The 126,910-nt window shown below is 52.3% G+C and overlaps 4 protein-coding genes across 6 annotated transcripts; 1 reads left to right on the forward strand and 3 right to left on the reverse strand.

The window, feature by feature from the left end:
* Window positions 1-8,755: 8,755 nt before the first annotated feature.
* On the reverse strand, window positions 8,756-16,692 carry LOC105943339 (phospholipase A and acyltransferase 2-like). The gene is made up of 5 exons (XM_012934946.2): window positions 16,429-16,692; window positions 13,117-13,230; window positions 11,552-11,817; window positions 9,298-9,409; window positions 8,756-8,893 (listed from the first exon to the last, which is right to left on the reverse strand). Exons 3-4 carry the CDS (start codon window positions 11,798-11,800, stop codon window positions 9,308-9,310), a joined length of 351 nt encoding a protein of 116 aa, XP_012790400.2. The 5' UTR covers window positions 11,801-11,817; window positions 13,117-13,230; window positions 16,429-16,692; the 3' UTR covers window positions 8,756-8,893; window positions 9,298-9,307.
* Window positions 16,693-30,211: 13,519 nt separating this feature from the next.
* Window positions 30,212-56,269, reverse strand: LOC105943340 (phospholipase A and acyltransferase 3). Of its 2 annotated transcripts, none has more exons than XM_055143211.1 (5): window positions 56,191-56,269; window positions 55,582-55,641; window positions 43,834-43,936; window positions 36,605-36,873; window positions 30,212-30,480 (listed from the first exon to the last, which is right to left on the reverse strand). In XM_055143211.1, exons 2-5 carry the CDS (start codon window positions 55,594-55,596, stop codon window positions 30,379-30,381), a joined length of 489 nt encoding a protein of 162 aa, XP_054999186.1. In that variant the 5' UTR covers window positions 55,597-55,641; window positions 56,191-56,269; the 3' UTR covers window positions 30,212-30,378. The 2 variants fall into 2 exon arrangements, with proteins under 2 accessions (XP_054999186.1, XP_054999185.1); XM_055143210.1 differs by lacking the exon at window positions 56,191-56,269 and adding an exon at window positions 55,910-56,070.
* On the forward strand, window positions 37,899-43,825 carry LOC129405785 (prohibitin-2-like). Its single transcript, XM_055143209.1, has one exon. It carries the CDS (start codon window positions 41,598-41,600, stop codon window positions 42,558-42,560), a length of 963 nt encoding a protein of 320 aa, XP_054999184.1. The 5' UTR covers window positions 37,899-41,597; the 3' UTR covers window positions 42,561-43,825.
* Window positions 56,270-61,728: 5,459 nt separating the features above from the next.
* Window positions 61,729-112,981, reverse strand: ATL3 (atlastin GTPase 3). Of its 2 annotated transcripts, none has more exons than XM_055142023.1 (13): window positions 112,895-112,981; window positions 92,933-93,147; window positions 91,910-92,053; window positions 89,926-90,030; window positions 88,783-88,833; window positions 83,339-83,395; window positions 81,957-82,049; window positions 80,573-80,711; window positions 73,177-73,304; window positions 72,105-72,161; window positions 70,282-70,353; window positions 68,740-69,171; window positions 61,729-67,033 (listed from the first exon to the last, which is right to left on the reverse strand). In XM_055142023.1, the coding sequence occupies exons 2-13, from the start codon at window positions 93,137-93,139 to the stop codon at window positions 66,947-66,949; spliced, it is 1,572 nt and encodes a 523-aa protein (XP_054997998.1). In that variant the 5' UTR covers window positions 93,140-93,147; window positions 112,895-112,981; the 3' UTR covers window positions 61,729-66,946. The 2 variants fall into 2 exon arrangements, with proteins under 2 accessions (XP_054997998.1, XP_054997997.1); XM_055142022.1 differs by lacking the exon at window positions 112,895-112,981 and adding an exon at window positions 112,539-112,840.
* Between the last annotated feature and the right edge of the window lie 13,929 nt (window positions 112,982-126,910).

The following is a 126,910-nucleotide window of genomic DNA, read 5'->3' on the forward strand; positions in this document are numbered from 1 at the left end:
AACATTCTACAACCACCACACCTGTAAGGAGCCCAGCCCAGCCACAGAAGCCCGATATTCCCCCGCAGGAAATGAAGAAGAGGGGGCTCCCTTCACCAAGAGAGTAGATCCCCTTTCCTGGCGTTGCTGGGCTAGGAATGAGTGTTTGGGAACAGAGGTGACAGGGTCCCCAGAGGAGCCATGAGAAGGGCTCACAGGGAGAAGTGCACAGTGCTCTCCCAAGCCATCGTCCCCCTATCTACTGGTCCTGGGGTGACCTCGTGTTCCGACCCCCAGGCCAGCCTGGGGACACTGAGCTCAGCCCTGCCCACGTGGGCCTCACTCCCGGGAGTCAGAGCTGCCCCCACAGAGGAGGGGACTCAGGGTCAGGAAGGGCAGGAGCCTGTCAGCCCCTTCCCCGGGAGAGACACTGAGACTGTATCTGAGTGTTTCCCCCGTGCAACCCGAGACCCCCACAGCCATAGGGGTCAGCCCGGGGCAGCTGCAATCTGGGTCCAGGCAAGAGGCCAATGGGGGATCCAGGGGGAGCTGGAGAGCTTGGGGGGCTGTGCCCCTGTGGAGTGGCATGAGCTGGAGACTGTGTCCTGGTCCCTGCAGAATGGGGGCCCTGCAGAATGGGGGCCCTTCACAGGAGTCTCTGGGGGTGCCCTGGGTCTGGCCACACCTGCTGCCGCTGCCTCAGCTGAGCGGGATGCACTGAGCAGGGGCTGCGCTGCCCACTGAGATCTTGGGGTGAAACAGTACGACAAGGCTTTGACCCGGGGTCAGAGTCACCAGGGGGGAGGCAGAATGACAGAGTGAGCACCCCGACCACTGAGCTAAGATTAGCCCCATTTGCTGATTTTAACACAAGGGTCTCTGGAGTCTTACCGAGGACGGACTCTCCGCCATGAGGCCCACTGCCTGCGGTTCAGCCTTCGTTGCACTGCAGAGTCTTATTCTCCCTCAGCCGTGCCCAGGTGCACCTGTGTCATAAATGATGGGCATCAAAGTTCACACCTAAACTGCCGTGTCCCCTGCAGGCCGGGTCGTGCCTGGTCGGTGCAGAGAGTCAGGGGTTAAGCAGAGGGGACGTCGGGGTTCAAGCTCAGAGTCTAAAGGGGCGGGGGGTGAGTCAGAGCCTGGGTAAAACCCCGAGAGGGAAAGAAGGGCTCAGGCAAGGCAGGTGCAAGAGGGGCACGGAGGGTGGCAGACGGGGAGGGAGCAGGAGGCCCAGACCCCGCAGAAACCTGCCCGGCCTGAGCAGAGACACAGAACTCACAGGGTCAGAGGGACAGAGCCCCACGCCCCACCCTCACAGACACGCGCCCCGGGACCCCCATCCCAGCCCCGTCACAGGCTTGAGCCCGGGCTCCGGAGCAGGGTTGCTGCAGAGAAACGCCTGATTCCAGAGCCCGTGATGGAGCAGAGATCCCAGACCTCCTCCCTCAGGCTGGGACTGGGGGTCCTCCGGGGCGGGGGAGGGAGGAAACAGAAGGAGAAGCTGGAGAGGGCGGGACAGGGTGCTGAGGGGAGAGGCTGGGACAGAGGGCTGAGGGGGGAGGGTGGGAAAGGTCCTGGAGGGGGCAGCAGTTGTACCCCGGGGGCTGCAGGTGACAAGGCGCTTTGATGAAGCCACTGGCCGTCCTGTCGCTATGATGAACAGCCGACCCCAGGTGACCCTTCACCATGAGATGAGGCCGCTGTCCTGCCTCTGAGTTATCGGTGACCCTGGGTCTAAACAGCGCACTCTGTGTTTCACTTTCACAAAAACTTCACTTCCTCTCTGACCCTTCCAGGCACATAAACATCATAAATTCCACATCAAGCGGTTCCTCTCAAAGCTGCCACTTCTTTGTCCAATAGGGGCAAGCCACACTCTACGGGCACCTGGACGCTGAAAGGAGCCAGAGAGAGGAGACATCGGACAGCGGGGCCTGAGTGGGAGATGTGGTGCTACTCGAGGTCAGGGCAGAGGCCAAAGTCACTCCGTCTGGGGGCTGGACTCAGTCCAGGGGGGACAGCACTTGACTCAGATGTGGCCGACCAGTTCCACCCGGGCACTGTCTAAGGTCCCCTGAGCACGCCCAGGAGGGACCCCTGAGTCCAGAGCAGGAGGGGCCCAACCTCCATCCCTCTACCAAATGTGCAGGGAGAGGGAGGGAGGGAGGGAAGGAGGGAGGGAGGGAGGGAGGGAGGGAGGGAGGGAGGGAGGGAGGGAGGGAGGGAGGGAGGGAGGGAGGGAGGGAGGGAGGGAGGGAGGGGAGAGTCTGGGCATGGGGTGAGGTGCTGCAAGGAAACCCACACTCAGCCCCCAAACTGCCCGCCCTGAGCAGGACAAACCTCCAAGGTCAGGACCGAAGTCTGGACGCGTCCCACAAACACTTTCCCCATCCCGCATCCATGGACGGTCCCAGCCACCGGCAGGCCTATACCCAGGGGCAGTTGCTGCCAGTTAAGAGGTTTATCCAGGTACCAATAGTGTGGAAAGACCCCCCCAAAGCATCTTGGTCTCAGGGGGACTTGTGGTTATCGGGTTGGGAAGACGAAGCGGCAAAGGCAGACATGGGAGGTGGGGGAGGGCGGGAGCCACGAACTCAGATTCAGGACGCAGGTCACGACGACGACAATGATGATGATGATGATGATGATGATGATGATGATGATGATGGCGGTTTGAGAAATCCCAGGCCCGGCCTGCCCTTATGAAGCACAGCTGACCTCAGTGCAGTGCTGCCCCTCAACCCAAGGCCATCGGGAGGGACACCTGTGCTTGGTTCTTTCCATCGGGAAAGGGCACCTGTTGCTCCTAAGCGCACAGGCCATGGGGACGTTTCTTAGCCCTGGGTTAGGGCTGAGCCGAGGGTGAAGGTATGAAAGGAGTGACAGCTCTGTGGGGATGGATGGGGTCTCTGGTGCCTGTGTACGGGCACCCCACACAGGAGGAGAGCCGCCTGCTGCCCCAGAAGTCAGGAGAGCCCAGGCCCCTCACCCCCTCTGGCCCAACCCCCAGAGACACACACCCGGCCCCAGTGGAAACCCAACTCAGTCCTGCCTGGTGTGGAGGGAGATGTAGGCCCAGCTGACTCGCCACCAGCCCCAAGTCTCTCTCCTCTGACACCCCCACCAGAGAGCCCCCCACAGCAGAGACCCCTTCACAGATGTCCCACCCTACAGCTGTTACAGCTGCCAGGGACCTGCCCCTGGTGATCAGGCTGAGGCAGGGTCTCCTGGAGGGTTAAGACAGTGAGATGGAAATAAGAGACAGAGCAGGGTGGGGGCGATGGCCTTGGACGGTTCCGACTGCCTCTCACTCTCCACATGCAGAGCTTCAAACAGTGCTTATTAGGGACAGGGCTGAGTCCTCCAGGGAATCGCTCGTCCCTCCTAGTCATATTCCAAGAGCAACTGCCCCGGTCTGCCTTTGCCCTCATCTAATCTCTCCTCAACCAGAAAAGGACCCGCCCTGCCACCGTGACAAGAGCGTCCTCCCCCCCACCCCCCCGGTGACAGGCATCTAAACTGGGGGAGACCCGGTAGGTCCCAGCATCAGGCCTTTGGTTGGAAATTATTCCAGACCAGGCAGTGTGGGGAAACAATAAGAAACACACAACGGGGAACAAGAAACACAAAGGACAGTGACAAGAACAGAAAACCCAAAGGGAAAACTCAGAACTGCTTAGAGATGAAATCCATCTGGGATATCGCAGTGAGCGGGTCCTAGAGCCCCCTGAAGTCCCTTCACCCCCTCCAGGGGACGCGGAAGTGCTGACCCCAAACAGCCCGGTTTAGAGCCTGTTCCTGAGCAGGAGCAGAGCAGCTGAGGGGGGACCCCAGGGTGTAGGAAGCAAGAAGGAGGCACAGTTTTGTGGGGGGGCCAGGGCCGCTCTCCTGACTGTACCCCTTGGATCATCTTTCTGGGACCCTCCCAGTGTGGAGGGGGGGGGTCCTCCCTGAGCCGCCATCCTGCTCCGCCCAGGCCAAGCAGCTCTGGCACCGTCACTCCTAGGAACATCCCCACAGTCCCCACTAGCTGAACTGCCAGATGGGGGCCGGGTGTCTGTGGGGTCTCAGGCAGTGCCCCTGGCCCAGGACGTGGTGCCGTGCAGACCCTGAGGTTGCAGGGACGATGGTGTCTGAGGCCCTAAGGCCACCCCAGAGCTGCTCTGATGCCTATGAGACACGGCTGGAGCCACGGCCAACCCACTGGTGACCCTGCACACAGCCGCGCCTCACCTGGACACTCTCTTCCGCCAGTCTAACGGCCCAGTTTCCTGGACACTTACCGAGGCCGCTGTCCTGCCTCCGAGTCACCTGCTGCTCCGGGTCCCGCGTCTAAGTGCAGCGCACTCTGTTTCACTTTCACAAAAGTTTCACTTTCTCTTGACCCTCCCAGGTATGTGAACATTTTAAATTCTGCATCAAGGGGTTCCTGTCAAAGCTGCCATTTCTTTGTCCAATAGAGGCAAGCCACACTCTACGGGCACCTGGACGCTGAAAGGAGCCAGAGAGAGGAGACATCGGACAGCGGGGCCTGAGTGGAAGATGTGGGGGTGGTCGAGGCTGGGGGCTGGACACAGTCCAGGGGGGACAGCACTTGACTCAGATGTGGCCGACCCAGTTCCACCCAGGCACTGTCTATGGTCCCCTGGGCACCACAAGGATGGACACCTGAGCCCAAAGCAGGAGAGCCCCAGCCCCGATCCCTCTACCCAATGTGCAGGGAGAGGAGGGGAGGGAGAGAAGGGGCAGGCAGGAGGGAGGGAGGGAAGGAGGGGAGAGTGTGGGCAGGGGGGAGGTGCTTCAAGGAGCCCCACACTCAGCCCCCAAATGAGCAGGACAAACCTCACAGGTCAGGGCCGATGTCTAGACAAGGCCTAGAGACACGTTCCCCATCCGACATCCCAGGACGGTCCCTGCCACCTCAGGCTTATACCCAGGGGCAGTTGCTGCCAGATAAGAGGTTTATCCTGGTGCCGGCAGCCTGCGAAGACCCCCCCGAAGCATCTTGGTCTTGGGATGGCTTGTGGTTATCGGGGTGGGGTGAAGAAGCAGCAAAGGCAGAATGGGGGGTGGGGGAGGGGTGGGAACTCAGCCGGGAACTCAGATGCAGGACGCAGGTCACGACGATGATGATGATGATAATGATGATGATGATGATGATGATGATGATGATGATGATGATGATGATGGCGGTTTGAGAAATCGCTGGTCCGGCCTGTCATATGTGAAGCTCAGCTGACCCCTGTGCAGTGCTTCCCCTCAGGCCATCAGGAGGGACACTCATACTTATTTCTTTCCATCAGGGACGGGCACCTGTTGCCCCTAAGCCCACAGGCCATGGGGACATTTCTTAGCCCTGGGGAAGGCTGAGCCGAGGGGGAAGGGGCGAAAGGAGAGACTGTCGGGAGTAGGAGGGCGTTCCTGGCCCCCGTGTACTTGCACCCACACTGGACCCAGAGTCACCTGCTACTTCGGAAGTCAGGCAGGAAGGCAGCACGTGTGAGAGGGGAGCATGTGGTGCGGGGGGCAGGAGAGGGAGGAGCTGAAGGTTCATGGGCTACGTGCAGTTACGGGGGAGCCATGGTACGAGGTGTCTAACTCTCTATGCAGACACAGAACCATCCGTTTCTCGACTGCACACAGTGACAGCATCCCACGTATCCAGTCCGGGCGCCAATCTATTCGGTTAGAAATGGTGACTCTGGTCAAGAACTGAGTGTTGAGAGTAGGTAAAGGGATACACATGATAACCTTTCAATGTCTGTATTGCAAACAGTAATGCTCTGAGGGAGAAGGGAGAGAAGGAGAGAAGGGGGAGGGAGGGAGGGAGGGAGGGAGGGAGGGAGGGAGGGAGGGAGGGAGGGAGGGAGGGAGGGAGGGAGGGAAAGAGTGAAGTGCCTACCACAGAGGCAGGCTGTGGAGTAGGGGGGTGGCGGGAGGGAAACTGAGGACATGTACACTGGTGAAGGGACGGGTGTTGGAACAATATGAGAGAGAAAGAGAGAAAGTAAAGAAAAAAGAAAGCAGGGCCTGGAGAGCTAAAAATAAAAAATAAAAATAAAATAATTCTACAGAGTCAAGAAACAAAACAAAAAAAAGAAAACAAGGAAGAAAGGAAGGACCATGATCAATCTTTAACTTTGTATCTCACAGTGATTGACTTAAAAATATTGTTTTAATCATCAATCCACACCAGTTTTCAGGGATCATCACCCCCTAACGTCAGTCTGTCGCCGTTATCGGGGTGGGCGTGCGTCACGGCTGGGCAGCGTTCTCACAGGCTGACCAGTCCAGCGGGCTCAGGGCTGTGTCAGCGGGAACTCCAGCAGCTCTGGGCCGAGGATTCAGCAGCTGGACCATCCAGGAGGCCAAAGACTATGGGCCCAGCAGCAATCCGGCAGGGCAGACCCCCTCACACCGCGCCTGCGGCCAGCTCGGACCCCAGACCCGGCCTGGCCCAGCAACATCAGGAGACACCTGCTCCGAGTCACCGTAGGCGGCCCCAGGGGGCTGAGGGGCTGAGCAGAGCCCGTCTCAGGGCAGAGAGAGCGTCACGTTCCCGCACTGCAGAGACAGGCAACACCCCGGCTGAGCACCATTCAGGCAAGTGAAGCGGGAAGGAGCAACACCGGCCCTGAGCACTCAGCCCAGGATGAAGGGAGCTGAATGGGGTGCGAATGATGACCTGCCTGGGGAGGTGGGGGACGGTCTCTGGGGGACACCGCCCTGACCTGCCTGGGTGGGGGCGGGGTGGGTCTCATCTCCAGGGGTCTGTGCTCCAGGGGTGAGTGTAAACAGTGCTTTGAGGTCTGGGGGCCCCTCTCAGCACCTGACGTGTCTTTCACCAACCTCCCTCCACACCCTCCTCCTCCTCCCCTGGTCCCTCCAGAATCGCCTCCTCTGGCCCTGAGGCCGCGCCTGGCCTCTAGTTCCCCAACCCAGAACATCTGTCTCTCCCTCATGGGACACCAGCTCCCGAGTCCCTCCTGCCGGTGACATCCTGATGAGGCTCTGTGAAGGTAGGGGCAGGACCCCCCACACCCTCTTTCTCCTCTGCTCCACCCCAAAGGGGCCAACAGGCCAGCACCCACCCGCACCTGAAACCACAGGGAACATTCTTCTCTGACACTGTGTCCCCAAGGCCATGAAGCCAGAGTGACAGAGGCTGGGGGCTGATGGGAGATGAACTTGGCCCCTGCCCGAATAACAGACTGGAGGAGACGGGCAGGTGGGCAGGAGGTGAGAGAGAGAACGGGGAAGACAGACACGTGCACGCAGGAGATCAAGGTCCCGGCTTGCCTCAGAGGTCACTCCGTGAGCCACCCCGAGGGGACCTGGCCCTTGTGAGCGAATCTCAGGACTGTCCCTGGCTCAGAGATGGAGACGGACACAGCCACCCACGGGTCCTCGAAGGGAAGGGCCCAGCTGGTGCGCCCTGGGTCCAGGCCTGAGCCCTGATGGCAGTGTCTGTGGAGGGTACGGCTGGGGGGGGGCGGGGGAGGGTCCCGCTCTCTGCAAACGTCATTAAGATCTGGACCGCCCCCACCCTGCACAGTGAGGCTGCACATCTCTGGGTGGGAGCAGGGAGAAGCCTGCACCTGCCCCAGGGCCCTTGTGGGCATCGTGCCTTCCAAAGGACAGCGGTCACCCTGACTCATGGACACGGCATCACTTCTCCAGACAGTCGAGATGCCCTGAGATGCAGACCCCCCAGGGGCTGGGCTGTTGTCACGCAAGGGGCCTGTGTATGGAGCCCTTGATTGATGTCAAGGTGCCCACAGGCTCTCTGAGCACCTTGGAATGGATGAGGGGAGCTTCAGGTGCTCAGAGAGTCTGTAGACGCAGATTGGGGTCAGGACATGGTGTAGACTGGGGCTGGGACACTGTGTAGACAGGTCAGGACACGGTGTACACTGAGGTCAAGAAATGGTGTAGTCTGTGGTCAGGACATGTTGTAGTCTGGGGCCAGAACACAGCATAGACTGGGGTCAGGACACAGTGTAGACTGGAGTCAGGACACAGTGTAGACTGGGGTCAGGACACAGTGTAGTCTGTGGTCGGAACACTGTGCAGACTGGGGTCAGGACATGATGTAGACTGGGGTCAGGACACAGTGTAGTCTGGGGTCAGGATAAGGTATAGACTGGGATCAGGACACAGTGTAGACTGGGGTCAGGACACAGTGTAGACTGGGGTCAGGACACAGTGTAGTCTGTGGTCAGGACACTGTGTAGACTGGGGTAAGGACACAGTATAGACTGGGGTCGGGATATGGTATAGACTGGGGTCAGGATATGGTATAGACTGGGGTCAGGACACAGTGTAGACTGGGGTCAGGACACAGTGTAGTCTGTGGTCAGGACACTGTGTAGACTGGGGTCAGGACACAGTGTAGACTGGGGTCAGGACACAGTGTAGTCTGTGGTCAGAACACTGTGCAGACTGGGGTCAGGACATGATGTAGACTGGGGTAAGGACACAGTGTAGACTGGGGTCGGAACACAGTGTAGACTAGGGTTGGGACACGGTATAGACTGGGTTCAGGACACAGTGTAGACTGGGGTCAGAACACAGTGTAGACTGGGGTCAGGACAGTGTAGACTGGGATCGGGATATGGTATAGACTGGGGTCAGGACACAGTGTAGACTGGGGTCGAGACACATGTAGCACGCATGCATCAGCGCCAGCAGGGGGCGCTGGCTCCTGTTCTTGTCCGTCGGGGGCGTCTCCCCGCCCCTGTGTGCGGGTAAGAAGAACCACATTGACCAGGACTAATCCCAAGGCCACTGTCAGGATCCTGGACGCGGCCGTTTATTGCTCCTGTCGGAAGCAGAAGGCGGGAGCCGGGAGCCGGCATCAGGGCCCTGGGGTCAGTCCTCCCTCACGGGCGTCCTGCCCACGCGTCCCCACCTGAGGAGAGAGCGCGAGTGGCCTTCTTACAAGGATTCGATGCCCATCCCGCGGCAGCCTCTACCCTCGCCCAGCCCTGGCCTCCCGGGGGCACCTGGTCCCTCTGCGCTTGGGCCCAGGACAGGCCCGGCGGTACCTAACACACTCCCCCTGGGCCGCAGTGCCCCAACACAGTCTTCTGAACAGGACCCCGAGCAGTATAACCCAGAAGCCAGATCACACACACACACACAAACACACACACACACACACACACACACACACACCACAGTCTTCACGAATAGGACCCCGAGCAGTATAACCCAGAAGTCAGATCACACACACACACACACACACACACACACACACACACACAACCCGTGGCTGAGTCAGACCGACTGGTGGTTGCGGAGCCCGGGACTCACCACTTGGCAGCTAGTTTCTGAACACAATGAACGCGAGTGGGATGATCACGGCCAGGGCCACGACTCCGAGTAAAGCTACGTTCTCGCTGATGACCTTTGCCTTTTTGTCCACCTGCAGCAGGAAGAAGAGGGTCACTAGCGTGGGGCCCCGGCGACCACGGACACACCCGCGGCCCGTGTCCTCTTCAGCGGACCCAGGGGGGGGCAGAGAGACCAGAAGGGGCTCCCGAGGGGGCAGGACCCTCGAGAAGGAGGAGTTGCCCAGCGGGGAGCAGCAGTGGGAGAGGAGCTGTGGGTGTCCGCTGTGGGCACTGGGAGGGACACGCGGGCCTGCGGCTGGTACAGGCGGAGGAAGCCGGTAGGGGGCGCTGTGGGCAGGGGGGGTGTCCGGAAGTCTCGGTCGGGGCTGGCAAATCAGGAGCCGGGGAGCAAGGGGGATGCTGAGGCACCGGAAACAATCCTATCCCGGTGCTCAGCCCCCTGCAGCCTCAGCGGGCGCGCAGGCTCATCTGCTGAACGAGGGTCGGGACTGTTTGTTCACCAGGGGCGAAGTTTTCACTGCAGTTATTCCCCGGGTGTCACCGGAAAGGGATTCTGGAGTAGGAATTGGATCCTGGCAGGGTGGGGACCCGTCGTGGTGCAGGAGAGACAGAGGATGTTCCCAAGGGTGGGGGCACTCAGCAGAGCAGGTGTCACTCCTAGGGTGCCCCCTGCCCTTCTCGGGAGAAGGGGGTCCTTGAAGACCCAGCGTCAGCAATGGGACCCGAACTCTACAGGTTTGTCTCAACTGTCCATCAACCCTCTTCATAAATCTCCTACGCTCCCATTTTATAGAGGGGAAGACCGTGTACAGGCCAACACAGGGAAAGAGGCCAACAGTGTAAACGACACTCCCAAAGCCACAAAGTGACAGCCCTGAGATGCCCGATCCTAAAGGGCACCCAGGGCATCAAGAACAAGGAAACAACACCCCAAACAGAGACGGAAGAGAACATTCCAAAGATGAACACAGAGTGGATCTTGCCACCTCGGGCATTTGAGCCCAGGGAGAGGAGAGAAGCCAACCAGCCTCGGGAGGGGTGTGGGAATGGTCCAGGGGCAAGGGCAGCTGCCTTGCACAGTGAGGCCAGATGTGCTCCAGCACCACAACTGAGGGGTGTGATCCTGAGTGCTCGTTGTGTGTGTGTGTGTGTGTGTGTGTGTGTGTGTGTGTGTGTGTGTGATCAAAAAACCCCTTCAGACAAGCTTAAAGAGAACATAGTTCATCAGAGTGGCCCGACACAGCACACGGGCTGGGGCAGCACGGCGCTGGCCTCTGGGCATCCGGGTGCCCAGAACAGTCTCAGTAACCGCCTGGGCTCCTTCTGGGCTCCTCAATCCCAAAGGTGTGGGTTCCCCTCGGTCACATCCCCTTTCTCCAGGGCCCTCCTCCTCCTCACAGGGGTCCCTGTGCCCATCTAGAGCGTCCCTAGTTGGAGATTCAGGGGTCAGCATCCTGGACACCAGCAGGAAGGACCCAGGGGAGCTGCCTTTGAGCAGACAGGACCCACCTCCAGGGGGCGCCCTCAGCCTCTCTACCCCTGGAGATGGCAACTGGGAGTCGGACCTTGTCAGTGACTGACAAGTTGGTTTAGGTCAGCACTGTCAGCTTTTCCCCAAGAGACGGGGAGGCTGATCTGACCCTGGGGGACAATAGTGCCCAGTGGACTGAGACACTGACCAGCAGACACTGAGCCTGAGTACAGGGCAACAGGATGCCCGAGCTGTGGGCAGTGCCTGTGGCCCAAACCGCCTCCTGTGCCGTGATCACGCTCCCCCCAACTCCTCTACTCCTGTTTCCTCTCCTGCCCACACCTAGTATTGCTCTGCCTGCCCCCGAGGTGCCTGGGGTGCAGCCCAGGGTCTCCCGCACGCCAGGCATGTGCTCTGCCTCTTCACCCAGAACCTGGCCCCTCCTCTGCCCAATCTCTCAGCCCCCATTCCCTGGGCTCAGAGCCCAGAGAGCAAAACACCAAGAGATAAGCTGCCTCCACTGCGGGGCTGCCTCTCCCTGACTCACCCGGGGACATCGGGGCCTGTGTGGCAGGTGCCCAGGGCTCCGGCCCCACTCACGGGGGCAGGCACTAGGCTGAGTGTGGACCGATCCCTGAGCACCGTGGGCCTCAGTTTCTCCATCTATAGAATGGGTGCTAGAACCTGCTGCCAGAGTTAGGGAGGACTATTACGGGGGGACCGGGACGCGGCTGAGACACACCTGCTCGCTGAGGGAAACTCCGTATCGCACCAGAGTGGCAAAGTTCTCGCAGTTCCTTTCAGGGAGGTTGTAGGATATCTCCCGGCCCACCAGCGCCTCTGCCCGTTCAACGATGCGAGGCAGCGGCGGGTGCGTCTGGTCGTATTTGCTGTTGACCCGGTACTTCTTCCCCGCGGCCGCCTTGGACAGCAGCTCCTTCCTCACCACAGCTCCGGTGCTCAGGCCCAACACAGAGGCGATCAAATTCATTCCCGAAGGCCCCTTCTCTGTGGGGTCACAAGAGAGGCCTCAGTGGTCAACCCTGGGCCACACCAGCAACGCCAACCAGCTCCAAGTAAGCCCCCCCCCATTGCCCCCAGGAACGGGTGAGTCGAGAAGGGCTGACACCCGCCGGCTCCGACCCACTGGGGCCCACTGGGGCCTCTGGAGAAGGTTCCCGAGTCTCCGGATCTGTTTATTTGGGGTTTTTTTCTTTATTTTCCTGGCGAGGCAGAGGAGGAGCTGGGTGGACCCCAGGGGCATCCTAGCTCAGTGAGGGGGAAGGACAGTGAGAGCTCAGGGACGGGGAGAGACCCTCCCTCTTAGCTAGGTTGGGGCGCAACTCGGCGTGCACTGACCCGGGTTCCATCCGGGCACCACCAGGTCCCAGAGTCATGCGGGTGTGGCCCGGGCACCCCCAGCACCACAGCCTCGGGCAGAGGGGCCTGGAGACCTGGGCCGGGCACTCAGGCCTCCTGAGCACGATCCAGAAGCCCCCCTAACATTTATACCAAGGATTCCTTCTCTTGCGTGGAAACACAGTCCGCTCCCCGCCTCAGCCGGCCTTCAGGGTCTCTGACCCCAATCTCTCCTTCAGGTTCTCCCTCCTCTGACCCTTAGTCTTCCGGCGCTTTCTGTAACGCCCCCATCTTCTCCCTCCCCCATCCAGGCTCCCAACATCTCTCCCTTCTCTCCCTGCCCCTGCCTCCCCACTACAGTGTGCTTCTTTCCTCTGTCCTGTAGGAGGCGCCCTCTCCTACTTCTAGAAACACAGAGAAAGAGAGAGAGAGAGAGAGAGAGAGAGAGAGAGAGAGAGAGAGAGAGAGCGCCTTGGACCATAGGGGAGGGGCACACACCCACAGTCCCTCTCTACCCCACCCCCAGTAACCACTGTAGCACTGTCATCTGTTGTTCATCGATTTGCGGGGACCAGGGTCCACCGTGCAGCTCCCTGGGGCAGGGGTCATGCTCCTTCCGTGACCCTTGGCAGTGCTGAGTGTTGGGGAGCCCCTGCTTCCTGTCCCCCTGTCCCTGCAGATCAGCAGCTACAGAGGAGACTGGGTATGAGAATCCTGTGTCCCCGGGACAGGGGCTGAGTGACCCCCACTCTCTAACTGGATATGTCCACAGCCTGTCCAGGAACTTCCGGCTACAGGAGATCAGCAGCTGACGGGCCTACAGGGGACAGCCCTGGTCATGCGGCCTCAGTGACTGTGCCCACGACCAGGCCAGCAGGGGAGACCAGCACAGTGTGAACCTATCCCACAGTCACCTCAGCCCGTCCTCTACAGAGACCCCGTCCTCACCGACGTCAGTCACATGGACCACGTAACCATCTCCCACATACACGCCCAGTGCTCGTAACTATCGCGGAAAATCTCAATCAGTTCTCCGGGTTTGGGCTCAGGACCTTCTCTGTTCTGCAAAAGAAAAATAGAGACAGAAAAAAGGTGAGTCCTTGATAGGGAAGGTTCTAGAACATTCTACAACCATACCTGCAAGGATCCCAGTCCAGCCACAGATACCCAATATTCCCCCTGCAAGAAATGAAGAGGTGGGGCTGGAGTGATAGCACAGTGGGTAGGGCGTTTTCCTTGCACGCGGCCAACCCTGGTTCGATTCCCAGCATCCCATATGGTCCCCTGAGCACCACCAGGGGTGATTTCTGAGTGCAGAGCCAGGAGTAACCCCTGAGCATCGCCAGGTGTGACCCAAAAAGCAAAAAAAAAAAAAAAAGAAATGAAGAGGAGAAGCTCCCTTCACCAATATAGTAGCCTCCCATTTCCTGGGGTTGCTGGACTGAGAATGAGCCTTCGGGGCAGAGTGACAGGGTCCCCAGAGGAGTCTTGAGAGGGGCTCACAGGGAGGGGTGCACAGTGGGCGGGAGCCCCTCCCTGCACGGAGCAGGTCTGTGTCAGCGAGGGAGGCCTGTCACCAGGAGGTCTAGATGCTCCCCCAGGCCTTCGTCCTCCCATCTGCTGGTCTTGGGGTGACCTCGTGTTCCGACCCCCGGGTCAGCCTGTGGAAACTGAGCTCAGCCCCTGCCCACGTGGGCCTCACTCCCGGGAGTCAGAGCTGCCCCCACAGAGGAGGGGACTCAGGGTCAGGAAGGGCAGGAGCCTGTCAGTCCCTCCCCAGGGAGAGACCCCGAGACTGTATCTGAGTGTTCCCATGCTACACCCTTAACAACCTGGAATAACCCAGTCCAGCCTGGGTCAGTGAAATCTGGGCTCCAGGGGACAGTGTAGACTGGGGAGCTCAGGGGTAGCTGGAGGGCGGGTCCCTCAGTTGTGCAGGAACAGGAAGAAAGTGCCCTGGTTCCACGTAGAATGGGGGACCCCAGTCACAGGAGCCTCTCAGGGTGGCCTGGGGCTGGTCCCACCTGCAGCTGCCTCAGCTGAGCCGGGTCCTGGCCCAGGGGCTGAGCTGTGGGGGGTGGGGAGGGCGCAGCCTCTGGGAGCAGAGCAAAGCCTTGAGCACAGGAGTCAGAGTCAAAGTGTGGGGTGTCAGGAAGAATAACAGGGCCCAGGGCTGTGACTGGGGCAAGACCTTCGCATGGGTGAGGTCCTGGGTCCAGTCCGGAACCACAAAGTAAAAGAAATTAAAAAATAAAACATCAGGGGGCTGGAGAGATAGCACAGCGGGTAGGGCGTTTGCCTTGCACGCAGCCGACCTGGGTTCTAATCCCAGCATCCCATATGGTCCCCTGAGCACCGCCAGGGGTAATTCCTGAGTGTAGAGCCCGGAGTAGCCCCTGTGCACAGCCAGGTGTGACCCAAAAAGCAAATAAATAAATAAATAAATAAAACAGCGGGGCCGGAGCAATAGGGCAGTGGGTAGGGTGTTTGCCTTGCATGCGACCGACCTGGGTTCGATCCTCGGCATCGCATATGGTCCCCCGAGCACCGCTAGGAGTAATTCCTGAGTGCAGAGCCAGGAGTAACCCCTGAGTACTTGCCAGGTGTGACCCAAAAAGCAAAATAATATGATAATAATAATAATAATAATAAATTAAATTAAAAATAGATAAATAAAATAAAACAACAGCACAAAGATAAAATCTACCGACTGACAAAATGTGTGTGTTCATAATGCTGTTTGACATTCATCAGCCACTTTGGGAATTTTTTCAAAAATTTGTTTGCAAGGCCAGGCCAGTGAGAAAGCAATGATCTGTGTTTGGAAAATTGAAAAGTTCCCCCCGGCTCAGGGAGAGGGCTCCGAGGCCTGGCCTGGGGACACTGCATGCAGGGGCCCGAGTTCGGTCCGCATGGACCCCTGAGCACCGTCATGGTCAGCCCCAAGCACTGAGCCCAGAGCAGCCCCCAGCACGGCCTGGTGAAGCCCAAATCCAACAGGAAAAGAACCCCGCGCACAGGCCTGGGGCACAGCTCAGGTGGCCAGGCCCTGCGGGGGTGGACAGGCCCCGAGTCCAGTCCCGGGCCCTGCAGGGCCCCTGAGCACTGCTGGGAGCACCCACACAGCTGTAATGGAATACAGTAACAAATCAAAGCTCCGCACCCCCACATCTCAAAGCACCCCCGATGAGGTGCCACGTGATGTGTGTGAACAGGCAGAGACACGTGTGGGCTGTCACACAGCAGCTGCCGAGCCCTGAGGGCCAGCCGCACCCCACACCTGCCTCTGTTCCTTCAGCCAGGACATTGTAACACCCATTTCTTACGGGATTCAAGAAATCCCCTTACAAATCACACACTGACAAATCCCCTCTGCCCTGGGCTCCGGCACCTCCCAGAGACCCGGCTCCCGCCTTTGCAGAGTTGGGGTCACTCACTCTCCCTACTGCCCAGCAAGCTGCAAAGATTCAGTCAGAGGGGCTGAAGCGATAGCATAGCAGGTAGGGCGTTTGCCTTGCACACGGCCAACCCAGGTTCGATTCCCAGCATCCCATATGGTCCCCTGAGCACCGCCAGGCCAGGAGTAATTCCTGAGTGCAGAGCCAGGAGTAACCCCTGTGCATCGCTGGGTGTGACCCAAAAAGAAAAAAAAAAAAGATTCAGTCGGAGCCTTTCCGGGGTGCTGGGTGGGGCAGCATCAAGGGGTGCCTGTTGCTGAGCCAGGAGCAGAGCAGTTGTGGGAGGGACCCCAGGGTGCAGGAAGCAGCAAAGGAGGCATTGTTTGGAGACGGGGGGGGGGGGGGGGGGGGGTGGGGACTGGGACACTTTCCCGACAGCCCCCTTGCCCATTTTCCTACCCGCCAGCTTGTCCCACTGACCCAGAGCAGTGACTGAGGTCAGGCATGTCCCCACAGTGACCATAACTGAACTGCCATTCTCATTTCTTTTTCCTTTTATTTGGTGGGGGCCAAGGGGTCCCCCAGGAGTGCCTGGTAGGCTCAGGGCCCTCACGGACGTGCTGCAGCTGGACCCTGGGGTTCCGGGGGCATGATGGTGGTCTGAGGGGGTCCAGGACCTCACCCACACCCTCACCTCAAGCAGGCTCCGAGGGCTCCAAGACTGGATGAACCAGCAATGCTCAGGGCCCCCGGGGAGCCGGGTCCGTCGTGGTCAGGTCCACACAAGGCATCGCCTGAGTCCGGGCCTCGCTCTCCCGCCCCTGGACTGTCCTCTGAGCAGAGAAGCGTCCCGGAGACTTACCGACGCCATTGTGCCTCCAGGAGTTGAAATTCGTGTCCGTCGGGGCCAAGAGCTTCAGAGTTTTGCTTCCCCCCTGAAAAAGCAGTTTTGTTCCACTTTCCCTGCTGACTCCTCCCCGGATAGCTGAGATCATGAATGAAGCAATGAGTCAGTTCCTGGAAACCGCTGGGCAGGGGGGCGCCCCTGGCCCCCGCAGGCTGGCAGAGCAGGACATCAAGCCGAGAGAGGAGAGAGGGAACTTCAGTTCAAGGGAGAGATGCAAATGCGGGGGGGGCAGGGGGGGTCTGGGCGCCACCCCCAAGTTTCAGGGTTGAGAGGGAAGGGGAGGAGGGGAGGGGAACAGCCAATCAGGTGGGTTCAAACAAGGCCCCAAGGGAGGGAGGGAGGGAAGGAGGGAGGGAGGGAGGGAGGGAGGAAGGGGAGGTTCCTGGCATGTCTAGAGTCCCGCACTCAGCCCCCAAACGGCCAAGCCCTCAGCAGGACAAACCTCAGACACAGGCCCGAATCCACGCCACTGGCCACTGGAAGGCCAGTGAACACCCCATGGACAGCTACTGCCAGGAACAGGTTTATTCCGGTGCCAGCGGTCTGAGATCCCCCAAAGCATCTTACTCTGGGGGGGGGGGGGGGGTTGTGGTGATCAGGTCTTGGGGGGGGAGGAGGAAGCAGCAAAAGCAGACACGGGTGGGGGTCAGTCAGCCAGGAACTCAGATGCAGTTTGAGGAAACGGGTTTGATGACATCACTGGGCCTGCCTGCTGTGTGTGAGGGCAGCCGACCCCCGTCCAGCGCTGCCCTTGGTGCCCAGCCCCCCCACCCCCTGATGCCATCGGGAGGGTCACTGCGCTTGGTTGCCTGATTTAATGCTAAATCTGCATTCAGGGGGACGTTTCCGAGAGCCTTATCACTGAGGCAAGGAGGGAAGCAGCGGTATGAAAATTCTGCAGAGGGGCCAGAGCGAGAGTACAGCGGGGAGGGCGTTTGCCTGGCACGCGGCTGAGCCGGGTTCAATTCCCAGCATCCCATATGGTCCACCAAGCACCACCCGGAGTAATTCCTGAGTGCAGAGCCAGGAGTAACCTCTGAGCGTCGCCAGGTGTGACCTCCCCTCCCCCCACAAAAAAAAGCAAAATAAAAATTCTGTGGAGGCCTGAGAGAGTAGACAGGGTTAAGGCGCTAGCTTTGCAGGTGGCACCCCAGGTTAGAGCTGCACCCCACGCACCAATCCTGAAAGGGCACTGGAGCACTGTCGGGTACAGTCAGAAAAATAAATAAAATTCTGGGGCCAGACAGATAGTCCAGCGGGTAAGGTACTTGCCTTGTACACGGCCAACCTAGTTTGATCTTTGGTTTCTATAGACTCCCCCAAGTGCCACCAGAAGTGATTCCTGAGTGCAGAGTCAGGAGTAACCCCTGAGTATCACCAGTGTGACCCAAATACACACACACACACACACACACACACACACACACACACACACAAAAGAAGAAAAATGAAATAAGATTCTGAGACTGGAGAGAAAGCACAGCGGGTAGGGCACTTACCTTGCACGCAGCCAAATTCCATCCCAGGCAGCCCAGAGGGTCCTCTGAGCACTGCCAGGAGTGATCTCTGAGCACCGAACCAAGAGTAAGGCTTGAGTACAGGGCAGGGGGCCAAGAATAAATGAAACTTCTTTGTAGAACAAGATGGGGAGAACTGGAGAGATAGCACGGCAGTTGGGCATTTGCCTTTCATGTGGCTGACACTGGTTCGATTTCCAGCATTTCATATGGTCCCTCGAGCACCGCCAGGAGTAATTCCTGAGTGCAGAGCCAGGAGTAACCCCTGAGCATCACCGGGTGTGAAAAAGAAAAAAAAGAACAAGATGGGGTTTCTGGCCCCTGCTTACGTGCACCCCCACAATGGGAACAGAGTCAGGCAGAGGGCAGGACCCTCAATCCCCCTGGCCTACATTCTAGACCCAGTAGAAACCCAAACCCACTCCCACCTGGTGTGGGGGAGGGTCAGAGGCACCCACTGACACACCCACCAGCCCCCTCTCTCCTCTCACACCCACCCCTCGGCCGTGCCCCGCTGGAGTCAGAAGGGGAGGAGGCCCACTTACACGTCCTCCCTGGGGGACCCTGGGGGTCCTGGGGTGGAGGCACGAACTTACCTTCATCAACTCTTCGCCGAAGAGCTTCTTTGCAGGCCAAGGCCAACATTCCCCACCCACAGTCTCCGCCATGTCTCAGCTGGAGACGTCCCATCCTTTCTCTCCCTTTCTAGTACCTCTCTCTCGACTTGCTCCCCTCTGGAGAAGCCCGTGTTCTCTCCTTATTTTAATTTTATTTTCATAAAGTTGTTCACAATAATGAATTACATTCAATATTTCCACACCAATCCCACCACCATGACACCTTCCCACTACCAATATCTTGAATTTTCCCACCACCGCTCAAGCCTGACCAATAGGCAGGTGCTAGATAATTTATTTGGGTTTTTCTTTTTTTGTAGAGAACAATAATTTATGGTACTTACAATTTACATACACATGCATACATATACAAACATATCTATTTTTATAATAGAATGAGGTTTTATTGTTTGTTTGCTTGTTTTACTTTTTTTTAATTTTTTACTTTAATGAATCAGCATGGGATACATTTACAGTCTTACAGACTTTCATGACTGTGTTTCAGTCAAACAATGTTGATAATTTATTTTGTATTGCTTGTTCGAATGGCATGAGATATCCTGGAATTCTAAAATTTTAAGTAATTAGGGTCTGGGGAAATCTCTGCAGTGAGCTGCTTGGTTCCTAGATTCTTTTGTGAGTCTCTGGATCATGGCTGTTAATGTGCTTAAATGGCACCCCGGAGGCAGTTTGTGAACATGATCTCTGGGGTCCCATAGGGGCGGGGAGATGGGAAGGACCAACCCATCCCCTATCCCTTGAGGCCTGGGGTTTGCAAACACTGGTCCTGTATAACTGGGCTTCTCACTGGGTTCTGGCCAAGTTCACAGCATGGCCACCTGGATTCCTAGGGATAGGTGGAGGGACAAAGCCTGCCCCTGTCTGAGGCATCCCGGGAAACTGGCCTGGCACAAGGTCCAGAGGCATCTCTGCAGCGAGAAGGAAGGAAGGAAGGAAGGAAGGAAGGAAGGAAGGAAGGAAGGAAGGAAGGAAGGAAGGAAGGAAGGAAGGAAGGAAGGAAGGAAGGAAGGAAGGAAGGAAGGAAGGAAGGGAGAGAGGGAGGGAGGGAGGGAGGGAGGGAGGGAGGGAGGGAGGGAGGGAGGGAGGAGGGAGGGAAGGAGGGAGGAAGGAAGGAAGGAAGGAGGGAGGGAGGGAGGGAGGGAGGGAAGGAGGAGGAGGGAGGATAGAATTGCATGACTTTATCTTTTCTTATGGCTAAATAGTATTCCACAACGTAGATGTACCATAGCTTCATTACCCAGTCATCTATTCTGGACACTTGGGTTGAGAAATCTCCTAATTTGGATCCCCAGAACTGTATATGTGAACCAGAGTCAGGAGTGAACCCTAAGTACTTCTGGGTATGGCCTCTGAAAATCATGCTATTTTTTGTTGACAATTTCATTGAATTTATAGACATGTTTGACAAATATACATAATTGTATATATTGGTATTTTTACTCTTATTTCTTCAGTCCATTAGCACAGCGATTTTCCTAGTCCAGTTTTCCAATTTTAAAAAAGTATCTCAGAGAGACCAGATAAATAGTACAGGGGGTAGGCTCATGTGCTTGCCTTGCATGAGGCTGACCCGGATTCCATTCCCTGCATCCCCTATGGTCCCCAAACACTGCCAGGAGTGATTCCTGAGCACAGAACAAGGAGCAACCCCTGAGCATCACCAGGTGTGGCCAAAACAACTTTTTTTTAAAAAGTAGTTCAGGGGCTGGAGTGATAGCATAGCGGGTAGGGCGTTTGCCTTGCACTCGGCCGACCCGGGTTCAAATCCCAGCATCCCATATGGTCCTCTGAGCATCGCCAGGGGTGATTCCTGAGTGCAGAGCCAGGAGGAACCCCTGTGCATCGTCAGGTGTGACCCAAAAACCAAAAATAAAAATAAATAAATAAATAAATAAAAAGTAGTTCAGAAGGATCAGTTCTATTCTTCTTTGGAAGTTGAATTCACTCGTGAAAACATCTGGTTCTGATTTTGTTTTGTTTTCTTTTGCTTTTTAACCACATCTGTTGATGCTCAGGGCTTCCTCCTGGCTCTGCACTCAGGGATCATTCCCAGCAGTGCTCTGGGGACCGTATGGGGTATCAAGGATCAAAGCTGGGTTGACTGTGCAGGGAAAGCACCTTATCTGCCGTACTGTCTCTCCAGTCCCTGTAAGAGGCTTTTTATAACTTTTTATTTCCTTACCTATGATGAGTCTGTTCATATTTTCTACTTCTTTCTGATTTAATCATCAAACACTCTGTTTTTCTAAAAACTTGTCCATCTCTCTGCTGTCCTACACTGTGATATTTGTGTGCATTATCCTCTCATATTCTACTTTTGTGGTATCTGCTGTAAAGGCTCTTAAGTTTCTGATTTTAATTATTTGAATTTTCTCTCTCTTCTTTGTGAGTCTGTATATTTCATTTATCTTTTCAAAAACCCAATTCTGGGACCAGAGAGATGGTACAGTATGTTAGGCATTTGCCTTGCATGTGGCTGACCTGGGTTCAATCTCCAGCATCCCATATGGTCCCCATCAGGAATGATCCCTGAGCACAGAGCCAGGAGTAAGCCCTGAGTGCTGCTGGGCATGGCTCAAAAACAAACAAACCAAAAAAAAAAATGGTGTCATTGATTTTGGTTTCATCTTATTACCACTCTAATTTTCTATTTTTTTTTTTTTTTTGCTTTTTGTGTCACACCTGGCAATGCACAGGGGTTACTCCTGGCTCTGTACTCAGGAATTACCCCTGGTGGTCCTCAGGGGACCATATGGGATGCTGGCAATCAAACCCAGGTTGGCTGCGTGCAAGGCAAATGCCCTACCCGCTGTGCAATTGCTCCAGCCCCTGCCACTCTAATTTTTATTATTTTCTTCCTTCTGAAGATTTTTCACTTCATTTCTTTCTCTCCCCTCTCTCTCTCTCTCCTTATCTCTCTCACTTCCTCACTCACTCACTCTCTTAGTTTTGCGGCCACACTCAGAGATGCTCAGGGGTTGCCCCTAGATCTGCATTCAGGAATCACTCCTGGTGGTGCTCAAGGGACCATATGGGATACTGGGGGTTGAACCCAGGTCAGCCGCATGCAAGACCAGAAGGACAGAGCCTTACCTGCTGTACTATCTCTCTGGCCCCCTTTTCCTTTAAGCAACGGTTAAATTTTTGTATCGGTGATCTTTTTTTCTTGCTTCCTGAAATAGAGCTATATTCTTCTATATTCTTCTATATTCTTCTCTCTCTGTAGCTTTGGCTATACCCCATACACTCTGATCATTTATCTTTATTTTCATTTGTCCCTACGAGTGTGAGTTTTCACAACAACACAAGAAAGAAGATAAAGGGCTGAAGGGAAGGTTTCGGTGGTGGGCCCACGCGTGCATAGGACGTGGCAGTGGCGTTAGGTGTCAAGAGCTTCCTCCCCAAGCTCTCCGGAGGATGGGGGTGAAGGACTGGCAACGGGCGGACTCCATGGTGGCGGCGTCCGATCTCTCCCTTTACAGGGCAGTCGTAGTCCTAGTTGGCATTTTGGCCATAGTCCGGGTCGTAAGAGTTCCAGCATCCAAGTCTCGCTGAGTCTCCAAAGTCTCAGTTCTCCTTGCCCCCAACACTTCGTTGTTGACCTTCTGTCCTCAGCATTTAGTCTTCGGTGTCTATTCTTCGCTTCCTTCCCAGAGTCTAGTTCCAGAGTTTCATCCTCAGCATCTCCAACAATTCTCTCTTCAGCAACTCTCTTACACGTCTTAAACCACTCCAGTCTGACTCAGTCGTTTCTCTTCTTCCAGCCTCTCTCTGTCCTCCCTGGTCTCTCTCTGGTCTTCTCGTGTCTCTGGTCCCTCCCACAAGTCTTACTCCACCATCTCCAGTCTTCAGTCTCCCTAAGTCTTCTGCCGTTGTCCTCTGCCCCCACCCCCTTTCAGAATAGTTATATAGAAATCATGTAAGGGGGGATACAAAGGTGGGGTTGAACGTTAACAAATCAACAAAGAGAGGTAAAGGCCACTCCTTCTTCTTTTTTTTTTTCTTTTTTTGGTTTTTGGGTCACACCTGGCAATGCTCAGGGGTTACTCCTGGCTCTGCATTCAGGAATTACTCCTGGAAGTGCTCAGGGGACCATATGGAATGCTGGGAATCGAACCCAGGTTGGCCACGTGCAAGGCAAACGCCCTACCCACTGTGCTATCACTCCAGCCCCAAGGCCACTCCTTCTTAAGGACAAAATCTCATCTAAGGGGATTACTCAAGATTACTAGGAGATCAGCCCGCGGACGGGAGTCTATCCAGGGTATATTGCTTTCTCCTCAGCTAGTAATCCACTTAAACAGTCATAGTAAACTTACTTCTTATGATATTTCCAGCGATGTCATTTTGTATGAGCACAGTAAGAGATATATTCAGCTTAAAGTTTGATTCTTCTTGGGGACATCTCACTATATCTTCCAAACCACAGCCCTCAGGCCAGGTTAGTCTCTCCTAACCCCAGCAGGGTCCTTATTCAGTTACCTCTTTTTTGGGTCATAACGAAGTTTGTCCATGACTGTGCTCTTAACTTAGAGTTAAGTGTTATGGCACTTGGTCTGGCCCATTTCGATGCCAGGGTAGCTCACAGCTTGCCCTGGGTCCATCTAGTCCCTCATCAGACCTGTTCTTGGAGTGCTATGAACACTAAGGGCAACTGAAGCTTAAGTCAAGTAAATATGGATGCCCAGGAGTAAATATTATTTTGGAGTCAATTAACTCCCATGTTACATAGCATATCATCAATTGTTTCCTGTGTCTATACAAAAAAGACATTGCTAAATAAACTATACAGGGGCTGGAGCAATAGCACAGCGGGTAGGGCGTTTGACTTGCACACGGCCAATTGAGTTCGATTCCCAGCATCCCATATGCTCCCCTGAGCACCATGAGGAATAATTCCTGAGTGAAAAGCCAGGAGTAACCCCTGAGCATTAACGGGTCTGACCCAAAAATAAATTTTAAAAAATAAAAATAGGGGCTGGAGTGATAGCACAGCGGGTAGGGCGTTTGCCTTGCACGCAGCCGACCTGGGTTCTAATCCCAGCATCCCATATGGTCCCCTGAGCACCGCCAGGGGTAATTCCTGAGTGTAGAACCAGGAGTAACCCCTGTGTATCGCCGGGTGTGACCCAAAAAGCAAAATAAAATAAAATAATAAATCAATAAATAAACTATACAAATGATATAAAGGAAAGAGACAAGCAATGTAGGATTATTAGTGCCTGATGGAATTGGGTGTGCTAAGTTGCACTGTTGTGGGAGTGGCTCAGTAAACTTTAAGCTCCCTGCGGGGGCATCAAGGATAACCCAGTGTCATCCAACATGCGGGACTGTGCCCAGGTCCGCCCCTGTGCCTTAACCCCTAGAATGTATCTCCAGTATTTCTTACTGCTATTTCCCCTTTTAGATCTCTATCTCTATTCTTCCACCTGAATTATTATATATTAATAGTTTGGAATTATTTCGAGGTTGCCATCTTTCAGCTTGCTAATTCATTCTTTAATTTCTGTCGAACTCTTGATCTCATTTATTGAGTTCTTCACATCCCAAGACCCTTTTAGATTATCATTTACAGCTTCAATATCATTGGAAAAATTCTCCTTCTGCTCATTAATTTAATTTATGGGCTTGATATATATGTTTTCTGAGGATTTTATGTATCTCTTTAACTTTCCTTCTGAGAGCTGTTTAAATTCTCTGTTAGGTCATGATCTCGGTCACTCTCTCACTGTGATACTACACTGACTTAATATCTTGAGTTACTTGTTGTTATATTCTTCTGTTTGTGTGTTTGTGTGTCCTATCAACATCTTAATTTGGGGCCTCTTTGAGTTTGTTTCTAGATAAGGGTCAGGGAGATGACTCAAATCTGTCTGAATCACATGTTTTGTATGTGGGAGACCCAGGTCTGATCCCCAAAATTTCATACCCGAAGTTTTTGATCCCCGAAGTATTGCAGGAAAAGGCCCTCAAGTATGCTAAGAGTGACCCAAATAAATAAATCATCCTTTTAAATAAATAAAATCTAGGAAAGCTGCTTTGGGCTTTCTTTCCAGGAGGGGGCGCTGTGGATTCATTTTTGGCTGCAAGCTCTCCAAAGTGACTCCCAGGATGCTCATCAAATTGTAGTTTCCTCTGAGGGGAGAGGAGTGCAGAGGGCTTGGACCTGTGTCCTGGACGTGCTGGGGGCGGCCTGGTTCATCTGGGCTGTCCCACTGTTATTCCTCCTCTTTGGGGTCCCAAGTCTCGGACTCAGCTGTCGGCAATCAATATGCTTCAATTTCCCTGAAGGGGAGTTTGGGGAGTTTTTCTCTGGGAAGAAGTGAGGAGGGTATTTGCCTTGCCCGTGGCCAACCCTGGTTTGATCCCCGGCACCCCATGTGATGCCTGAGCACAGAGCCAGAAATACTCCCTGAGCACAGCCAGGTGTGACCCCAAAATGAACAAATAAGCCAAAAGAGTGTTTGCTCTTCAGCTAGAGTGATAGCACAGTGAGTAGGGCGTTTGCCTTGCATGTGGTCGACCTGGGTTCGATTCCCAGCATCCCATATAGACACCCCCCCCCCCCCCAAGCAGCGCCAGGAGTAATTCCTGAGTGCAGAGCCAGGAGTAATCCCTGTGCATCGCCGGCTGTGACCCTCCCCCCAAAAAAAAAAAAGTGTTTGCTCTGTGGCCTTCCCCTCCGGTGTGTGAGTGGCTCGGCTCTGCCACTCTGGGTCAAGGGTTGGTTTTCTGTCTTGTCTCTATTTTCCCTCCCCAGGGCCTCTGGTTGGCTGTCAGCCCTGCCACCTCCGTCACCGCCCCCTGCTATCTGCCACCTCCTGTACACCTTCCTCAGGTGATGTGCGATCTCTGGCCACATCCTGGGGCACTGAGCCTTCCTTATTGCTGATCACTGCTTGTGGATTTAGGGGGGAAAACGGGGGACTCATGCCCCGCCATGATTCTGTCATTCCTCCTTTGCTTCCTGATGTGGGGATTGATCGGCAAGTTTTCTAAGTGCTTTTACCAACATGGCTCCAGTCTTGAAAGCTAATGTTTTTGTTATAATTTTATGCCCCATATTATCTAATTTTCATTATGTTAAGCTTGGGTTCCTAATTTATCTAAGAATGTGTTCTGAATGTTCTTAAAAGGAAATGATTTTTCCAGCTATCTCTTTGTTATAAAATTCTCATCAAGTTAGTTGGTTTGTGGGGGCTTCCACGGCTACATCTGGTGGTGTTTCAGGGGGTACATTCTGTGTGGGGGATGAAAGCCAGGACTTCATATTTGCGAAACCTGAGTTCTACCACTTGAACTATACTCCAAGACTGTTTTGAGACTTTTCTTAGAAGTAAATATAGGCTATATTAGAATACTATTTTCCTGGAGCTGGAGCAATAGCACAGCGGGTACGGTGTTTGCCTTGCACACGGCCGACCCGGGTTCGATTCCCAGCATCCCATATGGTCTCCTGAGCCAGGAGTAACCCCTGAACATTGCCAGGTGTGTCCCAAAAAACAAAAATTTAAAAAGAAAGAGGTCACACAGCTGAGAAAACTAATTTTTTTAAAGAAAACTATTTTCCTATTGAGTTTATTTTTTAAATTATTTTATTTTATTTTTTAAGTAGTTCGCAATATTTTATTACATTTAATATTCGAACACCAATCTAACCACCATTACACCTTCCCACCACCATATTTTGAATGTTTCCATCCCAAACCCCAACCCCTGCCCCAAAGCAGAACCAAAATAATTTATTTTGTGTTGTTTGTTATGAATAAACCATGCTCCAAAAAAGTTTCCTTAGAGGAAAGTGTGTGAAGATTGTTGTATTTCACCCACTGAGCCCTTTAAGATCACTAACATGTTGTTAAAGAGTGAGCCTTGTGGGCTGGAGCGATAGCACGGCGGGGAGGGTGTTTGCCTTGCACGCAGCTGACCCAGATTCAGTTCCCAGCATCCCATATGGTCCCCTGAGCACCACCAGGGGTAATTCCTGAGTGCAGAGCCAGGATTAACCCCTGTGCATCGCCAGGTGTGACCCAAAAACAAAACAAACAAACAAAAAAAAGAGTGAGCCTTGAGTGCATACACACACACATACACATATGTATATTGCTTATAAAAATATATTTCCCGGGGCTGGAGCAATAGCACAGTGGGTAGGGCGTTTGCCTTGCACGCGGCCGACCCAGATTCAGTTCCCAGCACCCCATATGGTCCCCTGAACACCACCAAGGGTAATTCCTGAGTGCAGAGCCAGGAGTAACCCCTGTGCATCACTGGGTATGACCTAAAAAAGAAAGCAAATACATATATACATATATATATGTATATATATATTTCCCTCTAAGATTGGTTGCCTTCTACTTTCAACCCCATCAAATGTGGTGCACTACTCTTGGAATATGAGTGGTGTGGGGTATGAGATGTCCAGGAACAGGTTCATTCTTGAGTGAGGCTCCGCCCGGCATGTGGAGAGCAGCTGTGAGCATGGTGGTGGTTGAGTTCTGGAGGTTTTTTGGCTGCTGACACTGATCCCTTGGGGTGGGGAGGGGCCTCACCCGCCCCGCTCTGGGGCGCCTAGAATGAAACAGCCTGGCGCGGGGTCCCACAGCATGGTTATGGCGTGTCTTGGGTTTATTTTTACCAGAAACATTGTGGAGTGTTTCCCATCCCCAACCGCCAATCTCTGACTCTGACCCTGAGCACTCGGCAATTCCCCTCTGACCCCGACTGCCCAGAGTGGGGCTGAGCCCGCAGGGAGGGGCCTGCTCTCATGAACCGCCCCTTCCCATGTCAGACGCCCACAGGGCTGACACCAGAAGTCCCCGCACCCCTCTAAGCATCGGCCAGCACAGCCCGCACAGCTCAGAGGCCTTTAACCTCAGGGACAGTTTCCAGCCTGGGCACAGCTCAGGGCAGCAGCTGCGCAGGGCAGGGGGTGGGAGGGTCCCCGGCCTCTCAGGGTCAGCCACACTCAGCACCCCCACATGCCCCCAGCCCAGCCGCTCATCAGATCTCCTCGGTCAGACTCTCATAGAGCAGATGGTGGCCCCTCACGTGCACTCCCAGGCCGTGGGGCTGAACACTTCTGGTGACCAGGGCCATCAAAAGGTTATCTAGGGTCCCCACGCAAAGTTGCCCACCAGCACGTTCTCCAGTGCAATCAAAGGGCCTCATTGTGGATCATAAAACTCTTATCATCCAGGACATTTTTAGGGGGTCAGTAGCTCTGAGCCAGGGACTAAGACTAAATATATTTACCATTATGCCACATTTCCATCCTCTGTCTAGGGTAATCTTTGCCGAGTATTTTCGAATGTAAATGTAGTTACACCCGCATTTGTTAATATAGCTCCTATCGGGGGCATCACCCAGTTATTCTCAGGGCTCACTCCAGCAGTACTCAAACATCAAAGTTTGAGTCAAACATCAAAGCTGGGTCTCTCACATGCAAAGCCTGTGCTTTCGCCCTTTGAGCTCTCTCTCTCTCTCTCTCTCTCTCTCTCTCTCTCTCTCTCTCTCTCTCTCTCTCTCTCTCTCTCTCTCTCTCTCTCTCTAGCTCCAAGCATAGTTTTAGAAATTTTTAGTTCCTCCTGGCCTGATGTGTATTTTTGCCCTATTTTTATAAATCATTATATAATCTACTGCAGTAACGAATGTAACATTTTTATTGCAGAAAAAAGGTTTACTAATGTAAAATTTTCCACCTCCAGAACATACTAGAAAGGTTAGTGCAACAGCCACTCACATACTCTAGTTTAAACTCTCTAGTTTAAAGAATTACTGTAGGGTCCTCTTTATCTGCACTTTCTTAAAATTAGGATCAGCATTTACATAAGCCTAATTCTTAATATTCAGTCCATATTCAAATTCCCCCAATTATCTCAATTGCTCTTATAACTGTTTTTCAAATGTAGCTGTTTTATCTGACATATTTTTCAAACTCAAAGCAGTTTTCACACAGCCATGGTTTTTCTCCTTGACAGCAATATTTTTAAAGACCATTAGACTCGTTGTGATTAAAAAAAAAAAAAGTTCTTTTCTTTTTAACCTTTTTGTTGGCAGTCCTTTTTTTAATTTATTTTTATTTTTGGGCTACATGGGTCTGTGCTCAGGACTTACTCCTGGCTTTGCATTCAAGGCTCCCTCCTGGGCAGCTTGGGGAAGCATATGGGATGCCCAGGATCGAACCCAGGCCAGCCGCAGTGGTAGGCAGGTGCCCACCGGCTGTGCTATCGCTTCAGTTCCTTATTTTTGATCCTTTTATTTGGCACACTTCATGCAATTCTATTTGTGGTGATTTGGAACTCATTCTTCCGTCTTACAGGTTATTTCTACAATCCCCTCGCCCCCCCCCCCCCGCCCTTGTGCTCAGGGAGGAGTGGATTGTAGAAGATTGTCCCACGATTACGACGGGGCAAACGTCTTAACTCATTCCCTTTCGGCCAGCATTAGCTAGAGGCTTGCACTCCATGCCTTCTCTCACTTTAGGCCACGTGAGAGTTGAGACACCCGCCTCTTGGCGTCAGGGCAGCTGGGACCTGGCCCGGGATGTCATATCAATAGACCGAAGTCAAAAACCAACGGGCAGTGTCCAGGGAGGAAACTAATCTTAGAGGCACCGGAGTGTGGGTGGTGCCACGTTTCTCCTGGAGCCAAGCAGGAGGGAGCTGGCACGGAGTCATTTGATCCGTGGCACCCAGGATTCCAACAGACAGATGGATGGTCCCCAGACGACGGGGGCCGAGGGAGATAAACGTTCACACGCAGATGGAGGAGAAGCTTTGCCCTGGGGAGGGAAGGGCATTTGGCTCCAGGAGAGGATTTCTGGGCAGCCCTTCCCAGAAACGGTCCTTTGGAAAGTCTGCCAAGCCCAACGGCAGCTGCAGCGACAGATCGCAAGAGACCTGCCAGGAAACCTCCCAGTTGGCTCCCCGGCCCGCCCAAGAAAGTTGGCAGCAGAGACATCGTCAGCGAGAGGACCAGCCACAGGACCACCCAAGACGGTCAGCGGAAGCCTGGTAGCACGTGACGCCCGGCTCCGGCGCACAGAGCTGATTGGCTCTGTCGAGTCACCTGACCCAACGACAGCCATTCCATAGGCGGAGCGCCTGTGATGACTGAGCCAATCAGATTCCGCCTTGGAGGGAGCGCTGTGAAGGGGACGAATGAATGGAGACTTTGGAGGTGGGGGGCGGGCCCTGTGGCAAGTTTGGGTGGTTAAGCTGCGGGAGAGCTGGAGGGGAAGGGGGGAGCTTCGAGGCAAAGGGAAAGTGTGGAGAGGCGAGGGAGGTTTCTCCAGATCGGCAAGAGTAGGTTCTGTGACCGTAGGGAGTTGGTTTTGTTGGCTTTGACTGACAGGCCAGGCCGTCGGGGGCTAGTTCTCCAGCACGGGTCCTGGCTGGCCACTGTCGTGTGTCAATCACATCTGCCTCCCTGGCATCCCAGGGGTCACCCGCACAGCCAGAAATTCGCATACTTGAGATACCGGGAGCTGGACCCGGCTTGCTACCATGTCCGGCGTGCAGACTCTCAGGGACAGATGCAGGGCCCTGCTGTGACCTCCACAAACTTCACACCAGGCAGGTCTTGCTGCTACACCCCAGTCAAGCCCCCACTCGTGGGCTTTATTTTTATTCTGTGAAAATAAGGCTTATAATAAAATAGAATGTCACCCACCAAGCAAACAAACCCTTTTAGCCAATCAAGTTCCCCTTCATAGATAAAGTCGTGGCTGATGGGCCAGTCTCTTCCACTTATTGCTTTTGCCGCTTGTTTCTCGAGAACATGACTCCGATGAGGCCCACGGCTGCCAAGCCCACCCCTGCGATGCCAGCAACCATGAGGGCGTCTCTGACCTGGGAAAGGGAGAGAGAGAGAGAGAGAGAGAGAGAGAGAGAGAGAGAGAGAACGCATCAGACTCCGAGTGTGGAATTCCAGAACTGGCTGTGCCTTCCACAGGATCATTGAGCTCAAGAAGATTCACGTGCCCCTTGGCCTGGAAAAGCTCAAGAAGTCAACAAATACTGGCTGGGAAATGCGCAGGGAGAGGAGTGGATGGAGAAAGCAGAGACAGAGCCAGCTGGCCAGAAATACACACGGGATTGAAAAGGAGGAAGCTCAGTTGGCCGGGTGGCTATTTAAAGCATTTAAATCCCCACCATGGGGCTCTGGGAAAGACAGAGGGAGGAAGTCAGCCTAGTTGGGAGGCTACAGGTCATTGGGGGAGGAGCCCTTGAATCAAGCCTGAAGTCCAGAGGAGTTGCTGTTGAATAATAAATACGCAATGCACGATGGGTCCCAGGAGCACCCAGACCATACCCATCCTCCATCACCCTGAGCCCAGTGCCCCGTCCTGCCAGGTGCTGTGTACGTGTTCTCAAATGACTCAACTATGAATAGTCATGATGCATTTTAATTATTAAGGACAACTGGCTGGTATTGTTCATACTAGGGGAGGAAAGGTATTGCAAAAGCGAGAGTAAGGGACGGCATACTGCTTATTCTGCCATGAAAAAAAGGTGAAATGGGACAAAACGGGTGAACTCCGGTAATTATGGTTGGGGAAAGAGGTCAGGAAGGAAAAGACCATGACGATTCTACTCATGTGGAATGTGAAAGCTAACACAAACCAAACTGACAAAGGACAGCAAAACAAATGCCTAAGCAGGTGGAAACTCGAGGGGCTCCCAGAGAGAAAGAGGACTGAGTGGCTGGAATGGGCAGAGGGCTGTTTCCAGTGGAAGCCTGGAACTCTAAGTAGGAAACTTGGACCAGTGAAGTGGAAACAAGAAATAAGAAAGAGGGCTGAAGCAATAGCAGAGTGGGTAGGGCATTTGCCTTGCACGTGCGGCCAACCCGGGTTCGATTCCCAGCATATGGTCCCCCAAGCACTGCCAGGAGTAATTCCTGAGTGCAGAGCCAGGAGTCACCCCTGTGCATTGCTGGGTGTGACCCAAATAGCAACTGTCACTGTCATCCCGCTGTTCATCAGCTTGCTTGAGTGGGCACCAGTAACGTCTCCATTGTGAGGCTTATATTTTTGGCATATCGAATACACCACAGGTAGCTTTCCAGGCTCTGCCGTGTGGGCGGGATATTTTTGGTAGCTTGCCGGGGTCTCCAAGAGGGAGAGAGGAATCAAACCTGGGTCTGCCGTGTGCAAGGCAAACACCCTACCTTCTGTGCTATCGCTCCAGCCCCCAAAAAGGGAAAAAAAAAAAGACTGATCTGCGTTCAATCCCCAGCATCCCATATGGTCCCACGAGCACCACCAGGAGTAATTCCTGAATGCAGAGCCAGGAATAACCGCTGAGCATCATCGCTGGGTGTGACCCAAAAACAAAACAAAAGAAAAGAATTGGAAATAAGTGAATGCCAAAGTAAATTACTCCAACTGGAAAAATGGTTCCCCCTCGAGATGGGGACAGGAATGACAAGGGGAGGAGAGGCAGCAGCCAGGGCGAATTCTCTGAGGGCTACTTGGATTTTGCCATTGTACATGTGTTACTTTGAAAAATGAAAGTTTCAAAGTGCTGCAGAAAGAAGCAAAGGCAAAGAAAGACGTATAGAAATCCCCAGGAGCCAAAACTTTTTTTTTCTTTTTGGGTCACACCCGGTGATGCACAGGGGTTACTCCTGGCTCTGCACTCAGGAATCATCCCTGGCGGTGCTCAGAGGACCATATGGGATGCTGGGAATCAAACCCAGGTCAGCCGAGTCCAAGGCAAATGCCCTACTCACTATGCTCCAGCCCCAAAAACTTTTTTTGCTTTGGTTTTGCTTTGGGGACCACATGCGGTGGTGCTCAGAGCTTATACCTGACTCTGTGCTCAAGGATCACTCCTAGCGGGGCTCAGGGGACCCTCTGGGGTACTAAGGATCATACCCAGACTGGCTGTGTGCAAAGCAAACTCTTCCCTGCTGTCCTATCTATTGCTCCAGCCCTGTAAATTCAAACTTGATAGCATCCACTAACTTCAAATATCAACCCTATGTCTATAAGACATGGTTTCTGCAAGAAAATGATGAGTCTATCTACTAGTTGTTTAAGACCATAAGGCATTGCTCAGACTCAATGCATAATTAAACAAAGCATCTAAGTAAACAACCAGAAGAAAATGTTGTGACTATTATTACTCAGGCAGCCATGCCTAGTATTACCCAGACAGACACACAGATATCACAGAGCAATTGATGGCCACCCTGATATCGGGGCTTTCTCCAAAAATGGGTCTTGGGTCTGAGAGGACACAGACAGGTACATGCATGTGACAGTTAATATTTTTTCCAGCTGTGGCCCCCTTTCTGTCTAATTATCTTCCTGGGACTCTGCTGTCTTCCTGGCTGCCCCCCCCAGTCTTATGCCATGACCCCCGTGCCAAGTAACACACTGATGCCAACAATGCGACCCATGCTTCTCACCATCTGGCAGCTTCATTAATAATGTCAGATGGCACAGTAACGTGTGGGATGTGAACATGTTAAGCTTCCATGTTAGCATATTAAATGTTCGCTCTCCTAAGGGCAAAGCAGAGCTCTTGCTGTTGCCTTGACAGTGCCCTTAAGGAAGAACATGTGAGCACCTGGGGCCGGAGTGATAGCACAGCGGGTAGGGCATTTGCCTTGCACGTGACCGACCCGGGTTCGATCCCCAGCATCCCATATGGTCCCCTGAGCACTGCCAGGAGTAACTCCTGAGTGCAAAGCCAGGAGTAACCCCTGTGCATCACCAGGTGAGACCCAAAAAGCAAAAACAAACAAAAAAAGAACATATGGGCACCTTCTGGTCTGCCAAGCCAGCACCTTCAGTGAGCTGAGACACGTGTGGAAATTCCAATTTCATTTGACCATGCCAGGTTTTACGCTTGTTGTGCCCCCTTGACTAGTTGTTCTCACCTGGGAAGAGTTTGGCTTCGGGGAAATTTGCCCGTCTCTACACCTGGGATTGGGTACGTGCTACTGACATTGAGTGGGCAGAGGCCACAGGTACTGCCAAATAACCTGCAAAGCACAGGGTGACTCAAGAATGCAGGAATCGGAGCCATAATACAGCAGGTTGGGCATTTGCCCTGCATGAAACTGGCCCAGATTCGATCCCCACCATCCTATATGGTCCCCTGAGCACTGCCAGAAGGGATTCCTGAGTCAGAAGTAAGCCCTGAGCATCTTCGGGTGTGGCTCAAAAACAAAACACACAGAAAGGAATGTAGGCTTGTCACCCTGTTATCAAGGGGTGATATTGATAAAACTCAAATAAAATAATAGCTGGAGATCTCAGATTTGCAAATGAGGAAGTACAAACCCAAGTCTTATCCCAAATGGGTTTCCCTGGGACCTTTGTTGAGCGTGTTGACTCTGGCACTGTAATTTGTGTTAAATAAACCACATTCCAGTGTGAGCCGTTGGTGGGATGTGCTGGCACCAACTTTAAAGTAGACATGGGGGGAAAGATGAGAGGACAGAACTGTAGAAGTTGTGGGGACCAGAGTGATAGTACAGTGGTTAAGGTATTTGCCCTGCAAACACAGTTCATCCGGGTTCAATTCCCAGCATCCCTTATGGTCTCCTGAGCACTGCCAGGAGTAATTCCTGAGTGCATAGCCGGGAGAAACCCCTGAGCATCGCCCAAAAATAAAAAACAAAACTCAAAACAAAGAACTGCAAAAACTAGTACTGGTTATAAATTACATTTGTTCCTTTTGTTCACCACACCCAGTGCTGCTCAAGACTTACCCCTGGCTCTGCTCTCAGAGATCTCCTGGTGGGCTGAGGGGACCATATGGGTGCTTGGGAGCAAACCCAGGTTAGCCATGTGCAAGGCCAAGTGCCTTGCCTGCCGTACTATGGCACCAGCCGCATATAAATTACATTTCTTACAGCGCATTAGATTTTAATTTAAATTGCTACTAGTGGAAAAAAGAAAGGGAAGCATTATTACAGTCCAGCTCTCAGAAGAAGCACCGTCTAACTGGAGACTGAGTTTGCTGATCAGGAGATTTTCCTGAAAGTTAAACGCTCAGTAAGGCATGGTGGGCACAATTAGGAATCTCTTCCGTCAGCCTGATCACCCTCTTTTACACTGTCAATGACCCCAAACCTCACTGTGCCTGGGGCTGAGAAACCCTGATCCTAAACCAAGAGATGAAAGAGGGCTCCTTGGGAACCGTGTCAATGGCACCTCTCTTTGTCTTCTCTTTGTCCTCTGGAATATTCTGGTTTCATTTGCAGTGAGTGGGGGTCCGTGGGATTGTTTGTGCTCTTCTGTCACCACGTTACCCCAGTTTTTCTGTTCAGATGGTTGGGGTAGGAGGGATGGTAGGTAGGAAGCTTCAGGGCAGGGGAGGAAGGGTCCAATTATCCAATTTGCATGATTTAATTTAGTGAGAAGATCTGAGTTATTGTTTATAAAAAGAGTGAATGGGATGCAAGCTCATATACTGGCCTAGTTCCAGAGACTTGTAAAGAGATAAACTAGCCACAAAAATTTCTCAGCTGAGACCTCCAGGGCGATCTTGGGAGGGGGGGGGATGGGCCAGGTCCCACCCTACCAAGCCCTGACAGCTGCTCCCATACCCCAAAGTCACTGCCATCCCTCTGGCTGGACTGCCTGGTTAAATATTCAGGATTTTCCAGAGTACATAGCTGCATTTGCAGCTGTGCAACACTTCTAAATTCTACAGCACTGACATCCCAGTTGTAGCACCCCAGATTGGATGGGGTGTAACACAGAACCAATCTTGACTAACAAAAACAACACAGAAGGCTTACCTTGCAATAACAGCCCAGTAAACCCTCAGACAATGACTTAATTTCCCCATGGTGAGACACAACAATTTCCACAAATTTCTATTAGTCACCTTTTTAAGGGGGAGCCCTTCCACCTGGGGCCCATGGGACTCTGGGGACACTCCAGGTGATTCTTGGCCAACCAGGCTGGTAGTTCAATGCAAGGCCCAAGGATCTAGTGCTACTTGGGCAGGCCCCAAGGTGTCAGGGATTACCTGGGCCACACCTGGTTTGGGGGACTGCAGAGCTGGACATAGCAATGCTCGGGGGACCATGCAATACTGGGGATCAAACCAGATGAGTGACATTAAAACATGTGCCTTGGGCTGGAGCAATAGCACAGCGGGGAGGGCGTTTGCCTGGGTTCTATTCCCAGCATCCCATATGGTCCCCCAGCACTGCCAGGAGTAATTCCTGAGTGCAGATCCAGGAGTAACCCCTGTGCATCACTGGGTGTGACCCGAAAAGCAAAAAAATACATGTGCCTAAACTTTCACATTATTTGTCTGGTCCCATATTAATCAGCTTTAATATGGATGGAAGGAAGAAAGGGGTGAGGGAGGGAAGAAGGAAGGGAGGGAGGGAGGGAGGGAGGGAGGGAGGGAGGGAGGGAGGGAGGAAGGAAGGAAGGAAGGAAGGAAGGAAGGAAGGAAGGAAGGAAGGAAGGAAGGAAGGAAGGAAGGAAGGAAGGAAGGAAGGAAGGAGGGAGGAGGGGCTGGAGCGATAGCGCAGCAGCTAGGGTGTTTGCCTTGCACATGGCCGACCCGAGTTTGATTCCCAGCATCATATATGGTCCCCCAAGCACTGCCAGGAGTAATTCCCGAGTGCATGAGCCAGGAGTAACCCCTGTGTATCACTGGGTGTGACCCAAAAAAAGAAAACAAAAGAAAAGAAAAAAGCTTGCCTCTTGGGCTACTGCATGGGTGCGTCTCAGAGCCCAGAGGCCAGGCAGAGATCAGGCACGGGGATGACGTCCCAGGTCACGGGCAGTGACTCCCTCTCAACCTACACTGCGGTGTAGAGTCGCTGGTCTCCCCTGCACCTCGCACCCCGGTCCCCACCCGACTGTGACATCCTGGAGGGGGGGATCGTTGGCTCTCTGTTTGTCCATATCTCCCAGCCCTGCCCACTCTGACCCCCCCATACAGTCACCAAGGCCACTGCTGGGGACAGGGACACGGGCTAGGGACGCACCTGGTCGCTGCGGGCCACCCCGTAGCGCAGCTCATTCACGAAGTGCTCGCAGTTCTCGCTGGTCAGCTTGTAGAGCACCTCCTGGCCCACCAGCTCCTCCGCGCGCTGGACGATCTTCCTGGGAGGCAGCGGCGTGTACTTGTGGTCATGCTTGTTATTGACCCGGTACACGTCTCGGCCGGCCACGTCGTACAGCAGCTCCTTCTTCACCACGGCCTTGTCCGCCAGGGCAGACATGATGCTGGCGGCGCCCGCCCCGGCAATTTCACCTGTGGGTCACCAAGAGGCAGGAGACAGATCGGTCCTGGGCGCCACGCGCGGGCGGGCAGGTAAGAAGGGCCTGGAGCTCTCGGGGCCCTGGTTTTGTTCTCTGAAATGGGGAGGGAGGAAATCCCACGACTCCCTGACCCTCTACACCCTGCGACATCTCTGGTAGTTCTCTGGCCACGCAAACCGGAGTCCCTCAGAAATAACTTTTGCTCGAGGAAATAGTGTGTGGACCCTTTTATGTTTCCTCTTGTGGTGCTGGGGACGGAACCCAGGGCAACACACACACACACACACACACACACACATGCACACACACGCATATGCACATGCACACATACATACACATGCACACACACATATATGCACACACACACACACACACACACACACGTATGCACCATTGAGCCAAACCTCCAGCCACAACTTTTTATGATTCTGTCAAGGCTTTCTTTGGTTGGTTGGTTGGTTGGCTGGTTGGTTTGAGCACACACCTGGCTGTGCTCAAGGCTTACTCCTGGCTTAGAGATCATTCCTTGCAGGGTTCAGGGATGACTCCCGGCTTTGTGCTCAGGGATCACTCCTGGCAGTGCCCGGGACACCCTGTGTGGTGCTGGGGATGGAACTGGGTCTGCACAGTGCAAGTGCTTTAGCCCCTGTCCCCTCTCTGCCGGAGTCCTTGGAGGCCCTACTGTGGGCCGGACACTGTCCACGGTGCTGAAAACAGCCCCGTGGACTGGACACAAGGCACCCTCAAGTACCTCATTCTAGGGCTGGAGGGACAGCACCAGAGTAAGGCACTTGTCTTGCACATGTAGTACTGCCATTGCTATAATTTGAATCCCTGGCACTACATACAGTCCCTTGAGTACTGTTAAGGGCCACTCCCAAGCACAGAGCCAGGAACAGCCCCTGAGCACCACTGGGTATGACCCAACCCTCCCCACCGCTACCACCACCACCAAAGTAGGTCCCCTTCTATCAGAAGGACCTGGACGATGGACACCTCCACAAAATAAGATGATTTTCAGGGAGAAGATTAAGGGAAGCCACACTGGTAGCACTGCGGGGGCAGGATGGTAGCTGATGCCCTCCCACCTGGGGGCGACAATGCAGGTAGGAAGAAGTGAAGAAGTGGGGCTGGAGCGATAGCACAGTGGGTAGAGCATTTGCCTTGCACGTGGCCGACCCGGGTTCGATTCCCAGTATCCCATATAATCCCCTGAGCACTGCCAGGAGCAATTTCTAGATGCAAAGCCAGGAGTAACCCCTGCACATTGCCAGGTGTGACCCAAAAAGAAAAAAAAAAAGAAGTGAAGAAGTGATCAGATGTGGGGTCTGTTGGAAGACAAAGCCAGTGAGGGGTCAGGGAGATAGGACAGTGGGTAGGGTGTTTGCTTTGCATGAGGCAGACCTGAGTTTGATCTCCGGCATTCCGTATGGTCCCCCAAGCACTACCAGGAGTAATTACTGAGTGCAGAGTTAGGAGCAATCCCTGAGCATCTCTGGGTGTGCCCCCCAAAAAAGATAGTGGCTTTCTATATGGGCTAATTATGGGGTGGAAAGGACAGGATTAGGGTCCTGGATTAGGGCCTGAGCAGCTCATGCAAGAGTTGTCTATTCATTGCAGGTCAAGTTCATTGTGCTAATCAGACCTAAAGTAGAGATGTCAAGTAGTCAGGAGGTGAGCAGGGCCAGGGAGAGCTCAAAGGACTGGTGCCGGGTACGATCTGGCATCACAGTGTCCCTGAGCATGGCTGGGAACAAGCCCTGAGCAGTGAGCCAGGAGTAACCCCCAAGCACCATCAGGTATAGCAACACCCCAAAATCAATTATGCAGCCATGCATCACTTAATGACAGTCTGGTCAATGACAGATCACACAGATGATGGTGGTCTGGGCAGGTGACAGCCTGACAGCACCTCTCAGCCCAGATGTATAGCAGGCTAGACCATCTCTCAGCCCAGATGTATAGCAGGCTAGATCATCTCTCAGCCCAGATGTATAGCAGGCTAGACCATCTCTGAGCCCAGATGTATAGCAGGCTAGACCATCTCTCAGCCCAGATGTGTAGCAGGTTAGACCATCTCTCAGCCCAGATGTGTAGTAGGCTAGACCATCTCTCAGCCCAGATGTGTAGTAGGCTAGACCATCTCTCAGCCCAGATGTGTAGTAGGCTAGACCATCTCTCAGCCCAGATGTGTAGTAGGCTAGACCATCTCTCAGCCCAGATGTGTAGTAGGCTAGACCATCTCTCAGCTCAGATGTGTAGCAGGCTAGACCATCTCTCAGCCCAGATGTGTAGCAGACTAGACCATCTCTAAGCCCAGATGTGTAGAAGGCTAAATTATCTCTGCAGCTAAGATTTGTGGCAGGCTAGATCATCTCTACAGTTCAAATGTGTAACAGTCTAGACTACCTCCACAGTCCAGATGTGTTGGTACACATGTGTGGTAGCTAGACCATCTCTACAGTTCAAATGTGTAACGAGCTAGACCATCTCTCAGCCCAAGTGTGTAGCAGGCTAGACCATCTCTCAGCCCAAGTGTGTAGCAGGCTAGACCATCTCTCAATTCAGGTGTGTAGCAGGTTAGACCATCTTTCAGCCCCAGTGTATAGCAGGCTAGGTCATCAGTGTTGCTGTGGTAGACACTAGGATGCCTCCACATAGTGGACTCACCAGCTGATGCCCTTCTCCCCTTCTCAAAAGAGTCCCCCCAGGGGCTGAAGCGATAGCACAGTGGGTAGGGCATTTGCCTTGCACGCGGCCGACCCAGGTTCGATTCCCAGCATCCCATATGGTCCCCTGAGCACCGCCAGGAGATATTCCTGAGTGCCTGAGCCAGGAGTAACCCCTGTGCATCAGCAGGTGTGACCCAAAAAGCACACACAAAAAAAAGAATCCCCCCACCCACACCTGCCTGTTAAGGCCCTCGGGGCTGCACAGATCTGAAGCGTAGCGGACACTGACAAATGAACTGGAAGCTGGGCGTGTGCGGAGGTCACTGGCAGAGCAAGGATTAGGGACGTGGGGGAGGAGGAGGAGGAACCCAGTGGGAGAGGAAGAAAACAGATGCCAGGGGGAGAGCGGACAGAGGTCACTCCCGTCAGCCTGCCGTGAGCGGGACGTTGACGTCAGCTCTGTGGAGCCAGGGAGGGCTTCCGGTCACCTTGGAACAAGCTGCTCTGGGAGGGCCAGAGAGGAGCCTGGCCCAGGCAGCGGAAAGGGAGGGGCCAGCCGGGGAGACCAGGGCTGCCGAGCCGGGGAGCGCGGATGCGAGAGGACAAGCACTGCCAGGCCAAGAGGGACCAGTAGAGAGGAGGGCAGTACGGGTAGGATTGTAGACACAACGTGTTTACCAAGGAGCAGGGTCCAAGGCCCACTTGTAGGGGCTGGATTTTAAAATAAAAGTAAGGCTACTGGCTACATTTTAGCAGAAAATTTTAAAGAAAAGGCTAAATGTGTACATACAGCTACTGGGGGTTCTGATCCTTGGGGGTGGAGAATACAACATATGAACTACCCCGGCTTCTGATTTCTGAGTGAACCCAAAGCAAGACCGCTCATCAAAAAGCTTGTTCCTTGGGGCTGGAGCGATAGCACAGCGAGTAGGGCGTTTGCTATGCACACGGCCAACCCGGGTTCGATTCTCAGCATCCCATATGGCTCCCCGAGCACCACCAGGAGTAATTCCTGAGTGCAGAGCCAGGAGTAAACCCTGTGTATCGCTGGATGTGACCCGAAAAGCAAAAAAAATTTTTAAAGTTTTAGGCAAAACTCAAGTGCCAGTAGGGCTGGAGCAATAGCATAGTAGATAGAGCGTTTGCCTTGCACGTGGCCGACCCAGGTTCAATTCCCAGCATCCCATATGGTCCCCTGAGCACCGCCAGGAGTAATTCCTGAATGCAGAGCCAGGAGGAACCCCTGAGCATCGCCGGGTGTGACCCAAAAAGCAAATAAATAAATAAATAAATAAATAAACCTCAAGTGTCAGAATACCCATAGCAGTTTACATTCACTGCAGCCCCAGGAGAACCAACCCGCCATGGATCCGTGGGATAGGATGGATGGTGTCAACTAGAAACACATTTTCCTGAAGGAAAACGGAGCTGTGAGAAGCTCAGTGCTTCAAACTCACTGGCGGGGCCAGCAGCAGCCCGGGGCTAGACGCCGGGCGCGGAGGCCACAGACGGGCCCCTTCTCACACGCAGTTCTAGAACAGAGCAGACAATCGTCGGCCAGCGACATGGGAGCTGCGATTGGATCTGGCGGGGGCGGGAAACGGGGTGTTAAAGAGGCTTGAGGAAGGCTGGGGGGGTGGGGGCACAGAACATTCTACATTCTAGATTTGGTCATTGTCCCGTAGTTGGATTCATGTCTCACACCCCCTGATGTGACACGCGTGCCTCTGTGTCTGCCTTCCTCGGCTCGCATTAAGAAGGGCCGGGGGATGCTCACAACTGCCCGAGCCAAGTCCCCCTCGCTCCTTCGCCAGGTAAAGGACCCCAGGGCTGGACAGTAGAACTGGACACCCAGCCGAATGGGCGACTCAGAAACACCCGTGCCCTTCCCGGGATCCTGAACTGGAGGGGGATGAGGACCCGGCTCTGAACTAGCCCAAGGGCTCTAAAACACTTTGGAGAACCAGAACCGCACCCCGGACGTGCGGGGGTGGGGGGGGAGGCTTTGGCAGCAGCCCCCACTGACGGCTGGTGCGGGATCGCCATGGCCCAGAACATAAAGGACTTGGTGGGGCGGCTGCCCTCCGGGCCCCGGGGCACAGGCACGGCGCTGAAGCTTCTGCTGGGTGCAGGCGCCGTGGCCTACGGCATCCACGAGTCCACGTTCACCGTGGAAGGCGGCCACCGGGCCATTTTCTTTAACCGCCTCGGCGGGGTGCAGCAGGACCCCATCCTGGCCGAGGGCCTCCACTTCCGGATCCCCTGGCTGCAGTACCCCATCATCTACGACATCCGGGCGCGGCCCCGGAAGCTCTCCTCCCCGACGGGCTCCAAGGACCTGCAGATGGTGAACATCTCCCTGCGGGTGCTGTCGCGCCCTGACGCCCTGGAGCTGCCCAGCCTGTACCAGCGCCTGGGGCTGGACTACGAGGAGCGGGTGCTGCCGTCCATCGTCAACGAGGTGCTCAAGAGCGTGGTGGCCAAGTTCAACGCCTCGCAGCTCATCACCCAGCGCGCCCAGGTGTCCCTGCTGGTCCGGCAGCAGCTGACGGACAGGGCCAAGGACTTCGGCCTCGTCCTGGACGACGTGGCCATCACCGAGCTGAGCTTCGGCCGCGAGTACATGGCCGCCGTGGAGGCCAAGCAGGTGGCGCAGCAGGAGGCGCAGCGGGCCCAGTTCCTGGTGGAGAAAGCCAAGCAGGACCAGCGGCAGAAGATCATCCAGGCCGAGGGCGAGGCGGAGGCGGCCCAGATGCTGGGGGCGGCACTGAGCAGGCACCCGGGCTACCTGCAGCTGCGCAGGATCCGGGCCGCCCGGAGCATCGCCAAGACCATGGCCGACTCCCGGAACCGGGTCTATCTCGCCGCCAACAACCTGCTGCTGAACCTCCAGGATGAAAACTTCACCCAGGAAATCGACAAACTCCTCAAAGGTAAGGAACTGCGGTGGGGGACCCGGAACTTCACCCCGCCGGGCACGTGGTCCGCTTCCCTCCCCGGATTCTGAGGATCCGGGCCCACCCCAGTATCTTTTTTTTGGGGGGGTCACACCCAGCGATGCTCAGGGGTTACTCCTGGCTTTGCACTCAGGAATTACTCCTGGCGGTGCTTGGGGGACCATATGGGATGCCGGGGATCGAACCCGGGTTGGCCGCATGCAAGGCAAACGCCCTACCTGCTGTGCTATCGCTCCGGCCCCCTGCCCCAGTATCCTGTGATGACCAGTGTCCATCCCCCTGTGTGGGCGAGGCAGGGCTCGGTGACCCCTGGATGCTGGCGCCTCCCTCAAGTCGGGCAGCCTGAACCCATTCCCGGGAATTCTTCATTTTTATTGCTTAAACTGGAAAAGCTATAACAATATGGACCAGAGAGATAGTACAGTGGGTAGGGTGCTTGCTTTGTAGGCAGCTGAACCCGGGTTCAATCCCTGGGTATAAGGTCCCCTGAGCACCGCCAGGAGTGGTCCCTGAGCACAGAGCCAGCTGTAAGCTCTGAGCATCACCTGGTGTGGCCCCCAAACCAGGAGAGAATAAAAATCAAAACCTGGGGCTGGAGCGATAGCACAGTGGGTATAGGGCATTTGCCTTGCACGTGGCCGACCTGGGTTCGATTCCCAGCATCCCATATGGTTCCCCGAGCACTGCCAGGAGTAATTCCTGAGTGCAGAGCCAGGAGTAACAGCATTGCTGTTGGGTGTGACCCAAAAAGAAAAAAAAACCCTGCATAATAAAAAAAGAACATTTGGAGAGGTTCGAGAGATAGTACAGTGAGGAGGGTGTTTGTCTTGCATGTCACCAACCCAGGTTCCACCCCCAGCATCCCATATGGTCCCCTGAACACTGCCAAGAGTAACTTCTGGAGGCTGGAGCAATAACACAGTGGGTAGGGCATTTGCCTTGCACGCACCAACCCGGGTTTGATTCCCAGCATCCCATATGGTCCCCTGAGCACTGCCAGGGGTGATTCCTGAGTACAGAGCCAGGAGTAACCCCTGTGCATCACCAGGTGTGACCCAAAAAGAAAAAAAAAAGTAACTTCTGAGTGCAGAGCCAGAGTAGCCCCTGAGCATTGCCGGTGGGACCCAAAAGACAAACAAAAACCAGCTTGGAACCCCAGCTGAACCCCTCCCTAGACACCTCTGGGGTTCCCAGGAGCAAAGTCTGAAAGCCAACAACCCCCAACAAATTGCCTTTTCGTGGCACCTAGGCACTCACTGCCAGTAGGGGAGCAAAGAGATTGCGGGGGTCCCTCTAACCCCCGCCCCCACTGGGAGCCCTTACTTGGGGGGGCCAGATGGATCACATAGCCGTCGCCCACGTAGATGGCCCAGTGTCTGTAGAAAGGGCGGAAGATCTCAATCAGGTCTCCGGGATTGGGCTCCGGCTGCAAAAGCAATAACAGACCGTTAGGGGCAGGGGCGGGCACATCCGGAAGCATGCATAGGACTCAGCGAGCATGGAACAATCACCCCGTCACCAGTTCAAGGTCCCTGTCCCTGCCCTGCCGCCCAGGGCCAGTCCAACCTCATAAGCCTGTGGGGCTGGAGCAACAGTCCAGCCGAGAGGACACTTGCCCTGCACCCAGCCAACCCAGGCTCAATTTCTGCCATCCCATAGGGTCCCCCCAGCACCGCTGAGCACAAGGCCAGGAGTAAGCCCTGAGCATCGCTGGGTGTTACCCCAAAATAAAACCCTCATAAGCCTGTGTTCCAGACCTGCAGGGAAAGTGGGGGGTGGGACCCCCCAGGCACATGTTTGGGGGCCGCTGCCAGTGACACTCGACCACCATGCCAATGGCTCAGCCTCAGAGTCTAGGGGTACTGGGGACCACGAGGGCCACCCCAGCAGTGCCCGGGCCTGACCTCAGAGGCTCACACAGGCACCGCCTGTGCCCCTGACCCCTAAGCTATCTTCTTCCCAGTCACCCCCAGAAGTAGCATTTTTAAGACGCATGAAGAGAATCCTGGGGCCGTACCGCTCGCACAGCAGTAGGGTGTTTGCCTTTCACACGGCCGACACAGGCTCAATCCCCGGCACCCCATAGGGTCCCCCAAGCACCACCAGGAGCAATTCCTGAGCAGCGCAGAGCCAGGAGGAACCCCTGAGCATTGCTGGGTGTGACCCAAAATGAAAAAAAATAAAGAAGAGAGTCCTGCAAACTTCAAGAGCCCGTATGAAATACAGCGAGACGAGCCCAGGAGCGAGCAGTGGTTAGGGCCCATCCATGCACTCTACCCGGCTTCACTTCCCCACACCACGTGGTCCTAGCACACCCCCGGGGTGGCCGGGGTACCCTGGCACTGCAAGGCCGAGCAGCCTTGGGTCCTCGCGTTGAACTGCCAGTTGAGGCAGCCAAGAATGGCAGAGGGTGAAGGGGCCCCCATCTGAGCCCTGTTGGGTTGATGATGATTAAAGAGAAGCCAAGCATACACAATACACAAAACACTTAGACACACACTCACATACACACTCGCAGGGGAGCGTTGTGAATAATATCATAAGCTATACCACCTCAATAATATTAAAGCTTTAAAATAAATATATTGGGAGAGCTGGAGCGATAGCACAGCAGGTAGTGCGTTTGCTTTGCACGCGGCCGACCCGGGTTCGATTCCCAGCATCCCATATGGTCCCCTGAGCACCACCAGAGGTAATTCCTGAGTGCAGAGTCAGGAGTGACCCCTGTGCATTGCCGGGTGTGACCCAAAAAGAAAAAAAATAAAATAAAATAAATATATTGGGCCTGGAGCAATAGCACAGCAGGTAGAGCATTTGCCTTACATGCAGCCAACTGGGGTTCAAATCCCAGCATCCCATATGGTCCCCCAAGCACTGCCAGGAGTAATTCCTAAATGCAGAGCCAGGAGTAACCCCTGTGCATTGCCGGGTGTGACCCAAAAAGAAAAAATTTAAAAAATTAAAAAATAAATAAAATAAATATGTTAAATTTTTTTAAATTTCTTGGGCTACACCTGGCAGTGCTCAGGGCTGACTCGTTGCTTTGTGCTCAGGAATAGATCACAGTTTGAATGTGGGTATTGGGCCAAAGAATATAGGGGATAAGGTAAGAATACAGGGGGTATGAGCCGACCCTGGTTTGCTTCCTGGCACTGCCTCTGGTCCCCTGAACGCCACCAGGAGGGGTCCCTGAGTCCTGCCAGCTGTGGCCCAAGCCTCCCCACAACAGATAAACCAACGCTAAGAGAAACACACTCCATGTCCACCCTGAGGGCTTGTTTCTGTGTCCTGCAGACTAAGATTGCACTGGACGTGTCCTAAGGGTGAAGGGCAGTGTCTGAAGGGCGCGTCCCAGGACAGGGAATGACAGGAGTAGGCCTCAGCGTTTCCTGGCTGCTTCCTTGCCACAAGAGCTAAGCCGAGGGCTGGAGCGATAGCACAGCAGGGAGGGCGTTTGCGTTTTGCCTTGCACTCGGCCAAGCTGGGTTCAATCCCCAGCATCCCACATGGTCCCCCAGCATCACCAGGAGTGATCCCTGAGTGCAGAGCCAGGAGTAACCCCGAGCATCACTGGGTGTGGCCCAAAAAGCAAAAAAAAAAAAAAAAAGCTAAATCGAGTCACTGCAGCAACCACCACATAGTGACCCAGTGACCCTCCTGCCACAGGAAATCACAGGGGCAGCAGGACCCTGGCCTGGCTCTGTCCCAGAGGTCCCGCTGGGTCCCGCAGCCCCGAGGCTGGGCCCCGGGTGGGCCAGCAGGAGAGGTGTGGCAGACGGAACTGTCACTCCGGGGGAGGCCTGGGGGGGGTCTCTCCAGCTGGCACAGTGACCTGGGCACTCCCCCACGACACCCCACGTGATAACAAGGGCCAAACTGAGTCTGCACCCACGGGCTTTTCAGAACAAAACATCTTTATCTCCTCACAAAGGCGAGTTTCAAAGGGCCAGTAACAGCCACGCTCCTGAGCAAGCGAACTGAGCAGAATTTCTGCCTACGAAAGTCACATCGGAAAATAACACCAACACCCACTGGTCAGGTGCCGGGCAAGTGAGCCCATGTCCACTTCGGCACAGACGTCCAGGTGGGCCCCCGTGAGCAGACATGGGGATTATCGAGAAAGTAAGTTGGAAAATGGTAGTATTTATCCCATTTGGCGCCTAAACAATAAATAAGCAAATGAAACTCAACTAAAAATTTAAATAGACGATCACTGTCACTGTCACCCCGTGACAAATCGTTCATCGGTTTGCTCTAGCGCGCACCAGTAACGTCTCCATTGTGAGACTCATTGTTACTGTTTTTGGCATATCAAATACACCACAAGTAGCTTGCCAGGCTCTGCCGTGTGGGCGGGCTACTCTCGGTAGCTTGCCGGGCTCTCCAAGAGGGGCAGAGGAATCAAACCCGGGTTGACAGTGTGCAAGGCAAATGCCCTACCCGCTGTGCTATTGCTCCAGCCCATATATTTTAATATATTTAACATTTTAGCTAATATTAAATTTGTTAAATTATTTGTTCAATTTGTTAATAATTGCTACTACTTATTTAGTGTTTGTATAGTAGTTCAGTAAATTATTTTAGTATATTTAATATATTAGTGAACTACTAACATTTAGTACTTTAGTATATTAGTATATAAATTAGGAAAGGTGGAGAGAGGCCGCAGACGGTAACCTGAGCACTGCCAGGAGAAGCCCCTGAGCACTGCTGGGTGTGGCCCCAAAACACATATATAGATATACACAGACGTGTGTGTGTGTGCGTGTGTGTGTGTGTTTTCTATATGTACATCCCCTGGGCCCTGTGGCTGGCAGTACAGCATTGGCCATGTGTGTATGAGGCCCTGGGTTCTGTCCCCCGCACCACACTACACACACACACACAACTCGCATCTTGGACTCCATCCCTGCTCGTAGATCAGCCCTCAAGGCCTTAACTGGAACGCCACGAGGGATGGAGGTCCCCAGGCTCCCGCTAACGCAGCACAGCGGCTCTCAGTAGCGCCCTCCAGAGGCCGTAGAGCATCACACAGGCCCATCCTGGTTCCGTTTTGGGATAAATGGGATAAAAACCCTGTAGGCTGCTCTGCTGGTTCCGTTTGAGGCCTGGGCTGTGCTCAGGTGGCAGAGACCTCGGGTGTGTGAGGCCAGAGTTCCACCCAGGCACCCCAGTCCCCCAACCCAGGGCAGCTGCACGTGGCCCCTATTAAAAATAAGCGATCCGGGGGCGGAGAGGTAACACCGTGGGGAGGGCGCTGGCCTTGCAGGCAGTGAGCCACATTCAACTCCCAACTGTAGGATGACATTACTTTGTCCTCTCCCCCCTTACCACGAGGAGCTTGTCCCGGTTTTTCCGGGAGTTTAGGCTTACCCCAGTCTCACCCATCAAGGTGTTCCCGAATCTCTCCCATCCCTTTGTTTAGCTGTAATCACTTCTCCATGCTCTCTTCCCCAAAAACAGTTAATCAGCTTCTCCCCCTAATCTGACCCTGCTAATTTGTAAGGTCAGACCTTCCTAGGATACTGAACTTATAAGTTAATATTGCCTTTCTCCTCTCCTTATGCCTTTTGAATAATTTACTTTAAAGCAATGTCCTTTTTGTATAGACACAAGAAGACAATATTATGCTTTTGTAACTTGGGACTTAATTAGCTTCGAATATTATTCATTCCCGGGTATCTGCTTTCTCCACTTAAATCTCAGTTGCCCTCAGTTCCTAACACCTCAAAAGCAGGGTCCTGACAAGGGATGGGACGGATCCAGGGCAAGCGGTGTGTAATGTGCTACCCTGGCATTGAGATGGGCCTGGCCAAAGTGCCTAATTCTTAACTATAAATTAAGAGCTTAATCATAGACAAATGCTGTCATGATCCAAAAGTAATGATGAGACTAGGACCCTGCTAGGATAGGAAAGACTGATCTGGCCTGAGCACTGTAGTCTGAGATCGAGATGGCCCTAGGAGAGCAATCCTATAAGCTTTAATGCATTTCTTATTGTGTCCATAAAAAATTATTAATATTATGAATGCTTATACGTTTACTGGATAAGGAGAGGAGAAACACACTCATGGGACTCCACCCTTGGGTGGATCCTCCTGCTGAAAGAGAATCAGTCCTAGGAGAAGCATCCCCTGAGGGAAAGGAACCTTACCCCTTTGATTGTGACCACACCTATGTGTATGCCCCAACCCCCTCATGGTGAGGGGATTTAACTAGGCTGTAAGAGTGGGTTGGGAGGCCAGATCCACAGATCCAGAGCCGTTTTCATACCCAACAGCCCATGGGGTCCCCCAAGCACCGCCAGGAGAGATCCCTGAGTGCAGAGCCCAGAGTAACCCTGAGCATTGCTGGGTGTGGCCCCAAAACAAACAGACTAAAAAGGCACTCCTTGGGATTAGAGAAATATCACAGCACATCGGGTATCCGCCTTGCACACAGCTGACCTGGGTTCAGTCCCCAGCACCCCATATGGTCTCCTAAGCACCACCAGGAGTGATCTCTGAGCCCAGCCCACAGCCCAGCCCTGAGCATTGCAGGATGTGGTCCAAAACCCCTCAAAAAAAGTGAAATGAAATAATAGTAAGGATAAGAAATGATTTATAACAGATGGTTATAGAAATGCTTTACATGAATAGCATGTTTTTAAAACTATAAGAATTAAAACACAGAAAATAAAAACTGGGGAAGCACCCCAAGACATAGACAGTCTTTACTTTCTTTTTAATTCTTTTCTAGGTCTCCAAAATGCTTAAATGAGCATATATTCATTTGGGGGCCAGAGAGAAAGTACAGTAGCAACGGTGCTTGCCTTGCACACAGAGACCCAGGTTCAATCCCAAGCATCCCGTATGGTCCCCTGAGCCCCGCCAGGAGTGACCCCTGAGCAGAGAGCCAGGAACAAGTCCTGAGCACTGCCAGGAATGAACCAAACACCAAAACCAAAGAAAAGCTTCCAGATGATTCCACCATGCAGCATGAAGCAAGAGCTGCACGGGACAGGGTGTGTGAAGGGGGGTGAGGGGACGGCTGAAAGGTTGGGCTGAGGGGCTGGAGCGATAGCACAGCGGGTAGGGCGTTTGCCTTGCACATGGCCGACCCGGGTTCGATTCCCAGCATCCCATAGGGTTCCCCGAGCACCGCCAGGAGTAATTCCTGAATATATGAGCCAGGAGTAACCCCTGTGCACCGCTGGGTGTGACCCAAAAAGAAAAAAAAAGAAGGTTGGGCTGAGATGACCAAGCACACCCATTTTGCAGGTGGGAAAACGGAGGCTGCGTCTGAAGCACCAGAACCTGGGGACGACTGCCCCAGATCAGCCTGAAAGTGGCATTGCGGGAACTTGGAGCCCAGCCTCTCCCCTTGTGCCCAGGAGGAAGGAGGCAGCCCAGCCCGCCACACATTACCTGGTTCCAACAATGACGGAGTCTCTGCATGATGACCCACACTCAGCCCACGACTCCGCCATGCCAGCCCTCAGCCGCAGGCACCACACAGGACCAGAGGCAAGGACGCACTGGCAAGGGCGTTTCCAACGGCCGGTCTGAGACCAAGCCAAGTGCTTCCCTTTAACTCCCGGCCGCCAGCAAAGGCGCCAACCCTCAGTCAAGGGGGTGGGTGGGGCTGCTGCTTTTCCAGGTGGAAGGAGGGTACGGAAAATAGAGTTGCTTTGGGTTTCAATTCCGAGAGACTTTTTGCTTTGTTTCGTTTTGTTTTGTTAGCAGGGAGGCACACCCGTCAGTGCTCAGGGCTCACTCCTGGCTCTGTGCTCAGGGCTCACTCCTGGAGGGACTTGGAGCACCCTAGGGGGTGCTGGGGACCAGCCTGGTGGCCTGCACGGAGCCTTGCCGTGTGCGATCCCTCCGGTCCCTGAATCCAGAGGGGTTTCACTGGCTGAAGCCGCACAGCATCCATCACAGCCCAAGGGGGACTCCTCCCCTAGCCAGACAGCCTGATTTCAAGTCAGGGGTCTCCCCTTGTGTAGCTTTACACAGAGGACCCCACTTCACAGCCTGTTTCCTGAGCTGTGAAAACGCATCATTCTAGCTCCGGATTCAGGGTTCCCCTGTGGACGCCCCCCACCCCCACACACGCTCAGAGTCCAGCTGCGCCAGGAACCTGCTGGCTGCCACGTTTTGGGGAACTGCTGCTGTTGGAGTTTGGGAAGCCGGTGGGGACCAGAGCTGAGTCACTGAGGTGGACGAACTCCAGCCCCTCCATGCCAGGCGTGCCCAGGGGGTGGGGGGGCGCGTCTAAAAGCTGGGCATGAGAACCCCGAGGGCAGGGCAGGCCCCAGAAGGTGCCTGGCGGCAGGAAGTGGGCACCACTGCCAAGGGGGCAGGAGGTGTGGGGACGCCGTCCTGGTCAGCCCTGCCCTACTGCTGGGGACCTGCGGAATCCCTAAACCTCTCTGAGTTGCTCGGGTCCGAGAGGGTTGCTCGGGGGAAGCAGGCGATGCCTGTGCTATCACCCCGGTCACTGCAGAAGCAGTGACACCCCGTGACAGGACAGCGCGCCAGGCCGCCAGGCGCCGGGCAGGGGTTCCGGGAGGGTGGAGCTGGCACGTCACCCGCCCTTGCCAGCCGGGCCAGGGAACGCCCTGTGGCTCTGGCGGGTGCCAGGCCCGGCTCAGCTGCACAAAGGTCTCCGGTAACAGACAGCAGGAACAGCAGCCCAGCTCTGGGGCTGCCCCCGCGTCACTCCCTGACGCCCAAGCCACACTCATCCCTCCACGCCAGGGCACCCTGAGTTTTCCCGCATATCCCACACGCAGAGATAGGCCCACATACATGCATACACAACACACGTACTCACATATAGGCCCACACACATACATACACTCACACACATGCACACAGATATGCCCACACACATACATGCACTCACACATAGGCCCATACGTTTATATACTCATACAGACACACACCTATGCACACAGACATGCACACATTCACACACTCACACACAGATGCCCACACATACCCACACACAGAGACACACAACATACCCCACACAGAGACATACCCACACACATCTCTAGACTCACAGAGATACACACCCCACTCACTTACATACACTCACACAGACACATACAATGACACACAGATACAGACACTCCCCCATAGGCTCATCCTCACACACAGACACATACACACAAACACACAGAGAGATAGACACATAGACACCCCCACAGACCCATCCTCACGCACATACCCACATAATCACACAAACTGACACAGAGACAGACACACACATAGACACCCAGACACCCCCCACATACTTACACACACACACACACACACACACACACACACACACATGCACGCACACACACCAAGCAAGCTTTGCCTCCATGTCACTGAGAGGCCTGACTTGCCCTTGGTGTTTATCTTAAACCCCAAATGTCCCCCAAGAGGGGGTCCACCTCCTGCCGTGTCCCCCAACACCCCAACTGAGCTTGGTGTCTCCCACCTGGCACAGCCGCTGGCAGAGACTGGGGGCACCCTGCTTCCTGCTCAGCCCCCCAGAGCCCCGCCCCGCTGCAGCCCACCGACAGAAACAAGTTCAAAATCTCCCTCAGGGCCCAGGCAGACCCCGGGGTCTCTCGTCCACTTGGCTGAGGGTGTGGGAGCCAGGGCAGAGGGGCTCCTGCCTTAGAAACAGAAGCGGCAGATCTGGCCCCAGGAATCCTGGGGTGCACTGAGGGTGCAGGGTCATGTGAGCCTCAGAACCCTCAGAACCCTGGCCAGATAGTGGGGGAGGGGGCAGGGGTCGTCCTGCAAGTGGTTGGAAACCCCAGCACCACATGTGGTTCCCCCAAGCACCACCAGGGGTCAGTCCTGAGCACAGAGAAAGGAATAGCTCCTGAGCACTGCGGAGCGGGGCCCAATATTCACCCCAAACCTCCCCAAAAGAGCCCTAAGAACCAGGCGGCTGCACATTCTGGAGAATGGAGGGGTTGGAGCTGTGTTCCCAAATAGAAGTGAGTTGTCCACAGAATTTCAAGCCATTAGACTCACCACAAGTCTACCTTACTGACCCCCCCACCCACGTGTCAGTAATATGCGTGATTTAACAGTGCTCTGCCGGAATCACAGCACAGCAGGGAGGGCGTATGCCTGGCTCAATCCCCGGCACCCCAGAGTCCCAGCAGGAGTGATCCCTGAGCACAGAGTCAGGAGTCAGGCCTGAGCACCACAGGGCATGACCCCAAAACAACAAGCAGGTGTGACCCCAAAATAACCACATACTGCTCTTCCCACAAAGCTACTCTAATTGGCCCAAGTGCTCCGGCACTAGTTAACATGGGAGGTTTCATCATGTCAAGGTGAACCTCAAAGCAAGCCTTTCTAAAGCTTTACCAGGCTGATCTGCACTGAAGTTTAATCAGAGAACAGGCTAGCCCAGGCCGTCAGGCCGGCCCGGACACACACACACACACACACACACACACACACACACACACTCACTCACACACACACACACTCAGCTACTCGTGTCCATTCAAACTGGCAGTTCTGACTGCATCAAGCAGCCTAGGGCCACACGCTGCATGGCTTGTGTGGCCAGCCCTCAGGGCCTCTGTTTTCCTGTGTTTAAAAAGAAGAGACCAGGGCAAAAGAAACCAACGTTTTCCAGTGGGGAGGGAGCCTGCCCCGCACTCGATGGACCCGTGTTCAATCCTCGCATCTCTATGGTTCCCTGAGCCCCACCAAGAGTGCTCCCTGAGCACAGAGCCAGGAAGAAGTCCTGAACACCACCGGGTGTTACCCCAAAACTAAACAAGCTGCATGGGGCTGGAGCAATAGCACAGCAGGTAGGGCGTTTGCTTTGCACACGACCAATCTGGGTTCGATTCCCAGCATCCCATATGGTCCCCTGAGCACCGCTAGGAGTGATTCCTGAGTGCATCGCCAGGTGTGACCCAAAAAGCAAAAAAAAAAACAAAAACCAGAAATGATCCCTGAGCACAGAGCCAGGAGTAACTCTGAGCACTTCAGGGTGTGGCCCCAATCCCATCCCCACAAAGAAAACATTGCTCGGATTTTATTTGATCTTATCTATCATGATGCCAGAGATGAACCCGAGCGTTTCACATGTGTAAGGTATGTGACTTCCCATTGAACTGCATTCCTGGCCTGGATTTTATTTTTAAGATCTAAGGGCTGTAGCTCCACGAGTGAGCAGGATACTCCGCATGTATATGAGATCCTGGGTTTAATTGCCAGCACCAAAAATTAATTTTTGAATGACATAAACAGCAATGCAACGTCTAGAACTTACTATGAATTTTTTTACTTGACTATAAAAGATTTTTCAAAATCTTTGACAAATCATCTTCATATTTAAAGATCTTTGTATCTGTGTATCTGTTTCCATGTGAATGAAGCTTTTGCAATTCAAATAAAGTGTTCTCCACTGAACTGTGGGCTAAGGGGTTGCTAAATAGAGCTTGATGAAATACAATTACGCAAAGGGCCATCTTGACAAAGCCCTGTCAGGTGGTTAGAAGTTGGCAGAAAGTGAAGTATTATTATTATTATGATTCAATACTGCAACCGGCCTATGCATAAGAATGTTTTACCCCCTGTATTTGGAGGTTTTGGGGTGCATTGGGCCACACTCCATGGAGCTCAGGGCTTCCTCCTGGCTCTGTGCTCAGGGATCACTCCTGGCGGTGCCTTGAGGACCCAAATGCAGTGCCAGGGATGGAACCAGAGTTGGTAGTGTGCGAGGCAAGCACCCTAACCCCTACACTAACTCTCAGCCCCTTGCTTCCCCTTTTCTTCCAAAAATACAATAATACTATTAAAAGTGATTAATCCGCTGCTGTTCTGCTTTTACTCTATTACATTGATTGTTTTCACTGCACGTGTTTCACATACAATAGTCAATAAAAAAAATTGCATTGTTTCTGTTCTCGACATTATTACTGTCATTTCAGGATTATTACTAAAAACAAGGACGCAGACAGAGGAAAGGGATATTTTATTTTATTATTATTATTATTATTGGGGGGAGGAGGGTTAGGTCATACCCAGTGATGCTCAGAGCTTACTCCTGGCTCTGCACCCGGGGATCACTCCCGATGGGCGTGGGGGACTAGATGGGGTGCTGGGGATGGAATCTGGGTGGGGTGCAGGTAAGGCACACGCCCTACATGCTGTACTATCGCTCCGGCCCCCAGAGGAGACGGGTATATATATATTTTTAATTTTTTTATTATAACACTGATTTTCCATGGGGAGAGGAATATCTTAGATCCCAAGAACTTGTGATGTGGGACAAATAACAATAATAGCGAGTTACCTGCCCACGGGACAGAGCCAAGAAGGCCCGTTCCAGGCACTGCATCAGTGTCTGCTCTCCGGGTAGGTAGCAAATCGGATTGGAAACGGGGGAGCTACCGGGCGGAGTGATAGTACAGCGGGCAGGGTGTTTGCCCTACACCCAGCCTACCCGGGTTCGATCCCCAGCATCCCATATAGTACCCTGAGCACCGCCAGGAGTAATTCCTGAGCGCAGAGCCAGGAGTAACAACCCCTGAGCATCGCCAGGTGTGACCCCAAAAGAAAAAGACAAAACACAAAACAAAAACAGCCCTGTTCTCAGGGCGGAAGGTTAAGCACTTGCTAAGCCCCTTTATGTTTTTTGTTTTTTTTTTTATTTGCTGGGGAGCCACACCCTGGGTAACTCAGGGCTGACTCCTGGCTCTGTGCTCGGGGGTCACTCCCGGCAGTGGACTGTCTCTCCGCCCCCACCTGGACCCCATCACGCTAGCCAAAAGAACTTCCTGGCAGGGGACCAGCCGAGTGTGCTGCGGGACAGGATGGCAGATCCAGCCTGGGACAGCCCCAGGCGTGGCCCGGGGCTCCTGGGGAGACGGACGCGGGGGTGGCCGGGTGACCGCCACCTTCCCGCGGGGCAGCGTCCAGCCCGGGACCTCCAGCGCGCCGGCGCAAGCCCCGAGCCGCTGCAACAAGTGGCCGCTGGCTGACCCCGCTGGACACCTGCTGCCCGGCCAGGGCCCCCCTCCCCACGTCCTCCGGGAGGGCCCCGCGCCCCACTTACAATGAGCGCGCGCATCTTCTCTCCTCCGGGACCCTCAGTGTCAGCGGCGGCGGGAGGTGCCTGCGGCAGGGCGGGGGGAGCCGGGGTGCGTGTCACTCACGGAGCGCGGGACCCCGAGACCCCCAGCCCCCGGCGGCGGCGGGGTAGGCGCGGGGCGCGGCGCCCAGCGAGCCCCGGACGGTCAGCGCCGGGCGGCCCGCACCCCGGGAGGCCGCGCCCCGACTTGTTTACCCCGCTCACCCGGCTTCCCCACCCCCGCAGCGCCCTCGGGGGCCCGCAGGGGCGCCCCAAACCTCCACCCTCCCCCGGGAGGGACCGCTCCACCCACCTGGCGCACGGCGGGAGCAGCACGGCCGGCCGGCCCGGGAACTGGCCAGTTTAATGGCCGCAGAGTCCGGCGGGTGAGGTCACCGGCCCCTCCCCGGCCGCCTGGCTAATGACCGGCCTCGCAGGGCACGGCCAGGGCCCCAGGGACAGCCCGCGCGGGCCTCGGCGTCACCCCACCCCCACCCCCATGCCTCCCGCTCACCCCCCCTCCGCCCCCCCACACTCCCGCCCGGGGACGCGCTGGACCCGGCTGCTGCCCCTCTTCCGAGTCGAGCTACTGACCAACAGAGTCTGGAAAGTTGGGGTGTGCTGACCTCCCTGTATGTCCACTTGGCTGCTGGAACCAAGGGCCTGTTGACACTTGGAGGTTTAAAACCATCCGAGAGCTATTCAGAGGCAAAGGGCTTGCAATAAGAAAGTACTTCGCCCAGGGATAGGGCAGCGGGAGGGCGTTTGCCTTGCACCTGGCCAAGATCCTCCGCATCCCATATGGTTCCCTGTGCACTGCCAGAAATAATTCTTGAGTGCAGAGCCAGGAGTGAGCCCTGAGCGTGGAAAGAAAGAGAGAAAGGAGAGAGAGAGAAAGAGAAAAAGAAAGAAAGAAAGAAAGAAAGAAAGAAAGAAAGAAAGAAAGAAAGAAAGAAAGAAAGAAAGAAAGAAAGAAAGAAAGAAAGAAAGAAAGAAAGAAAGAAAGAGAAAGAGAGAAGGAAGAAAGAAAAGAAGGAAAGAAAGAAAGAAAGAAAGAAAGAAAGAAAGAAAGAAAGAAAGAAAGAAAGAAAGAAAGAAAGAGAAAGAGAGAAGAAAGAAAGAAAGAAAGAAAGAAAGAAAGAAGGAAAGAAAGAAAGAAAGAAAGAACGAAAGAAAGAAAGAAAGAAAGAAAGAAAGAAAGGAAGGAAGGAAGGAAGGAAGGAAGAAAGAAAGAAAGAAAGAAAGAAAGAAAGAAAGAAAGAAAGAAAGAAAGAAAGAAAGAAAGAAAGAAAGAAAGAGAGAAAGAGAGAAAGAAAGAGGGAGGCCGGAGCGATAGCACAGCGGGTAGGGCGTTTGCCTTGCACGTGGCTGACCCGGGTTCGATCCCCGGCATCCCATATGGTCCCCCAAGCACCGCCAGGAATAATTCCTGAGTGCAAAGCCAGGAGTAACCCCTGAGCATCGCTGGATGTGACCCAAAAAGCAAAAAAAAAAAAAAAAAGAAAAAAAGAAAGAAAGTAAGAAAGAGAGAGAGGCTGGAGTGATAGCACAGGCGGGTAGGGCGTTTGCCTTGCACGCGGCCGATCCGGGTTCGATTCCCAGCATCCCATATGGTCCCCTGAGCACTGCCAGGAGTAATTCCTGAGTGCAGAGCCAGGAGTAACCCCTGTGCATTGCCAGGTGTGACCCAAAAAGCAAAAAAAAAAAAAAAGAGAGAGAGAGAAGGAAGAATGGAAGAAAGGACGGAAGAAAGAGAACGAAAGAAAGAAGGAAAGAAAGAAAGAAGGAAAGAAAGAAAGAAAGAAAGAAAGAAAGAAAGAAAGAAAGAAAGAAAGAAAGAAAGAAAGAAAGAAAGAAAGAAAGAAAGAAAGAGAGAAAGAAAGAGAGAGAGAAAGAACTGTAGCAACGGGGATGGAGAGAGTACAGTGGATGGGGCATGCATACGGATTCCCTGAGCCCAACCAGGAGTGATCCCTGAGAACAGAGCCAGGAGCAAGCCCTGAGTAGCTAACACAACTAGAAGGACTTAAGGCATCAGCTACTGCTCAAATCTGGCACAAGTAGGCATCCCATGAATGAATGAATGAATGAATGAATGAGTGAGCGAGTGAGTTCACAGGAGTAGGACCAGCTCCTGGTTCTTTACATCCCTGCCAACTGCAGGCAGGACTGAGCTTTGGGAACAGAATGCGTGGACCAAATCCTGGCCTTCCCACTGGCTAACTGGATGACGCAGGACAAGGTTCTCTTCCCCAGCCTCAGTCTGCTGGTCTGTGAAGTGGAGCAATGACATTGCAGATGCATCAGATATAAAAGCGCCTTCCCCAAAGGGAGAGCAGGTAATAAAATGAGGCTTACTAGCCGCTGAGTCCCGTCTCCGGCACGTGAGAGCGCCCGCTCAGGTCTGCTGGCTGTTATTAACACCGTGTTGTGCTGTATCACCCGGTTACTCACCGGCTTCCCCGCTGGGGAGTCATGGCAAATATCTATCACAAAGACAAGGTGCACTATTACTCACCCAGCCAGGGTCCAGCCGAGGGAGCGCCCATCGGTCTGTCGGGCCGTCCAAAGGTTTGGTTCTGAAGAAACCAGCCTGACGCCTGCTTTTCTGGAATCACCCTAACGGCGCTTCTTCCATCTTCACATCTTCCTTTCTCCTGCTGCTGTGCCAGGAAAGACGAAACACGGAGCTCTCGGGGGACGGGGGTGTGACGTTACTGTCACCTGCGCACAGGTCTCCGGAGGCGCTCTGCGCAGGCGCCCCGGGGGCCGAGGAGTCAGCGGGCAGGGCAGGGGCACCAGCATGCCCCCACACAGGGGCACTCACAGGATCCACCGCACACCTGGCTTCGAAGCCTCAGCTCTCCTGCACCCCCAGTTGCAGCCCCCGCTTCCTCTGATGCTGGAGTCCAGGCGGGGGGAGGGGCGGGTCAGGTGGGGTGTCTTTCCTTTTAATCTGATTTCTGCCCTCGAGGGAGACCGGCTTCTCCAGACCCTGCTTCTCTGGGAGTCTGAGAAACTGAGAGACCGCGGTGGCAGCAGGCGTTGGGGGTTCTGAGAAACAGGGCTGGGACGAGAGAAGGAAAGGGGGGGGCAGGGGGGCGGGCAGAGCGTGGAAAGGGAGGCTGCTTCGAGGTTCACAGTGCAGTGGCGCCTCCAGCCCATTGGACTGGCTTGTTAATCAAGGCTGCTCTCGCAAACATCATTTTATTCCTCTGTGTGTGTGTGTGTGTGTGTGTGTGGTGGTGGTGGTGGTGGTGGTTGGGGGGCTCCCAAACAGTGCTCAGGGCGCTCAAGTGCCACGCTCCCAGCTACATTTGGCCATCTGGGCCAGGGGGTTCAATGTGGAGCTCTGTGGACCCTGCACTGATAAGGCCCACTGGGGTCACCCTATTCGCAGTTGGGGGCCACCAAGACCGGGCCCAGAGGAGCTCAGAGGCTGCCAGGGCTACCCTGGCAGTGATCAGGCAATGAACCTGGGTTCCACAGATGCCGAGCAGAGGCTCTGCCCGCGAGACCTCCACAGCTCCTGAAGACACATTTCGGAGTCTGCTCTGACCAGAAAAACACTTTGGAAAGGGAAGGCAGGTCTAACTTCACCTGAACCCCCGTTCCCGAAACCCCTCCAAAGCCTACTGAAAAGGAAGGAGGGAATCCCTAGGGAAAGGCCCTGAAGAACTGGCCACCTCCTTCAAAGAACATTCCCAGGGCTGGAGCGATAGCACAGCGGGGAGGGCATTTGCCTTGCACGCGGCTGACCCGGGTCCGATTCCCAGCATCCCATAGGGTCCCCCGAGCACTACCGGGAGTAATTCCTGAGTGCATGAGCCAGAAGTAACCTCTGTGCATCGCCGGGTGTGACCCAAAAAGCAATAAACAAATAAATAAAAAGAACATTCCAGAACATGCCTCCAGTGATTCAGGCTCTCGCTCCACCATGTTCAAAGGCCAACCCAGAGAGAAGCGGCCAGGCATTCTGGTAAGCAACGCGGCCCGGAAAATGCTCCAGACCTGAATTGGGGCCAACAACACCGGGGAGCCGGACGGAGGAGGTGCAGCCTGCACACCTTCTCCAGATGGAGCCCTGGGGACACTGAGCAGCAACTAACACAGCTCCGGGACTCGGGACTGGGACACATCCAAGTTAGCGTTAGCGGCCACGCGACCTTTTCTAAAACCTGAAAACATACAATCTTTTAATGGAAAACTAATTATCAAATGCTTCTTTAGTAGGGCTATCTTGTTTGGGGGTACAACTCCCACAACAATAGTGAGTTTTGTGTTGAAATATGGAACGTAATCAAGGTGAAGAGAAAATGAAGTGAAATTCATCAGTTATACAGTTGGGGTGGGGGGCGGGGGTATACCGGGGTTTTTGGTGGTGGAATATGGGCACTGGTGAAGGGATGGTGTTTGAATACGGTATAACTGAGACATAAACCTGAGAACTCTGTAACTTTCCACATGGTGATAAAATTTTTAAAAAATTAAAAAATTTTTTAAAAAAGGCCAACCCAGACTCCTAACTGGGGTGGGCATTAGTTTCTGTCCGTCCAGCGGTCGTTCATTTCACTCGAGGACTGCGCTTCTCTTACAGTTGCCAGAGCACCGCCCCAGCCTCCCGTCTCCATGTCCAGCCGGTCACAGCGCCTTGGCTGGGCCAAGAGGAAGGGCCGTTCCTTCCTGCCAGCGTTCTTGTCCACTGAGCACTGCCAGGAGTGATCCCTGGGCACAGAGCCAGGACCCTTGAGCGTCACTGGTGTGGCCCCCAGACAAAAACAAGGCAGTGTTTTATAAAAGCTTCTCTGCACCGAGGCCGTTGTAAGTGGGCTGCGGTGGGCAGCACCTGTGTTTGCAGCTCCAGCAGCCACCCTGAGCCCACAGCCCAGGCCGAAGTCAGTGTGACGAGACAAGCACTGCAGCACTGTCGTCCTGTCGTTCATCAATTTGCTCGAGCGGGCACCAGTAACGTCTCCATTGTGAGACTTGTTAACTGGTTTTGGCATATTGAATACACCGCGGGGAGCTTGCCAGGCTCTGCCGTGCGGGCGGGATACTCTCAGCAGCTTGCCGGGCACTCCGAGAGGGGCGGAGGAACCAACCGAACCCGGGTCAGCCGCGTTGCAAGGCAAACAACGCCCTACCCGCTGTGCTATCGCTCCAGCCCGTTATGAGACTAATTCTAATTAATTCTGATTCCTTTTTCGGCCTCAAGCTCACAGAAGTTAGGCTACCCTTCTGCCGAGGGATGCGTGGGTAGATATACCCAGAGGCAGTTTGCTTGTTCCCCGCCTCCGCGGGCCCACGCTACGCTCCCTGGCCTCAGTCAGCTTCTGCCCAGCCGCCCGGTGCCCGCCTGCTTCCACCGCCCTCCTCTGACGCGAGGCCCACTCTTGCTTCTGCGGGGGGATCCCCGCCACGGGACCTGACAGTCACCCTCGCCGGATGGGCGCGGGCAGCTCTGCATCTTAACTGCTGGCCTGCTTGGCCACGTACTGCTGAGTACCCCCAACCCCTCACCAACCCCCAGCGCTACTTCTGAAGATCCCCCTGGCCCCCCAAAAGCGAGACAGGTGGAGGCTGACCCTACTGTTTCACACCAGGGGAGGAATGTGCTTTAGCTCAGTGCCAGCTCGCACTGCGCGGTGTGGGTGGGCGTCAGGGGGCTGAAGCAGCCTCGCCCCAGAGGAAGCATTCAAGGGCAGGCCCCAGAAGGCGACCCTCTGGGTCCATGGGACTATAAAGGTGATTTGTGAGGGGCTGGAGTGATAGCACAGTGGGGAGGGCGTTTGCCTTGCATGCAGCCAACCCGGGTTCGATTCCCAACATCCCATATGGTACCCCGAGCACCGGCAGGGGTAATCCCAGAGTGCAGAGTTGGGAGTAACCCTGTGCATCGCTAGATATGACCCGGAAAGCAGAAAAAAAGAAAAAGGTGATTTGTCATTTGGGGGCCACCTCCTGTGTAGGACGAAGCCGCAAAGGTCTGGATTCAAGATCGTGCTGGAGGGTAGGGGACGACAGGCTCGCACCCATTCTCCAGCCCCTCAGGGAGCCCACTCATTGGGTCACACCCCAATCCATCCCACACTGTCCCGCAGTCAAGGGGGGGGGAAAAAACCAAACAGATAATCAGGCTGTAAGGACCTTTATTCTTGCAAATAAGAAACAAGCATGCTTTTATTATAGCGATGGCATACATTGATCTCAATGCACTTTTAAAAAAGCAGACTGCGTTCCGAAGTCAAAGGCAAGAATCAGAGAAAGTGCCCTAAGCAAATCAGCTTTTAAAGAGAAAGAAAATCGTGAAGAACAATCTGTTAAACTCAAGATTAATATTAACTCCTTTAAGGCTTAAGTCAATGATGGCATCGGAATGGGAAAACTTTGGGAAGCAGACGAAACCCTTCTGAGGTCTTCAGCATACTACATTTAAACTTTAGATGAACACATGAAATTCTTTCCCAAAGAAGAAAAATTTCCTTAAAAACCTGCCTGCCCTAATTTTTTTTTTTTTGGGAGGGGGATATTTTTCAAAGTTCCGTGTATGGAAAACTGTTGATGCTTTTCAAAATTATGATCCTTCCCTCTGTATTTGTTATTTTTATTTGTGGCTTCAGTTTTTTTATGTATGAAAGATTTAGGGGTTTAAAGTCACAATTCTAAACTTTCCTTCTTATAAGAAAAATTTTCCAAAGTTTTGACTCCAATTCCGTTTGGAGGGAGAGTGGGCGTTGACTTCTCAGGAAGGCACGGTGACATCCCAACTTAGAAGGTTAAAAGAAAACTAACTCGCCTACCAACAGAGAGGGATCCTTTCTGCTCTGAACCCCGAGTCTGTGCTTGTGCCCCCTGCCCTGAAGCTCCATCCAGACCACCCACTCGCCCCCAGTCAACCCTGAATTGCATCTTCCTACCCCCCCAGAGAAGTTTTTCTCATTATGGTTCCTGAACCTGTGAAATTGCTTATGAAAGTGTGAACTCTCTGGGGCTGGAGTGATGTGATGGTACAACAGGAAGGGCGATGACCTTGCACACAGCCAACCCAGGTTCAATCCCCGGCACCCTATGTGATCCCCTGAGCACCATCGAGTACAGAGCCTGGAACAAACCCTGAGCATTGCGGGTGTGACCTGAAAACAAACAAACAAACAAAAAAAAAGAGGGGAGGAACTCTCAGGCTAATCCCCAGACCCTATAAGGCAGTCCCTGAATATATAAAGTTACAAACCTGAATGTGTATATGTGTGTGTGTGTGTGTGTGTGTGTGTGCGCACACATGAATTGAACCTCTGGCCCCACAATGCATGTTCTATAACTGATTCAAGTTCTGCATCACATGTGCATTTTTTACATTTTTAAAAGAAAGCCTCCACATTGGTCTTATGCACTCCAAGGAGAGAATGCGTAAGAACTACAGCCCCAAATCTAACTGTAACATCGTTTACAAAGAACATTATTCCACTGCAAATGGTCTTCACAATGAGCTGCTTGCCGGAATAAAACCAATCACACACCGTCCTTAACTGCCCTTGTTTCATTCTGGCCTCTGCATCTTACTGTAAGCTGGAATGATGTAGCCAATCTTGGCCCCCCTAGATGACAGCCACCCTACATCACCCTAAATTACATTTCATAATGACTTCTGCATATCACATTATTAAAGGGCCAGGCAGGCTGCACAGTGCTCGCCGTGCGTGAGGCAGATCCCAGCTCGGTCCCCAGCACGTGGTCCCGCAAGTGACCACACGGGGTCACTCCTGAAGAGGGGCAGGAACAGCCCCCGGCCCCCCTCAACCAAGCACAGGCTATAGCATTATAAAGTACCCATAGGAAAAAATGAAATGATTTGCATTCTTTTTGCCCGGACTTAAATCAACCTATTGTAATTTCTCTGTAACTCACATGGACAGATACTCATTCAAACGCACGTTTTCACAAGGCGGGCGGGACGCTGGGTGTGCTGGGCGCGCTGAGCGCATGGGGGGCGGGAGGCAGGCTCTGCCCCATCGCTTCACTCCATAGAAAAGAGAACATGCGGAAAGCAACATCCAGAGGCGACTTTAGGAAGTATAAAACCGTCGGCATGGGGTCGATTCCCGGGTTTACTGTACAGATAAGGCAGAAATCTCAAGATGTTTGTCACTATACGTGACAGCTCACCTTCACTTTGTCTACATAAAGCAATCTAGAAATATTTCTCAGTGAAAGAAAACTTTGATTCTATTTGGTGTGCGTGGGCGGGGGGGGAGGTGTTTGGGTCACACTCTGCACTCAGGCATCACTTGGTGGGAGTTGGGGGGCCCTATGGGATGCCGGGGACCCAACCCGGGTCTGCTGCATGCAAGGCCACTGCCTTACCTGCTGCTATCCAGCCCCTGATCCTGAATTTTCTGTCTGTCTTGCTCAGAGGTTACACCAGGCTCTGCACTCGGGAACTGCTACTTCTGGTGAGGCTGGGGGACAGGAAGACTCTGGCACTCTTCACTGGAAGTTAGCTGGGGGTTAAGGTGCTTGCCTCGTATCCTGCCAAGCCAGGGCTCAAGTCTTTGAGCACTGAGCCAGGAATAGCCGAGTTGCAGGATGTAGGTGAACGCTGCAAACCCCTTGCCCCCGCCAAAAAAAAAAAAAAAAAAAGCTGGGGAGGGGGGAGTTGGGCAGATCACGGGGCAGGGCATCTGGCTTGTGCTCGGCCCGGGTTCGACCCCCAGCACACTTCTCTCCAAGCACTGCCAAGTGGGAACCTCTCAGCAACAAAAATAAAAGCTAACCAGGTATTAAACAAACACAGCACTACTGAAATACTGAGTTGTTTTAATAAAAAAAATGCTGAGAGCCTCTTGCACAGTGACAGGAATGTGCCCCATACACTGTCAGAAACATCCGAAGTAACAAGTAAGAATGCTGACAGGGGCCGGGGAGCAGCTCGGCGCGTATTTGGAATGTGTGAAGCCCTGGGTGAGTCCGTGGCACCAAGTCAGAGAGGCTGGCTGGCGGGGGGGGGGGGGGAGCAAGAGACGCCAACTAAGACGGTCTCGAGTCCTAAGCAATGTCCCAGACCCACAAAGGAGGCGAAGGGAAGCTTACAGGTAAAGACATTCTTTTCCGCTTGGTTATAAACCTCCCCGGGACTAGGTATAGCCAGAAATCAGGATGCATCTTTTAAAATTAGTTAAGGGGAAGAGTGCCCAAAAAATTCATCAGAATTCTCATTTTCCAGAGCCATAAGTTAATAAAAAACAAACAAACAAACAAACAAACAAACAAAAAACGCTTTCCCGGCATAATTAAGCCATTTCTTTATAAGACCCAACAGAAATGATGAGAAACAAACTATATCCTAAGATTTCATTAAACCTTTCATGGTCATATTTTTGGTTAAAAACTATTACTAGTGCAAAGAGGTTTTTAAACATATCATCCTTTCCTCACCATTCAAGGAGCAGAACTCTACACCCTAAACAATCATTCTGAAATCTGCGCGTGTGCTTATGAAATAGACATTAAAAGCTAGGTATCTCAACATCTGCGAAGGCTTTACCAAGGAAGTATGAAACCAAGGGGGAGAAAGGTTATCTGAAAACGTATCAAAATTTCAGAAGCAAGCTCTTAATAATCTTGACAGTCAAAGATAAACATCACTCACGTGCAAGTTGTTTTTACAACAAGCTGGAATTTTTCTGAAACTCAGTGGTGAAAGAATAAAACAAGTGGTGAGAGAGGCAAAAACTTCGGTCAAGAATATATGAAAATATGAAAGATTTTTTAAAAGCTCGGCATTATTTTAGTACTTATAAAAATACATGAGTGGTAAAGTGTTAAAGCAGCGAAGTCTTTGAGTACATGCTTTTAGAAAAGACTCATGTTTTCCTCTTCCATTCATACTTCACGTACATAGAATTTACACTCACTTTACCTTCTTCATTAGTTTAATAACTAAGGCTCACATACCTGAATATTTATATAAATACCTGTAGGCAAGTTTCAGGAAGTCTTAAAATTCATAGTAATTCACCACTACAAATCAAAGGAGAAAAGCAACCAGCAGATTAAAAAAAAGTTTTTATCTCGGGTCTAAGAGATAGCACAATGGGTAGGGCACTTGCCGTGAATGTACTACCCAGCATCTATCCCCAGCACTGCGTAGGTTCACCCGAGCCCTGCCAGGAGTAATCGCTGAGAACAGAGCCAGGAGTAAGACCTGAGCAGTGCTGAATGTGGACCCAAAAGAAAACAAACGAACAAACAAAAATCATATAATCAAGGGTATATTAAAAAAGGACTCTAGCTATTTTCCCTATCTGAATGGAATTTTGGTCCTTAGGATTTTAAAGCTACCAGATTAGTCAAGTGAACTTAAGTAACGGGAGACTCACTAAAGTAATGGACAGTTTTAGCTTCATTAATAAAAAACATTAGCACAAAGGAGAGTAGGAATGAAAACATTTCAGATAGAGACTGCAAATCAACATGAAACAGGACCTCAGTAATATTTGGTAATGTCTTTCTCCATATTCCCTAATAAATTTCTGTTCGTATCAAAAGGCTCAAAAACAAAAACCTCTCAAGTGACAACTGTGTGAGTGGAATATAATACATGCATGTAAACTGACGGAGCGTGAATCTGATCAAGGCACGAGTTCCAGTGGCTTATCAGAGGTCACTTAAACTCTTTTTTTTTCTTAGTGTCTCCAGCCCAACCCTTTCATTCTCAGCCACTCTGGCTTTTCAAGGCATGTCAGCCTCTTTCTTAGGAAGAAGCTGTAGGAACAAAGGCAGGAGGGAAAAAAATAAAAAAAAAATCAACAAAAGTGTGTCAAAGACCTTGAATTTCAAGGTAAGAGAACAGAGTTCAGTAAGACACGATTTTTTCCACATCGCGTGGCAAGCGTGGGTAAGACTTTTAAAGTGTCATGGTGTCATTTCTCGGTCTTTAGTTCTAGGTGTTTAGAAGGTGTGTTCAAAGAAAAAGACTTTCTTCTCCAAAGAGAAAGGTGTAAGAGAACGAAGCAATTTCACCCCAACACAGAATCATTCTCGAGAGTCTCAAACCCCCCCACCGGGTGTGCGAAAGCCCGAATCCCATCTGAAAGGCACTCGGAGGCGCGTGAGGACCGGGCCGCCCCCACACCCCGCGGGCTTCCCCCCTAAAGTGCACGCAGCAGAGCAGTAAGGACAAGGACGCGAGCTGGGTCTCCGGCCAAGGATCAGGCGAGAGTCTGTTCCTTTCACGGTGTGTGTTTCAGCTCTTCCGGGGGACCTAGATCTGCTCCCCTGGGGGCTGGCCTGTGGCCGCGGCAGAGACCCAGAAATCAGGAGGGGCTGGTCGGGCTCCAGAGGGATCCTCTTGTTACTGAGCTTTTTTGTCCATCGGTGGTTTCCCGACGACCGTCTCCCTCACGGCAGCCTGAGTGGAGTTGCTCATGTGAGAAGTGGCCTGTGAAAGTCCATGGGGTTGACACATCAGTTAACAAAATACAACACTGGAGGGAGGGGAGGAGGGAGTGGAACAACAGCACCACCGTGGGGAGGGCATTTGCCTTGCAGGAGGCTGACCCCGGTTTGATACCTAGCACTCCACAGGATCCCCTGAGTAATTCCTGAGTGCAGAACTAGAAGTAACCCCTGAGCATCGCTGGGTGTGACCCAAAAAGACCAGATTTAAAAAAAAAAAAAATCCACAGCACAAGAGCAAGACAGAGTCCTCGGCGTGGTCCAGAGAAGAATGAAAACGCGGTGGCTGGGGGAGGGGGCAGGGAGTCTGTGGAAGCAACTGGAGGGAATGGGGGGGGATCGGGTGGGGGGGAGACAGGTCACTCCCCCGAGCCTGACTGATCCATTCACGCCTCTCAGCATTGAATGATCTGGACATAGGGCGCGTATCAATGCCATTGGTTTTGGGGAGATTTTTTTTTTTTTGGAGGGAAGAGGGGGTAGGAGATTTGGGCCACACCTGGTATAGCTCAGGACTTACTCCTGGCTCTGCACTCAGGAATCACTCCTGGTGGTGCTCCGGGGACCATACGGGATGCCAGAGCTTGAACACTGGCCGGCCGCGTGCAAGGCTAGTGCCCCACCCACCACCCAATGTGCTATCACTCAGGCCCCTGGGAGATTTTATTTATTTATTTATTTATTTATTTGCTTTTTGGGTCATACCCTGTGATGCACAGGGGTTACTCCTGGCTCTGCACTCAGGAATTACTCCTGGCGGTGCTCGGGGGATCATATGGGATGCTGGGAATCAAACCCGGATCGGCCGCATGCAAGACAAACGCCCTCCCCGCTGTGCTATCGCTCTAGCCCCCAATCCTGGGAGATTTTAAATGAAGGGGCTGCCACCATTAAAAGGATCAAGGGTGGAAATTTTTAAGTTCTTAGTTCTCAAGGATCTTGATTTACAGGGGGGGGGGCAAATTAATCGTGGAAGGGGGAACAGACTCAATATAATTAAATTTCCTGTGAGGAAACATGGTCTGAGCTGGAACACTTATTTGCGTTCAGGGCAACTTTTAGGCAGAGCAACCACGTATCAGGGATATCAGCCTTCAAGGAGCATACTAATGGGCATTAATTTTAAGGCAGCTTTTCCTTACACTGAAGATAACTCTTTCACTTATTTTTGGCTGTTGGCCACGCCTGGTGGTGCTCAGGGATCACTCCTGGTGGGGCTCGGGGGACCCACAGGGGCTGCCAGAGATCAAAGCCAGGCCAGCCAAGAGCAACGCAAGCACCCCACCCCTGGGCTATCACCCCAAGATGACTCTTTTTTTTTTTTGCTTTTTGGGTCACACCCGGCGACGCACAGGGGTTACTCCTGGCTCTGCACTCAGGAATTACCCTTGGCAGTGCTCATGAGGACCATATGGGATGCTGGGAATCGAACCCGGGTTGGCCAAGTGCAAGGCAAACGCCCTCCCCGCTGTGCTATCACTCCAGCCCCAAGATGACTCTTTATAAACGGCCTAGAGGGTGGAGTGCTCAGTGGGTCCCCTTGTAAAGGGGACAAGTAAAAAGGGTGCATTGCTCCATGACTGACATGTGGGAAAAGGGAGGAGGGTACTAAGATGGAGCGACTGTCCCTGTGAAACTCTCCCCCCAACCCCCAGCATTTCATAACGGGCGCTCTGAGGAGGCACTCACCTGCTCCAACACGTAGGCGGCCCCGGAGTCGATGGCGCCGCCCAGCTCGCGGTAGTGGCCCGAGTACCTGATGTAGCCCCAGGTGAGCAGCGCGATGAGCAGCAGGCCCACCAGGCAGTTGAACAGCTGCGCCAGCACCTCCAGGCCCAGGAAGCCGGTGACGCCCGAGCCGATGTACAGGGCCATGATGCCCGAGAAGAGCACGGCGGGGGTCCGGAAGGTGCTGAAGACGTTCTTGCTGCTGTTGTGCTTGCAGAAGTTCTGGTAGAACTCCAGGATGTCCTGCTCCAGCTCCTCCTGGTAGCGGAGGCTGAAGTCCTTCCCGCCCATCTTCTTGGTCTTCTTGAAGTGGTCCAGGGCGAGCTGGCGGAACTCGTTGTGCTTCGCCTCCAGGATGTCTGGGGACAAGTACGGCTTCTCGCCTCCACAAACCTGGAAACACACACGCATGAGGCGCCGTTCTCTCCCAGAGCCCCTGACACACACGCGGGCCGGAGGAAGCGAGCGTGTCTGCAAATATCTGAGCTAAATAGGAGGACCACGGACGACCATGACGGACAGGCTGGGCACGCATCCTCTGAAAAGCAGCTGGGACAGCCAGGGGCCAGTGGCACACGGGACAGGGACAGCCAGTGTGCAGTGGCCCAGTACTGGGAGTCTGAAAGCTTTGCTGCTCCATCACTTTCACATATGTATGTACGTATGTACACTTTCATGTACGTTAGATGGGGACCAGACCAGGGAGACAATTAAAGGGCCAGAGCCAAGCCCGGGTTCGCTCAAGGCTCCAAGTTCAATCTCAGCCCCACAGGCTCCCTCAAGCACTGCAGGTGTGGCCCTGGTGGCCCCGGCACCCCTGGCCTAAGCAGCCTCACAGCCCTGACCCACAGGCTAGGCGGGCACTGTCCAGCGTACCCCGGGCCCCAGCGTCCTGCCGACATGATCAAGTCCAAACTTTTTTTTTGTTGTTTTTTGCTTTTCGGATCACACCTAGCGATGCACAGGAGTTACTCCTGGCTCTGCACTCACAGTGATGCACAGGAATTACTCCTGGCAGTGCTCGGGGGACCCTATGGGATGCTGGGAATTGAACCCGGGTCGGCCGCGTGCAAGGCAAATGCCCTACCCACTGTGCTATCGCTCCAGCCCCAAATCCGAACTTTTGAACTCAGCTACAACACAAATTTGAATGCACCCCCAGTACCACTAGGCGTGGCCCCCAAGCCCCAAAACTGGGGCTCGTGAGGGCACCGTTTAAGGTTCTTGCCTCGCATGCAGCTGCAGGAGCGACCTGGGTTCAAATCCTGACACTCATATGATTCCCCTGAGCACTGCCCAGCGCAGCCCCAGAGCATGTGCTCAGGCTAGAGGGACGATGACCTGCACGAGGTCCAGCGGGTTCAACCCCCGGCCCCCCCTATGAGTCCCTGAGTCCCACCAGGGGTGACCCCTGGGCGCAGGGCCAGGAGGAAGCCTGAGCGTTGCTGGGTGTGTTTCCACCCCCCACCCTCCCCCAAGAAGAAAAGAAAGTGCCCTGCGTACCTCCTCCATGCTCTTATGGTAGACGTCCTTGGCAGAGGCGGCGGCCGCCAAGTTGTTGGCTTCTGCAGTGGCCTTGGAGGGAAGGAGAAGCACAAGCCATGAATCCCGCGGCACCCGGCCTGCTCCGCAAACACACAAAGGAGCCCTTTCCCCGGAACTGTCTTCCTGGACCTCCCGCTATTCCTCAGCTTTCTACATGTTCCCCTGTACAAAGGAATGAACTTTCCTGCCAAATTTGTGCCAGTAGTGTTTCATTTTCTGGTTCTGGGGTCACACCCGGCTGTGTTCAGGGGTGAATCCTGGCTCTGCACTCAGGAATCACTCCTGGCGGTGCATGTTGGGTACCTGGGATCAGATCCGGGCCAGCTGCGTACTAAAGCACACGTCCTCCCGCCGTCTATCTCTCCAGCCAACAGTGTTCTTATGTGCAAGGTTATCATAAATTAACCCTTCAACAACATGCTCCTTTGCCTTTGACTTTAAATGCAATGGCTGGAGGCCTCCCGCCGAACAAAAAGAAAAACTATGTACCTTTAGAACATCAATCCCGGGTTCTAGCTTTCTCCATGAAAATGTTTTATTACTCAATTGACATCTGGTACTAAATGGACTATGTCCAGCAATTAAGGAATCACACCTTAACGAAATGACATGTTGAAAATATCAAACCACCGTCACACTAACCAATTTCAGAACCCAGCAGCTTCTTACAGAAATGCCTCTAGACTGTGAACAAGCTACGGCCTCATGCCACCCCGGGAGGGGAAAGATTTTTGTCCCTCTGCCTTTCCTTTGGCGGAGGCGTGGCAATCGCCATCTTTTGGAGCCCAGTAGACAGAGGTATGAGCTTGCAGTGACGCAGCCTCTGTCAGAAATTTCTCTGGACTTAATTACTAAAATACCAGAAATCCACAACTGCGCAACCGCGACTTCATATGCTGTTCATTCTCAACAATGGAAAACAAATTATCAAATGATGCCTTTTCGGCAGGTCTTATTGTTGGGGGAAAAACTCAAATAATAATAGTGAGTTTTCTGTCAAAATACTGAATGTAATCAAAGTAAAGAGAAAGTGAAAATCATCAGCCACACGGGGGGGATGGGAGGTATCCTGGGGTTCTTGGTGGTGGAACATGTTCCCTGGTGAAGGGATGGGTGTTTGATCATTGTATGACGAAGACTTAAACCTGAAAGCTTTGTAACTTTTCTCATGGTGATTCAATTAAAAAATATATATATATCAAACCACCATGTTGATAGTATAACTGCAGGGTGGGCACTCGCCTGGCACACAGCTGACTCAGGTTGGATCCCTGGGACCCTATATGGTCCCCCTGAGCCCCGTGAGGAGTGATCCCTGAATGCAGAGCCAGGAGTAAGTCCAGAGCAGCACCAAGTGTGGGCCAAAACAGGAAGGAGGGAAGGAGGGAAGGAGGGAAGGAAGGAAGGAGGGAAGGAGGGAGGGAACATCAAAACCTTCCAAATCAGACAAGTGGGAAGTAACAGGAGGTTCACTGGGAATCAGCAAACGCGTGCCAAGACTATGATCCACTAAAGCAAACAACGAACAACCATAAAACGCCAACCACAACTGGGGAAGACTCACCTGCGCCCGATGAGACCCGCATCTCACCAGGCCCAGAGGGCGATGGACACGTGGCTCTCACGGCAACCCCCGGGCAAGGACAAGAGGGGGAGGCAGCGGCAAGGGGGATGCGCTGCACCGAGCAGGTCTCGGCACCCGGCAGAGGAGGGCCGAGCCTGCACTGCCCGCGGTCAGCTCAGGGGACAAGGCCACCGCTGAGGCGGCCAAGGACGCTTACCTGCAGCATGGACTTGGGGTGAGGAAGGTCTTCTCCTTGGTAAATCTTAATATACGCCTGAGAACATCAACAGAGAAACGGCGTCCTCTTACTTTCAGTCATACTCTCAGTGTAGAAACAGTGACCGGACAACCTCGATTTCCCCAAGACCTAGATCAGGGCTTCCCAGTGTGGGGGAACCCGCCTCAGACGTCACCGGCACCGTCCGGGGGCCCTGAGTAGCCTTGTAACTGGAATCTTGGCGGCGGAGGTGGGAAGCCGGGCCGTTCGGCCTCACCTGAGGTGCGCAGGGGTTACACCTGGCAGGGCGGAGACCCACATGGGGTGCCGAGGCTCAAACCAAGCCAGCTGCATGCAAGGCAGGTGCCCCCCGGGATTCTTTAAAAAGCTTAACCTGGTCTAGCTGTCAAACATGAATCTTTTTTCCCCCCTAAAGCAGGGGTGCTGTTTGTTGAAGTAAAGAAGGTAGAATTTCAGGGGGGGCACTGGGTGATTATTTTTCTGAAAAACTGGTATTAGGCCGAGGAAGTTCGGGAACTTCTGATCTAGGTCAAATTAGCAAACCCACGACACACCTTTGGTGCATAGTTAGTGCTGTTAACGAACAATCCGCCGACCCCCATGCACACTGGCCTCACCATGCCCTCGGGCAGACTGCCCATCAGCCCTGGTCCTGCCACGGCTAGGCGCTGGCTCCTTCTACTCACGGCATTTCCTAACCACTTCCTGTCTGTCCACACCACCTTCCTAGAGGAACACTGCAAAAACAGCCACTGGGTTCTTAGCCAACACTGCCGCCCAGTGGCCCCCTGAGGAAGAGCACCGAGGTCCTGAAATGCCTCCCCCATAAAACTTGGCTTCTAAGCTTTTTCAGGGGGGGCCCTTTTGTAAGCCACTTTTGTGCTCCGCCAAGCTTGATGCTCTAAGCAATCGGCAGGGTCCCGCAGTGGGACCACCACTCGCTCCACGAGGCCTTACAATACTCAGGCTGGCTTCTGAAGTGCAAGTCAGCGCCCAACATGGACCAGTTTTACTGAAAGTCAAAGGTTTTCAAAAAAAAAAGAATATTTACCTTGAAATACTCTAACAGCCCCCGGCAGGTGACTTTGGAGCCATTGATCTCCTTTTCCATTAGGTTAGCAGGGTTTAACAGGAACGGCACCAGCACTTGTAACTGCTCCTTGAAATCGTTGGAGACATCTGTTCACAGGACCATGAAGACGGAAACCATGAGTCCAACAGGGCCCTCCGGCCACGGGGAGCAGGAGAGGCGATCTTCACGGTCTGTGTCCCCGTGAGAGTGAGGGCCCCTGTCTGACCCACCCTGGCCCCAAGCCCAGGGATCGAGCTTTGTCCTTTTTTTTTTTTGGTTTTTGGGTCACACCCGGCGATGCACAGGGGTTACTCCTGGCTCTTCACTCAGGAATTACCCCTGGCGGTGCTCAGGGGACCATATGGGATGCTGGGATTAGAACCCGGGTCGGCCGTGTGCAAGGCAAACGCCCTACCCGCTGTGCTATCGCTCCAGCCCTCGAGCTTTGTCCTTAATGGAGCTTCTCTCTCTTCTTTCCTCCTGATCTGAGTCCATGCCCGTCCAGAACTCAAACACGCAGAATACCTCTGGCCTGCCTTTCCTCCTAGGCCAGTCACGACACTCATACATGTCACTCTCTTTTTTGGAGGGGTGGAGGTAGGCCATGCTCAGTGGTGCTCGGGGCGCCCCGCTGGCCCTGCGTTCTGGGATCCCTCCTGGCACTGCTCTGAGGCCCTGAGGCAGTTCTGGGGATCAAGCCCGTGTCAGCATGCAAATTAACTCCTCAACCATTGTTGGTATACAACATCCCATAATCTCAGGCCTAGCTAGGCCCGGATGTAAATGGTTTATGTTTTGGCTACTGTAACTTTAAATGGTTGGTTGATTTGCTTATTTGCCTATGTGGCTGAATATGATTGGTTTGTATGTTAATTTAATAAATAAAAGGAGGTTGAACAGGCTGCTCTCCGGCAGGCCATAACACAAAACCTCCGGAGGCAGTCCTGTGATCCTCCCCAAAAAATATATCTTTATTCTCTCCGATCTCCGTAAAATTGCAACATTGTTGCAACACCATAAATGAGATCCTGGAAGGAGGTGAGACCAGTCCAGGCTCAGGAAGGCTCTCAGTGCTCAAAGGAGTAAACACGGGCCTTACTCAGGAAAGAGGGACGTAAACGCTGCAAGCGGAGAGCAGAACACAGAGACCTGACGGCAGGAAATGGGGACGAAAAATGAGGAGCTGGAGTGATCGCACGGTGGCTAGAGTGCACACGTGCACACCCCAGCCCAGGTTCGATCCCTGGCATCCCACGTGTTCCCAAGCCCGCCGAGAGTGATCCCTGAGCAGAGAGCTAGGAGTCAGCCCTGAGCACCGCTGGGTGTGGCCCCAAAGCAAAAATAAAAAGGCGCAACAAGCTATGGAAAGTAAAACAAGAGGAAATATGTCTAACTGGAAGTCCAAGGACACGAAGGGAATGAATCTGAGGTAGTCAGAGGGATATGGCCGAGAATTACTTAGAACAGGTGAAACAGATGAATTCACAGCTCCGGAAGCCACAGCAAGTAACAAAGAGAAAAATAAATGCACACGAAGGGGAGATAGTTAGAATGGGGAGGCCGTTTGCCTTGCATGCAGTCTACCAGGTTCAATCCCTGGCACCACAGACGGTTCCCTGAGCCCACCGCGAGCAATCCCTGAGCACAGAGCCAGGAGCAAGGCCTAAGCACTGCTGAGTGTGGCCCCAAAACACACACATACCAAAAAGGTGAGGGATTTGCCTTGCATGCGCCTGGCCTGGGTTTGATCCCCGCACCCTGGATGGCTCCCCTACGTCCACCAGCAGTGATGCCTGAGTGCAAAGCCACGTGTAAACCCTGAGCACTGCCGGATGTGACGCAAAAACAAAAGCGAAGATGGCAAAAGGAAACGTGCACATAACAGTACAAATGCAGTCGCAGAGACCTTTCGGGAAAGGTTTCCAGAAGGAAGGTCTGCAATACAGTAAGGAAAGGCAGCAAAGAAACCGAAACACACACCAAAAAAGTTTTTTTAGTTTTTTTGTTTGGGGGCCACACCAGGCGATGCTCAGGGGTTACTCCTGGCTCTGCACTCAGGAATCACTGCTGGTGGTGCTCAGGGGACCATATGGGATGCTGGGGATCGAATTTGGGTCAGCTGCTTGCAAGGCAAGTACTCTGCCCGATGTACTATCTCTCCAGCCCCTAAATGCTAAACAAATTTTACCTTATAATAATATGACAGACATAGGTCTGGAGCAATCACTGAATCCCCAGCACCTGACATAGTCCTCTGAACCCACCAGGAGTGATCCCTGAGTTCAGAGCCAAGAGTAAGATCTGGGCACCACCAGGTGTGCCCAAAATAAAGGCATAAAGATGACCAACAGGCACATGAATAAATAAGTCTCCATCACAGACTATCAGGAAAACGGCAAACCAAGACAGCAAGGAGATATCACCTTACGCTAGCGAGAATGATCTATGTGAAAAAGAACAGACTCAGTGATGAGGTGAAAAAGGAAATCTCAGCCGAAGAGAGAGTCAGGAGTGGTTCCCGAGCACAGAGCCAGGAATAACCCCAGGCATCGCCGGGTGTGGCCCAGAAACCAAGAAAAGAAACCCAAAAGGAACCTCATTCACTGCTGGAGGGACTGTTGGCTCGGAGACTTCTCAAGACACTTCTGTGTGACCCCAAACTCCACTCCTGAGAGTCTATCCCAAGGAACACAAAAAGGCATCAACCCAGAGGACAAATGGCAGCGTGTGTTCCCGGCAGACCACCGACCATAAGCCACGTCTGCAAAGGGTCCACACGCCCAGCCACAGAGCACACGCACAGAAGCTGGGGTGGATAAACACGACGCTACTCTCCGGCCGAGAGGAAAGATGAAAGCTCGCACTTCCCTGCAACCCGGGCGCACTGGAGGGGCCAGTGAGTCAGAAAGTAAAAGATACGTATCAGGTGATCTTGCCTGAATGCGGAACAGAGAGAAACAAAACAGGGGGGGATTAGACAATCCCCAACGCAAACAAGCCCTGAGAGGTGACAACTGAACTCGAGCCCCAGAGGAAAAGAGCTGAGCACAGAGCCAGGAGGAACCCCGGGACCGAGGGCCTGCCACCCCTCCCCCCAAAATATCGACACGAGAGAGGAAGAATCTGACGGGCCACACAGTGGAGCAGACGCGGGGCTCTCCCCCTTCCCTGCTTTTCTTTAGAGACCGTGATGTATGACACTGCTCCAGGCACACAGTGTCCCGACACCACCCCCACACACCGGAGCATCGGGGTCCCTCCGCCAGTGTCCCCGGGCCCCTCCCCTCCCCTCCACCCCAGTTCTGCGGGCCCACTCTCGGGCTGCGGCACGGGCTGTTTCAATCCCCTTCCTATGTTTATGTTCCCGCGCCGGGAAGGGTGGGGAGGTTCTGCAGCCGTCCTCCTTCTCTGACTGAGTCCCGGGACCTCTACAGTGCGGCTGAAGACAAGCAGCTCACGGCCTCACATGCTGGGGGAAAAGGCAGCTGGGATAGAGAAGGGACCACCAAGTAAATGATGTTCGGAGGGCTCGCTCGGGATGGGAGATGTGTGCTGAACTATCTCCCATCCGAGCATGATGAGCACTCAGTACCTGTACTGCAAACCGTAACACCCAAAAGGAGAGAGAGAGTAAAAGGGAATGTGCCTGCCACAGAGGTGAGGGGGATGGAGGGGGGCGGGCGAGAGGGATACTGGGAACATTGACGGTGGAAAGTATGGGATGGAAGCTCGATCACTGTATGAAAGTTAATCGTGAAAGTCTGTAACTGTATCTCACGGTGATTCGTTTAAAAAGAAAAAAAGAAAGACAAGCAGCTCAGCAGAACTCGGGATGAAAGAAAGAAACAGGAACTTCAGAGGAAAGTGAATAAAAGCAAAGACAAGAAAACACGCTGGTGACATTACTCGGGAGAATCAGCAGTCAGGGAAACGCCATTGAAAACTGCAATGATAGAACTTTGATTTTTTTGTTGTTGTTGTTTGGGGGTGTCCCACCTGCCGAGCTCAGGGCTAACTCCTGGTCTGCCACACGAGGCTCACTCCTGGTGGGGCTCAAGGAGCCGTACGAGGGGCCACAAGGAAAGGGGAGGGACACGCATCCCGTGTCGCTGAGGTGCATACCCTTGGGAAACTCCGAGCTCAGCATCAAAGAAATGAAACAAGGGGTTGTGAAGTGAGTCAGACACAAAATGCCTGGACGGATGATGCACAGATTAGAAGTGTGATTATACCTGTGCCCAGGCAGGGAAAAAGATAGGAAAGAACAGAAAATATCACGGGTAATGTTCGCAGGAAGAGACTGGCAAACTCACAGTCCGCTAACTGGCTTTGTCAATACGAAGTTCTGGGAACCGTCACTGCCACTCACTCATACGTTGTCTGTGTCTCTTTCTTGTTACAAGTACACAGCAGAGGGGCCTCACAGGCCAGCAAGCCTACAGTGTGGACTGTCCGGCTCGACACAGGCAGAAGTCTGCCAATCTCAGGTCTACTTACTAAGGGGCAGAGATAGTTCATCAGACGGTTTCAAACTTCAAACCTTCTTCTGGTGGCAAGGTGGTGCCAGGTGGGCCCCACCTGGCAGTGCTCAGGGCTCACTCCTGGCTCTGCACTCGGGAATCACTCCCGGCGGGGCTCAGGGGACCACATCAGGTGCCAGGGATTGGACCCAGGTCAACTGCGTGCAAGGCTAATTCCCTCCCATCTGTACTATCCCACCGATTCCTATTATCACTTTTTTTTTTTTTGGCTTTTTGGGTCACACCCGGCAATGCTCAGGGCTGACTCCTGGCTCTGCGCTCAGGAATCACTCCTGGCAGTGCTCAGGGACCATATGGGATGCTGGGAATCGAACCCAGGTCGGCCGCGTGCAAGGCAAACACCCTACCTCCTGTGCTATCGCTCCAGCCCCTATTATCATTATTTTTAGGCGTAAGGCCTGGACGCTGTTTTTGGTCCCTAGCAGAACATTTGGTTTATGTGTTTTTTTTTTTTTTACTTTTTGGGTCACACCCAGCAATGCACAGGGGTCACTCCTGGCTCATGCACTCAGGAATTACCCCTGGCGGTGCTCAGGGGATCATATGGGATGCTGGGATTCGAACCTGGGTCGGCCGCGTGCAAGGCAAACGCCCTACCCGCTGTGCTATCACTCCAGCCCCAGAACATTTGATTTAAATGGCTGCTTCCTAGCTGCGTGCACCCAGTGAGGACACACCGGGACACCAAGGGCACCGAGGCCTTGCCCATCCACCGGAGCACCGTGCAACCCCCAGCCTCTCGAACCGAGAAATGAGCCGACATTATTTCTAAGCTCCCTGGCTGTGAAATGTCAAAACAGCAGCCCGAACCTACTCAGACAGGGGCACGCGCTGCTGGGCTCTAAAAATGGCATTAATTATTTTTTTACGATTCTTTGTACTTACCGGGAAGCTAAGAAGCTGCCGCCAGTTCGTAAATCAACGTGCTTAGGGTATGCATGGGCAAGCGGAGGGCGATTAAGTGACTCCAGGCCTCAGTAAACAAGGAACCAAGAGAAGATAATGGAACCCAAGAGCCTCCACTCGGATTTCTCCAAGCTGCCTCGAGCCACCACTTCCCGGTGCTGGACCCTGACCGATGTTTGTTTGCTCTAGTGACAATCGAGACGGAAAACAACAGCCCTGCCATGCCGTGATCCTGCTCCCTGCGGGAAGGCCGTCCTGCTGGGTAACAGCTGGCCTGTGCTGCGTCTGCCTTTCGGCTGAAGCTCGCCAGAGGTGCGAGGGGTCACCGGGCACTGTGGGCTGCGGCTGCCCCGTGCAGGGACCCGGCCCGGACCCTGCAGGTATCAGGCACGCCAGCTCCCGCCACTCAGCGCTTTCCGCCCTTGTCAGCCAATCATCTATCTCCTCTCTGAGATGCCTGGGGATACGCCCCATCTCCAACGCAGAAACAATTCTGAGGTCACAGTGAACTCTTCTAAGTAAACACAGTCTCTTGGAGCTGGAGTGACGGTACAGCGGGGAGCTCTTGGGCCCCAGGTTCGGTCCCTGGCACAACAAAGGTCCCCCCAAGCCCCATCCACTCCCTGAATGTAAGAGTCGAGTAAGCCCTGAGCACCGCCAGGTGTGTCCCACCCCCACCCCTAAAAAAAAAGAGAAGTACATTTTTTTTTTCTTTTTGGGCCACACCCGGCGATGCTCAGGGGTTACACCTGGCTCTGCACTCAGGAATTACCCTTGGTGGTGGTCGGGGGACTGTATGGGATCCCGGGAATCGAACCCGGGTCAGCCATGTGCAAGGCAAACGCCCTACACACTGTACTATTGCCTCCCCCCCCAAGAAATACTTTGTCTCTCTCTGATTTTGGGGGGGTTGAGGTGGATTTGAGCCACACCCGGCTGTGCTCGGGGACCACATGCAGTGCCAGGGTCAAACTGGGTTCAGCCATACGCAAAACCAGCACCTTAAGCCCTGTACCACCTTCCTGGGCCAAGCACTATTTTTCTTAAGCGTGCATTAGATTCGGGAACTAAGAGATAGTACAGGGGTTAAGGCACTTGCCTTGCCCATAGCCAAGCCCGGTTCAATCCCTGGCACCACGTATGGCCCCTCTGAGCACTTCCAGGAGTGATCCCAGAGCAGAACCAGGAGCAAGCCCTGAGCATTGCGGATGTGGCCAAAAAAAAAGGGGGGGGGAGGGGCTGGAGCAATGGTAACAGCGGGGAGGGTGTTTGCCTTGCACGCTGCCGACCCGGATTCGATTCCCAGCATCCCATGTTGTCCCCTGAGCACCGCCAGGAGTAATTCCTGAGTGCATGAGCCAGGAGTAACCCCTGTGTGTCGCCGGGTGTGACCCAAAAAGCAAAAAAAAAAAAAAAAAAAAAGGGGGGGGGAAGAGGAAAAAAAAAATCACTAGATTCCTAATCGACATTTTCTGGTCACTATTTAATTGCAAAGGTCAAAGCACATGTTACTAACATCCCCTGGGTGGGATGCAGTAGAGCAACAAGGGTGCACACCCGTAAGCAGCCACACCAGGTTCAAGTCCCAGCACCAGAGGGTGCCCCGTGACTAGGTGCTCCCAAGCACCGCCAGATATGACCCGAAAGCTCTCAGCTCCCAGGTCTCCTGAGCACTGTGGGGCCTGAGCAGCACATCCTCAGACCCTTGCACTGGGCCTCTGAGCACTGCGTGGGGAGACCAAAAAGACATAAAATAACATCATGTGGGGCTGGAGAGATCCTACGGGCCTTACACGCAGCCAACCCCGCTGTGACCCCCGCACCAGAAGCAGAAACAGACCTTGAGCACTGCTGGGTATGGCCCCAAACTCCTCAATAATAGCAACAAAATAATAATAATAATAACAACAACATCCTCCATCACACACCTCTCAACTTCCCATCGAATTCGGGGCTGGTGGCCACCTGCAGCCCTGGATGTGGCAGCAGGAAGCAGGTGACGCTGGAGAAACACGAGTGAATGTGGTTCCGGACGCTCTGGATTTCTTGGTGCTGATGTTCTTTTACCTGCCGAAGGAGACCAACCATTTGCAAAATACCCACTAGCCCAGGACAAAAGGGAAGAAGACTTCCCAACACTAAGGGGACAGTGGCTTCAGTCTGGCTCAGTGAGGAAACTGATGGGCCTTACCGGCAACTAAGGCACCAAAGTGTTTAACCCTGACTTGCCCCTACAGCTACCCACAAACATGCACTGGACGGTTTCGTGGGTTGCACAATATTTGGGGAGACAAGGGAAGGTCTGTGGGCAGGACGGAGAACCTCAAGGTCACTGACAACGGCTCTTCTGTGGTAGGTCTGGAGAACAGGCTGGGCCTGTTTATGGCCATCCCTAAACAGACAGGGGTTCTGATTAAGAGCAGACGGTAAGTTCTGAAGACGCGACATGCGTAAGGCACACACAGAACCTGGTGTAAAATACAGAATGGAAATTAGAATCAAAACAGAGGCTTTTAGGGGGCTGGAGCGATAGCACAGCGGGGAGGGCGTTTGCCCTGCATGTGGCTGACCCGGGTTCGATTCCCAGCATCCCATAGGGTCCCCTCAGCACCGCCAGGGGTAATTCCTGAGTGCAGAGCCAGGAGTAACCCCTGTGCATCGCTGGGTGTGACCCGAAAAAAGAAAAAAAAAAAAGAGGCTTTTACCCAGTTGTTCTCTAATATCCACAATCAAAGAACTCAGATTCGTGGCCTGAGAGACAGTAGGGAGCACAAGCTGCCTGCCTTGCACACAGCCCACCCTGTTCCATCCCCGGCATCACATAGGGTCCCCAGAGCACCTCCAGGAGCTTTTCCAGAGTGCAGAGCCAGGAGCAGCCCCTGAGCACCACCAGGCATGGCCCAAAAGCAAACAAAAGAAAATAAAAACCAAAGAACTCACGTTCTTTGGGGGCCAGAGAGATAGCACAGTGGGTAGGGCGATTGCCTTGCATGCACCCGACCCAGGCTCAATTCCCTGCAACACATGTGGATCCCCAGACCCGACCCTGCCAGGAGGGATCCTGAGCAGAGACAGGAGCAAGTACTGAGCACTGCTAGGTGTGGTCCAAAAACAACAGAAAAAGAGAACTCAGATACTTTCATCTTACACAGAATATACTAATGTGACCTAAATTAATACTTGTAAGTACTTACAAGTATTAATATACTACATTTAATACACTACATTTCCATAATCTTCTTAAATAGCTTAAGGTAAATGAGAAACTTATCACCACATTTAGGCAATCCCTCAGGTTATATTCCTACTTGCCTGCAGACGTTTTTCCAAAAATGCCATTCCTCCCTGGAGTCCGTAGCTGTATTCATAAGGAAAACTCCAATCTCGAACCAAAAACATCAGTGTCTTTTTAGGGAAAGAAGAGAATATATTATGAAGTTACATAAATGCATCCTCCAAAATTACGAAAGGACTTCTTCGCAAAATGCCAGACTCTTCAAAGGGAGATTCATCTGTTGTGTAATGTCTTGTTTCGGAACCCTCATGAACACAAGGCCGAGGCTGAGCCACCGAGAAGGTCAGTGACATCCATTGGTCCTTCTGTTCCCACGGGTTACTGGGAACCGAAAGAAGACATTGAGGACAAACTCAAGGTTCTGTCCTAAATGTAGGTGCGAGGGCTGTGACAGGGGACAAGGGAGAAAAGAAAATGCTGTCGAATACTGAAACCAGGTGTGGTTCTGGCGGCGGCTCGGATGGTCGCCTGGGCCACACACCCCTGAAAGGAGCAGATGGGGCCAGACAGGCCCTCAGATAAGGAGCCTGCCCTGCGCACGGCCCACCCGGGGTTCCGTTCCCGGCACCCCACCTGGTCGCCTGAGCCCCACCACAAGCGTTCTCTGTGCGCAGAGCCAGGGCTAGGCCCCAAACACCACCAGGTGTGGCCCCAACTCAAAGACTGGAAAAAAGGAAAAGAAACTAGAAATCCTTCAAGTTCCTCTTCTCTGGCCAAAGCAGAGGACACGAGCTTCTCCCATAAAAGGCCAGAGAGGAAACGTCAGAGGCTGCCAGCGCAGGCAGCGGTCTTGGCGTGACAGACGAGCGACTGTGTTCCCGTCCGACTCTGGCCAGGGAACATGTCGCTTTCGGGTCACTTACACCTTGAGGTATGTTCCTCTCGGCATGTGATTTGTTTCATTTTTCCAGGCACTTAAAAATACAAAAACCCACTGCTGACTCACTGGTCAGATGGAAGTAGGCCACTCGGCGATGGCTAAAAGTGCCGGCACCCGCGCTCTGCGTGGGGGGGCCCTGGGTCCAGTCCCTGGCACCTCGGGGTCCCCCAGCACTGCTACTCAAAATCCAAAGGCAGGGTGCTAGAGCAATAGCACAGCAGGTAGGGTGTTTGCCTTGCACACAGCCGACCTGGGTTCGATTCCCGGCATCCCATATGGTCCCCTGAGCAGCGCCAGGAGTAATTCCTGAGTGCAGAGTCAGGCCGGGTGTGACCCAAAAAGAAAAAAAAAAGAAAAAAAAACCCACAAAATCCAAAGGCGGGGGGTGGGGGGGGAGGGAGGAGTAGAAAAGAAAAAGCAGAAAGCTAGAAAGCTGACCAGATCTGGCCCGTGTAGTACAGTCTCCTGCTCTCTAAATTAAAATCAGAACATGAATTTCACTTAGAGTTAATATTCTACCTGGAAGGGTTTTTGGAAAATTTCATCCATGGCCAGACGTCCGTATTCCGTGAAGAGCTTGAAAGAAAGAAGAGCGGAGGCCCGTTAGGCAGAGCGGCTGCAGCTGTTCTTCCGCGAAGCCTGCGTGTCGTGGGACGGCACCACTGACCTGGGACCCCGGCTCAAGACTTCAAATGCCCGCGGCAGCCGTTAGCCTTAATTCAGTCTGGGCCACTCCTCGGTCTCGGCCCTCCCGGCCCCGGCTTCAATTCAAACCCGAATACTTCCACCTGGACGCCCCTAAGCCACCTCCCTGGCCCCCGCAAGCTACTCCGAGTACGACATCAGTACACGGTGGCCACGGCACATCTCTGCTCCGAGCCCTCGGGGTGGTCCAGCCACACTGGCTCTCCTGGCTGCTCCATGCCGGGCACCCTGCCCACCTGGGGCCTCTGCCCAGCCCCAATCCTGCGCCCTCTGCCCCCACAGTCAGTGACGTCTTTACTCGGAACACATTTCAGCTTCACCCACGAGAGCTCCTGTTTCCTCGACTCTCTTCCTCCTTAACATACCTCACGGTCAAACATACTCATGTTCACGGGTACCTGAGCTCGGGGAAGGCGGGAAGGCTCTGCGGCACGCACCACTGAACCCCCGGCCGCGGGCAGAGCGCCTGGGGCCAGCAGGGTCTATGGCCAAGGACTGTCCTGACACACATTTGCCTACTTCAAGCAGCCTCACTCAAGTCTCAGCGAAAGGAAGCGTTAAAGTGACAAACAGTGAGGCTGAGTAGTACAACAGGTAGGCTGCCTGCCCTGCCCGCGGCCCACCCGGGTCAGACCCCCGGCACCACACACAGTTCCCTCAGCATCACTAGGAGTCATTCCAAGTGCAGAGCCAGGAGTAACCTGAGTACCACTGGGTGTGGCTTCCCAAAAAAAAAAACAAGTAATAAACAAAAATACAACACAATTCAAAAATTCACAGGAAAAAGGGTGCGAAACAGTATATGATACCAGAGAAGACTTGTCAAAAGGGGGAAAAAAAAAAAAAAACCTCTAGAAGAAAAACTGGCAAATGAGAACTGGCTTTCTCTGCTCTGCTCAGAAATGTAGGAAGGGCGGGGCGCCGGGGCCGGAGAGAGAGGACAGTGGGGAGGAGGGCGCCTGCCTTGCACATGGCCAGCCCGAGCCTAATCTCTGGCACCGCAGACAGAGACAGAGCCCCGAGCATCATCAGGAGTGACCCGAGTGCAGACCCACGAGTAAGCTCTGAGCACAGCCAGATATGGCCCAGAAAACAAAACAAGCCCCGAGACCCCGAGACATGAGAGAAGCCAGTCAGGCTAAGGGCGGGCAGGGCCAGGGGCGTCGGTGTACAAACGCCCAGACCCCCCCCCTCCCGCTCACCTCTCCCCATGCCTGACCTGCTCTTCTCACCTCTGCAGAAGACTGGATTTAGAGAGAATAAACCAAAAAGCCACAGAAGCTGCGCTGAGGCAAGGTCCCCTCCCTAGACAAAGCCCGCGCCGTGGCCCAACGCGCGAGTCCCGGGCTCGGGCTCAGCGGGATCCAGGGGAAAGAACTCTCCGGGGCCGCGCAGCCGAGAAGGACACTGCAAATGCAGACCGTGTGCTCGGCCACCGACAGCCCACCTTGCCTTTTCGCCCCTACGTGACCCCTACCTGCGCCTTTAAGCCCGTTCCCGACTGCAGGCCAGCAGTCATCCTAGCCAAGCTTCCCGTCCAATTTTAGGGGACTCCCTCTGCAAGTGATTCTTTTTTTTTTTTTAATTTTTTATTAGTGAATCCCCGTGAGGTGCAGTTACAGACTTACAAACTTTCGTGCTTGCATTTCAGTCATACCATGGCCCAGTGCCCATCCCTCCACCAGGACCCATTCTCCACCACCAATAGTGCCAACGTCCCTCCTGCCACCCCCACCCCGCCCCACCCCGCCTCTGTGGCAGGGCAGGTTATTCTTTTTTGCGTTCTCTCTCCTTTTGGGTGTTGTGGCTGCAAGTAGTTCTTTACTATTTGCCATTTGCATTTCCGTCTCCTTTCCCTCTGCCGCTGTCGATAAAGCGGTGCCGGCCCCGGGTCCCACGCGTGCCTGGCCGTGGGTACCGCCCACCAAGCATTGCCCAGGTGCCGTCAGGAGCGGTTTGTGGTGCCCGGGACCAGACAGCTGAGCGGACAGGCCCACAAGCAACACCGCCTCCTGGGACAGGACCACTGACTAACCACCGACACTGTATGGATGTTTGCAAGGCGGGTGTTCTAGCCACTGAGCTATTTTCCTGGCCCCAATGGATCGCCTTGCCCCGCCTCCCCGTTTTGGGGCCACACCTGATGGCTGCTCAGGGACATGTGCTGCCAGGGGTCCAACCTGGGCATCTCACATGGAAAGCATGTGCCCAGTGGCCCAGAGGCACACTAACTACAGACACGAACCATCAGACCTCTGGGAAAAACCCTCTTGGTCCCCAAGCACTGGCATGGGTGACCCTGAGCACAAAGTCAGGAGTAGCCCAAGACCACTGAGTGGGGCCCAGGCCTCCCCTTCCCCCCATCCCCCCAAAATAAAAAAAAGAATCTCTAGCAACAAGGAAAAAACAAGTCCTTCGATTCTAAAGCACCTTAGATTATGCCATTTGTAATTTCTTTCCTATTTTATGCTGTTGTCTTTCACTAAAATATCTATTTTAGTCAAACCTTTCCTGAATTGATTTCTTTTTTTTTCTGTACTTTCCATCTCTCTCCGTCTCTCACCTCTTTCTCCCTCACTCCTTCCCCTGCTCCTGATTCCTACTGTCTCTTTCTTCTACCTGTCAAGCAAATTTTCACCCATTTTTTACTTAAGTTTTTTGTTGAGTTTTCCATTGTTATATCAATTTCCTAGAGCTCTTTTGTGTTTGCTGGATATGGCTTTTCACCAGGATTCTGCTATTACTTCTTGCTTGCAACAGTCCTTATTCTGAGAACTGGGAGTTTACACAGAAAGAAGAAAACTCCCACACTAAGATACATCACTATGTAAGTTCATGCCAAAATAAGATCTGAAAAGCTTCAGAGAGAATCAAAAAGGTTGTCCAGGGGCTGGAGCGATAGCACAGCGGGTAGGGCGTTTGTCTTGCATGCGGTCGACCCAGGTTCGATTCCCAGCATCCCATATGGTCCCCTGAGCACCGCCAGGAGTAATTCCTGAGTGCATGAGCGAGGAGTAACTCCTGTGCATCGCCAGGTGTGACCCGAAAAGCAAAAAAAAAAAAGGTTGTCCAGAGAGATAGTATAGCAGGTAGGGAGCTTCCTTGCAATCAACAACCCAGGTTCGATCCCCAGCCCCCATATGATGCCTGAACACTGTCAGGAATAACCACCAAGCATCACCAGGCATGACGAATAAAAATATTACTAATAAGACAAGAAGGCTGCACAGAGGATCAGGAAGCATATGGTGTGGGACCAACTTTAGCATCAACACTGACAAGAAGGCAACAAAGCAATTCCTTCCGTTTTAAAAGAAGAGTATTTCCATGCTCTAACTCTAGGATTAAATTTAAAGTGTTCTCAGGGCTGGAGCACAGTACAGCGGGGGAGGCACATGCCTCGCACACGGCGCATCTGGGTGTGATCCCTGGCACCACATACAGTTCCCCGAGACCCATCGGGAATAATCCCCGAGCACAGAACCGGGAGCCGGACCTGAGTACCACCAGGGGTGGCCCCAGAGAGCCTCTAGAAAAAGCCCCACTCGGCTCTGTGATCCCTGAGTAAGCCAAGAGGAAGCGCTGGGCACTGCCAGACGTGGCCCCCCAGGCCCCCCAAAATTAAAATAAACTCTAGAGCTAGGTCAGGATTTAACCCCCAGCACCGCACACCCACCCTCCAGCACGGCTGGGCGGAGTCCCGGGGCCCTCCTGTGTTGGGCCTGAGCACTGGGCAGCCAGACCCCCACAACCAAGCCTATGACCGCGGGGGGCGGGGGCATGAGGGGAGGCAGCACACAGTGAAGAGTTTCTACACCGAAACCTTTCCTGACCCCCAGGCAGGGGCTGTAATCCCTGGGCGCCTCTCCTCTATTCAAGAGGTTTGAATTTGGGTGATTTATAAACTGAATCAAATCTCTTGCCTTTTTAAAGTCATTATGATTTCTTATTTTACATCAAAATACTTAACCCATCTGGCTAATTTTTTTTTTTTTTTTTGTGGGGCTGGGGGGCTGGAGTACAGCACCCAGCTGTACTCAAGACTTCCTGCCGGTTCTGTGCTCAGGGGTTACTCCTGGCTGTGCTCAAAGGGCCACATGGGATGCTGGGATCGAGTCCAGGTCAGTGGTGTTTAAGGCAAATGCCTAACAACTGTGTCAATGCTCCAGCCCCTGGGTTTAATTAATTTTTGAACAAAAACTATTTTTTTTGGGGGGAGGGCACAGTTTGGACAACACCCAGCAGTGCTCAGGGGTTACTCCTGGCGCTGTGCTCAGAATCACTCCTGTCGGGACCATCTGGGGGCCAGAGACGGAACCCAGGTCGGCCACGCCAAAGGCAAATGCCCCGTTCACTGTACTATGACTCCGACCCGGGACAGAAGCACTTCACAGGGTGCGCGCTCTCCACCAAACCGTGGGTCCTGGAGAACCATCAACGACGAAGCTAGAGAGCTCGTCACAGCATTAAAAGCCAGAGCTTAGGAACATTTTTTTTTTTCCGTAACAGGAAAAGCCCAGGAGCGAGACGAATCGGAGCTAATGCGCTGGGATTCCAGTAATGCGAGCCGCAGTCTGGCACTCTGGCTAGCTTGAACGGCGGTGGGAAAAACGGAATTAGGAGCGCGTGCCAGAACTGCATTCGACTCCGGAACCGCCTCCAAAGAGCGCTGGACAGGAGAAGGGTGAGAACCGCTGCTCTGCAGACCGAGGACAAAGGCCAGAGCGTGGACCCGCTGCGGGCGCAGAACTGCACACGACTCGTCCACTGACCTAGGCCCGGATGGCGGCAACGGCTTCGAAGAGTCCCGCAAACTGCTCTCACCCTCTGGGGGCGTGGCCGAGCCGGCCTCTGCTCCAGACCCAGGTCCTCACCCGCAGGGAAGGCCAGAGGGTCCCACGGCGGCTCAGCCTCCCCGGGGGCTTCCTCACCCCAGGACACCATCCCTCGCTCCCTCCTGCCGAATCCCCCAACCGCAGGGCCCCCGACCCTGCCCAGCACCCCACGGTTGTCTCTGCAGTGCCCCCCCAGCTCTTCCCCTCAGCTATGTCTGCAGGACTCCCCTGCCCACCTCCCCCCACTTTCCCGACCCCCTAGCTCCAACCCCACAGGAGAGAGTGGCGGGTTCGCATAAACCAAAAACATCCCTGCAAATTTCACCCTTGTGATAAAAATTTTCCGTTGTAAAATTTTTTTCTACTCTTAAAGCTTTTAAACAACATTTTGTGACGGTTAAAATTCTCATGAGGAACATATACCTGTAGCTGTTGAAGGTCATCTTCCTGAATGTTCTGGGACAGATTATAAACCTAGAAAATAAAATATCCAGCTAGGTACCTCTTTAGCATTCTTCAAACGAATCTCATGAACAAAGCTCTGCACAGTCAAAAGTTTGCATATAAGAATGTGAGGAATGTTCAAACTTCTGTCTTTCCAGAAAATTATATATTTACGATGAGGGGAAAAAAAAAAATCACAAAAGTTTCCCTTTAAGACACAGGCTTCCTGGGGCTGGAGCAATAGCACAGCAGGTAGGGCGTTTGCCTTGCACGCAGCCAACCCGGCTTCGATTCCCAGCATCCCATATGGTCCCCTGAGCACTGCCAGGGTAATTCCTGAGTGCAGAACCAGGAGTAACCCCTGAGCATCGCCAGGTGTGACCCCAAAAATTTAAAAAAAAAAAAAAAAAAAAAAAAAACAATAAGACACAGGCTTCCTACCAAATCTGTATTTCCTATATGGTGTAACTGATGTCATTTCAATGTTCACTTTTCAAAAATTCTTTGGAACATTTATATGTATATTAATGGCCAAAGTAGAAAATCAGACGAGGCTTTTTTTAAAGCTTTTAAGTGTTTAATTTACACTGATTCTAAAATGAACATGCACATATGGCCACTGGTGCAGATGAGAGAATAGTAACTGAAACGAAATGTCTCCCTTTACATTCTCTCCTCTGGGAAAGGAGGGATAGTACATCCGGGAGGGTGTTTGCCTTGCATGAGGCTGACCCAAATTCAATCCTTGGCATCCCATGTAGTCCCCCAAACACTGCCAGGAATAACTCCTGAGTGCAGAGCCAGGAGTAACCCGTTAGCATTACCGGGTATGACCCAAAAAAGCAAAAAACAAATTTAAAATTAAAAAATACATACATTCTCGGGGCTGAAGTGATAGCACAACGGGTAGGACGTTTGCCTTGCACGTGGCCAACCTCAGTTCATTTCCCAGCATCCCATATGGTCCCCCAAGCACCGCCAGGAGCAATTCCTGAGTGAGTGCATGAGCCAGGAGTAATCCCTGGGCATCGCCAGGTGCGACCCCAAAAGCAGAAAAAAAAAAAGAAAAAAGAAAAAAATACATTCTCTCCTCTGCACACTCTCCCAATCAAGCGGCCTTGCCTGGACAGAGCTGGTCATGGTGCTCAAAGCGAATATCGTGGCACAGTCTTTCACGGTGGACTGGCTGTCAAAGGCCCCCTGGGTGTCCATAAGAATAACTGCAACCTAAGACAGAAGGAAGTACACAACATTAAAAAAGAAAATACACAATATTATTGTGAGAAGGGGGCAATGTACAGAAGTAGACATAAATGTACAAGGAATATTTAAACTAGGTTAAACACCTGTTCATATATTCCATCTAAAGTAAAATCATGTGGGGCTGGAGCGATAGCACAGCGGGTAGGGTGTTTGCCTTGCATGCGACCAACCCAGGTTCGATTCCCAGCATCCCATAGGGTCCCCTGAGCATCACCAGGAGTAATTTCTGAGTGCAGAGCCAGGAATAACCCCTGTGCATCGCCAGGTGTGACCCAAAAAGCAAAAATAAATAAATAAATAATGAATAAATAACAAAAAATAACATTTTGAGAAACTCCAAACAATAATAGTGAGTTTTTTGTTGAAATATTGAATGTAATCAAAGTAAAGTGAAATTTATCAGTTACACAGGTGGGGTGGGGGGCTGGGGAGGTCGGGGGGAGGGGGAGGTATACTGTGATTCTTGGTGGTGGAATATGTGCACTGGTGAAGGGATGGGTGTTCGAGTATTGTATGACTGAGACTTAAACCTGAAAGCTTTGTAACTTTCCACATGGTGATTCAATAAAAGAATAAATTAATAAATTAATTTAAAAAAAAGAAAAAAAAGAAAGTAAAATCATGTGGGGCGGAGGGGATGGGGTGAGGGTGGATGGGACAGGGTGAGGGTGGTGGGAGGGATGCTGGGACGATTGGTGGTGGAAAATGGGCACTGGTGGAGGGATGGGTACTTGATCACTGTATGACCGAAATGCAAGCACGAAAGTTTATAAGTCTGTTACTGTACCTCATGGTGATTCACTAATAAAGAATTTTTAAGAAAAAGCAAAATCATAAATGACTCATGCTTTATGGGGTTCTTTCATGAGGGTGGTGTAGGGTCATAGATGGTTTAAGGTCAGAGGGTGCTGAGGACTAACCCCAGGAACTCATAAATGTTAAGGTCAGAGCTTGGCCAAGAGCTACTCCCCCACCACAAGGTGTCATGCTTTAATCCCGCCAGGAGTAAGGCCTGAGCACCACCCGGTGTGGCCCAAAGTCACCAAAATTTAAAAAAAATCCACATATACTATTGACTCTCAAAGTTTAGCACCAGCCTGCGGCTGCAGGGCAGCTGAGGGGCAACAGCTAACTGTGTGTGTCACACTGCATCCTCACAGAACGGTCACTGTCAACAAAGTCAGTACGGGGGGTGAGGCTTCTGCCCTGCAGGCAGCTGACCCCAGTCCACTCCCCGGCATCTCAGATGGTCCTCCAAGCACCACCAGGAGTGACCCCTGAGCTCGGAGCCAGGAGTAACCCCAGAGTACCGCCAGGTTTCACCAGAAACCAGAAAAAAAAGTAAAAAGAAAGAGAAAACGGTAAGCAGACAGGACCTCTCACGGCTGCTTTTGGTGCAATGTCCTATATTACTATCTGAGGGTTTTGCTTGTCGGTCTGTCTGGTTTTGAGCCACACCCGGCAGTGCTCAGGATGCCAAGGATTGAACCCAGGAGGGTCCCATGCAAGGCAAGCACTCCACCCACTGTACTATTTCTCAGGCCCCTCCTATATAACTATTTGAAAAGTTGCTCAGTGGATGTGTATTTTGCGGGGGAGGGCTATGCCCAAGAGCAGAGCTGAGGCGACCCGGAGACAGTGGGGAGACGGGGGCCACCAGGCAGGAAGCACGTGCTCAGGCCTTAAAGCATCTCCTCAGCCCCTCGAGTATGGTTTTTAAGCAACACACTTTCATCTTCTGATTAAAATTCTTCACTGGATTATCAGAGTAACATTCAAGTTCTTATTTTCTTCGCTGTTTTTGTTAACTGGTAAATCTTTTTTTTTTTTTCTTTTTCCTTACCTTCTTCCCATCTGGCTTTTCTACGGTGAAAACTTCGCTCCAGATCTGAATCCCAGTGGTCTCCGGGTCAGAGCCTCCTCGCCATGAAAATCCTGTCAAGGGCTCCTCGGGGTCACCCAGCCAATTTGAATGGCCACCTTCCTTCTATAGAGGAAATAAAAAAATTTCTCACTTTTAAAAATTTATACATGGGGGCTGGAGAGATATTACAGCAGGTAGGGAGCTTGCCCTGCACAAAACTGATCGGGGTGTGATCCCCAATATCCCATGTGGTCCCCTCAGCCTGCCAGGAGTGATCCTTGAGCACAGAGCCAGGAGTGAGCCCTGAGTGCTGCTGGATATGGGCCAAAAAAGAAACTAAATAAAATAAAATATAAGTATCAGGGGCTGGAGCGATAGCACAGTGGGTAGGGCGTTTGCCTTGCAAGTGGCCGACTGGGGTTTGATTGCCAACATCCCATATGGTCCCCCAAGCACCACCAGGAGTAATTCCTGAGTGCAGAGCCAGGAGTAACCCCTGTGCATCGCCGGGTGTGACCCAAAAAGCTAAAAAAAGAAAAATCATCAGAGCCAGAGAAGTAGTACAGTGAGGAGGGTGCTTGCCTTGCACAGGGCCAGGTCGGATTGAAACCCTATATCCCATATGGTCCTCAAAGCCACCTGGAGTAATTCCTGAACGCAGAGCCAGGAGTAACCCGTAAGCATCACTGGGTGTGGCCCAAAACCAAAATATAAATAATAAAATAAAATGTAAACATCAAGTCATTTTATACAGCAAGGCGCTTACTGTGTTCTTCCGCACAAAGAAAAAGCCAGGTAGATAAGACAGCAGGTAGTATACTTGCCTTGTACACAATCAACCCTGTCCAATCCCCTCAATCCCCAGCATCCCACAGAGTCCCCCGAGCACCGCCAAGAGGGATTCCGGAGTGCAGAGCCAGGAGTAACCCCTGAGCATGGTTGAGTGCGAGCCCAAAACTAAGAAGTCTACTTTCTAATGAGAAATAAGTAATTCACCCTCACCTGGGCATATAAGTATCGTAGCATAAAGTCCAGAAAGAAGGATTTGCCCTTCCGGAAGGCCCCGGCCACCGACACCACCACCACATCCAGGTCCCGGATATGGTCCTGCAGGAGGACGCTGGCCAGGGCTTTCTCTTCTAGCTCAAACGAATGCTGCTCCTTGTGAACCAAAACCACCTGCACCGGGCCAGGCTTCCCACTCTCCATGGCATCACCTAAGTTATTGGAGAAAAAAAACACGTTTCAATATATAGACTTGAACATGGGAAGACAAAACTTCTTAAAACACAAGAATAAGAACCAGGGGCCGGAGCGATAGCACAGCGGGTAGGGTGTTTGCCTTGCACGCGGCCGACCCGGGTTCGATCCCCGGCATCCCATATGGTCCCCCAAGCACCGCCAGGAGTAATTCCTGAGTGCAAAGCCAGGAGTAACCCCTGAGCATCGCTGGGTGTGACCCAAAAAGCAAAAAAAAAAAAAAAAAAAAAAAAGAATAAGAACCATACAAGAAAGATAACAAATTAGACTCCACTAAGATTACTTTTATCCAGTGAAGACACCAGAGAGTAATGCAAGCTACGAGCTGGGAGAAACTCTTCACAATGCCTGCATCAGCGGACTCGCAGGAAGAATCACTGCAGAGGGGCTGGGGAGATAGGACAGCGGGTGGGGTGCCTGCCCTGCACTCAGCTGACCAAGGTTCAATCCCCGGCACCCCATACAGTCCCCTGAGTCCCGCTAGGAGTGACCCCTAAACACAAAGCCAGAAATAAGCCTGGGATTACTTCTGGCTTTGTGGATGCGGTTCAAGAAACAACAAAAATTAAATAAATAAATAAAGGCGCCAGGAATGAGGCTTAACAGCAGAGCACTTGCCTAGAACGAGTGATGTCCTCACTTCAATCCTGTCACAACAAAAATAAAAACAGTAGGGGCCGGGGAAATACAACAGCAGGTAAGATGTCAGGTTCAATTCCTGGCATCCCTTGTGGCCCCCTGAGCATAGCCAGGAGGAAGTCCTGAGTACCACCAGGTGTGACCCAAAAACAAACAAAAAAAAAAAAAAAGGAGAGAGAAAGAGAACAGTAGGGCCAGGAACATAGCTCATCGGGCCAGAGCATACAATATGTACGGAAAAAGCCCTAGTTTCATCCCTGTCACCACACGGTCCCCCAAAGAGCACTGGGAGCAACAACTAATGCTTCATGCTGGAAGTCACCTCTGGGCATCATTAGGAGTGACCCCCAAACCAAAATAAATTAAAAACAGTAACAGGGGGTTCCGGAACAATGTAGACACTTGCCCTGGATGCACCCAACCCAGATTTGGTCCCCAGCAGCCCATCTGGTCCCCCAAGTCCACCAGGAGTGATCCCTTGCTACCAAGTCAGAAGCCCAAAGCACAGCCACATGTGGTCCCGAAGGAAAAACAAAACCCAAAAAGAGCACTTCATTTACAAACGTCTGCATGTCCAAAAGGCAAACTTATATGAAGATATTTCCATGCCATCATCAAAGAAGTATCAACTGAAATTATGAGATGCCACTACCCACCCACCAGAAAAGCTAAACTTTCTTAAGTTGACAGAATCACCTACTGGAAAGAAGGTGCTGCAACGGGCACTCCCACATGTTCTGATGCAAGTACAACTATGGGGGAAATCTGTGTGGCAGGGGGTTAAAACTAGACATGCCGGGGCTGGAGTGATAGCACAGCGGGTAGGGCGTTTGCCTTGCACGCGGCCGACCCGGGTTCAAATCCCAGCATCCCATATGGTCCCCTGAGCACCGCCAGGAATAATTCCTGAGTGCAGAGCCAGGAGTAACCCCTGTGCATCGCCAAAAAACAACAACAAAAAATAATACTAATAATAAAACTAGACATGCCGAGTTTATATACCCAGCCCTCCAGGCCTAGTTGTAAACCCAAGAGAAATAAAAGCCCCTTCCACCAAAACATATATGTGCAGGAAATGTTCAAAATACTTAAACTATTTAAGTATTTTAATATTTTAGCGTAGTACTAAAGTATTAAAATTGAATTTAATATTTTAACTCCTGGGGCCGGAGCGATAGCACAGCGGGTAGGGTGTTTGCCTTGCACGCGGCCGACCCGGGTTCGATCCCCGGCATCCCATATGGTCCCCCCAGCCAGGAGTAATTCCTGAGTGCAAAGTCAGGAGTAACCCCTGAGCATCGCTGGGTGTGACCCAAAAAGCAAAAAAAAAAAAAAAAATTAACTCCTGAAATACTAAACCAACCCAGGTTCGATCCCCAGGACCCCGTATGGTCCCCCGAACACTGACAGACGTGATTCCTGAGTGCAGAGCCAGGAGTAAGCCCTGAGTAAGCCAGGTCTGGCCCAAAATAATAAAATACTACAAAACCAGAAATAACCCACACAGGGCCGCTCCCACGGCTAAGCCTTTTTCACATGCATTTTTCTAGTTAACCCTCAGAACATGGCTCCCGGGTAAACAGCACTGTCCCCACTCGAATAAGGAAACTCCGGCTTAAGTCAAGCAACTTGCCCAACAGGTCCTGAGAGCAGCTTGGAAAGATCTTTTACAGACAAACCCAAGCCAACCCACCCCTAAATTCTGACAGACAGATGGGGGGTTGCGGGGAGGGGGTGGGGGAGGCTTGGAAAGGTCGGGAGATGGTCAGCGCACCGTGGTGGAGGGTTAGTTATGAGGAACGTGACACTGCGTACCCCAAACATACAATATTGGTTCTCTAGCTGGGGGGGCCACACCCGGTCGTTCTCAAGGCTCGGCCTTGCCCCAGGGATCGCTCCTGGCAGGGCTGGGGCTGAGGCAGTGCCAGAGATCAAACCCCGGTCAGTCACATAAAGGCACACATACTACCCGCTTCACTTTCTCCCCGGCGCAGGGTTTATTTCTGGCTCTGCACTCAGTGATCACACACTCATACTCACTCACACACACACACACACACACACAATGATTATGCACTCAGGGATCACACACACACAATGATTATGTTTTACAATAGGGATACATTAATTCTATGATTCAAAATGAACCAGCAACTAGCACACACACACACACACACACACACACAATGATTATGCACTCAGGGATCTCACACACACACACACACACACACACACACACACACACACAATGATTATGTTTTACAATAGGGATACATTAATTCTATGGTTCAAAATGCACCAGCAACTAGCAGCTCCCCCTATCAGAGTTAAAGCCCATTTCTGATTCTTTGAAACTCAGGCCCACAGTTGCGGCGGGTTTCCGGGAGGCTTCCCCAGAACTCCCCTTCAGGCCGGGGAGGGAGGGCAGCGCCTCTCTCTTGAAGCCCGAGTCCTCACCACCAGAGGGAGAGACCTTCCTTGTGTTCATAATTATGCATTCTTTAAAGGGACTGGGAAAATCCCCAAGCCGGGTTTCGATGGATGACTTCAAAACAGGTTAAATTTAGACAGGGAGTCTGGTTAAGCTGGAGGCAGCAAGTCAGCAAAACATAACCCAGGCAGGTACGGGCAGCCGGGGTGGGCAGGAGCGGGACCCTGCTCTGGGCCCCTCCGGCCTGGCGGGGTGCTGGTCACTTCTTCTTTTGTCTTGTTCTGGCCAGGCCCGGTAGTTTGGAGGCTGCTCCCGGCAACGTGGGGACCTAACCCAGGGCTGCCGCATGCCAAGTCCACACCCCAGTCCTGGGGGCGACCCCCCTGGCCCCTGCTCACTGTTTACTAAACAGCCGACATATCAGAGGGTCCCTGAAGCATTCCCGCCGCTCTGCCGTCTTCCGCAGACTACTGCAGAACTCGAGACAGATACAGACTAAATGTCAAGCAATCGCTGGAAATGAGTTTGTACTAACACTTATCTTTCCCACTGGTGCTGCGATAAAAAGGAAACGCTTCTGTGAAGAACGCCCCAGAGTTCTTGCTTCTACAAAATCACGTAAATCTGGGGCCTCCAGATCTTCGGGCTGGCTTTGTTGTTTTTCTTTTTAATTGAGACATCATGACTTACAAAATTATTCAGGACTGAGTTTAAGCATACACTGTTCTAGCATCAAACTTTCCGCCTGTGCCCACCTCCCGCCCTCTAGCCTGCCTCTCTGATAGGCATATTTTTTTAATTATTATATTATTATTATTACTACTACTACTTTTTGGCACTTTAGGCACCGTGGTTGACAATACTGACCGGAATGGCCCGGGTCGGGCCCCTTCCCCTTCCTGCTGGCCGTCGGCAGGGCTGAGTCACCTGGGCCAGCACTCAGAACAACACCCTAAGAAGCCTGGAACAGGACGGGCGGCACCAAGGGCTTCCCACCACCGAACACGTCTATGTGAGCGAAAATTACAATCAACCCCCCCTTTTTTTTTGCTTTATTTTTGGGGGGTCACACCCGGCGATGCACAGGGTTTACTCCTGGCTCCTGCACTCAGGAATCCCCTGGCGGTGCTCAGAGGACCAGATGCGATGCTGGGAATCGAACCCGGGTCGGCGGCATGCAGGCAAGCGCCCTCCCCGCTGTGCTATTGCTGCAGCCCCAATCAACCCTTTCAAAGTCACTTACTTACTTGGGGGCTGCATGGGTCACAGCCAAGCCCAGTAACCACAAACTCCTGTGTGAGAATTAAGTTCATGACCAGAAGCTCTGCCAATTTCATTGCATCTCTACTCAAGTTTACTACAGGGGCAGAAGTGGGACAAAGGTGAAGGCCCCTGCCTTGAACACAGGCACTGTGGTTTGACCCCTGGCACCATTTATTATCCTTATTATCCCATGAGTTCTGCCAGGAGGAACCCCAACCACTGTCAGGTGAGGCCCAACGCCCCCAATGATAAAAATAAACGAGGGGAGTCCAGAGTGATAGTACAGAGGGTAGAGCATCTGCCCTGCACGTAACCAACCAGAATTTCATCCCCGGCATTCCATATGGTCCCCCAAGTACTGCCAGGAGTAATTCCTGAGTGTAAACCCCAGAGTAACACCAGAGCACTGCCAGGTGTGACCCAAAAGAGCAAAAATAAATAAATTTTTTTTAATTTTTTTGTCTTTTTGGGTCACACCCGGTGATGCACAGGGGTTACTCCTGGCTCATGCACTCAGGAATTACTCCTGGCGGTGCTCAGGGGACCATACGGGATGCTGGGATTTGAACCCAGGTTGGCCACGTGCAAGGCAAACGCCCTACCCGCTATGTTATCACTCCAGCCCCAATGAATAAATATTTTTAAGAAATTAATTGGGTGTCAGAGAAATAGTACAGTAGGTGGGGCGCTTGCCTTGCACATGACTGACCTTGGCTCAATCCCTGACATCCTATATGGTCCCTAAGCACTGCCAGGAGTGGTCCCTCAGCACAGAGCCAGGAGTAACCCCTGAGCACTGCTGGGTGTGGATCAAATAAAAAAAGAAAATAACTGAGGGGCTGGAGTGCTGGTATAGCAGGTAGGGTATTTGCCTTGCACCAAGCTGACCTGAGTTGCTTTTTAGGTCACACCGGGGTTACTCCTGGCTCTGCACTCAGGAATTACTCCTGGCAGTGCTCAGAGGACCATATGGAAAGCTGGGAATTGAACCCGGGTTGGCCACGTGCAAGGCAAAAGCCCTCCCTGCTGTGCTATCGCCCCAACCCTGACCTGAGTTCGATCCAAGACTGGTAAGCCATATGGTCCTCAGAGCACTGCCAGGTGTGGCCCCAAAAGCAAAAAGCAAAAAGCAAAAAAAAAAAAAGCTTACTAACTGCATGACTGTAATGAAACAGAGCAGCACACAGCAAGCGATTAAGAAAGAATGAAATATGGGCTGGGGGTGCAGCGAGAGGCAGGGCACCTGCCGTGCATGCCCAGGGCTCCGGGCTGAAGGCCCCAGCTGTAGCATCACTGAAGGCTAGGACGGACACGATGGCACTGTCAGAGCACCAGGCAAGGAAACTCAGGCGACCCACCCTACAGGCAAGATGAAATCACCCGAGGGTCAAAATGCGTGCAGCTCGTTTCAGAACACCGAGACAGGGTGGAGGGTGGGAGGGCGCAGGTGGGGGGTGGAACGATGGCTTCGCTCCTCTCTCCTCTCTCTGCCTGCGCCACAGCGCGGTGATGTTCAGCTGGAAGAGCTGGAACAGGCCTGCATCTCCCCTCACAACAGACAGCTGGGCACAAGGGAATAAAAACCATCTCACCAAGGGCCAGAGCGAGAGAACAGCAGATAGGGCGTTAGTCCCCAGGTGTGTCCCCCCCACACACACACACACTCACAATAAAACCTAAAACAAATCTTATTCTGGGAGTGGACCGGGGGGACAGAGGGAAGCAGCGTGGTTCGGGTGTGGCGGGCCCTGCACGTGGGAATCCCTGCCATTAGCAGCATCTGAGCCACGCCCTCTGCCATGCTGCAAATCTGAAAATTCCTGTTCTTCTCGTCTGAACTGTACACCTCGCCAGGAACTCAAATAGAGCTCTTCGATTTTCAACACATCATCATTCTCTCTCACTTCCTAAGATATTAGTTCTGGGGCGGGGAAGAGTACAGTCCAGGGTACAGTACTGCGGGCAGAATGCTGACCTAGGTTCGATCCCGGGCACCCCATACGGACCCCTGAGCCCCGCCCAGACTGACCTCTGAGCACAGACCCAGGAGGAAGCCCGAAGCATCACCAGGTGTGGCCCCCAAACAAACAAAAGGACATAGTAAGGCTGTTATCACTTGACCATCCTAGTGAAAAGTTTACTCTTGCTCAGCCCTTTCCAAGTCCCCTCAATCTGCCCTTCGCTGGTTTCTCCTCACCCTTCTGTGTTTGGGGCCACTCCATACTCAGGGGCTGTTCAGTCCTGTGCTCTGGAGGGACACCTCGGGGTACACAAGCATATGGTACTGGGGACCAAAGTGGGGTCCTGGCCACTTCAGCCGCACGGAAGGGAAGTGGCTTACCGCTCACACAATCTTTCCAGCCCCTCCTACCTTCTCACACTCCCCAGTCCCTTGTGGGAGCTTAGGGGGAGCTGGAGCAATAGCACAGCGGGTGGGGTGTTTGCCTTGCACACGGCCAACCCAGGTTCGATTCCCAGCATCCCATATGGTCCCCTGAGCACCGCCAGGAGTAATTCCTGAGTGCAGAGCCAGGAGTAACCCCTGTGCAACACCAGGTGTGACTCAAAAAGCAAAAAAACTCAAAAAAAAAAAAAAAGCTTAGGGTTCTCTCCCTATGTCATGCTGTCTTTCAAAATTCCTTCCGAGGAGGCCGGAGCGATACAGCAGGTGGCACGCAGCAGACCGGGTTCCATCCCCGGCATCCCATATGGTCCCCTGAGCTCCACCAGGAGTAATTCCTGAGTGCAGGGCCAGGAGTGATCCCTGAGCATTGCTGGATGTGGCCAACAACAACAACAAATCAAAATTCCCTGCGTGTAAGGATAATCAAGTCACCATTCCCATGAGCCCCTTTGATGAGGTCACCTCTTAGGGCTTACCTCCATCATAAAATGTAAGTATCCCATAAAACTACAAAACAGACCATCAAAAATATTTTAGGGGGGCTGAAGCGATAGTACAGCGGGTAGGGCATTTGCCTTACATGCAGCCGACCCGGGTTTGATTCCCAGCATCCCATATGGTCCCCTGAGCACCACCAGGAGTAATTCCTGAGTGCAGAGCCAGGAGTAACCCTGTGCACTGCCGAGTGTGACCCAAAAAGCCAAAAAAAAAAAAATTTTAGGAATTGACAGGCTCACTGTCAAAAATGTCCATTAAGTTGGAGCCAGAGGGGTTGAGGTGACAGTACGGCCAGTAGGGAGGGCACCTGCTTTGCACATGGTGACCCAAGTTTGATCCCCAGAACCCCATATGGCTGTCACCTGAGCCCCACCAGGAGTGATCTCTAAGGTGCAGAGCCAGAAGTAAGCCCTGAGCACAGCTTGATTTGGTCCACCAACAAAATAAAATTTTAAAAATTCAGTTAAGAAAACATACAATCTTTTAGAGAGACAGACATAGAAAGATTGCACTCATCTATGGTATATAGAATAACAGAGTGGGAGACTAACACCCAAGAACTGTAGAAATAAGTACCAGGAGGTTGACTCCATGGCTTCGAGGCTGGCCTCACGTTCCGGGGAAAGGTCAACTCAGAGAAGCGATCACCAACTACATTGTAGTCGAAGGCCATGTGGGGGAAGGGAGTTGCGGGCTGAATGAGGGCTAGAGACTGAGCACAGCGGCCACTCAACACCTTTATTGCAAACCACAACAGCTAATTAGAGAGAGAAAACAGAGGGAATGCCTTGCCACAGTGGCAGGGTGGGGTGGGGGGGAGATGGGATTGGGGAGGGTGGGAGGGACACTGGGTTTACGGGTGGTGGAGAATGGGCACTGGTGAAGGGATGGGTTCCAAACTTTGTATGAGGGAAGTATAAGCACAAAAGTGTATAAATCTGTAACTGTACCCTCACGGTGATTCTCTAATTAAAAATAAATAAATTTAAAAAAAAAAAAGAAAAAAAAAGAAAACATACAATCTTTTAATGAAAAACTAATTATCAAATGCTTCCTTGGTAGTAGGGCTGTCTTTCTTGGGGGGAAACTCCAACAACAATAGTGAGTTTTGTGTTGAAATATGGAACGTAATCAAGGTAAAGAGAAAATGAAGTGAAATTCATCAGTTATACAGTTGGGGGGCGGGGGGTATACTGGGGTTTTTGGTGGTGGAATATGGGCACTGGTGAAGGGATGGTGTTTGAATAACTGAGACATAAACCTGAGAACTTTGTAACTTTCCACATGGTGATTCAATAAAAATTTAAAAAAAAAAAAAATTCGGGGCCGGAGCCATAGCACAGCAGGTAGGGCATTGCCTTGCACGCGGCCGACCCGGGTTCGATCCCCGGCATCCCATATGGTCCCCCAAGCACTGCCAGGAGTAATTCCTGAGTGCAGAGCCAGGAGTGACCCCTGTGCATCGACGGGTGTGACCCAAAAAGAAAAAAAAAAAAATTTCAGTTAAGTTAGATCTGGAGCAGTAGTAGTACAGCGGGTGGAGCACTTAGCTTGCACGCAGCCAACGCGGGTACGATCCCCAACACCCCATGTGATCCCCTGAGCACTGCCTGATGCGGCCCCCAAACAAACTTCCTTAAGTCAAAGCCTTCACCATTTTCCCACACGGCCTTCTCTCCTCTCGTTTCTTACTCTCCTCACTCTCCCAGGCAAGGACCGCTCTTCTCACTGGTCCTTCAACTCAGGATTCAGGTCCTGTCTCGATTCCCAAGCATCAGCTGTTCCATCTTGCAACCATTTGCTCCCACCACCTGAAATGCCTCCCCGCCCTGCTGCACACCAGTGATCCCTCCCCCGTCCTCACGGCTGGCTTTCCTCGCCCTGATGACTCCACAGTCTCTCAGAACCCGTGGGGAAAAAAAATAAATAAAACCAGGCTCCGGAGTCCAGGCAAGGCCAGACCTGAGCCCTACTTTCTCCTCTCAAGAACAAAGGCAGTGATTTTGTTCTCTCCTGTAAAACGCCATGTACAGAGAGATGCCGGGCCGGTGCCTACGCAGAGCAGAAGCCAATTAACAACTGCAGAATAAATGAATAAACTCGACAACTTTGTCACAATGTGACTCTGGATGTATTTCTAACCATGGTGGCCTCGTTTATTTATAAATCCAATAGCCACCTCAAAGTCCACACTTGGGGGCTGGGAAGTGGCTCTCCAGGCCGGGAGTTCTGCTTTGCGTGCAGACCTGGGTTCAAGCACTGCCAGGTATGGCCCCAAAGTTAATTAAGTTAATTTAAAATTAACTTAATTGTTAATTTTGTGTATGAGTTGGGGAAAGGGAGGGCGGGGGGTGCCAGAGAGACAACTCACAGGGCCGAGCGCACGTTTTGCATGTACAAGTTCAGGTTCAGTCTCTCCCCATATGATCTTCCAAAACCACCGGGAACGGCTCCCAGCACAGGGGGGAGCAGCCCCGGAAAGCCACCAGCTGAGGCCGCACACGCGCAGCTCGGTTCCTGACACAGATCCGCTCTCTCTTTCTTAAAGCGAACTGGCTTTTGAAGAATTTAATTACAATTCAAACTCCCAGGCGGGGAGTTCCTGGGGAGCAGGGGAACCCGTGCCACCAAGGGAGCTGGCACAGAAGGAGACCCGGGGAACAGCGACGAGGACTCAAGTGCAGGAGACCCGAGGTGGATTCCTACAACAGCAACAACCCCTGAGCACTGAGCCAGGAGCAGCCCCCAGGCACCGCCACGTGGGGCATCCCGAGCAAAATAATAGTAGTAACAGCTTCGAGTATTTTAGACACCAAACCCATGGAACAACCCAGCGGAAATCAGTTTGTTGAGCAAAAGAGCTGGCAGAGGTTAAGGTACTGGCCTGGCATGGGGTTGTGGCCACACATGTCCCCTCAGCACCACTAAGTGCACCCCCTCCCCAACCCCCCAAAAAATTTAGTTCCTTCACCTCTCCAGTCTTTGTTTTTGTTTGGGGGCCACAGCTGCAGTGCTCAGGGGTTACTCCCGACTCTGCACTCAGGAATGACTCCAGGTGGGCTCCGGGTGGGATGCCAGGGCCAGCCACGTGCCAGGCAAGGGCCCTTCCCGCTGGGACTCTCTCCAGCCCCCAACCCACTCCACCAACGAGCTCCTCGACAACACGCCATCACCCACCTGCTCTCTGACCACTCCCTTATTAGCTGCCACTCTCTTCAGTCTCAGGGCTTCGAAACTGTTCTCTGTGACCACCGACCTCTTTAGCCAAACCCGGTGCCGTCGAAGCAAGCTAGCAACACAGAACACAGCTGCCCCCCGCCACTGCTAAAAACGTAATACCTCTGACCTCAGGACAATCCAAGTTCCCAGTTCTTGTTCTACTTTTCTTCCTCCTGTGGACAAACAGCGCTGTTCACCTCTGCTCTCCTGTGGTTCTCACTCCCGCCTCCGCCCCACACCTCCCTCCAGGACCGCAGGTTTGCCATTTCCCTCTACCCCCTATTTAGGTGACGCAATGTTATTAAGCACACTGGCGTTCAGGTCCAAGGGCACAAGCGCCTAAGGGGCAGATTCACCTGGCAAGGAGACCTTCATTTCACTAACTGGAAGGATTGTGTGGAAATCTCTGGGCCTCAGAGTGGGAAGACAAGTCCCCATTCCAGTTCTACCACTAACAGCCCCTGCTGTCCTGGGCATGTCCCGTCTGCAGTTCGACAGGAAAGTGAGCCCACTATTTCACAGCAGCAACCCTTCCTCCAGTCACTGGCACTGTCCTCCTGTTGTTCACCAACTTGCTCAAGCGGGCACCAGTAACGTCTCCATTGTGAGACTTGTTACTGTTTTTGGCATATTGAATACACCACAGGCAGCTTGTCAGGCTCTGCCGTGCGGACAGGATACTCTCGGTAGCTTGCTGGGCTCTCTGAGAGGGACGGAGGAATCAAACCCAGGTCAGCCTCGTGCAAGGCAAACACCCTACCCGCTGTGCTATCACTCCAGTCCTAGTGATCCAAAAAAAAACCAAACAAAAAAATTGGGGGTGTGAAAGAAAGGTCTTTAGGCCCATGGCAGTGAAATTACACTTTTTTTTTCTTTTTGGGTCACACCTGGCGATGCACAGGGGTTCCTCCTGGCTCTGCACTCAGGAATTACCCCTGGCAGTGCTCAGGGGACCATATGGGATGTTGGGAATCGAACCTGGGTCAGCCGCGTGCAAGGCAAACGCCCTACCCGCTGTGCTATCACTCCAGCCCCTACTCACACTTTTTAAGACCCTTTAAACTTTGGACATCTGGTCTCCAGGAATCATACTACAAAACCTCCCGGGGCCAGAGCGGTAGTTTAACAGGCCGAGCACATGCTTTGCATGAAGTCAAATCTGGGCTCCAGCACCAGCTGGGCCCCCACGCGCCACAGGGTATGAAAATGCAAAACGAAACAAAGACCTTTCAGTCACAACCTATACCTGTCTCCCTTTAGCAAAGTGATTTTCACTCCTCGCTCTGCACTCCTCTGCGACTGCTCCCGGCAGGGTTCAGAAGACCAGATGGGGTGCCCGGGATCAAATTCACGTCGGCCGCATGCAAGACAAGCACTCTTACCAACTGCACTACGGCGCTGGCACATAACTCTCCAAGGTCTATAGAAGCACTCGGAGACAACAGTGAATGCCCAGTTACCTGAGCAGTCAATGCCATATTACTGCCATGGCATTTTGGTACAGATCACCTTGTTCTAGACCAACCTGTAGGTCTACATGTGCCTACTTCAGGAATCTCCAAGGACTGCACTCAGGAGACTAGTTCTGGACTAAAATCCACTGCCTTCCCATTCTTTTTTTTTTTTTTCTTTTTGGGTCACACCCGGCGATGCACAGGGGTTACTCCTGGCTCTTCACTCAGGAATTACCCCTGGCGGTGCTCAGGGGACCATATGGGATGCTGGGATTTGAACCCGGGTCGGCCACGTGCAAGGCAAACGCCCTACCCCTACCCGCTGTGCTATCGCTCCAGCCCCCTGCCTTCCCATTCTTAAAATCATGTACTTCAAGGGGCAGGAGAGCTACTACAGGGGATAACGTGCTTGCCTTGCATGCAGCCGACCCTGGCTTGATCCCTGGCACCATATATGGTCCCCCAAGCACCATCGGGAGTAAGCCCTCGCACCAGCTATGGCCTCAAAACAAGCAAAATCGTGTTTTCACTGTATCACTGTATCACTGTAATCCCGTTGTTCGTCAATTTACTCGAGCGGGCACCAGTAACGTCTCTATTCCTCCCAGTCCTGAGATTTTAGCAGCCTCTCCTTACTTGTCTTTCCCAACGACTGGAGGCTCTTTTCAGGATCAGGGGAATGAGACTTATCATTACTGTTTTTGGCACATCAAATACGCCACAGGTAGCTTGCCAGGCTCTGCCCATGAGGGCGGAATACTCTCGGTAGCTTGCCGGCCTTTTTCAGACAAGTCAAATAGAAAAAAGTTGAAAAGCCAGCAACAAAATTTTTTTAAAGGGGAGGAGAGGCTGGTGAGCTGCCTTAACGGGCTGATGCAGGCGGTGCCAGCAGAGGCCCGTATTCAATCCCCAGAACCGCACTGTCCCCCAGCACCGTAACAAGCGTAAGAGCACAGGGCTAGGAGTAGTGGAGTTTGCCCCCCCCCTAAAAAAAATAGGGTAGATTATTATAAAAACTTGTAGAAATCCATGCAAAAAAGCAATGTTCTTTCTAGAAAATGAACACCCCCCCCAACACACACACACACACACACACACACTCTCTCTCTCTCTCCCCATGGGATCAGAGGTTGAACCCATAGCCTACACTATATATCATTGAGCTATATTCATATAGGTCCATAATTCTGAACTTTTAAAGGCCTTTTCTAAAAAAGCTATACTGGGGGGGGGCTGGAGAGAAAGTACAGTGGGGAAGGCACTTGCCTTGCACACCCAACCGGGGTTGATCCCCAGCACCCAGAGCGTTCCCGGAGCCCTATAAAGAGTGATCCCAGAGCACAGAGCCAGCAGTGATCCCTACATGCAGAGGCAGGAGGAAGCCCTGAGCACTGGTAGGTGTGACCCCAGCAAAAAAATAAATAGAAAGCTGTGTTGGTTGAATAAAAGATGAGACTATCCTGGGCTTTTTCAGAACTATGGAAAATACTTTTTTTTTTTTTTTTGGGTCACACCTGGCGATGCACAGGGGTTACTCCTGGCTCTGCACTCAGGAATTACCCCTGGCGGTGCTCAGGGGACCATAGGGGATGCTGGGAATCGAACCCAGGTCAGCCGCATGCAAGGCAAACGCCCTACCCGCTGTGCTATCACTCCAGCCCCTGGAAAATACATATTTAAAGAAATAGGTTCTATCAGAAAATATTTAAATGTTCCTCAAATACTTAAAACCATCTGAACAGTGGGAAATTCAAAGAAACTGGCCAACTGAAAGCAATCAGTTGCTATTTCAGAAAATTCAGAGTTTCTTAACCTTGGCACTTCAACTGGTATTTAATAGCTTCCTCCCTCCCCTACAAGGAAACCCCTGAGCATTGCTGGGTGTGGCCCCAAAACAAAATATAAGAATTTGGGATCAAAGAAATAATACAGTGGGTAAGGCACTTGCCTTGCACACGGCTGACCTGGGTTCGACCCCTGGCACCCCATATAGCCCCCCCGAGCCCTCCAAACACTCCTCAATGTCCCCAGCAGGCAAAATAGCTCATGGTTTAGAAATCACTGGGTACCTCGAGGCTCAGCGCTCATCCTTACTGTTGAGTTCTGCGGAGCCAACTAAAGTTATAGAACATTTCACTTAGCGCCATGAGTCAGAGTCAAGCTCTGACCGGAGTTTTCCACACTCCTTTTGAAATACCACATTCTCTACCGGCAAGCACAGCACACCCCAAACCAGAAGCATACCATTTTCACGGGCTGTTCTGCTGGCAGAGAGATCAAAGTTCCTAACGCACAAAGCCAGAGAAAACACATCATTATGTGCAGGGCAAGGTAAGCAAGCACGTAAGGCTAACTCCAGAAACGCTGGACGAGGTACATTTCTGGTGACGGGGGCAGGGTGGGGGGAGAATGCTTTTCTTTTCCTTTTCTCTTATTTTTGGGCCATGACCGGCTATGCACAGGGTTTACTCCTGGCTCTAAACGAGGATCATTCCTGGCAGGGCTCAAGGGACCGTAAGGGACGCCGGGATGGAACGTGTTGGCTGCCTGCAGGAGAGCGCTCTCCCGCTGGACGCTCTCGCCAGCCCCAAAATTCTTTTATATATTTAGTTTGCCTTAAGGCAGTAAATATGCTGGAGATACACATAATCTCAAGGCTGTCTCAGGGAAAATATTTCCTAAACCCAGTTAGACAGAAGGTGAGGGGGAATTCACATGATAAACATTTTTTTTTTTGGCTTTTTGGGTCACACCTGGCGATGCACAGGGGTCACTTCTGGCTCATGCACTCAGGAATTACCCCTGGTGGTGCTCAGGGGACCATATGGGATGCTGGGATTTGAACCCGGGTTGGCCGCAAGGCAAACACCCTACCCGCTGTGCTATTGCTCTACCCCCAAACATTTGCTTTTTCTTTTTGGGTCACACCCAGCGAACCTGGGTCAGCTCCTGCAAGGGAAGCACCCTACCCACTGGTAAACAATTAAAAGGGTTGGGCCAGTGGCCTTGTGGGGCTCTAGGTTTGATACCCAGTAGCATCAGAAAAAAATAAAACTAAAGGAGCTAGTCAGTTTCTCCATTCATCGGTTAGGACAGCGGACAGGCTGTTTGCCTTGCATCTGGCCAAACCAGGTTCGATCCCTGTCACCCCATATGGTCTCGAGTGCCGAGCCAGGAGTAAACCCTGAGCACCCATGGGTATGACCCAAAGCCCCCCACCCCTTAAAAAATAATTCTTTGTACTTCAACACAGAGTACTGAACAAAAGCGTATTTTATTTATCAATTAAGAATTTAGAGCCAGAAAGATAGTACAGCAGGTAGGGCACTTGCCTTGCACATGGCTGACCCGGGTTCAATCCCCGGCATCCCATGTGGTCTCCCAAGCTACCGGGAGAGACCCCTGAGCACAGAGCCAGGAGTAACCCCTGAGCATCACCAGGTATGACCCAAAAACCAAACAAAAATAAGAATTAGAGGGGCTTGGGGCAGGAGAAATAGTACAGTGGGAAATAATACACTTGCCTAACACACGTGTTTTTACCCCAGAGCACCACCAGGAGTGATCCTTGAGTGCAGAGCCAGGAGTAACCCCTGTGGACAGCCGGGTGTCCAAGTAATATTGGGGGAAGGAGTCAAAGACAGTACAGAAGTCAAGGCGTTTGTACTGCATGCAATAGACCCGGGTTCAATCCCTGCCAAGATAGTGGTTCTGAATCTCAGTGGCAGAGCATCTACCTGCCCTAGCTGTCTGAGGGCCCGGAGCCCATTCCCAGACCACAAAAGATAATACTAATAATAGTTAAGCCATGAGTTCCTTGGTCCATGATACCAGCAATACTTATTCTCTAATCTGTAATCTACATTAGCTGCTAAAATGTATGTAGATGTTTAAATAGTCAAAATAGAGGGCTCAGAAGATGGCTCAAAGGGCTAAAGTGTGGTACAAGGAAGGACTCATTCAACCACTGGCGAGGTGCCCCCACGACACCACCTCCAGGATTTACCCCCAGCACCACCAGGTGAGGCTCAAAAGCAAAAACCAAATACAAATCAATCAAAACACCGGCCAATAAGGAGCTGGGGTGAGGTGGGGGGGGTTGGGGGCACACCCGGGAATGCTCAAGGTTTACTCCTGGCTCTTCAGTACCACTCTCAGCAATGCTCATATATGCTGCCAAGTGTTAAATCCAGGCCAATAACATGCAAGCCAAGCGCCCTACCTGCTGTACCATCCCTCTGGTCCCAAGAAGGGCCATTTTTATAAATTTGTACAGAAGAGCAACTTCCTAATATTGATATTAAAATACTTTTCATAGGGGCTGGAGCGACAGCACAGCAAGTAGGCCGTTTGCCTTGCACGCAGCTGACCCGGGCTCGATTCCCAGCATCCCATATGGTCCCCCGAGCACTGCGAGGAGTAATTCCTGAGTGCATGAGCCAGGAGTAACCCCCTGTGCATCGCCAGGTGTGACCCAAAAAAGAAAAAAAAAAAAACTTTTTATAAAATAACAAGTCAAATACTCAAATAGAAGCAAATACTTATGGGATGTCTGTATATTCATATGCATCCTTATTTTAACTGTGCATGTGGGAGGGAGACAGGGTCCTCGAATGAATTAAATCAGATACCAAAGAGACCCAAGAAAAAGTCCTAGGGGCTGGAGCAATAGCACAGTAGGGAGAGCATTTGCTTTGCATGTGGCTGACCCAGGTTCGATCCCTGGCATCCTATATGGTCCAGCCATGCACAGCCAGGAGTTAATTCCTGATTGCAGAGCCAGGAGTAACTTGGATATGATCCAAAAATAAATAAATAAAACTTGGATGTTTTAAAAAGAAAGAAATTAAAAAGTCTTAAGGGGCTGCAGCAATAGTACAGCAGGTAAGGTGTTTGCCTTGCATGCAGCCGACCCTGGTTTGATTCCCAGCATCCCACAGGGTACCCCAAGCACTGCTAGGAGTAATTCCTGGGTGCAAAGCCAGGAGTAACCCCTGTGCATCGCAAGGTGTGACCCAAAAAGCAAAAAAAAAAAAAAGAAAAGAAAAGAAAAAAGCCCCAGGTTACTTTACCTTGCAAAGCAGCTGTAAACCAATGAGGCTGTAAACCATGGTTGTAAATGCCTCCTTTTCCTTTTTAGAAAGTCTCCAATGTCATTTTTTTTTTGGGGGGGGGAGATTGAGTCATACCCAGCAGTCCTCAGGAATTACTCCTGGCAGTGCTCGGAGATCATGAGATGCCAGGGGTGGAACCCAGGTGGGCCATGTGCAAAGCAAGCACTCCACCCACTGTGCTCTCTCTCCTGTCTGAATAAGCTTCTAGAATTTCAAAGGTAACTGGAAAATTTTGAAAGTTTAGGGTAACTTTAAATGAAACAATTTGAGGGGCGGGGTGATAGCAAGGCAGGGAGGGAAGAGGGATAGTAGCGGCCACCCAGGGTTCAATCCCCAGCATCCCACCTGGTCACCTGAGACCAGGCAGGTGCAGAGCCAGGAGTAACCCCTGCTCATTCCTGAGTGCAGAGCCAGGAGTAACACCACCCCCCACCCCAGCATCTCCAGATGTGGGCCCAAATCAAAAAAAATAAATAAATAAACCCACAAAGTAACTATTTGCACCATTTTTCGTGTTTTCTATGAATGTCATAATTTTTTTAAAGGCACTGAACACCTTGTCTTTTAGGTAAATTCTAAACCAGTTTTCAAGCTAGTTAGCACAACCTGAGGGTACCAAAGTTACTTCAAGAATGTGACTGGGGCTGGAGCAATAGCACATGTGGCCAACCCGGGTTCGATTCCCAGCCTCCCATAGGGTCCCCGAGCACCGCCAGGAGTGATTCCCGAGTGCAGAGCCAGGAGCAAACCCTGAACATCGCTGGGTGTGACCCAAAAAAGCAAAGAAAAAAAAAAAAAGAAGAATGTGACCGAACTGCTGCTACTGCTTACATTTAAATGATTCAGCATCATTTCTTGCTCCTTCCCAGCCTTTAGTAACAGTAGCTCCTTTAAGCATGTACAAAACAAATCCTATTTAATGAAAACTAAGTAAATTCGTGGGTACACATCACCTTTGTCCCCTCCATTTTTTTTTTCTTTCCTGGTTTTGGGGCCACACCCGGCGGTGCTGACTCCTGCCTCTGAGCTCAGGGATTCGATCAGTCCTGCCGGGGCTGGGAGACCAAGGCAAGCGCCCTCCCCTCTGGACTATGGCTCGGCTCCTCTTAATTTCACGACTTCTCCAGTGACACTGTAAACAGTGGCTTAATAAAACAACGCTTGCACGGTGTGAATGCTTCATCATGCAGGTTCCTTCCCATAGCGAGTTTCCTTCACCCTAGTGAGAGCTGCACCTGAAACTTGCAGACTTCCAGGACGCAGTGCGGGGAGGGGGGGGGACGAACTTTCATACATTGTAACGCTGAATACTTGCCACAACATTCGAGCCACAACTGCTCCACACAAAATGCAGAACCCCAAGTCTGCGGTCCACTGAGCCAACGGACCATCCCACCCAGCTTGGCACTGCAAGGTCCTAAACCGACTATCAAGTGATCTTTCCAACAAGGCTTTTATTTTTTTGGGGGGTGGGGAGGGAGGGGGCCGTGAAGGAAAGGGAGGCTGGCCACACCCTGGGCAGTGCTTAGGCTCTGAGCTCAGGGACCAGAGGTGATGCCCGGCACCGAACACGAATCGGTCGTGAACAGCAAAGCCAGCGCCTTACCCGGCACTTAGCCCTCCAGCCCCTACTTTCGTGCCTCTTTCCTTTCGTGCCAGGGGATTTCTCAAGCAAAACAGTGCGTGTACCATCCCATTCCCCCCCCCAAAAAAAAAAAAAAGAAAAACAAGGCAAGGCCAGGTATGACAGATGCAGCCCGGGAAGCTGCGGGGCTCGCGATCGGGTTTTTAGCAAGTGCATTTTGAGGGGAGGAGGGGAAGAGGGGGTCTTGAAGGGAAAACTGACAACGCACTGTACCAGACCGTAAGAAGAGTGAAAAAAAAAAGGGGGGGGGTAAGAAATGCAAGAAGCCCGGTTTAGGCCACGTCCTATCTCCCTTCCGGGGAGAGGCGGGGGCTGAGCCCGAACTTTCCTAACTCTCGCTGTCAAGGCCGCGCGGATGAAGCGCTTCCAACTCGGGGTGTGGGGGGGCAGACGCGTCGCTCGCGGCCCTCGGCGCCCCCCGAGCCTCCACCAGTCCCGCTCCCTCGGCCCGTTAGCCGGGCCACAGGCGCCCGATGGCCACGCGGGGCCCCCGACGGCAGGGCCCGCGCCCCGAGGGCGGGCTGCGCCACCCCGAACCCCAACGGGCGCGCCCCGGGAGGGTCCCCGGCGAGGGGCGCGCGCCCCCCTCCAGCCCCGGGACCGGCAGGCGCGGCGGGGCGGGGCGGCGGCGGTGGGCACGCCGGGGGTCGTGCTGGGGGTGGGGGGGATCGGGCGCCTCACCTGCTCCTCCCGAAGCAGCCGCGACCGCGCGCTCAGGCGACAACATGGAGCCTTGCACGGCAGAAGCAGCCGGGGCGCAGAGAGGGGCGGGCTGGGGCGGGGACCGAGCAGGCCTCGGAGGCGGGAAACGGGTGGGGCCTGGGCTCGAGGGGAAACCCAGAAGGAGGGGCGCGTCGAGCCGCGCGGGTGAGTGGCCAGGGCGGGGCCGAGACGCCCGTCGGGCGGCCCGGGGCGCGGCGAGCCCTGCGCGGGCCTGGGCGGGAAAACGCACGCGGCGCGGCGCGGCCCAGCCCCGCCGCCGCCGCCGCCCGACGCGTGTGCGCAAGCGCGGGGGCGCGCGGCGCGCCGCCGACTACCTGGGGCCGGAGACGGGAGGCGACGCTGCCTTGGGAATTGTAGTCCCGCGCTCTCCGGAGCCTCCCGCCGGCGGCGCCTCCGCACGCTCATCCGCCACGCGGAGGACCCGGGAGAGGGGGGCGGAGCTAGGCGGGCCGCCGCGACGGCTGGACTACAACTCCCAGCAGGCCCTTCGCCGAGGCTCGGCTCGCTCCCCGGCCGGGTCCGCCCGCGAGCCCGGCCCGGCGCCCTAGCTTGGAGACCCAGCTCCGGGGCTGCGCTGGCTTCGGTGGTGTTTCACGCCTGCTGGGGCCATCAGTGATCTCTGCTCGGTCCCCCCCCCCCCGAGGACCGCAGGGGAGGCCTCCAAGCCAAGATGACGTGAGCGTCACTGGGTTTTTTCGTGATTTTGACTTCACAAGGAGGGGAAGCCGTGACTTCACGCCCCCCCCACCCCGACAGCAGCTTCCCCCAATATTCCTGACCCGAGGCAAACCTAATAGTACGTCATCACCGCTCTTAAGAGCTGAAGAGGGGGGCCGGAGCGACAGTACAGCGGGCAGGGGCGTGCTTTGCACGCGGCTGGCCTCGGTTGGATCCTCAGCATCCCATATGGTCCCCTGAGTTTCCCCCTCCCCACTCCCACCTGGAGTAATCCTGAGCAGCGCCAGGTGTGACCCAAAAACAAACAACAATAATGACAATAAATAAAGTTAAAAGAGCCGAAGAAGTTCCTTCCAGTGAAGCCCTGGCTTCTGGCCGTGCCCAGCCCTGGGCCAGCCTTTTCTGAGCCTTGGGTTTAGGGGAGCCCGTCCTGAGGCCGCTTTGACAAGCACCGTAGCTCTTAACTATATGGCAGAGCAATACAAAGCAAGTTCTGTTGTTTTTGGAAAATGCTTTGGTGGGGGCATGGGGGCCGCACCTGCGGGGGTGGGGGACGGTTCTGGGGCTGGTGAATCGGCTTCTGTGCGAAGCAGCTCTCAGCCCTTTGATTTCTCTCTCCAGGCAGCTGATACTTGTTCTTAACTTCAAAGTACTCTAGAAAAACCGTCAGCTGCCACAACTGAAGTTTGAGTTCTTTTTCTTTTTTCTCTGAGCAGGGGCTTTTGCCTAGGAGAGCTTGTGGGAGATTAAATGATCCATACCACCACCTCCGCCCCTCCTACTCCTTGGCATGCCACTACCTGGGTCATTGCATTTTCTTGTTCCTTTAAAATTAACAACCTGGGGGGCCGGAGCGATAGTACAGCGGGGAGGGCGTTTGCCTTGCACGGGGCTGACCCGGGTTCGATCCGTGGCATCCCGTATGGCCGCCCCAGCACGGCTAGGAGTAATTCCTGAGTGCAGAGCCAGGAGTAACCCCTGTGAATCGCTGGGTGTGACCCAAAAAGCAAAAATAAATAAAAATTAAAAATAAATAAAATTAACAACCAGGGGTTGGAGCAACAGCACAGCAGGTAGGGTGTTTGCGTTGCACACAGCTGACCCAAATTCAATCCCCAGCATCCCATATGGTCCCTCAAGCACTGCCGGGAGTAATTCCTGAGAACAGAGCCAGGAGTAATCCCTGAGTATCGCCGGGTCTGACCCAAAAAAAGCAAAAAAATAAATAAAATTAACTACCTAACTTTTGCTTTTGGAAAAACAGAAATAGGAGACGGGGAAATAGTACAGCAGTGAGACATTTAAATGCCTTGCAGAGGCCTAGTCAGGGTCTATTCTGGCCACCGCTCTATTGTCTCCTCAGTCCCACCAGGAGTGATCCCTGAGTACAGAGCCTAGAGTAAATCCGGAGTACCACCCGATATGACCCAAAAAAAATTAAAAATTTCTTTTTCTTCTGCTTCAGCTATTGTAACTTACCCAGAATCTCTTTCCAGCTACCTCTAAGCCTCGCCAAGCCCTTGAGCTGTTTTATTTCACTCCCAGAGTGATTAGGCCACAGGTTAAAAAAATAAAGACAACTTTACTTAATCCTACCTAACGAGGACCCATTCTGATTTCTTTCCCCTCCTCTTCTGCTTCTCCCCCAGATTTCAAGATAATTTGAGAACCCTCCTGCAGACTTTCAAGTTGGGCCGGCAAGAAACTGGATGTCACCATCAGGGCCAGGTGGTCCCTGACGTTTCACACTATACAGAAGGCCAGCACGTCAAGATATGACACAATCCAGGACTTAAGGTGGCATGCTCAGAAAAAGACAGAGGGCCCAAAGGCCAATGACTTGACAGAATTGCAACATACAATATAAGAACTTTAATTGCACAAACAGCGCACCTGGCCAGGCTCAGAGCTTACTCCTTGCTCTGTGAATTAGTCCTGGAGGGGTTCAGGGGACCACCTGGGATGCTGGGGATCCAACCCAAGTCAGCGGCTTACAAGGCAAAATCCTTACCCGCTGTACTATCACTCTGGCCCCAGTGTGAATTTCAGAGAAGCTTGGGGGTGCAGGACTTGAGCATTCAGTGGCCAAGAGCCACCTCCTCAGGCTGGTCTACAGTGACAGACAAAGGACCAGACGGACAAAGGACCAGGGAACAGAACGGAGAAACAGGAACCCAGGCTGGTCTGTAGTCGGTTTATTTCTCTTCTCCCCAGAGTTGTCCAATCCTCTCCCCTTACTGCACAATCGTAGTTGTAGTTTTGGTCGTAGTCCCAGTCATAATTCCATCATCCTAGTCTCCTCATAGATCTCAAAGTCCTCCTCCCCTCCTTTCCCTTACAGCATCATCATCATCATCATCTTCACATTGATCGTCAAATTTCTTGAGCGGTCTCAGTAACGTCTCCATTCGTCCTAGCGCAGAGATTTTAGCAGCCTCTCTTTACTCGTCCTTCCCAATGGTGCCACATTGGAGGCTCTTTCAGGGCCAGGGGAATGACACCCATCATTGTTACTGGTTTTGGCATATGAATATGCCACGGGGAGTTTGCCAGGCTCTCCCATGTGGGCAGAAAACTCTGTAGCTTGCCAGGTTCTCTGAAGGGGAGAATTAGGCTATAAGATATCACGCAGCCACAAAGCAGCCACACACTTCCGGGAGCTTGGTTTTATAGTCTCTGCTCGGGGCAGGGAGGAAAACTGAAACCCCGCCCCTCCGAGGGGCCCCAGGGAAGACAACCAGGCATGTGGGCAAGAGTCTCCCCTTACAGCATAGTTATATAGAAATCATGAAGGGTGGGGGCACACATAGGTTGGGGTTGAACGTTGTTCTAACAAAAAACAGAGGTAAGGCCACTCCTTTAGGGGAAATCCTAGGAGATTAACTCAAGAACAAAATCTCATTTTGTACTAGTTTAGCACTCTAGACTACCAGGAAATCTGCTCAAGGGCGGGATTCCATCCAGTCTCCTTCCCTCAGCTAGTAATTCATTAAAACAATCATAGTAAATTTACTTCTTATATTTCTAGTCATTTTGTATGAACACAGAGATATATTAAGTTTAAAGGGTGACTCTTCCTGGCAACATCTCCCTATATATCCCAGACCACAGTCCTCAGGCCAGGTCAGTCTTTCCTAACCCCAGCAGGGTCCTTATTCAGTTACTTCTTTTTGGGTCATGACAGAGTTTGTCCTTAACCATGCTCTTAAATTATTATACATATGGTGCTTACCTTGTTCCCTTTTGATGCCAAGGTAGCTTACAGCTTACCCTGGGTCCAACCAGTCCCTTCGTCAGGCCCCTCCTTTTGGGGGTGTTAGGAAATAAGGGAAACTGAGACTTAAGTCAGGTAAGTCAGGTATGATGGTTGCCCAGGAGTAAATATTATTTGGTGTCAATTAACTCCCATGTTACATCAACTGTCTTCCTGTGTCTGTACAAAAAGGACATTGCTGGGGCTGGAGTGATAGCACAACAGGTAGGGCATTTGCCTCGCACACGACCAACCCAGGTTCAATTCCCAGGATCCTATATGGTCCCCAGAGCACTGCAAGGAGTGATTCCTGAGTGCAGAGCCAGGAGTAACCCCTGAGCATCACCGGGTGTGACCCCCCCCCAAAAAAAAAGGACATTGCTAAGCCATGCAAATGACATAAAGAGAAGAGAAAAGCAATATAGGATTATTAGTGCTTGACGGAACTGGGTGTGCCTCAGGGGCACTGTTGGGGAGTAACTCAATACTCAATAAACTTTCAGGAGGAGCAAGGACAATGTGCAATGTGCAAGGACAACCCAATGTTATCCAACACCCCAACACAGCATTTTTCTTTTTTCTCTTTTTTGGCTTTTGGGTCACACCCTACAATGCTCAGGGGTTACTCCTGGCTCTGCACTCAGGAATTACTCCTGCAGGTGCTCAGGGGACCATATGGGATGCCAGAAATCAATCCTGGGTCAGCCACATGCAAGGCAAACACCCTACCAGCTGTACTATCACTCTTGCCCCAGTCCCCTTTCCCCTTTCTGTATATTGTCTTTCTCCCTAAGTTTCTCCCTAAGACTTCTTACCTTTTTTTTTCTTCTGTTTTTTTTTTCTTTTTTGCTTTGTGGGTCACACCTGGCAATGCACAGGGGTTGCTTCTGGCTCTGCACTCAGGAATTACCCCTGGTGGTGTTCGAGGGACCATATGGGATGCTGGGAATCGAACCCGGGTCAGCCACGTGCAAGGCAAACGCTCTACCTGCTGTGCTATCACTCCAGCCCCAAGACTTCTTACCTTCTAACTTGGTTTTACTTTTTTTGTCTCTTTCCATTAGAGTGTAAATACCAAATGGACTGGAACTTCGGTTCATTTTTGTTTAATGCTATATTCCTTACTACCAAGCCTCAATCGGTACCAAGAAGGTAGTAGGAATCTTTTTTTTTTGCTTTTTTTTTGGGGGGGGTCACACCCAGCGATGCTCAGGGGTAACCCAGGTCAGCCGCATGCAAGGCCAACGCCCTGCCTGCTGTGCTATCACTCCAGCCCCACTAGTAGAAACTTTTTATTTTTCAAATGGATGAATAAAGAGCATAGATATTACAATAACTAACAAGGTTCACTCCTTTTCTTGTTCAATATTAAGTAGCTATTGCTTTTGAACAAAATACCATGTTCTATTTTTAGTTCTCACAACAGAGATCCACTGAAATCCATCTTGTGAGGAAGTGATGAGCAAATACCAACATTACCCCTGTCTCTATAATGGCATCGAGTCCAATGTTAGTATACCAGCCTTCCCCATACCTGGCAGAAGTTTTTGGCATTTGGTACAATCATACAAATTATAGGTGGGCCTTGGAACTATTCCCATTCTAGAAAGCAATTGTGGTAAACAAGAAACACGGGTTGGTGTTATTAAAATTGTTTCCTTTTCAAATACCTGGTGTCATCAAAACAGTGGACATTCAAATTGCTAAATATTGATGATACTCAATTAGAGCCTGCATTCCTTCATCACTCTCTGTTGAGTCATACGGTGTGACCAGTGGTTGACCTTTACCTGTAACTTTGCAGAAAGTGGCTGAGAAGTAGCCACGTGCTTTGGGACAAAACTGACTCAATTTTGGCTTGGCTTGGTTTGCTTTGCTTTGGTTTGGGGGCCACACCAGAATCAATACTCAAGAGTCAATCCTGGTGATGCTTGGGGGACCCTACTGTACCAGGAATCAAACCAGGTTCTCCCAGATGCAAAGACAGTGCTCCAGCCCTTGCATTAGCAACCCAGCCGGCTCTGATGCCCTCTAGCTGTGCAATCTGAATTGAATTCCTTAACCTCTTTGTTTTTGTTTTTTGTTTTTTGTTTTTTGGGGGGGGGAGCACACCCAGTGGTTCTTAGGGCCTACTCCTGGCATTGCTTAGGAAATCATAATGGGGTGTTGAAGATCAAACCCCAGATCTTTCACGTGCAAGGCAAGTACCTACCCACTGTTCCGTGACTCTAGTCCCTACTTAACCTCTTTGAACCTGTTTCATCAACTGCCACAAATTATTTGAATAGTCAAATCACAGAGCTGTAAGTCCAATGGGATGTAAATGTTTTACCATAATGACTGATGCACGCTTAGGACTCAGAAATTGGTAATAGGCATTCTGGAAAAGCAAAAATCAAGTCATACATAATCAAGATACTCAAGCATTTTCTGCAGCATAAAAATAGCGAAACTTTTCCCCAATGACATCCATAGTGACTCAGAGAATTCCAAAAATAGGGTGTTTTGTTATTTACCAGGCACAGTGCTAGGCAGTAAGGCTACAAGACTTTGGACACGTTCCTAGTCTCCAAAGACTCACAGTGTTATGGGGTAAATAGCCAAGAAAATAATTATCACTCAAGGTTTTGTTATGCCTGTGACTGGGTCACAGGTCAACCTTCCCTCTTACTACCTGCTTGCAGAAGCCTGGTGTAAACATCAGTCTGGGCCTGGGGAAGTGACAGACTGGAATACTGGCATCCTGGCAGCATTGAAACATCTATACTTTTGTTCCTATGAAAAATAGGGCTAAGATTTGGTGTCTTAATTTAAAAAAAAATCGACCCTACTTCATAGGATATTATAAACTTGACTATCAAGTCCACAACATGATAACCCAGTAAAAGCTCAAAATCTATTCACCGTTTCCTTAATATCATTTCAGCCAGGGGCTGGAGCGATAGCACATCGGGTAGGGCATTTGCCTTGTACACGGCCCACCCGGGTTCAATTCCCAGCATCCCATATGGTCCCCCAGCACCTCCAGGAATAATTCCTGAGTGCAGAGCCAGGAGTAACCCCTGTGCACTGTTGGGTGCCCAAAAAAAAATAATAATAATAATATCATTTCAGCCAAAAGCACAGGTATAGGGGCCAGGAGAGATAGTACAGGCTTTGCCTTATATGGGGCCAACCTGGGTTCGACCCCCAGGCATCCCATATGGTCCCCAAGCACCGCCAGGAATAATTCCTGAGTGCAGAGCAGGAGTATGCCCTGAATATTACCAGGTGTGGTCACCACGCCCCCCCCCAAAAAAAAAAAAACCAGCTAGACAAAAAAAAAAAGTCGCTATACTTTATTATTGGGCTGGAGCAATAGCACAGCGGTAGGGCGGTTGCCTTTCATTCTGCCGACCCGTGTTCGATTCCTCCGCCCCTCTTGGAGAGCTGGGCGAGCTACAGAGAGTATCGCACCCACACGGCAGAGCCTGGCAAGCTACCCGTGGCGTATTGGATATGCCAAAAACAGTAACAAATAAAGTCTCACAATGAGAGACATTACTGGTGCCCGCTCGAACAAATTGATGAGCAATGGGATGACAGTGAACAGTGATACTTTATTATTAAGGAAGCAGCATCCCAAGCAGTGCATTTATTAGCATGCTATCGTTTGTGAACAAATAAAATACTACAGAAAGGGGAGAAGGGGCTACAGTTTTGCCCATGTTTACCTCTGCCTGCATCTGTTACCAGAGCTCCCAGTGATAGTATCTATGTGTAGATAGAGGGGAGATTGGTAGGCAGAGGGATTAATGAGATAACTTTATAGTATAGGTGTTTTTTAATTTTTTTGCTTTTTTTTTTTTTAGGTCACACCTGGCAATGCACAGGGTTTACTCCTGGCTCTGCACTCAGGAATTACTCCTGGTGGTGCTCAGGGAACCATATGTGATGCTGGGAACTGAACCCAGGTCGGCTGCGTGCAAGGCAAACGCCCTACCTGCTGTGCTATTGCTCCAGCCCCGTATAGGTGGTTTTTAATATATATATGATCATACACATATGTCTTGTGCATGTTTTAAAAATATGTAATTGGGGGGAGAGCGGGATGTGGAGAGATCTTGTCGCAGGTAGGGCCCTTGTCTTGCAGATGGCCGACCTGTGTTCGATCCCAGGTACCACATGGTCCCGGGAGCACCAAGGATGATACAATGGTGGAGGCTGTGAAGCAGTGGGAAGGGCCCCCAGGCACTTGACAGGAGCAACCAAAAAACAAATAAAATACAACCGAAGCCACTCCCTGCCCCAAAACTTTTACTGAATTTTGTGTGCCCAGCTGCCTTAAGACAAAGTCCGGACTGAGAACTCTAGGCCTTCTCAGAGTCGGGACCTTCTCAGAGATTGGGACCTTCCCCAATCTCCCTGTACTTCCGGAAGCCCTAGCAGCTACAGCTGAGAACTACCACCAATGCTGAGCCTTATTCCAGAGACACATAAATGGATCTCAAAAGAGATCAGCTCGGGGCTAGAGTGATAGCACAGTGGGTAGGGCATTTGCCTTGCACGCAGCCGACCTGGGTTCAGTTCCCAGCATCACATATGGTTCCCTGAGCACCACCAGGGGTGATTCCTGAGTGCAGAGCCAGGAGTGACCCCTGTGCATCACCGGGTGTGACCCAAAAAAAGCAAAAAAAAAGAGATCAGCTAGGGGGCTGGAGCAATAGCACAGCGGGTAGGGCATTTGCCTTGCACGCGGCTGACCCGGATTCAATTCCCAGCATCCCATATGGTCCTCCAAGCACCACCAGGAGTAATTCCTGAGTGCATGAGCCAGGAGTAACCCCTGTGCATTGCTGGGTGTGACCCAACAACCCCCCCCCAAAAAAATCGGTTAGCCATGAAAATTTGAAAATTTCTCAGACACCTGTTTTACCCATTCCCAGCTGAGACCTCAGGGAGATATCGAGGGGGGACACTCCCACCCTAATAACGCTGCTCCCACACTCCAAAGCCACTGCCATGCCTGAGGCCAGAGTTTACCACCTCTGGACTGAGCCTCACAGACTGTCCAGAGGAATATTCTGAAGCAACATCTCCAAACTCTACATCACAGACATCCCAGTAGCTCTACCAGACTGGATGAGCTGTAGAAGCCAACCAAGGTCAACTAACAAAAACATTAACACAGAAGCTTGCAACAACAACTTAGTAAACTGCAGGCAAAGACTTCATGTTCCTTAGTGAGATACAACTTTCACAAATTTTCTTCTATGGAAATATTTTTTGATCATTCCATTAACCAGTTAGTGATAACAACCAATATAAAATATTGTGGGTCTGCTACAGGGGCAGGCTTGAGGGGAGGCTGGGAAAATGAGATGATGATGGAGAGAAGATAACAGGGGTGGTGGGATTGGGTTGGAATACTGAATTAATAAATATTTAAATTTGTAACAAATCATCATGAATGACTTTGTAAACCATGGTGTTGAAATAAAGCATGTGTGGGGGGAAGGGGAGGAAGACAAAGTCTTGATTTATTGTGATACTTCTCCACACCTCTGCCCGGGTAGCTCCTCCATTTAACCTCCCTCTTGGCCCAGTTAAAGGCCGAGCTGCTGGCCTTCCTGGGCCAACCACACGGTGAAGGCCTGGCACAGGGACACTTCTCAGCCCTCCCAGCGGCACAGCAGATGGCTGTGCCATCTGTGCAATGCACTAAGGCAGCCGTGGGGCGAACAGACAAGGTGGACAAGCAAATCTGAGCCCCCTTCTGCTCGATAAGCCAACACTGGTGTGAAGAAAGGGGTGCTTTTTTGTGGCTGCTCTGCCTAGGATTCCTTCTTTTTGTTTTTTGGGTTTTTTGTTTTGTTTTTTTTTTTTGGTTTTTTTTTTTTTTTTTTTTTTTTTTTTTTGCTTTTTGGGTCACTCTTGGCTCAGCACTCAGGAATTACCCCTGGCGGTGCTCGGGGGATCATATAGGATGCTGGGAATCGAACCCATGTCGACTGTGTGCAAAGCAAATACCCTACCCGCTGTGCTATTGCTCCAGCCCCAATTTTGGGGTTTTTTTTTTTGGCAGGGGAAGGGAGGGGACCACACTCGGTGGTGCTCAGGGTTTACTCCTGGCTCTGCTCTTAGGAACCATTCCTGGTAGTGCTCGAGGGACCATAGGGGATGCTGGGGATTGAACCCGGGTCGGCTGTGTGCAAGGCAAACAGCCCGCTCCACTGTGCTATCTCTCTGGCCCCCTAGAACAATGTCTTCTGGATCCTCAAAAGCAACCCTGGGACTGGAGAGCTAGTACAGCTGGGCACTAGCCGGGCAGGCGGCAGACCCATGTTCTATCCCTGGCATCCCCTATGGCCCCCCCAAGCTCATCAGGGGTGATTCCTGAGCACAGAGCCAGGCATAAACCCTGAGCACTGCCAGGAGTAACCCCAAAACCAAAGTTTGCCTCATACCATTCCCCCCATTTCTAACAACCCCTTCTCAGTCTAAACTGATTCTGTTTCTTCATAAAACACCACTAAGTCACTCATCCACAGTGATACGCTCGCTTTTTAAATTCATAACCATTCACTTGCCACTTAATCTTCACGTCAGAACTTTGTGTTGTTTGGGGTGGCAATTTAGTTTTGTGTCTTTGGGGGGCAGGGTGGGGGTACAATCTGAGGGATGCTCAGGGCTTACTTGCAGCTCTGCTCTCAGGGATCACTCCTGGCGATGCTCAGAGGACCATGTGTGACGCTGGGGATCAAACCCCCGTTGGTCCCATATACTCTCTCTCCAGAGGACCCTAGTTATTTTGTTTGGTTTTGACTTTGGGGCCATACCTGGCAGTGCCCAGAGCTTACTCCTAGCTCTATGTTTAGGGGTCACTTCTGGCAGTGCTCAGGGACCCTATACACAACAGAGTAGAGGTGCGGGTATGTGTGTGTGTGTGTGTGTGTGTGTGTGTGTGTGTGTGTGATGGGGGAGCAAACCCCAGAGTCAGCCTCAGGCAAGGCAAGAGTCCTAAGGTTTTACTATCTCTCCAGCCCTAAATTTGTTTCTTTGTTTCATTTTGGAGGCTACCTCTGGTGATGCTCAGGGATTACTTTTGGCTCATGTTCAGGGATTTCTCCTGATGGTGCTTAGGGAAAATTTGGGATGTTCGGATCAAACCCAGGTCAGCTGCATACAAGGCAAATGCCTTATCCACTGCACTATCATTTCAGCCCCATATTTATATATATATATATATATTTTTGGTCTAGGACATTTATTTTTCATTTAGTCAGACTGCTTTGTTGAGCCTGGTGTTAATCAGGGGTGCACATCAGGTTCCCATCTCCTTCATGGGAAACTTCTGGCTCTGTCTGAGTGCCCAAGGTGCCTGCTTCTTGAAACCCTCTTCATGGATGTGCCCGACCATATTTATATTTTTAAAAATTTCGTAAATATTCTAAGCCCCAAGTGTTACCATTTTGACTCATTGAAGGTAGAACATTTTTGGAATCTTTTCGAACTTCCCACCATAGAAGCATACACAGTAGGTGCTCAATAAACACTTGTGGATTAAATTATAGGTACAGAGGGTTGGAGAGGTAGGACAGTGGGTGAGGTGCATGCCAAGCATGCAGCTGACCCTGGTTTAATTCCTGGCACTCCATACAGTTCCCTAAGCCCACCAGGAGTGGGTCTGAGCACAGAGCAAAGAGGAAGCCCTGAGCACAGCCAGGAGTGGATTCCCCCACCCTCAAATCATATATACAAACAACCTTCCAAACTGGAGTCAGTCTCAGGGAATTTGACTGATACAGTAAGAGAGAACAGGAAGGAAAACCAGGGTCAAGAATTGAACTTAGGGGGCTGGAGTGATAGTACAGCGGGGAGGGCATTTGCCTTGCACATAGCTGACCCGGGTTTGATTCCCGGCATTCCCTATGGTCCCCTGAGCACCGCCAGGAGTAATTCCTGAGCAAAACCAGGAGTAACCCCTGAGCATCATCAGGTGTGACCCGAAAAAGAAGGATGAAGAGGAGGAGGAACAGCAGCAGCAGCTGAACCTTGTGTGGAAAGGCTGGAGACTCCGGAGACCACCTCAGCGTCTTGTTTGTTTGGGGGCCCAGGGTGCTCAGGGGTCACTCCTGCTGCGCTCAGGGGATCACGCTGTGCCAGGGATAGGTCCAGGGCTCCTGCTTGTAAACCAAACACCCCAGCCCTTCGAGCCCCCCTCCCCTACGAGTGCCTGGATTTTCTTTTTTTTGCTTTTTTTGGTCACACCTGGCGATGTACAGGGGTTACTCCTGGCTTTGCACTCAGGAATTACTCCTGGCGGTGCTCAGGGGACCATATGGGATGCTGGGATTCGAACCCGGGTTGACCGCGTGCAAGGCAAATGCCCTACCCACTATGCTATTGCTCCAGCCCCGAGTGCCTGGATTTTTAGCTGCAGCCTCGCATGGAAATGGACTTCATTTCCAGCCAGGGTGTCCAGATCCTAACAGCCACTGTCAGGAGCAAGAACCTGCATCGTACTAATTTTTTTGGAGTGGTGGGGGGCAAAACTGGCAATGCTCAGGGATTACTCCTGAATCTGCAGTCAGGAATTACTCCTGGTGGTGCTCAAGGAACCATACGGGATGCCGGGGACCACACCCGGGTCAGCGGCGCGCAAGGAAAATGCCCTCCCTGCTGTACTATCACTCCAGCCCCTGGTTTTAATTTTGTCTTGTTCTTGGGCCACATCCAAGGGCACACAGGGGTTATTGCCAGCTTTGTGCTCAAGGTTCACTCCTTCGTGAAGCCTGTTGAGTCATCTCTCCAGTCCCATTTTTTTTTTTTTAACCAGCACCAAATGATGTGGTGGAAGTTTTAGATTTTACATTTCTTTGGTGGAGGAGGAGAGTATCAAGATGAGTAAATAATGTCCCTGGCTCCCAGATAGGGTCATCTTTCTCTTTGCCATCTAAAAGTTTGCGGGCTGGAGCAATAGTACAACGAGTAGGGCATTTGCCTTGCACACTTGCCTTGCACTTGGCCAACCCAGGTTCAATCCCTCGCATCCCACGTGGTTCCCTCGAGCACCGCCCAGGGTGATTCCTGAGTGCAGAGCCAGGAATAACTGACTGCTTTATCAGCTGAGGCTGTAAGTGCCAGAGTAAAATATCTGCCCCGGAGTTATTTTAGGAGATATTCTTGTGTCTTTTTTCAGGTTGCTGGAATGGCCAAGAATTTGTTGTTGTTTTTTTTTTCTGTATGGGATTTACCTGACCTTTAAAACTGTGGGGAGTGTGGAGGGGGGTGAAGGTGGAGTGACAGTTCAGCAGGTAGGGCGTTTGCCTTGCACGCAGTCGACCCAGGTTCAATCCTGGCATTCCATATGGTTCCCCCACCACCACCACCGCCGCCACACATACCCCTCAGCACAACCAGGAGTAAGTCCTGAGTGCACAGCCAGGAGTAACCCCCGAGCATCGCCAGGTGGGACCCAAAAAGCCAAAAAATTACAAATGAAAAAATGAAGTTGTCAAGGGCAGAGGTAGTTCTCTGCCCATTCTAGAAGATTTCCACTCGTCAGATTACATTCCTCTCCAAGGCCTCCAGCTTCCCTTGGGATAAAGGATCTGTTTGCTGATCCTTCAATTGTCCTTTGGGCTCATGAATCGCAGCTTTAGCAATATCGAGGACTATAGCCTTGAGTTTTAAATTTCTTTCCTTCTCCCCCCCCCACACACCTCCTTACCCCCTTTGGTTTCATAGTCCCCAGTTTCATTATTTTCTGTCTGTGTCCTTTATTTTGACGGTCAGGGGAAAGAGCCACACCCGACTGTGCTACGGGTTTACTCCTGGATCTGTGCTCAAGGGTCACTCCTGGCAGTGCTCAGTGGACCATATTGCTTGAGGGGGATCCTTAACAAGGTGGGCTCTGTGCAAGGAAAGTGCCCTATCCACTGTACCATCGTTCCAGCCCATCTTTTTATTATTTGCTTGCTCTTTCGGCCACACCCAGCAGTGCTCAGGGTTTACTCCTGACTCTGCCCTCCTGGACGACTCCTGAAAGGCTCCAGAGACCATATGGGGGTCTTGAGATTGAACCCAGGTTGGTTGCATGCCAGGCAAGCACCCTGCTCTCTATCGCTCAGGTCCCCCACGTCCCTTTTTTGTAAAAGAATCATGTAACTTTAAAATTTTTAACCAGTTGTAGGGAGAAGGGTCGACTTCCACAAGCCTAAAGGAGAGATGCCCCGAAATGAATTAAATCGATTATGAGTCATATCTGGCTTCAAATACATTTTCTGCTATTTCCTTCAGGCTATAAATAAAATTCAATCCTGTGCAATTTGTGCCACACTCTCCATATTTAATATCTCATTTTTATCATCCCCCAAGCCCACAGCCAGATTGTTATGTCCTGGCTCTTTTTCTCATC

This window comes from Sorex araneus, chromosome 6 (assembly GCF_027595985.1).
Source record: "Sorex araneus isolate mSorAra2 chromosome 6, mSorAra2.pri, whole genome shotgun sequence".
NCBI classification, from domain to species: Eukaryota; Metazoa; Chordata; class Mammalia; order Eulipotyphla; family Soricidae; genus Sorex; species Sorex araneus.

Bases quoted from the DNA above. Each gene is read 5' to 3' on its own strand.
- LOC105943340 (XM_055143211.1), bottom strand. The intron at 36,874-43,833 runs GTAAGGGCTCCC...GGTGACCCACAG, and splicing joins GATCCATCTGGCCCCCCCAA to GTGAAATTGCCGGGGCGGGC. The intron at 30,481-36,604 runs GTGCGTCCCTAG...TCCCTTTCCCAG, and splicing joins GGGTGGCCCGCAGCGACCAG to GTCAGAGACGCCCTCATGGT.
- LOC105943339 (XM_012934946.2), bottom strand. From the start codon at position 11,800: ATGAATTTGATCGCCTCTGTGTTGGGCCTGAGCACCGGAGCTGTGGTG. The intron at 9,410-11,551 runs GTGTGTCTCAGC...TTCCTGCTGCAG, and splicing joins GAGTTTCCCTCAGCGAGCAG to GTGGACAAAAAGGCAAAGGT.
- LOC129405785 (XM_055143209.1), top strand. From the start codon at position 41,598: ATGGCCCAGAACATAAAGGACTTGGTGGGGCGGCTGCCCTCCGGGCCC.
- ATL3 (XM_055142022.1), bottom strand. From the start codon at position 112,584: ATGTTGTCGCCTGAGCGCGCGGTCGCGGCTGCTTCGGGAGGAGCAG. The intron at 83,396-88,782 runs GTATATGTTCCT...CTTTCTTTCAAG, and splicing joins ATGACCTTCAACAGCTACAG to CTCTTCACGGAATACGGACG. The intron at 82,050-83,338 runs GTAGAATATTAA...TTCCCTAAAAAG, and splicing joins TTTTCCAAAAACCCTTCCAG to ACACTGATGTTTTTGGTTCG.